At 41.4% G+C, this 144179-nt stretch overlaps 1 protein-coding gene across 9 annotated transcripts; it reads left to right on the top strand.

Moving 5' to 3' along the window:
- The first annotated feature begins 25383 nt into the window (after positions 1–25383).
- ZNF462 (zinc finger protein 462) lies at positions 25384–120097 on the top strand. Of its 9 annotated transcripts, none has more exons than XM_074811814.1 (13): positions 25384–25559; positions 65887–66138; positions 66710–72195; positions 73043–73207; positions 74983–75257; positions 78371–78489; positions 82678–82869; positions 98353–98617; positions 102856–102992; positions 108413–108636; positions 110998–111130; positions 116096–116210; positions 117396–120097. In XM_074811814.1, the coding sequence occupies exons 2-13, from the start codon at positions 65919–65921 to the stop codon at positions 117595–117597; spliced, it is 7533 nt and encodes a 2510-aa protein (XP_074667915.1). In that variant the 5' UTR covers positions 25384–25559; positions 65887–65918; the 3' UTR covers positions 117598–120097. The 9 variants fall into 9 exon arrangements, with proteins under 9 accessions (XP_074667915.1, XP_074667922.1, XP_074667923.1 ...); XM_074811813.1 differs by lacking the exon at positions 25384–25559 and adding an exon at positions 25802–26181; XM_074811818.1 differs by lacking the exon at positions 25384–25559 and adding an exon at positions 25803–26181 and having other exon boundaries at positions 75154–75257.
- Positions 120098–144179: the final 24082 nt, after the last annotated feature.

Below are 144179 nucleotides of genomic sequence, written 5' to 3' on the forward strand. Positions count from 1 at the left end.
GGAGAGTTGTGAAAGAGGACAAGCCAGGAGGAAAACAAGAATTCTTAGCCATCTGCAGTTCCCTTCCTATTGCTGATGTGCATTATCTTCTCTAAACATAAGCAGATTCCTGTATGTCACTGGTGTTACCAGTTTTGGTGTCTACACTTTCCTAAGAAAATAACTACTTCCAGTTGCTGCAGGCCAGTATGACATGCTATGCAAAGCTGCATAGCACCATGAATAAATTATGGCTGTCACCAACTTCTCAGTCTAAAAAAGACTGTTACAAAAATAAATTAGCACTGCCCTTGAGCACTGCTAAGAGTAAACATCTCACACATGACTTTGCTAGCTAAAAGAATAAGACCTCCATTTCACCACAGTGAAGCCTACACAAGCAACGCATTCTCCATGTGAGAGAACAGCCACTGCGCTAACCAACCACAGAGAGAGAAAAGGTCCTAATGCAAGAAAGGAGCATTCAAACCAAAACATTTTAAAGCCAGTTCCAGCGTGTTAACTTGGAGCAGGATCAAGAACTCAGCTGGATCACGATCAGGAGAGAAGTCTAAGGCTCCTTCATAATTACTCTTGATAATGCCTTCTCTGTAGCTTCTTGGGAAGAGACTGAACCTCCAAAACTCCCCCTGCCTGAAATGATGTAGCTGTGAATCTCACCCATCGCTCTGTGTGAATTGTCTTATATTGCAAGTATTGTGGCTTTGTCTCTAGGTTTGTAAAAAAGACCAATTTTGGCTTCAGTTACACATATGTAACTGCATATTGAGATGGAATAAATCATCCTACCTTTGTGTGTGGAGTCCTGTCTGCACCTTTTCTTTCTCCTTGAGGTTTCCAGAAGTCCTGATTCTAAGCCAGAAGTTCAGATGAAAATGTTCATTGCTACATCTGTGAGAACTTTCTACTGGAACTCCCCAATGGACCTTACAGCAGTGGTCAGCCACCATTCAGAGACTATTTGAGAAGCCAGTTTAATCCTCTTAGTATCACAACATTGGACCAAAACCAATTAGGGCAAACCTGGAACTTTCTCATCAAAAACTAAGGTGCAAAGGCTCCATACAAGTTTCTAAACATAAAAAAAAGCTAAAAGAGGGAAGGGGGAGTACCATATCATTGCCTACTCCCGTTAATGTCTATGTGCATTATGTGGTAGAAAACATGCCTTTTAATATGTTCAGCGTGATCAAAAGGCAGCTGAAGCCCATGTTGTCCTTTCAAGCATCTGTTGCTGCTTTCCCTGTCCTTCCTGCAACTCCTTTCCCCCCCTTTCTTAAGAAATTCATCATGAGCTTAAACCAACTCCCATTTACAGGCTCTAAACTTAAACTTCAAAGTGACTTGGCTCAGCAGCTAGGGAGGGCAGGTAAGCTGCGCTTTCCCTTTGAAGCCTTGCCCCTTGCACTCCACTTCCCCATTCTCACAGCAGCTTCTGGAGAGCTGGTAGTCCTTTAGGAGAGCAGACTTCAAGATGCCCTTGCTGAGCATCTGGAAGGACAGAGCAGCACCAACATTGGCCAGCATCCCTATCTGTAGCTCTCACCCAGGCCGTGAAGCTCTCACCATCCTCAGGTGGGACAGCACAGCATGGCATGGTGCCTGGCAGAGAGTTGTAGTGCATGCTCCTGGACAGATGGAGTGCCAAAGACAGAATGCAGACCTATAAAGAGGTTGTGTTTCAGCCCACTGGGGGCTTGCCATCACCCTTCCTTAGTACTCGCCAAAATCAGCACAACTACCTGTTCCCTGTGCACTTAATATTACACCAGTCAGGTGGATTATCACATACAGTTCAAGACAATAGTGCTCTTTACCTGATTTTGACATCCCTGCACCATGGTGAGCACTGAAGTATGATGAGTGATGACTGTAGCAAGCAGCCACAGGACTGCGGAAGGCAGGACGTATCACCAGCTACAGCTGAAATGTTAGCTGAAAGCTGGGTGAAAGGAATCTGTTTAACAGGTGCACTAGGAGTCTGGCAAGGAGACTTGGGCTGGGGCCAGTACCACTGAATATCTGCTGTGTTGATTCACTGGCTAGCTAGAGTTACAGCAGGGTGGAGAGAACCGAACGCAAATGCCTCTTCATCTGCAGCAGCTTCTCGCCTGCTAGAAAATTCCCTCAGCGTTCCTGAGTGATCTACTGCGCAGGAGCTGCAGTCCTCTTTTTCTCTTGGTTTTCATTTTTCCTCCAAGAACACATGCAGTTGTCCTTTGCCAGGGGTTATTCCTCTGCAGTCCCAGTTTAAAACCAGAAAACACAGAGCAGCAGGGAGCAACAGTTCTGAGATTTGACTGGCTCAGTGCAGCCATCAAAATCTTTCAGATATGACTTTGACTAGTAACAGTGGGCAGATCAATGTCGTTTGTTGGTGAGATAACCTCAGACTAGGGATTTATGCAGCAGACTCATCTCTTCTGTGCAGTTACTCTCAGGATTGCCAGAACTACCTTAATCCTAGCAGGGAAATTACTCAAATTTCTAGACTGTCATTTCAAAGCTGCCAAGTCAACCTTCTCACCACATAACTAACAAATAACGATTGGAAGAGATCTAAACACATTAGGCTTGATGGTTTGGGACAGTTTTAGATAGTAAGCTGAGTAAGAGCTTTCTGAGCCAAAGCAGTATCCTCTGCATCCTCCGGACTTCAGTCACATGTCAGCCAGCCCTAATGTGTGAATATGTCTGATTGTGAGACAGAAGGCTTCCTGATGTCCCATTGACCTCACTGAGAGTTCTGGGTGTGCACAACCAGGTGACAAAAGAACTGGGGAAGCTTTCTTTGATCTGGAGTTTTCAAATATGCCATTACCAATTATTAAATAAAAGCTTGACTTTGTACGCCTGAGATCAATAGGAGCTTTGCTTCTGATCTCAGTGGGTTTTTTGGAAGAGCATTTAATAATATATGTGCTCCCGACCACCAATTACAACTACAGCAGAAACTTTTTACCAAGTGCTAGTGCTACATTGCACAAATAGAGAAGCTAGAAAAGCATGGATTTGCTGTACAAAAGTCCTGGTTGCCTCCAGAAAGAAGCCCTGAAGTGGGAAGCAGCAAATACTCCAATCTGCACAAATTCAGTTGAGCGTGGCTGGCCACAGTGTGATATATTCAGTCCACTGAAAATCTTTGCAGGACCAGAGCTATAATTGCTTCAACTCTATGTGGTCTTACTCTCATTCTTACTATCATACTTCCTGATTGATCTCCCAGAATGATGAAGGGTAGCAGAATCTGCCCAAGAATTGTTCAAATTGAAAAGAATTTTTTAGCACCTGAAAACAAGAACAAATGGAACCAGAAACATAGGTTATACAGGTAAATGTTCCTAAATGAGCTTAATTCCTTAATTCTTAAAAACAGCAAGCATGCAATCAGGTCAGGGAAAATTGCTAACCTGAAACAATAATTATGATTTGCCTTTTGTGATTTAGCAATTAATTAGCGTACGACTAGTGAACATTAGGTTTATACAGGATTGCAAATCTGTAGTCCCAACCCCAGCTGGAGGCTCTGTTAGACTATACTTCTGACATAAGTCTTAATAAATAGATTGGTAATCTTTGTTATGGGCTTCTTTCCTGTTCAGAGGGTAAGAAACATCCCATTCCTCTAGGTCTGAAGCAGGATTAATTGATTGGTCTCATATGAACCTGAAAGCCATTAAGAGCATGAAGGATGAAAAGCAATTCAGACTGCTTTATTACCATTTTCTAGTAAAGTACCAGTTTAGACTCTGGACCTACTGTGAAGCAGCAGGTTTCCAGATATTGACTGTGCTGGCATGTGCTTCTGGAAGAGAGGAAACGACTGATTCCTAAAAGCAGAAACATCTGCTCAAGTCATGAACACACTTTCTGGCTGAGGCCAAACAGCAGGATTGCAAAAGAAGTCCATGTGCTGCTAGCCCCATTGGCCAGAGTCACAGCAAAATGGTGGTGAACAGTGAACCACACTAGCTCCTTCTTCACCCTCAACACACCATTAGATAAAAATTAGTTTTACGGGGCTCACTGTAGTCCCTACCATGCTGGCTTTTACAAGTAAGGCAAGGAGAGTCTTTTGTTCCGCCTGGTATAGGTAGAGGAGCAGAGCTGTTTGTGCAGAAGACTCATGAACTTCAGAGAGGCAAAACTCGCCTAGTTGCCAGTCTGGGCACTGCACTAGGAGAGCCCACATCTTTGCTTAGGGTGGTTCTCTTACACCACGTTTTCATTTTTTGGGCTGTTCAATACAGTTGTTTCCCCATTTAAACCAGTATGAGTAAAATCTACCGAAGTCTCACTGGGGTAGTGATACAAGTAGAAGAGAATTTGTCCCGGTGAACGCAATACTGATGTTAGGACCTTATTTAACATGCTTTCTTTGTCTGCCCAGAATTCAGTTTAATTGTCAGAATGATGAAAGTATATAAGGGGAAGTGACCATTCCTATTCTGGAAGACAGCTTTGCTAGAAGGAGAAGAGCTGCAAAAATCCAGGTAAAAATATCAAGAGGCTTTTAGTAGTTTAGCACCACCGGCAAGTGAATATGATTGAGAAACCAGACTACCACTGGGATATCAGTCTGAGGATCTTAGTAGGAAAACTGTCCCCATCTTTTATCCTGAATTAGGAGGGTGAGCTTTTTCATTTGTGTCAGAAGGAAAACTTACTTAAAATCAAAAGAGTGACAGCAAAGTCTGAAGGAAAGGAAGCAGACAGCAAAATTCAACCCTGTATCAATGAGCAGTGTGTGTAGACTTACATTCTGCAAAAGCAGAGCATGAGTTGAATTTTGACCTGTGATTACCTTTCCCATTGAAGTCATCAGTTACTGACCATAGTATTTTCTAAAGTCCTTGCAGAATTAGGGTCATAGGAATGAATACAGCCCAGAGAGAAGAAAAGTGCATGGCCAACCTGTGGGGCATGATTTGCAGTTCCTTGTACACCTTCCCTTACAAATTATTTACCCTTGTTCTCTGCTTCACAGCATTATGTGGACATTTCCTGCCTCAAAACTAATACTGCAGCCTTTGATCCTGCAGTGAGACCTACAGTAAATGAGACCTGCAGTAACGGGCTTTCTTCTTCTTGCTTCCAGCACTCATGAAACCATTTCTCCATCCACACTTCAGCAATGCACTCAAGCATGTGCTTAACATTAAGGTCATGCATTACTTACGTATGTGATTAAAATTAAGCATGCATTTAAATGCTATGTGGAACTGGGACCTCAATGAGGATGGCTGTTGGATCAACCTGCTATGACCTCTGCTGAGCTGATTACAACTCAGCCTTTGTAGCATTCTATTTTTCCCCAAAAGTCATAGCTTATTCACTGTGTCTTGTAACAGAAATTTAAACTGTCCTGTTTGGGTTTTTAAAAAAAAAAAAATGTCTGTAACACTATGCAAATAATAGTGATTTTTCTAGCCCTGTAAATATTTGAGATGATAGGAAAGATTTCCCACATATCCCGCCCCCAACCATACCTCCAGTTCTGTAACACATTTTGTGCACCAGGAAGGCGTGTGAAGAAAAAAATACTTTGGGCACTTTTAAAGTTCTAGAAAAAAAATAAAATCCATTTCGTAAAAATTTCAAGTTTCTGCAAACCAAGTTTAAGAGGAAAAAGATGGAAGTTGGGTTTGTGTCTGCAGCAGAACAAAGAATGGCTAATCATCCACACCACAAAGATTCTTTTATTGTCCACTTTTGGGCATTGAAAAATTTGGAGGCATAAATAATGAGGCAGATTTCCTTCACTTTCTATTCTGAAGGAAGATTCCTTTCTTGCTGAGACTCAGAGGACTCTGAATATGTCTGTAGGATTAAGAAGCAGAAGGACATTTTTAATTTTTGTCCTGCAGATTCAGATCTATGGATTATGCCAGCCTATTACCCCAAAAGAAAAACAAAGCAAAAGCAAAACCAAACAAGCCATGAGATCATCTGCATCACTGCTGTAAACAGATTAGCCCCATGTCAAATGAAAACTCCTTATCACACAGATGGGATTTAACATATGAGGACTCACCCTTTGCTGCGTGGCCCTGCATGTCCATTCACCCTGATGTTCCAACTGCAAAATATTTTAACAGTGTTTTTTTCAATTTACCTATCACCAATATTATGAACAGAGAGATCTTCCTTCTGATTTTTAATCCTTCCCCCTTTCTGTCCAGAAGGACTGCTTAACCTAAAACCTTAATCCTTAAGCTTGGAAAGTCTGTAGTCACTTGCCTTCATAACTACATTAGCTTTATCACTGTATCATCAGTACTATTTTTTTTAACATAAAAGTCAATGTATTAAGCCTCTCCTTCAGCATTACAGCCTTCTGATTTTTTACCCTGAGATAATGCTAGTGTCTTTGCCTAGCCTTATAGCTGGGGCACTTTTTAATTTTAGATTATTTTAACTCATCCCCAGATAGCTGGGAAAACATGGCTAATCAAGAACCAAAAGTCTATTAAACATTTCGTATCTTACCCTGACGGAAAAGAGAAAGAACTCTTTACCTTAAGCAGGCAATTAAAAATAGGGATGAAAGCCCAGCATTGTAAAGTCAATGAAATCTTTGCTATTCATATCAGCAGGCCATAATTTTACCTGGGATGTTCTATTTGGTTCCTGGGTGTTCTTTGGCTCTATTCTGCTTCCACAGGCTTTACAATAGCTTCAGCCCTTTTTTTCCAGCAAGAAGCCATTTGTATAAATGAGTGTATGGTGTTTCCCTCCTCTCTCCCTGAGAGTGGCTAATAACTTCACCCTTTATTAAAGATGGGAAAATCCACATAGGAAAGAGATGCTGAAAACCAAAATTCATTATTTTTGCTACTCATGGTGGACTTTTTTCTTCATTAAGTGAAGTATCTTCAGGGCACAAGAGAGCTTTAAAATCCTTTTCCACTGGTTCAGTCTTGTGCTCTTATATCCTTTTACCACTCTATCCAACTATTTCTCCACTTACAGCACTTGCAGTTCATTTTTGGTCCTTCCATTCTGCCTCTCACAACCCACCTCTCCCCTGGACCGGTCCTTTTAAAGATATACAGAACTTCTCTATGATACATGAGATGCCTCTGCTTATACATGATATGCAAAATATATGCTTCACATTTTTATACTGCACTATCAAATTAGGTAATTGGAAGTTAAATCAAGTGGGAAGCACAGGGATATTCTTATTTAGCTCTCTGGTATTCATGCTAATAAAAAGCTGAAACCTCTTTTTTTTCTGGATATTTACATTCCAAAACTTAAACTTGTTTATAGGATAACTGTTCATAATTTTCTTTCTTTCACTCATGAAAAAAGCAATCACAGACAATATATTCCACTTGTTTTGAAAAATGTTAACTTTTCATTAAAAATAGAGAAAGTTTGGAATATTGCTAACAAAGACTGAAAAGTTTAGATTTAAATGGTTACTTCATGTGAACGAATTCATCTTGCAGAATTTCCATTTCTTTATTAAAAAGTCATGAGGAAAAATGATGGTCTAGTAGTTAATATCTGACACCATAAATTTATCAAAAAGTGAAGAAGGGCCTATAAAAAAATGGGAGTTCATCACAGGACTTCTGTGAGAGAAGCAAAGCAGTTAGACCTTCAGTCCTTAACATCTAGAGCTTCATGCCTTATCAATAGGGAAGGCATGCAAATACAGCCTTCATTGCATGGAATTTTCTGGAATTACAAATTATCATATGTTGCTGGAGTGACTGCCTGTGCATGTCTGGATTCCTGCAGTGGAATGGGCTTCATTAACTACTGCAATTAACTCAGCTCAGTTGAAGCCAATGTCACCACACTGTTACATACTGGCCAAGGATGTGGGAACATAAATGCAGACGTTGTTCCCTGCAGCACTGCCAGTGTGCCCACAACAAACATAGGTGGCTTGTGTTTCCATCACCAGGATGCCTTGGATTCCTCCTCTGAAAGGGTGCCTGGCTTGTTAGCTGCCTGGTAAAACAAAAACATAAGGCTCCTCTTGCTAACCTCTATCTCAGTCTTATCTAGAGGTACAAAAGGACATGTTCTTCAATTTAAAGAGTTTAAGAACAAGGAATTTAATCCGAAACATAAGCATTCCTGATTAAATAAATAGCACAACATCAGAAAGCCTGTGTAACTTCTGAGGAAAAGTTGAGGCCTACTTTGGCTTAGTTTAACATATAGATCAGTTTTGTATGTCAGTTGTGTTCCTAATGCAGAAAATTATACCATAGAGATGTTGTACTGCCAAGACTTTGGAATTTAATCTGTTCCCTTTTTCTTTGCTATTTATTTTAATAGCATCAGGCAAACTCAAGGCTCCATCTCGCTCGACCATTCATCAGAATGTTAAGCAAAAAAAAAGAAAATACGCAATTAGCTAAGGTATGCAAGATTTGTCATGTTAGTCTGGTTGATCCTGTCTCTGACAACGACCAGTAGCAGATTCTTGAGGAAGGAATATGAGGCCAGAACAGCTGTAGAGACATCTTTTCCTGGTACAGTCTTCCAGATTCTGAAAAAACCCTGAAGACAAGCCTCGACAAACCTGAATATATTACTACATGCTGTGAGAATTGTGTAGCTGCACGTGTGTGTATACTTGGTGTAATGCACGGTTGGCTAGAAAGGGCTTCCAGACAATTTACTCTAGCCACGAGTCCTGGCGGGTCATGGGAAGTACTGGGTGGGACACGGGGGGACGCAGGGGGACTTGGGGGTACACAGGGCCACCGGTGTGCCAGTGTCTGCCATGTGCCGGTGCGGGCGGTGCGACACTGGAGACAGTGAGGCCGAAGTAAGGTAGGTGTGACACCCCCCCCCCCGGCCCCAACTGTCCCCCGTGTCACCCCCCCACCGTGTCCCCCCAGGACCGCTGGTTACACCCCCGCAGGGGGAAGGGGCACGCAGGTGTGCGGGGAGGGGGGCGGGGCCTGTTAGCGCCCAGTCCCCAGGCCATGCTGGGGAACCCATCCCCTTCCCCGCGCAGGGGATGATGGGAACCAGAGGGACCAGTTCTACCAGGGTCAGTCATCCAGCCCCGCCCCTCCCTAAGCCCCGCCTTGCACACCCCTCCCTTAAGCCCTGTCCCATAAGCCCCACCCCTTTGCAAGCCCTGCCCTTATCAGATTGGCTGGATGTTGTGGCCCTGTCTCCTTCTTGCCCTGCCCTAGTGTCACAGTCAATTAAAAAATTTACTGGCCTGCTGCACCCCAGAACAGAGCTTTAAAACTGAAGTTTTTGAATGTGGTATCAGAGAATAGCACCTTGTCAAGTCATTCACCTTTACTTGAACATGGCGCAAATTTTCAGCTCTGGCCAGACTAGTTATATTCACCTCAGGAAGCTTGAAGATCACCACTTCCTCTGACCTCCCTCACAAAATAGATTTGAAAGGGAGTGAAATAGAGTGAAATATAACACACATCTAAACAACTGAAGCAAAACCCACATGGGATCAGACTACTCACTGTGCAATGGAAGAGCTAAACACAGAGGAATCTGAGGGCCTCTGGGGGAGTTAACACTGTGAAGGATGACGGTCACTCTTAAAACTCTTAAAAATACTCAACCCTGTGAACTATTTGGCCAAAATAGAACAGGCAATCCCTTCATTTCTATAGAACAATCCACACTATACTGAGCTTGGATTGGGTAGCCTGGAGCTTGCCAAAACTTTGACTTTATGAAACGTTCTTTAGTAGCTCAGCCAAAATAAACTTAATTTGACTGGTTGAAGAGCTTTCTGTTCTTTTCTGCTTGGGGTTCATATAGGAGGTACATCACTTGGGTCTCTGAGTGTTAAGGGTACTAAGCAAGCCAGCTGAGGTCTGTTGCACATCCATTCTCTTATCCTCTTCCAACAGGTTGTTTGGGCTTGCAGGTATACTGCTTACACAGTTATATGTGTTTGCAGGCATATAGCCTTCACATATAATGTGCTTGTGAATATACATTTGCATGAGACAAAGCAATTTAAAAGAAATACAGTTTCATTTTTAAACAGTGGTGCAGTTTGCAATTGTCCTTATAAGGCCATTTCTTAACATGGGCTCAAGCCCCAACAAGGTGCTCGTTCTATACAGCAAGTGTTGCCTTTGCAGTGTGGGGATCCACACTGCTACAGGAATGAAAGGCACTTGTTACCTTGGAAAACAGAAAAAGCTGATTGGTATCCCATGGAACATTGTTCCCCAGATTAAATCTTTCTGAACTGAGGGATTGATGGATTCTTTTATAAAAGAGCAAAGTGCAAGTGATCCTAGAAGGAAACACAATTTTTACTCAATTGGTCTAAAGACATGGCAGGAAGGAGCTAATCTTTTGGAAGGAACCACCTGAAAATGCAAACAAAACCCTAACAAGTGAGTGCAACAGGCAGCCCATAAGCTCTGCTCATCTGCTGCTTTGTGTGATGAAGCATTTGATGCTTGCATTGCTAGATGAGATATGAAACAGGGTCATGGAGGAGAGAGGAGAGGCATCCTGCCCCTGCTTGTAAAGTTAAGGCCAAAACGGGTCTTACTGAAAACCAGCAAGGATGCTCTTCCCTCCCCACTCCAGTCCTGATGCAGGCTGTCCTTCCAGACCATGTGGCTGAAAAAGAAACAAGCCAGTGGCTGAGCTGAGGAAAGGTAGCAGAGGCTGCTAGCAAGGACAGTGGGACTGCATCCAAAGCGAAGCACCACTCAGTGCAAGAAAGAGTAGATGCATCAGACCTTCAAGGTTTGAGTAAAACCCCATTGTGGTTGATAGAAAGCTTTCCATTCATTTGAGTGGAACAAATGAATGATTCATGACATATATTGTTTAGATGGTAGTGAGTAAGCAGTTCCCTAAGACAGGAATGAATCAGAAATGTGCAAGCTCATGATATGTATGAAGTCTTTTTTAGATACAGATTGCACTACAGGAAGCCTTTGAGCATCAAGAAAAATCTTACTTTGCCTTCCGCAACACAGTACACCACAATGAAGCAGGTATGTCCTCTGTAAGCCATACTTTCTCTTGTTATACTACCTTCACTTCTGCAACCAAATGTGAGTGACAAAATGTCAGGGCTGAAAAACACTGGGTGGAAGGAGGACAGGCATGCAGGTCAGGACACTTTTTTATTTATGAAACATGGCTTCCAGATTGATCAAATTGGACTAGGATTCATTCTCCCACAAATTGTTTCATATATCCAGCAAGCATCCTGCACCCAATCCAACAAATTGCTAAAGCATAGGACTTAATGTGTGTGGGATTCATCAGGATCGCTCACATTAGAGGTAGCAAAAGACACTGATGCTTTGCCAACTTGTACAGAAAGCAATACAATTACATTAGCAGTATGCATATCAAGGATGGTTTGTGTCACTCCTTGCTACACGTAGTAAAAGTAAACTGCTTACAGCTGCCAGAGGTAGAATAAGTAGTGATTATTCCTCTCCTTCTTTATTCACTTAGCCAAATACACCCGTGCCTTAAAGGAGGGTAAAGGGAGACTCATAGTTTGAGATAAAAACAGTTTATCAGTTAATTAACAGTTAATAATTGAAATACAACAAAACAATAACAATAATAGAAAGTACAAACAGGTAATGCACAATGCGATTGCTCACCACCCGCTGACTGATACCCAGCCCATTCCTGGCTAACAATCCCAAAAAATAAAGATCCCGAAACTGCAATTCTGGAAGTGACAGAGAACACTCACCCTTTCCAGCCACCCCTCATTTATATACTGAGCATGATGTTACATGATATGGAATATTTCATTGGTTAATCTGGGTCCGGTGCTCTCGCTGTGCTCCATCCCAGCTTCCTGTACCCATGTGCATGGGCAGGATATGGGCAGTTGGAAAGTCCTTGATCTCTTAGCACAACTGAAAACATCAGTGTATTATCAGCATTCTTCTCACACCAAATCTCATACTGAATCCAAAGTATGGCACTATTCTAGATACTAGGAAGAAAAACTAACTCTATTTCAGCTGGAACCAGGACAGCCTTAAATTGAGTACAGACACTCTTTTCCTGCTAACTGCATGTTTCCCCAGGCAACACCGGTATTGAGAGGTTCAGTTTAGCTTTCGTCTTGTTTCACTCTGGTTACAACTCTGCTTAACTTGGTCATTCAAACTTTGTTCACCTTCCTGCTTTACTCCTCTCATTATTTTGGTTATACTGGTAAGCAACCTCATTTTGACAAGGCTTGCCTGAGAAACTTTAGTTCAATGAGTATTAGTCTTCAGTATCTGCCATACCTACCCAATTTTTTAAGATGCTTACTTCACTTTTATACTGAAGTTGTTTATGTAACTGTAATACAAATACTTCTACCAAATTTGCCATGATCAATGAAATACAAATTCCACTTAAATTGTTCTGTAAATCTCAATTACTGTAGATATAATTTTCCTAAATTCATACACTAGGGAATTAATCTGTTTAATAAACTGGGATGTTAATAACTTCTAAAGTGTTGTGATAAAAGTGGTTTGAAAATATTCAATCCATGTTTTAAAAATCTTCAAATTGCCACCTCTATATCCACAAAAATTTTATAAAAAATAAGATATTTTAGTACAACTATTCTTCCATTCAAACCTCTGTTAGAGAAGACCATTTTTAAAAAAAAGAAACCCCTATGTGGCTATCAGAAAGTTATTGGGATTCCATTTATATATTGCTAATGAATTTTTTTCACAATTGGATCAGCTGGAATTAGTTTATCACTTAGTGCTAGACACATGCATAGATGCTTACAAGAATTATTTAAATGTCTTTTGAGTTAACAGTTTTCTTTGGAAAATACAGTTTTACCAAAATGCTATGCTATGATTTTGGTTATTTTTAATCAGAAAATGAATCATTAAAATGAAATGTGTTTAAATATTCATAAGAATTTTTGATTTCCTCTTCTGAATTAATCCAAAATCCAATTTCAAAATATCTGAGCCTTCATGAATTCAAAAGTGTGTTTTCCAGCCAACTTTATTTAATGTTTATTAAACATAACATACTCATTTATGAAAGGAAAGCTAAAATAAGAAGTGCCAGGATTCATTGGTGGCCTTTTGTGGTGTGTTTTTTAAGCCTTTAGAATGAGTTTAATTGGATTTCATTGCATTGCTGAAGTGACCCAATATACCCATAGTTCTCAGGAAGATCCACTGAAAGCCACTGTGTTTTGTTCTCTTACGTTTCTGAGGAAAGAATAGAGAATGATTTGTATTCCCAAGACTGCAGAGAAGAGAGTCATTCTGCCAATGAGAATGGGATTAGCTGGATTTCTGTCCTCACCTGCAAAAGTATTTCTTAATAAACCAAAGAAAATAATCAACAGTATTCAAGTTAAAAATTTTTAAATTTTTTTTACCCCTCGTATACACTTTTTTGAGATAGGAAAAGGTTAGATTGACCTCTAGACATGCAGTTCCTCATCTTTATAGCATCTGGTTCCAACACTTTGTTCCAGGTCAGTTCTTTGGTTGTCAAGGCCCTTCCCAGCCCCAGTTTCAACCTTGAGTACTCCATGGAGAAAAATGAGCTGCCAAAGAATGGCTGGTTAGAACAGGATGAATGACCTGGTTGGAAGTAGGGAGATATCCCTTCCTTGACTTCAAATGGAGAGTAAGTGGGCTGTGGCGCTAGCCAGCCCTGTTTGAAAGCAGATCCTTATGAAGAACAAGTGAAGGCTGCTTATTGGCAGGGGAAAATGGGAGAGGAAAGACCTGGTTGGCAGGCTTAAGCCTGGTGGCAGTCAGCAGCGGAGCTTTAGGAGACCTTGGGTATGCAGTGGAAAGCCCTGATAATAGTATAGCTTTGCATTTCTTGGTAGATAAGGTTGAAATCGTGAGGAAAATAGCCTGGATTTGATCTTGATGTGGCAATAATTTTTTTTCCTCCAGTGAAGGGACATGCTGTCAGGCTGCAGGAGTTACCACACTTACTACCTGAAAGCATCTGAGCAGTGAGTTTCTTTTGTACTTTTTTGAATTTTACACAGCAAGAAAAAGAATTACTGCTATACAGTGGAACTTGTATGTCTATTGCAATCTTCTTTTTATAATGCATGTCCACAATGTTAAAATCTCCATTAAGTTTGCTCTTGTTATTCTGGCTGGGAATCTAATTAAAAATAAAATAGGGATAGTGTGTGGGACTCATTAAAACTGAGAATTTCACTAAGCCAATGAAAAAAATATACACCCACCCTGTGATGTGTACTTGCATTTAGGTGTCATCATAAGATATGTCTATCTGCATCACTGCAAATCTGTTAGGTATTTTGGTGTTTTCTTCATACAGTTTAATAATGTAATATGTAAAATAACCTAAAGCAAAAATAGTGGGATGTAGAAAAACATGAAATAAAGAGTGGAGAAGAAAGAATACAATCTTTGCCTGCTGTTTTCACAGAGGCAAGTTGTTGAAAAGGGTTGAAGAGAAATGATGGAATTTCCTTATTTCTTCAGGTAGTATTAGAGACAGTGGAGTGTATTGGTGCCTTTATATCACACAACTCTCAGGAGCAGGGACCTCTACATCTATCTATGTAAAAGTTAGCAATGAGGAAAATAAACAGACCTGTTCAACTTCAAACGAGCATTCTGGCCTCAAGCTGTCCACTGCTTAGCTTGTTCACATTTGAAGAAGGTTAGATATCCATGGACAGAAGAACAGAGAAGGATTTTGAGCTTGGCAAAAACAGAAGCATCCCAGTGGCAGGATGTACGTGGCTTGGCTGATGAGTCTTGGCTGATGGGCAAAAGATCTGGAATCAGATGGGTTCTAGGGATAAAATGGCAGGAAGCCTTGAACAAAATGAAAAAGTTTGGCAGGCTTCATAATCTAGGACTGGTATAAGACTCCAAAACATGCTCCAAGGTTTCTGCAACTGGGGCCATGGGTCAGGCGAGGAGATTAGTCTAAGGGCTTGTCTACACAGAAAACGGACTGGTTATATTGAAATAATGACACTGCTGTAGCTTGGCTGGTCAGTTTCCTAGAGTAAGCAAGTCCTTAGCAAGCAAAGAAATCCTTATGAGAGAGGAAAGATACAAGGTTGGCTAGGCTTATCCATCAGGCTAAACTGTGGCTATCTCAGAACTGGTTAGTCCAAAGATGGTTTTCAGTCCTGCTTGTTGGGGAAGACTAAGGAAAACAACTTCTGACAGATGGACATGTTAGCTGGGAAACTGGAGACCTTCTGGCTTGTGAACAGAGACAAGAGCTGCACATTTCACAGGAATGACAGTGTCTATCTCCTGTGACTCATACTTCCTCTGCGTTTGTTCTTCAATCCTCATGCACAAGGGATGGAGACCAATTGTTTAACTTAAAGGAATAAAAGGATGCATGTTCAAATAAACTTGCAGAACACTAAAGCGTTGTGAACTGATGTTTGGTCAGTGCAGTTAGGTAGTGTTTCATGGAACAAAGCTGGTTAACACCAGCCCTCTAACCCAGGGAGTGTAAGATCAAGAGTGAGAAAGACATTTAGAGCTCCACACTTCCTCACCAGCAAACCACACTGGAGTTGGTATGCCAAAGGATTCTTGTTGCCATGAAATTACATGGCAACTTGATTTTACGCTGAAGAGTTTGAAATCCATGATTAACTAGCTATGAAGGCAATTAATCATTCATTACATTAATCCCAGGGACAATTAAGTAGGTAGGCAAACCAATTAATTTATTGGAGTCCCTATGTTTTTTCTAGTGTGCCATGGGTTCTTGCACTGGCAATTCCCATCTGCAGCTTGAAAGTTGTCAAGAGGGAAAATAGATATCATTGCAGCTCTAGACTTCCTCACCTGGAGGGCACAAGAAACGCTTTGAAATTATGGAATAAAAATTTCAGAGTGCTTCTGTGAAATGATCAAAAGAGAAACAGTTAAAAATGCAGGGCCAGCTCTAAAGCTGATGATTAAGTTAGAAGGTGAAGAATGACAATTTAAGAACATATTCAGAATAAAAAGGTTCAAATCTCTTGGAGCTATTGCTCCAGGCTCTTTGTAGACTCAGAAGAAGTACTTGCATCAGTTCATGTTTGAGGTACATTTATAAGGATTTCCTCTGCAGTCACAATGACTAGAAACACATTAGACAACATGCACACTTGGACCCTGGAGAACAACTGGGCATCAGGGGGAAGCTTCCATAGGCAACAGCACCTGCGGCAAAAATCACCACCTAAGAACAGAACAGGCAAGTAGCGACAACCATGATAATCCAGTCTGGAGTCAGGGAGCAATTTTCAGTGAAAATTCAATGTAACTGAATCTAACGTGCTGCAGCATAGACCTGATTATATCCCTTGCATGTGTAATCCACCTACCTTTCTATCTGAAGAGCTGCAAACTTGCTGTTGCCCTCAACAATTTTATGCAAAACATGAATGCCTACTGTTTTCCCTGAAGCTATTAACTTACTTGTGGCTGTTCTACAACCCTTTGGCTTGATTACCTTTGCTACAATCACTGTTCCACTGGATTTCCTGATACCCGCTATGACCCCTTCAATCTGTCCCAAATACTACGGTCGAATATCAACCTGTCATTCCAGCTACATCTCAGTGATCTCCTAAATCCCCTTCTCTGGTTACTACTTACACTCATGTCAAGTTTGAACTCTCCTCTTTCCCTTCCCTTCTTCCTTTCTTTTCCCTTTCCCTTTCCCTTTCCCTTTCCCTTTCCCTTTCCCTTTCCCTTTCCCTTTCCCTTTCCCTTTCCCTTTCCCTTTCCCTTTCCCTTTCCCTTTCCCTTTCCCTTTCCCTTTCCCTTTCCCTTTCCCTTTCCCTTTCCCTTTCCCTTTCCCCTCCCCTCCCCCCTCCCCTCCCCTCCCCTCCCCTCCCCTCCCCTCCCCTCCCCTCCCCTCCCCTCCCCTCCCCTCCCCTCCCCTCCCCTCCCCTCCCCTCCCCTTCCCTTCCCTTCCCTTCCCTTCCCTTCCCTTCCCTTCCCTTCCCTTCCCTTCCCTTCCCTTCCCTTCCCTTCCCTTCCCTTCCCTTCCCTTCCCTTCCCTTCCCTTCCCTTCCCTTCCCTTCCCTTCCCTTCCTTCCCTTCCCTTCCCTCTGCAACAGCACCTTCCTTTTCTTTGCTACTTGTATGCTTTGCCCCTATACCTCCCTTATTTTTAATGACTAGACATGGCTGAACTCCTTCATATTGCTTGCAGTACATTATAAGAAGGACCACAAAAGTCGAACTGGATCCTGTTGAACTAGGCACTGTGCATATGTCATAACAAACTCTTATATTTGGCTATTTAAAATCAGGTCATTCTCCCTACATTGGCTATATTTCCTTTGTTTTCTCTTCCAAGCCTTTCCTTAAGGTACACTTTCCCCAAGAAATTGTCTAACTCATCAAGTGTGTGCACGTGTCCTGGTTGTGTCCTGGTTTCAACTGGGATAGAGCTAATTTTTTTTTTTCCTTCTTAGTAGCTAGAATAGTGCTGTGTTTTGATTTCAGTATGGAATTTGATATGAGACGATTTGATAATGTGCTCATGTTTTTAGACGTTGCTAGGAAATCAAGGACTTTTCAACTTTCCATGTCCTGCTAGTGCGCAGGTACACAAGAAACTGTGCAGCAGCATACCTAAAGCAATGCACCCAAATTGGCCAATGGAATATTCCATATCATGTAGTGTCATGCTCAATATATAGATGAGGGTTGATCAGGAAGCTCACTCTGGCTTCCAGGATTGTGGTTTCAGGATTCTCTCTTCTCTGGGATCACTAGCTGGGAAAGGGCTGGTCATCGGTCAGCAGGTGGTGAGCAATCACATTGTGCATTACTCATTTGTATTCCTATTATTCCTATTACTACTACTACTATTATTACTATTATAATTTACTTCAATTATTCAATTGTTTTTATCTCAACCTACGAGTCTCCTTACCCTTACTACCCCAACTGCCTTCCCCATGCCCTGGGGTGGGGAAGGATGAGAGAGTGGCTTCATGGTGTTTGGCTGCTGGCCAGCTTTAAACCAGAGAGAGTGGGTGCCTCTGTGTGTGTGTGAGAAGATTTCAAGACCCAGAGCAGAAATCATGCTAACATTATATAATTAACATATCTGCTAAATCTCTGCTCAATCATTACATTCCATGTCAAGTTTTGATGCTCACCATGTTTTACTATTAGAATAGTAAGTACCAGCTTGATTGCAGCAATATCTTTTGTAAGACTACACAGAAAAAAGTACCACCCACTTGCAGTTGTCAGATTTTCAGATAAATTAGTTCATTACTGAGAAAATGATGGCTTTTTTCTGCCATCTTCTTTTGAAATTAATTCAAATATTAATATATTGATTGGACAGGTGGCATTTACATAGAGACTGATATGTATAAATAATTGTTACCTTTCTGAAGACAGAATGGAATGTTGAAATGTTTTTGTAATTATAGGTGAGGATTTTTTCCAAGTGTACTGATACTATTTATGGACTTCCTTTTGTGTTCTTCTTTGCATCTTTCTTTTGTCCTGCCTTCTCCCTATTAACGGGGTCTACCCAGCCACCTTGAAGGCTGAAATGTAGCCTGCATTTCCATAAAAGAGCTTGAAAATTCTGATACTGAAATGGTGCTGTCAAAGAGGACGCAAAACACACCAAGCCCTTTCCATGTGTTAGTGCAGCAACTTTATTATGGGCATTTTGAAGACAGGTAAGAATGGACATAGGTTATGAAATATATTTTGAAATCTGCTCTGCAGCACCTGCCTTCTTATATAGGCAGTTCTCTTTCACGACAATATGACTGCCCACCTCTGACTAAATCAGTATTTAATGGGCAAATATGAATTCACATTACAAATGGTGTCTCTTCAATTCCAGAGAACAAAACAGCTAGCTGTAAAGATGAAAACTGGAAACAACGTCTTCTTCATAAATGACACAACACTAATATAGATGAGATCTTACAGAAGAAAGGCTCCTTTGAAATATAGCATATTGAAATAAATTAATGCAGCGAGAAACTCCGCAAAATGCTACAGTTTAAGATGAAGGAAGTGAAGGTGAGCATTAGGGAACTGAGTAACTCTGGAGAGATCAGAAAGGGTAGCAGAAAAGAAATGTAAACTTTAAAAACAGAGTAATGTTGTGAGTTATCAATGTATCATAGTGAAAACATCAATGGAGAAAAACATGTAATTTCAATACATAACATCTACAGGTAAAAAGAGAAATATCTAAACTACTGAAAGTAATTGGCAAAGATTATTAACCCAATTAGATGCAAGAATGAGCCAGGCAGAAGGTTTAAATTAGCAGTATATCTATTGGAGTCAGTGAAGCCAGCCAAATTACATGAACTGAGGATTTGGCTGGTCATGTGGAGACATGGAATGGCAAAAAAAAAAAAGTGCCATAAATACGTGTGAGTAGGAAAAAAATCAATCTTTTAACAGAGATAAACAGACAGCAGATGGATGAGGAAGAGCTTCATTTTGTGTTGGTCACAAACTTCAGAGCACGAGAAGAATCTTCAACAGCATTTATTGAAACATCTCCAGATTTGCAGTAGCAGTGACAAGCTCACAGATAGGAAAGGTGTCCCCAAAATGTTATTACATTACTAGAAGAACAGAGTTTTGGCATGCGCTTTAGCAGTGTTCAAATTTCTGTAGTATGCATGTCTCTGCTCACAGGGAAAATGAACTGGAATTGACCCATATGTGCAACTGGGACTTCAGCAAAAGCTGAAGAAGAAACAACTTCATTAGGAAATAAACTGTAAGCTGAAGTATTTCAATAGTAGGAGATAGATAAAATGCATTGTTTCCTTTTTATATCTTCAAAGACATGCAATATGGGAAATCAACTACGCCTGAAATGCTTCCACGGGAAATGAAAATACCTACTGGATTTGCTTCAAAAAATGAAACTTGGGCTAAATTTGTAATGTATCAATAAAAATGTCATCAAACTGCATATACTAGACAGATTATCCAGCAGTACCAGGCACTTCCCTACAAAGCCAGAGATGGCCTTTTTCAATTTTATAGTGGGTCTAGAAAAATTAGATATCAGAAATACTGGCTAGGAAGTGGAACTCAAATCTATCAGAGGCTGTACATTATACAGGTTGAATAGGACATACAGAACAAAAATTATTTGACTGGCATTTGAGAGCTTAAGTTTTAAAAATACTGGAGTACTAGAGAGACAGATCAAGTGATGCAAGTGTTGCATTTAGACCTTAAAAAAGGGGGGAAATGCATTTTTCAAAGGTATGCAAGTAAGAATAGCTTTGTATTGAATTGCATAAATCTAGTAAAATATACAGGGTGGGGGGAGTGAAAAATGACCAGTGAATATAGCCAGAAACCATTTGTATCTGACCCATAAATTAAAAACCTTTTCACAAATCACTCAGCACCTACCTCTTCCAAAGACAAAATCAAACTGTTTCTCTCTTGAAGTCCTCTTAGTAGTGAGTATATTGGGATATAAGGTTTCTATACTAACCAGCAAACAGTTGTCATGATCCAGAAAGTCAGATGTTGTAAAGTGACTGCAGTTTCAATCTCACTGGCTCCATTTAAAACCACGCAGAAGTTAAATGAAATCCAGCTGTGTCTTTGGAAGGACTGAATTTCATAAAACTAAATTTGCACTTATACCAAAATATCTTTTGCTTCTAAAGATTTCAAAAGTTCAAAGTTAATTAAATTAAACTTTATGGTCACTGTTTTTTAACAGTAAGAAGTGAAGTTAGGATACGTCTTTAGTTGCTTAGCAAACACTCATCACGGTAATTACAGATTTCCCCCAAATCAGTTTGTTGCCTGTCTTCTGCTGATGGATAAAACACCCTTTCTACCAGACTGTATTTCATTCTTTTATTAAATCAAATTGATCATTAAAAAGAGGATATATACTGACAAATTATTTACTAATGATCTAGGGCCGATTGTGATTCATGTTTCAGTTGCTAAGGATTTGCTCTGGTTCCAACCCAGTTGGTTTTAACACTGAAGGAATTCTTTTCATTAACTCTACAGGGAGTTTGACTGGACACAAGGTTTCCTGCTGCCTGCACTTTTTCGACATGTTCTTAGGTTGGAGAAGTGATGACCTGTGGTACCCACCAAATCCACCCTGAAGTCAGCCATAACCTTCCAACACCATATACCCACTATTCTTGACTCACACCTAAATTAAAAGGTTTTGGAGCAGGCCTGGTTCTCTTTGTAAAGTGACTTCTTGGCTTCTGGTCCTGGTGTAGAGTTTCCGAGGAAGCTTGTGGACAGGTATAAAACAGAACCATGACTTTACCCAAACATCTGACTGCTGAAGGTTCAGTTTTCTCAAAGGAGCAAAAACTGTATTTCTAACAGATGCAACCTATACATCTCTCAGATAAGGAAGTGACTTCCAATACCTAACCCGGTCCTCACCAGTACACTTCTCTTAAGCATTCCCAGCAACAAAAAAAATGTATCTTTCTTTGGGTCTGCAACATGCATACTACATTCTGAGGTGTCCTTGCAGATAACAAAGTGACCTTACAGTGAAGAGCTTGCTCTTGGAGATTTCAGTCTGAGCTCTGCCAGAAATAAATCATTCCAAATATTATTAGCAGGCTGAAAGTTTTAGGTTTTAATGGAAGAATTTTCTGAAGAGTTCTTAAGAGCCTAGATTTGGATTATTTACATGTAAAGGCTCTTGAATCCACTGTCCTCTATAAGAGTATTTGCTAAAAGAAAATTTTGCTGATTAGATATCTCTCGTATTTCATGGATCCAAGTAGGATTTCTCTGCTTCCAACCAACCAGCTTCTCCACTAAGTCCTTCACAATAAGGAAACCCTTGGAGGTTAACAAAATAAGGGAGTTGCCAGGGTAAAGGTCAGAACAGCACATTTCTAATCTTCTTAGATAGGAAAGTGAAATTCTCTCAATAGCTGCAGAACATAATATGCTGGAGAAGGAGTGATGTTCAGTTCTTCAGTGAGCTGATACAATGCTTGCCTCTTGCATAAGCACTGTGAAATCTTGCTCCAGTAGGATAAAATAGCCCGAAGAAGTGGAGAATAAATAGGAAGTTCACTCAAACTTGTTGGAGGAAAAGGAAGAAACTCTTCCAAATCTGGGGAGGAAAAAAAGAAGCCACTTTCAGTTCTGTGAGGGGACATTAACAACACTGCCTCACTGTTGATTATGTACGAAGAAGTGTGCTTTCAGCATCTTATTTTCCACAATGCTTTCCTAATGTCTCCTGCTCATTAAGGCTGTGTTCACTGTCCACGCTAAATGTAGAAGAGTTTCCCATCCTGAGGAGCTAATTAAAGCCCATGGAGAAATGGATTTGGCTGAAAAAATAAAAATAAAAAATGGGAAGGCAGGATAACACCATCTTGAGCTTGCTGCTCACCACTCTGCCTGTGCCCTTGCCTCCGTGGGGCTCACTGTGCAGCCCCCCACGGACTTACAGTGTCTGCAGGATGCAGGTATCAGCCAGGGCCATGCAAGCTTTAATCATTGCACACCAGCAAAGATCTGGCCTGGGGATGAAGTGCTCGGGCCCAGGTTGGTCAGATTTTCTGAGTAAGGAAAGACGCAGCCAGTCCAAGAGGCTGGAAAATGTTTTCTCCACCACCCCAGGCCCTCCTTCCCCTGGCTACAGGGTGGAACATCGTCCATCTACCCCAGGTCGATGGGGGAAGATTTAATTTTTTATTTAAAAGCAAGAACATCCCCTTCCTGTGGCTTCAGACTACTCGGCGGACACCAGCGCTGCTGGGAAGACGGACAGAAGCTGAAATCCTCTCTCGCCCCCGCCCCTCCCACAACCCGGGGTGGGGAGCGGGGTGCTAAGCCCCACGGTGGGAGCTCCGTCCAGGCTTCCCAACTCCCGTCCCGCAGCCGGGCTGCCTGGCAGAGGAGATACCGGTGCCTTTGTCTACACCCCGACATCCCCTGGTGTCCCGGGCGACCCAAATGCCAGCACCCAGAGAATTGCAAACTATCTTCATTACCCTTAATGGGACTATTAACCCACCGAAGTAATTAGAACCAGAGAGCTGTCAGCACGGTTAACCTCTTTATTGCTGGGCACGGCACCGGGGCGAGCTAGGGGGGGCTGCCCCGCAGCTAAAGCCCTCTCCCTTCCGCCCACCACCCGTGGAAGGTCCTGCACCCCCCCGGACTTGTCCCCCTCGCCTCCACTGGACTCGGGAGCCAGAAGCGCCGGTTCCTGAGCGCAACCAGACGGGGGGCTCCGGGAGGGCTTCCCCCTGTCTTTTCCCTGGTGATTGCTTCTCGGTGGGGCTCTCCCAGCCCAGCGTGTCCACCTCGCTGTTGGCTTTCCCCGGAGGCGCTCGGAGCACGGTGGGGATAGCTGAAAGCCTGCGGGAGGAAGTTATGGACCACCCGACCCCTAGGGAGAAGCCTCCGGCCCCGTGCCCCCCGGCACTGCCCTCCAGCGCCGGGGTTGCTCTGGCTGCCCCGACCTCCTCCCCGGGACGCCGAGTGGGTGCCCGGACAGCTGTGCTCCCCGCCGGACCACGGGGGTCCCCCACGGGACACAGGAGGGACAACCCCCCCGCCAAAGGACGGGGGGATAGGGCCGGAAAACGTTTCCAGGCTACCTCCATGAAAACACATTTTCTTTTTTCTTTTTCTTTTTTTTTTTTTTTCCCCCCCCCTGAGGTTTGATGCCCACTCCTCCCAAGAGCCTTCATTTTTAAATAGGATTGTTGTTTCCCTGGAGGGTGGCTAGTCAGAAGTCAGGTGTTTTGGGATTTGTTGGTTGTGATGTTGCTCTATTTTACTTTTTTTTTTTTTTTTTTTTAATTTAAAATGTAATGCTGAGAGACAAAGAGGTAAATTATCTGCCTCGGCGTTGATGGTACGTCAAAGATTGCAAAGCCCAGGCGCTCTCTTCCTGCGAAGAGAATGATTTATAGAAAATTGCAGGCAGAACACATGCACATTCTGGCAGCCGTAAAGACAGTCCCTCCCTTTTCCTTAATGTTCTTTTATCAGCTTCTTAGGAGGTGTCTGCTTCATTTGTCTGCATAAAACCAGTAGTCTTAGTAGGAATCCCCAGTTTTGATGTTTTTTCCCCTTTTCTTTAAGAAGGATTCTCTCAATCCAACAGTGCTTCTTCTGCCCAGATATTCTTCCTCCTATTTCTCACAGCACTTGTTTGGGGCAAGGAGGGGGGGAGCGGAAAGAGGGGAGAGGAGGAGGGAGAAGATCTTTCTCCTGTTTAGTGATTAACTTGCATAGCTCAAAGAAAGAGAAGATTTAATGGGAGAGATCCTGCCTGTGTGCTTTGTACTCACTGCAGACTTGTGGATGGGAAGATCGGAGAGTGCATCCGTTTAATACTTGACTAGTACCTGGGCGAGCGATTTTTGTTATTTTATTTTATTACTATTGTTAGCATTTCTGCATTTGGTCTTCAGCTGAGCTGGGAGAGTTCAGACAATGAAGTTCTAACATGCCTGACCTCTCCCAGAGCCAGTAAAATCTGGACTTTTTTAAGAAGATCATCTCAGCTTCACCACTCGCATAAAACTTCCTCGGAGCAGGGGAGGGATCTTCCCCTTCACCCGAACCGGAGTTTTGTGGTTCTAGTCTCTCTTCCACCCATGCAAATTGCAGTGCTGGAGGGCTCGAGAAACCCCGGTGATGTTCCAATACCAGTCATGCCCTTGTGCTCAAATTGATTTTGCCTCACTCCCGTGTATTGATTTTCTGAGTCTGCACGTAACCCCTAATCCCCCCTCAGCCCCCCTCCAGTGCTAGACATAACCCTAGAAAGAATCTGACCTGGTGCTGTAGGAAGATTGAAGGGGGAGGGGGAGGGGGGTGTCGAGCAAAAGAAGTCGCTCAGCACAATGCTTAACAGAAACGAGACTAAATAAAAATGCAGGCTACAGCCGCTTTGTCTTTGCCTGCTTGCCTTCATCACCAAGATACCTTTCTTTGTGAGCCTTGATCGTTAGTTTCCACGATTTAAATAATCAGTCACAAAGGAGCAGACAACTAGGTGTTGGAAGGCATAAAAGTTAATTATTTATTTTATTTTGCAGCCAAAAACGTTTCACCAATGTAGGAAGTGATTTTGGTGCTCGGTAGTACAAGCTCTCTTTTCTCCTAAATGCTTGTGAGAAATAAAAAACCTGGAGATGACAGTCTTTATTTCCGGGAGTAGACTTCAAAATACGTGCCAGAAATGGACAATTCGAGTGTCCTTTCTCCACATCAAATGCGAGCTGGAAGGGGGATTAAAAAACAACCACGTGGTAGATCTGGTTTTATACTTTGCAACCTCCAGCTCCATTTATGTTCTCTACCCTGCTCAGGGAAGATTAGCCTCTAGATGGATGTGTCTGAGGGATCACCTCAGGGGCAGATCTGCATGCAGAAACCGGTTTTTGCCATGGCTGGAAGAGAGCTATGACCTAGCAGAGCGCTCCATCCGAGCGGCTCCCCGAGCATAGCAGGAGCTGCTGAGCGCTCCTGCACAGGAAGCTTTGTGAAGGCAACAGCTTGGAAGGGGAAGCTCTTCAGATCTTTCCCCCTTCTTCTCCTCCTCCCTGGCCAGTGAGTGATTCAGTGTCCCAAACCTTACTTTTTGTTACCACCTTCCTCCTCTTAATCTCCTTCATCTTCAACACCTCCTCCTCTATCACTACCATCATCTCCTCCATCTGTCTGCCTCCTGGATCTCTCTCGTTTGCTTGCTTTCCCCCCCCTCCTCTTCCACCTCCCTCCCTCTCTTTCTTCTTGCCTTTTCCTCCTCTCTTCTCTTTTCTTTCTCTTTTTCCTCCTCTTCCCTTACACGTTGTTGTTGTTGTTAGAAAGGATTCTTGCACCCCCTGGTGCTCTTGCGTTTTGTGTGGTAGGAGAGGAGATTGTCTTCTTTCTCTCTCTCCCTCTGGTTGCTCATTATTCAGAGAGAGACACAGAGGGTGAGTGAGAGAGAGAGAGAGAGACGGATATCTCAGGTCATCTGCAGCTGCAGCAAACCAGTGAAGGAGAGAGAGGGAGAGGGAGAGAGAGGGGGGGAAAAGCAGGGAAAGATGGCGATCCTCCATTGCTGAGACCTGGCAAGGAGCACATGAGACTCACAAAACAACTTCCACAACAATAACAAGAAGAAGAGCTAGGCAGAGAGGAAGAGGAGAGGAGGCAGCAGCAAGAGCAGCAGTGCTGGGACGCTCCTGTAAGTTCTTGCAATTAAAACCCATCTCCGGTTTGGCATTGGAGAGATCATCTCTCGTGTGTGTGTGTATATATATACACACATATTTTGCTTGGTCTTCTCTGTCTTTCTTTCTTTCCACCACCCTCCTCTGAAATCCATTCATTCGGTCAACGGAGGAAGGAGGAAGAAAGAAAGGAAGAAAAAAAAAAAAGAGAAGAGCGGGGAGCGAGAGCGGGGTGTTTTGTTTGAGCGAGAAGTCTCTTGCATGGAGGAGGAGAAGAGGAGGAGGTGCTGGTGGTGGTGGTGGTGGTGGGAGGAGGAGGAAGGCGGTTAATTAATTTTTTGTTGTTGCATTAAGGGGGGGGGGGGATATGGGGAGATAAGTGAGATATCAGCCGAGCTTTCGGGGTGGGGGGTGCCCGAGAGGATATATGTATATATATGTGTGTGTGTGTGTGTGTGTGTGTGTGTGTGTGCATGGTCTGGATGGTGCTGTGCGTGTGGACTTGGATCAGAGACGGGAGAGACACGGAGGAGAGAAAAGCTCCGTGCTGGCACGACCCAAGCAATCGGGTGACCTCTTTCTTCCTTCCTTCCTTCCTTCCTTTCTTTTTTCTTCTTTCTTTCTTTCTTTCTTTCTTTCTTTCTTTCTTTCTTTCTTTCTTTCTTTCTTTCTTTCTTTCTTTCTTTCTTTCTTTCTTTCTTTCTTTCTTTCTTTCTTTCTTTCTCTTTCTTTTCTTTCTTTCTCCTCTTCTCTTCTTTCCTTCTCTCTCTCTCTCTTTCTCTCTCTCTTTCTCTACCTCTTTCTCTCTCTACCTCTCTTTCTCTCTCGTCTTTCTCTCCTTCTCTCTCTACCTCTCTTCCTCTCCTCTTTCTCCTCGTCTCCTCTCGCTGCCCTCCTCCTCGCCGCTGGTGAGGCTGGTCCCTCACCCCGGCGTTGGTGCCCCCACCGCGGCTCTCCTGGAGTTGGGATGTGGGGGTCCCCGGCGGCGCAGGGGCTGGGGGGCTGGTGGTGCCCGCAGGAGGTTGCTTGGAGGAGGACAGCGTTCAGCTGGAGAGCAGAAGCCATTACACACGCTTGTGCTCTCCTTTGAGCGAAAGAGAGCAAGAAGGGAAGAAAGGAAGGGGAAGGAGCCCACTTCTTCTTGCTCAGTTCCCCGATGTCCCTACCTTTAAACCAGGCGAGGGAGAAAGCGCTTTCTTTCCTGCCCCTTTCTCAACCACCCGGCGCAGCTTTCTCCCTATCTCTCCCCCTCTTTCCCTTTATCTCCCTGTCCTCCATTTGCAAGCTGTCTGCTTTGGTTCCAGTCCAGGCTCCACAACACAAAGCTTCTCCTCGCTCTCGCACACATGCACACACAGAGTCTACAGACTCTTTATGTCTTCTGGAGTAACCTTCTTCCCCCCCCCTCCCCCCCTCCTCTTAGTATTGTGGTTTCTATTCTCCACACAGATCCTCCTGGAGCTTCATGTAGTTGTGATCTGATAGGATTTCTCCCCCCTTCATCTCCCTCTTTTGGGGGAGAAAAAGGAAAAGTTTCATTCGTTTTTCTGATGTTTGGAAGCAGAAAGACCTTCAAGTTTCAGTGCCTTCTGCTGCTGCTTTTGTGTGTGTGTGTCTGTGGGGGTCTGTTTGTCTCATGAAGCTGCTTGCATGTCTTAAGAGGAAGTGACTAGTTTGGCAGAGAGCTGTGATCTGAGTCAGGTAAGCCATGTCATGTTCTCTAGCTCCACCAGAAAATGGAGGAGAGAGAGAGTAGACAAAGCTGAGATGGAAGTGCTCCTAACATCGTGGATGTCTCTCCATGTTTGGAAGCTTTGCTGGCAGTAGCTGGCTTAATCATGATTTTTTCCCTTAAGGTTTCTTCAGTTTTTCAATGTACAACATTGTGATGGGTCTTCTCTCTGACTTCATGCTATCAGGAAATGAGGATTGGAGGAAATTGATCAGATTCTCCTTCACACAGAGAAACACATCCTCAGGCTTTTTGCTCTTATGCTTTCATGCGGAGGTCACCTTTCTAGATATTTTTCTTTGGTTAAAGACCACAGAATTTTGGAGGTTGATCAGTTGGCCAAAGAAATAGTGTATATATGCATATATTTATAGGTTTTTGAAAGCATTTGGAGGTAAGTGCATGCAGCTTGAGGCTGCTCAGGTTCTTCCAGAGAACGTCATGAAATGTCACTTTTTTTTTTTTTAGGTGATGATGGTGATGCCTCATTTTTTGGGATTTTTAACATCTGATTTTCAAGAGCATTCCTTCTTTTGGATGTAGTTTTAATTAGAGATGGAATATTTCTCCCCATGCGTTAGGTTGCATTAAAATGATACTGGCAAGCTTTTAGTAGGTTCCTCGGAGCATCATACCATACATAATTTCTCTTGGAAAAAACAAAACAGTTTTCACAGCTGTCTTTTTGGTGTATTAAAATATTTTTTTCTGAAAACTTACAGCAACATTCTTGTTATGATTTTAATGTCATTATGGAAACCTAAGATCTTTAAAGTGTGATAGCAGCTGAACAGGAATTTGTCTGCTTTTTTTTAACCCATCTTTTAATCTGGAATAATTTTGAGTAGTCTCAAACCAGGCCTCTCTCTTCCCACCAACCTGAGTTTGCACATCTGTTGAATAGTAGATTCAGTTCCTCAAAAAATTCAAACTACATGCTGAAATGCATGAGGGGGATACCAGAGTGCAGTGCTACTGAGCTTGAAGGCACAGCTCCATAGAAGGGTATCAGTAATGTTCATTCTTAGGTTACTCTGAAGGGTTTAAGAAGGAATGTGTTACATATGAGAGGTGTAAGTGACACGATAAGGGGACCAACAAAACTGAATCAGAACATGCTCCCAGATGTGCAAAAAGAATAGAAAGATTTGAGGATTGCAATGACTAGCAATAAACTTGAGATCCAGCTGCTGCAAGGTTAAAAACTGCCCTTATTTTTGCTATGGAAGAAATGGGTTAGTATGTAATCTAATATACTTGGGAAGGGTATTGCATTATCAACTGTGCATTTCTTCAGTTCTGAATGTTGATATGTCACCAGAGTTACTGAGATACTGTTGTTGTCTCCATCTTTCAAAGTGGGCCATGGAACATACCATTTCAGGTATCTTACAAAGTATAAAGGGAGGCTACATTTTGACAAAGTAAAGAAGGAGGTTAACTGTTTTTTTTTGGTTTTTTTTTTTTTTTTTTTCCCTGAGGTGATGTTCTTTCATGCACTTTGCAATCCCTGCACAGGTCTAAATCAGCAGCCACTGAAGAAACTGAAAAAGTCCTCACTGACCTTTGCTTGTTTGTGTCAGATCCTAAATATCTCTCCCCTGTATAAGAAGACTGTATGCAGTCTTCTTAGGTATCCATTTGTATTTCATAGTTCAGAATTGTGAACGTCCTCTTAATTCTTGAGAGGTCAATTCAGTGCTTGCACCACAATGTACCCTATTGATACACTGCTTTTGAACATGGCATGTGCAATCCAAGAACGAGTTTGAGATTTAAGCTGAGGATGTTTATGGGAGGGCCTCTTACCCCTCTCCTGTGGTGACAGACACTGTAGAAAACCAAATGTCATTGCAATAGTTTGAGTTAAAGTGAGAGTGGTGTTACTTCTGTGGGGGTTTCTTCACTCTGAGACTGAAAACCCTTTAGAGAATGATGTTCTTGTTAATGATGTTTCTTGTTGTAGTTCTGCCCACACAGGTTGAAGTTCACCTTGCTGTTAAAATACGAGCAGAGAGACTTCTTTTATTTTTAAAAACAACCCAAAACTAGTGTTAAAAAAGCAAAACAGCTTTAAAAGGAGCTCTAGAAAGATAATTAATCTTAATTCATGAGATGTTGATGACCTGAATGTTTCTCATAATCAGGCACTAATTTCTTCATTCCGACAATGGCTTTCAATTGCTTTTGGTTTGTGGGCACCCAGAACTTTTTCATGGTGCAAGCTCTAACAGAAACTGCATTCATAGCTTATTCTTCAGTATACAAACTTGCTATTCTTAATCACTTTTCTCAACCCCATTAGACATAGCCTATGGACCACTGCTTTAAAAATGTTTAAACAATGATTTCATTTCCTTATACATTTTTACTAGGTTCATAATGGGTTACATTGTTGAGAAATCTAAAACATCATGTTTAGAATTTCCATAATTTAAAAAAAATATTTTGTTACAAGAGGAAAACTAAAAATATATTGTGTATACTCAGACTGTGAAGAATATGAGTACATAATCAGATGCTGGAAATGGAAAGTAGAACAACTGCAAGTAGAAGTGGAAAAAAAAGATTATCATTCCAATTCAGTAAAGTTTATAATAAATTCTTTAGTGTTATGAACTTTGACTTAAAGGAGGATTGACTTCTATGAACACATGAGTGATTGAAAAGAGAGTTGATAAGTAGATAAGTATTGGAGAAGAACTGTGTTCGACATAGCTGTTTGGACATTTGGCAGATGTTACTCTGGGCCTCAAGGAATGGACAAGTTTAATTTTAGCCTTAAAAAGGAAATGGGAAGAACTGAAGTCTTATAATAGTACAAGTTGCAGTTTGAAGAAGGTTACCTCAGAAAAGCTCAAAGATGTCTCTTGAAATTTGGAACCCCCAGAAACAAATGTAGAAGTTCTCCTATGGAGTTTTCCTATTATTCCAAACCACATGGGTAGAGATATAAACTGAGATTGCGCCACTTTGCTGTAAGACTTTCTCTGCGTGGTGTTGTGGATAACTTCTTAAATTGAGCAGAAGAACACTGCTTTTAGTGAGAAACTAAGGAAAAAGGACTTAAAAGTGTGAAACTTGTGAATAGCTGTGTAGTAGTCATTAACTAACATTGCTCTGTTATGAAGCTATCACTAAGCAAATTTAGGGACAAAACCTGTAGTATCCGAAATCCCCCAGTGAAATACTGAAAAGAGTAGTTTGAAGAAGCATTCTGTTAGAGGAAGGAGATCCTGTTTTGACAGATCAGGAAAGGTCTATGAAGGCCTTGTGTCTTTTCACGTATTTTGTTTCCTTTGTTATACTTCCAATCTATTGTAGTAGAAAAATAATGTAAATACTCTCTTCACAGATATTTCTCTGTTTTGAAATTAAATAATCTATTTTGTAAACTTGTTCTGGATGAAGACAATCTGCTGCTAGTGCCAGAACTGTATGATTTGCTTAACTTGGTACTTGATCAACATGTGATCAAATATGAACTTCTAATTGCTGGCTTCAGTAAAAGTGTTGAACTTCATCAATCTAAATGGTTACTTGCTTTTCAAGCAGTTGCTTTGTTCTAGAGTACTAAATAATCAAGGAATCTGTCCAAAAGTGTTTAATGGAATATGATATTGGCCCATAGGAGTTGAGCAGGAGGTCTGTGAAGTGTTAGTTGAGGGAGGGGGGGAGAAATACCACCTTACTCTTCAGAGAGTGAGAATAATTTTGAATGGAAAAAAAAGGCATATGATGAGAATGAAGGCTGCTTAAACTAATCTGCTAACCTCTCAGAAAGAGGAACACAAATTGTTTAATCAAGAGGTGCTGGAGAAGGTGGTGTGATGCAAGTCTTCAGCTGCTGGCAGAGACACAGTTAACATTGTAAACGGTTGAACTTCAGCATGGCACTTCTCCAAATGAGTTGACTGTTGAAAATAAAATGTTCCAGAAGAACTGGGAGAACAGGAAAGAAGTTAAAATAGCATGGTTTGTATGCCAGTGCTGAAAGAAGGGGGGAGGAAGGGAGATAGCTCAACTTATGATAAAGGCTTTAGTAGAAGTTTCCAAATGAAGGGACTAGATTTAATAGAATGATGTCTTCCTTTGTGTCCTGAGTTTGGGGAGTGTTCTTTGGCTTTCAGCTTGTGTTTGGGAAGTTGAACACATAGGTAAATAAAAAGTCATGTGAGACTGTTTTGGTTTTTGTTCCATTTTATTCTTCTGACTGTAAAAACAATACCAAAGATCTAAAGTCTGCCCCTCATCTCTAGAGTTTTATGAAGCTGTGCCAGATGTTGCAGTACAAACACAACTCTGAAGGGGTTTGAAAGAGAGGTTTTGAGATGGGGAAAGGGGAGTCATTATTTCTGGTGTCTTATATGTGAAACACACTTATGTACAATTTTAATTTTTTTCTGGGTTCTCTTCAGCACTTAAGGAGTTGAAGATCTTGGTACAGTTGCTTTGTTCAGCTTAAGACAGCATGTGTTATTGCAGTAACTCAAAATATCCTTGCCTAATCACTACTTGAAGGAACTTTAAGCAGTGTTTGGAAAAGAGCCTTCCCTCATCATTGGTTGTGATTGCTTTGTAGTAATTTTTGAGACACACTGGTTATCGAAACATCAGTCCCAGACCTAGCAACAGTGTTATGCCTTTTATTTCCCCTTGATCTAAAAGTCTCTTAGTTTTTGATTAGTCTTTGTGATATAATTATGGATCTTCACAGCTGCTGTCTAGGTGGAATACAATAAGTTTTTGGCTTGGGCTAAAAGTGCCTTTTGGTTAGAAGGTGGTCTGCTCCCTTAAAAACCCCCATCAGTTTATGTTTATTTAGTAAGTTAAAGAAGATGGAAATGAGACATCTCGGGATGTGCAGTCATTGTTCTTGAGTGGAGTCAAATACAGCCTCTTTAAGAATGCATGTTTAATAATGTCAGCATAAAGAGCTGTAGGCACAGCATCAATGTCACGAGTGATTAGGAAGGACTTACTGAGAGTTTATCGGGGTAGCAATCATTACAAGGCCAGTGTGTTGAGGACAAATAATTCTGAGAAAACACTTGATTCAGTGGACTACTTCTGTTATTTTTGAACTAGTTAGATTAAGAATTCAGTTGTTGAAGTGTGTCGCTTGTTACTTCATGGTGGAAGATAAAACAATCTAATTGGGATTATGCAAAAAATTGGGGAGTTATTTAATGCCTTTGGAAGAAGCAGCTAAGTGCTTGCATTGTGTGCCTGTGTTCTTCCTTATCCTTTCAATGCTGGGAATATGCAATTAATAACTTGCATAACATTATCTAAGTGGGTGGTCAGCACCACTGGACAGTGTGTTTGCAGCACTTGTTACAGGTACAGGCTCTATGTTGACCTGAGGAAGAAGTGAGATGTTCAGTTATGGCATTACTGTTGCTATTAAAAAGCTCTGGGAAGGGGCCTGAGAACCCCAGCTGCTGTTGTGGTGGAGGAAGTCAGGCCTTCAAAGGATACAAGGATTAGAGTGTCAGGAAAAGTAAATGGTAGCATCAGCACAAGTGGAAAATAGGCAGAGCTATTCAGCAAACAGAAAAGTAGGCTAAGGCATGCCATAATTATGTGTAGTGGAAACTTGCTGCTAATAGAGCAATTGCGTGGGGTAGAGGCAGGAGAATGATTTTTCAAGACAAAACAAAGCAGACATTGCAGAGAATGATATAGGAAGACTGAGGATTCAGTGTGCTCATGATATGTGAAAGAGAAGACTTTGTTTTGAAAGATGCTAAAAATGGAATCTTCTGATGTACATGCGGTCACTGTTTCCGTGGCCTTGTAGGACAATAGGGGCTTCTTTGCACTGCCCAAATGAGCAAACTCTTCCTTCCCGCTTGCTGCTCTTAAGGTTCAAATAGTGCTGCTTCAGGGTGGTATCAGTGGTTGTGGAAAGAAGGCATCACAGGATATTCCTTTTGGGAAGAAGTTGGGTTATACTGGATTGGACTGTTGTTGTGCAAATGGATTCAAAATACAATAGCTACTTATCACAGCAGCCAGGCAAACACATTCCTCCCACACGTTGTCCCTAGACATTGCTGGCAAAGAAAAGAACAGAATGAGGGAATGTGACACACAGAACCTGAGCTGTAGCAGCCTGTATTTTGAGTTTTCTCCTTATATATGACATAAACAGGGAAGCTAAGGGAAGACTACATGTGCTGGAAGATTTTTGTGCAGCATGAGTGTGACATGCACAGTGGTGCATTTACCTTTTGATGACTTTGACTAGCCGAAGACTTTAATTTAGTGTCTAGCTGGGAAAGGGATCATTAATAAAGGCCTTTCTGTGGTCCAAATGCCAGAATTCTGATGATGCTGAAAAGTGTTTTTTTTCCTTTCTGCCTCGCTCTTCTTGATCTTAAATTGACAGCTCAAATAGATTCTAGGTCAGAAGTTCTAGAGCGATTGGTGAAGGTGGCTTACGTTGTTGGTGGTTGTTCTTTCCTTTTTTTTTTTTTTTTGGCCTCCCCAATGAAGTGGACACTCCAGTCTAGGCTAAACTTATGAGACAGCTTGGAGGAGTGCTGATCTTGAGGTGGATGCAGTGAATCAGGCCTGAGTGATCATCTCTAGTTGAACAACTGCTTCTGGAGAGAACTTAGAGAAGCCCCTGAATGTTTATTTTAACTCAAACTTGGATTCTTTAGTGTCACTCAGACTCAGAGCTAGATTTGTGGGTATGTGACTCTTTATAATGTGGTTTTAGGCCTCTCTGACCAAACACTAAGGACACCAAAGAATTAGTGTCCAGGCCTTGAAATCTTGCTCTTATTTAATTCCTTCAACCATTTATCCTTCTACCCAGTAAAATAGGTGTAATTAGGATTTAAAAGGGCCGTTGGAAATTAAGACCTAGGTGCTGGATTCTGTTGCTGAATGTATTGAAACAAACCAATATGTAGGGTAGAAAAAGAAAAATCTCCTTTTGGGAGTGGTTCTGGGGTGTGAGACTGGAGCAGACCTGCTTTGCTGTTTGCAAGCACTTAGAGATGGGAACCAGAGTTACCTGTCTCTGTTTCTATGTCACTGCTGTTCTGTGACATAGATCATGTGTTCTCAGCTGTGTCGCTGCTTGCAGTGAGTGTGGAAGAAGAGACTAACTATATATATATATACAGTGTCTACTTAGTTTAGTTGGTAATGCAGCAAAGTTTGGAAAGCAATGGCCATAAGGAGTCACGTTGTTTACTTCTGTGTTGTGTGACAAGTGGTACTGTCAGAAAAATAAAAAATTTCAATATGAACAAATTTGGAATGACTTCTCTCCTTATTTGATTGGAAACTCTTATCTTGCATTTAAGTTTTTCCCTTGTCTACATCTGGATGGCTCTGGCTGCAGGATATAGGACCTCCAGCACTGGTGGGGCTCTGAAACTGCTTTGTATCATGCTCAGCTAAATAACTTGACAAGTGTAAAAATGTTAATAAATGTCTGATGGAAAATTGAGAGCAGCCAGACAGCTCTCAGCCTGGTTAATTAGCTCTTGACTGCTGAATTGTTCCTGCCCTCTCATATGGCTGTGGCTTGCAGCCCTGCAAGAAAGGGTTTGGGTTCCTGGCCAGGAGGGCATCCCAAAAGTTGAATTCATGTAACTTGAAGTCAGTGTGGACTGGTTCCTTTTGGTCTAAATGACCTTTTTATCTTTGTTGGGGGAGGGCAGTGGGGAGAAAGCATATCAGCTTTCAGCTATGTCAGGTCATACAGAGGTCAAGTTCTCTTGTCTGTGATCAAGCATATGGTGTAAAACAGCCCAGTGTGTGATAGCACCAGGACCTGGGGAGAGGAGGACTTTATCAAGCCTTCTGGAGGTAAATATGACCGAAGGCCATGTTGTGAATTGGCATACACGATGGCTCTCAGTTTAGGGTTTGCAGGATTTCTGTATTTAACCCTTTCCTGGTGCTGGCTCCTGGTGTGTTTCCACCCTGGTAGGTTGAGAAGAAGCTGTTGTTTCTCAAGAGCGTGCAGATTTCTCCTGCCAGGTTATCTGTGCATGTGTGAGACCTTCTGAAATCCCTGGCTCCAAGGGCATAACTCCCTGGAGCTGCTGAAAGAGTGAGTCAATATATTTGGGTCTCCCAGCTGCATGAATAAATGAGTAAACCTGAATTATTTTTAAATGATCAGATTACAGAGGTGATAACATACTACAATGAATTTTCCATTCCATGCTCTCAACAAGTGTGCTGCTCTCCTTCCACTGTGAGAGAATACAAGATTTTAAGTATGTTGTTCTCCTAAGGAACCACATAAAAACTGCTGAGATTGCACTCAGAAAACGTCTTCCAGACCAAAAGCCTTGAGTCAGAAGTTGCTTAGCAAGATGACAGACAGGTTGACCAAAGGTTGCATGTGGTGTGCTCTTGCAAAATGAACATGAAATGCTTGTTGCCCCCCATGGTTCTTTAGTACTTCCAGAGGTTCACCCATGTTACTTCAGTGGTGTGCAGGAATATAATTTGCTTGCTGATATTTTGGTCTTATCTCTGAAGATACTTATTTTAAGAATTCGTGACTACATAGGTTTGTTAATACTGTACTGTAATATCAGATGGGCTGCTGAGACCTCAAGGGGGTGAGGAATCTATTTTTAGTGTGTTTGAAGGGTAGATGATGTTTCAGGTTGTGGAATAACTTTCTGGGGGGCCTGTCACCATACACTAAAGTTTTGTATGTCATGGCAGTGGAGGCAAGTCATACGATGATGAGTTAGTAACTTAAATGGGCCATAAAAAAAAATCCTGCTCTTTGGGGAAATTTTAAAGATAGATGGAGCTAAAATGCCACACAGTCTGTTCTCATGCTTGTTTTCCTTGATGTGCTGAAGACATCTGATCCTCTTTTCAGGTGAAATATGCAGTCTGCTTATGAGTTGAAAGCAATGCCTGTTGACATCCACATTGGAGGGTTATTTGTGTCTGAGTAAGAATTTTAGTAATGGGTGACCTAAAGAGTGTTTTAGTTGCCCAAGTGTTGTGAAGAAGGTGGTTTGTGAACTCCTTCCCCATGAGAAATGTCTCATTTGGGAAGTTGGATAATAGCAGTGCTGTCCTATTTAAACATATTTGACACCCCAGCCTGCAGAGATTTGGAGCTTTAGATTGAGAAGACTGCCTCAGACAAATGCATGTGTGTAGCAATCTGAACAGTGAATCCAACCTTGCTTTGGAAACACTGCACTGTAGTGGTAGCCATGAAGAACAAATTTTAATGATTTATTATGGTTAGATTTTATGTGGATTGGCTTCCTATTTTCTTTGGAAGGCAGTAAAACTGCAACTTCTACAGGATTCTTCGTACATTCCTGGGATTTTGTTTTATGTGCAGGCATGTACATTTTATTTATTTATTTAATAAATCCTCACTGCCACTGTTAGGAACAAAGACTTTTTAATAGGTCAGACCTCAGCTACCATTGCATTTTCTTGTTACTCTAGTACATTTGGCAGGTAAGAGAAGATGGGGGCTAAAGCCCTTATACTGTAAAAGCTTATTCATGTGAATAGTCGCTGTGATCTGATTTTGAATTTCACTGTAGCTACTCATGTGAGTAAACATTTGAAGATCAAATCCTTAGCTGTGTGGACTAATTCTTGTGGAGTTTTCAGTGAGGCGTTTGGAAATTACATCTTGAATAGAATATGCCCTCAGCTTTCAACAACTACCACCTACATACATGAGATGTTCATTTGTGGTTGCATGTTTGGGCATGGTTGTAGCTGATTTGCAACAGCCAACGGGAGCTTATGCATTCGATAATTCTTTCACTTTCCTTCATGTGCTCCTTTTGTTTCATTCTCATTCTTTATACTTTGACAGGGGAAGCATGTATGTTATAATTACTCAACTTTGACTTCAGTGAATGCTGGCATGTCCCTGAAATATGATTTCATATGTTTGTGGATGTTCTAGTGAGAACATACATGTTGCTGTGCTTCCTGTAGATGATACTCATGCATTCTGGAGTCCCATCACTAACTGTGGTGTTTTTGGAAGCCATCGTTTTTCACAGGGTTGGTTTTTTTTTTGATTAAGAGATTGGTTTGAATAGATACTAATACGGTAGTTGCCCGTTCAAGACAGGTGTTTTGGATCAGGGAAAGTGCAGCCTAGGCCCTTTTATAATGACAGGAGTGCATACCTTTGCATATGTGTGCATAACACAAGTTGCTATCCATGTGGTTCATACTGCTATGGTAGTTCATCTGGCAGATCATTTAAATATTTACTCCAAAAGATCTTGTTCTCTGTTGGTGTGAAGCAGCATTTCCAGTTATTTTTAGGTCATTTTCATCTTAGCAACCCTGCTGGAGATAAACCAGACACAAATGCTGTAAACTGTCCCTACATTTTGGTAGAAATTAATAAAATAAAGTTTAATGGTTTGGTCCCAAGGGGAGAACAGACCATATGGTTAACAGAAGGTTAGGCCAAGTAATACAGTGCTGAGAGTGCTACAAACCAACCTAGAATATCTGGTAGTGTGTCCAGTTGCTGCATGTATTAAGCATTGAAATGGTGCTTTCAGATCTGCAGAGCCAGCAGTTCTGTTACCACTGCTGTGACGCAGGAGATAATTCTGTTGGGCAAGCATCAGCATGGGGGTGGATCTACAGTGCAGGATGTGTAATGTCAACATGAAGCATGGGAGCTGGCAGTAAGAAGGAAAGCAGCCATTTCATGCCAGTGCAGGAAGCCTAAATAGATTTTTCCCTCTGCATCTTGTCCTTTTGTGCTGCTTTCATACTTGGTATTAAATGATTACCTTCTGCTTTGTCATCTGAAAACTTCAGCCCAGCAGGGTTTAATTTCTTTCTCTTTTTGAACCTGTTTGTTTTTTTTAAACAAGTGAAGTGCACTCCAAAAGCATGTCTGATGGTTTATAAAAGAGGCTGGGGGGAGGCTGAAGGGCTAAGCAGATCTGGAGAAAGAGAAGAGTTCAGTCATGTGAAAGTCCTGAGCTTCAGATGAAGTTTCATTGTAGATCCTTTTGGCTTTAGTGCAGAGACAGTTTGTTCAAAAGCTCTAACCATTTGAGAACATTGTAGTGAAGCTGCTAAATGCAGAAAGGTATGAAATACTGCAAGTGATAGTGTGTGGACTTTGAAACTCAGTAATTACTAAGAAAACTGTAGAAAGCTATTGCATTTTTTTCTGCTTTCTTTTTAGAACAAATGTCCTGTTAGAATTTCTTTTTCCTATTTGGTTAAAGCTAGTGACAAATTACCATGACACCATTTTTTTTAAGAGCCAAATACTGTTACATGACTGTCTAAATCTGCAGAACAGGAATTTCTAAATAAGCTTGCTAAGCATTCTGTTGACTTAAAAAATCTAGTGATATGTCTTCTGTCAGCTCAGTCACAGACTGGTCAATGGGTTTGGGATTTTTTGTTGTTTCTTTTCCCCAAAAACATTTGGAGGTATTTTTCTGGGAGGGTCTAGAATACCAGAGCTTGCTTCCTGATGGGCATGGCAGAGCTGAACTTCATAACTGGAGCTCTCATGGTTTCTATTGCCTGTTCAGCAGGATTTTCAAAGAATAATATTACAGCTCCCCTTGAATGAATCCTTGTCTTAGATGCTGTTCTGCAGTAGCCCTGAAAAGGTTATGACTTTCTTTATATCTTCCTAAGAACTGGAGTAATCAACCCACAGGTATGTTTTCCCAGTTTCAATTTGGTGATTGGAGGAGAGGATGCATATAAAATATGGCTTGTGTGTGAGGACTGTTTGTTCTGTTCTGCAGTAACTTCATCCTTACACAGTCCTCCTTGCACCACTGGCCCCATTCAGGAGATTTTTTTTTCGTTGAAGCTATGGGAGTCTAACACTTATGCATAGGGCACCTGCAAAGACATGTCACAGAAGAATTATGTGAAACTCAAACACTGTCTTTCAAGACAGAACTTTTTCTTGGTTCCATAGATAACTCCATGTTGTAGTAGCTGTTTCAGCATCAGAAGTATAAGGATGCAGGCAAATCAAGAGACTTTTTCTAAGGTATGGTTCATCTTCTCATGTCTGTCCATGTAATTTCCCTTGCAGGTTTTATGTTCTAATAGCTGGTAATTTTGTGTTTTTTCCAGAGGTGTTGAACAATTTTTAGAACATGATGGAGAACGTTCATCAGAAGTGTTTCTTCATATGCAAATGAATAATGCTTATAGATATTGTCTGCACATTTTCTCATAGAACATCTCTACACTGCAAAGAAAATACATTGTCCTTGACTTTTCCATACTGACAAAGGTGCTACTTGCTGAAGATAGTTTATTATAAATAACTACTAAGATGATAATCTCACCACAGCATGCTTGGCATTCTTCCACTGAGTTAGCCTATTTCAGCAAGGAGCTGTCGCTTAAGATACAAAGCAATCTGCAGGGACATATGATCACACACACTGACTGTTTTCTCTGTCATCATGGATGCCTCATAATTTCCTGTGTCTGATAATTAGGAACTGGAATTATTATCTGGTAGACCAGGAGGGTCTAGCACCAGAAAGATGGACTTGAGTTCCCATCTCGTAAACATCAGATTACAGAGAAGTTCTCAGTTAGGGAGGCACTAGTAGGTGAATGTCTGTTGGACATGGTTGTGGGGTTTTTTTGCTTTTTTGTTTGTTTTACTTCTGATGTCACAAGGATAGATGTGAACTACTGGGGAAACTCTTGATTTATCTATTTTCTGTTAGAAATTGTGAAGAAGTGTGTCTACCACTGTCAATGGTGTAGAGGGGATTTTTTTTTTTGTGTTGGCTTTGTTTCAGTAAATGACTTCAAGATCTCTGAATGTTTTGTTTTGTAGAAATACTGTCCAAAAGAAAGACTGTGATAAAGAGGTAAGAGGCTGTATCCATTTTTCTGAGGGTATTGGAAAACTAATATCAATACCCATATATTGCTTAGTGTCAAGATTCAGCTGTAGTCACATAGCTTGATGGTGACTTTTTTGAATTTGAAAAGTTGATACTGCCTTGTGGTACCTGGCTGTTGAGCTATCACGTTATTGCAACAGTTGTGTGATGGATATCAGTGGCTGTTGTACGCAAACTTCTTTTCAAGTGAAGTACTGGCAAGTGTTTGTGTTTTATTTGTTCAGAAACAATTTGGTCAGGCCATCTCTACTGCTTTGTTAACAGTATAATATGAATCAGAATTTTTTTCTAACATCCATGTTACTCATGGATTCTGTTCCTTGGCACCTGATGCTTCTCAAGAGTCCTAACAACTCATATTTCAAGCCTGGGCACCTATGGTTGCTTCAAAATACGGAATGTGGAATTTAGTGGAAGCAATTGGTAAGATTGAGCTAGAACAAATGAAGGTATCAACAATGGCGATGGAATTTTTTTCTCCCTGATTTGACAGATTGTGTTAAATCCTGTATGTATGTCAACAAGATCAAGGAGAAAACAGGACATGAAGAATTTGATTTGCAAGTCTTTAGTATCAGTCCTTTTTTCAAATCTTACAAGTGTTAGGAGTTGATTCTCATCTGGGATGTAATGTGCCATCCTCTGAAAGGAAAGCATGGAAGAAGGAGAAATGGTAACTATCTAGTGATGGTATCTTTCCCCACAAGGTCTACAAAGGCAAATTCCTGTGTTCTTTGCTGAAATTATGGGAGTAGATTAATGATAGGATGGATTCTGCTTGCAGATAAGATGAAGAAATTATTGGAACTGGTTCCTGATGTTCAGTGACCCATGCATGATTGTGGAGTGTTCTTCATCTCTTAATACCTGACCTAGATGACATTACACTTCAGCATGGCTGTTCAGAATCTGTCATGTCCAGAAGCCGTATAACGTGGGTGACCTTGTGGCTTTAAAGAAAATCCTGTGGAACTGTTAGTTTCAACCTTACTGAAGGACACATTCTGAAGAGCTAGCTCATTAAGCAAGCTTTGAAGGGTGTGCTCTGCAGAGCAGCTTCCTGTTATTTGGTTAATGGTTGACCTAGTTCTATTGCCATATGCCTCCTGGAACGCATTCTAATATAAAATATGTGCTAAAGCAAGTCTGGGATAATAGAAGGAAAGTCAAAGCCTTTATGAAACAGAAATCATAATGCTGTTGCATATTGGAGGGTATTGTAGTTGCTAAAAATGGCAATATCTTCATGGAACTGTATTGATTCTGATTGCAAACTCAGGAGTGTTAATCAGACCCATTCATGTATTTTTTTCGGACTGGCCTTGTACCAAAGGTTTGTATCAGTAATTCCCTGTGCTCCATATGTGAAGCTAAAGTTAGGGAGTGAAGCACTCAGAGTGATATTATAGCTGTGAGGAAAGATTAGATTAGATTTGGCTAAAGGCAGGAGGATTTTTCCCCCATGGTAGGTGTTTTTTTTATTGCAAAAGATGGATTAGCAAACTTTTTCCTCTTTAAATCCTGGCTAGAAGCCAGAAATGGGGATTCAAGCTTTTACTTGGTATGAGAGATGGCACAGCATACATACTTAGGCAAAAATATAAGAAATTTGTAGGTAATAGATAAAGTTCAACCTCCAGCCTGAATGGGTACTTTCTGACAGGCTGAAGTTCTGAAGAACCTAGGCTGTGTTTTCTGGTTAATTTGATTTTCTGCTGTAGGAAAAGGAAGGGTGTGTGATAACAACTGTTTTCATAAGTAGGGTGCATTATGGTAGAACAGGGGGAAGGGAAAATTAAAGCCATGCTTTGTAACCTTTTGAGAGCTCATGACTCTACCAGTGTATGTGGTGATTTATTCTTCTGTCAGTGTGGGAAACTGAACTGCTTACCAGACTTTACCGCTTTGAATATTCAGATAACCTGGCAGTGGCTAACCTGTGTCTCTTCAGTTGCAGATGGCTTGCAAGAAGTCCAGGTGTGAATTCTGGGCAAAGGTATGTCACCACAGCAGTGGGGGTGGCTGGGGCCAGCCCAATTTGTCTGTGTGGGAAGAAGTAAGCTGTCAGGACCTGTAAAGGCAGCTGTAGCTGAACAGCATGGGGAGTGCCTAACCTGTAGGGAAGTGGTGGGATGTCTTGTGGTGGGATCACCTTGTACCCCTGTAACTCCTTCAACTCAAGGCCCTTCCTGTGCTTCTTATGACTCTGGGGCTTATTTGGTGAGGCTATGAATACTTTGGCTTATTTGGATAGGATATGTGTAGTGACAGCATTACACAGTTTCCCCTTCTTCCTTAGTGCGTTAACCCTGAATGGTATTTTCATAGGAGAACTCCTGGATCTGGGGGAAAACAAACTGCAACATTTTTAGTAGGACACAGTGTGTTGCGTGAGCTGTAATTATATTGGTCATGAAAAAAATCACTGCTCTGGGGACTGACACAGGCACAGCTATTTGTGCAACCTGATCAGAACAAAGGATAATGCTTCTGCTGCAAGATCAGACAGATCTGACGTTTCAGCAGGCTGAGCAAATGAATGGAGGAAGTGGTCCGCCTCCTCTTATCCATTGTCTCGAAGATGCAGGCTCATAGAGAAGAAAGGCAGGTTGAATAATGCTTCTGAAGGAATATGCTGCTTTGTGTTCTGTGGGAAGAGAGCAAGCATGAGTTCTAGAAGTTCTCTGCATTGGCAGGCTGACAAGCTTGTAACAGGAAAGTGTGGCAGTGGACTACTGGTGTTGAATGAGTACTTTCTCTTCTGTAGCCTGCCTAGAAAATCTTAACTGTTATTAGGAAGCTGACTAAATGTTTCAGGCCTGGAATATGGGACCAAGTCTACCTTGAAGGAAGCTTGGTGTGGAAATCCAATTAACTCTGACCTCCTAGTAAAGAATGATTTAAGACTTTTTCTATACATTATGCAATTCAGTGTTGTTTTTTTTTTTTCTCTTTCTCATCCTCTTTCTTGTTCTCTTTCTTATTCTGTCTCCCTTGAATAACTCATCTGTGTGTTCCGGGATACCTCTCAGTTGTGTTCCTGATGGGATTTTTACATAGGGAGAGCTGGGCTGATCAAATTACTGGGACAGTCAGAATCTTCTTCTGCTTGGGAGAATTCTTCTGTTGCTCTTGCTCCAGCTGTCAAGCTGCCATAGCCAAATTATCGCAAGTGGGATTTTAGTAGCAAGCTCCCATTTTAAAGGCATAATGAGGCCAAGGAAATGTGAGAAGAGAAGGGAGCAGGACAGGGATTTTTGATAAGCTGGGCAGAATCAAGGGTTACTTCATGTTCCAGAGCTATAATATTTGACTTGCAGCCTCAAGGGGGATTTCAGCTGAGAAATGAATCCTTTAGAGGGAGGGGTGCAGAAGTTCTATCAGTATCATAGCTGGTTAGCTTTCTTCTGTATTACCTTTTTGTGCAAGGTTACTGGGACTAGAAATGGCTAGCAGTTAGGTTTCTCATGATGGTGAGACTTTCCTATAAAACCAGTTTTCTTTAAAATCAAGCTTTTCTTGGCTCAGGGACCCATAGCTGTCATTTTGTTAGCAAGCATGCTATAAGTTAATGGAGATTAGATTTGTGTCTGTGATAACAGAACCAGAACAGATCCATGGGATCCCTTTCATCCTTTGTTCTCCCACATACTGTCTAGAAGGTTATGTCAATTCAAAAGAGAAGTAATTAGTTCCACAGGATGCTGAAAGAGTCCATCACTAGTGCGCAGTACAGATGAAGATGCTGCTTTAGGAGCCTGCTTATAAAAGCACATCAGAAGGTCATCAGACTCCTTGAGTGTAACTGTGTGTTGAAACTTTAAAACGTGCAATCACTGGGTTGCCATGATTGGCATGTTTAGTATCCAGAAGTAGTTGTGAAAATTCCCTCTGTTTGTTTTTAGGAGAGGATTGGTTAAAACCCATCCCAGAGGATGTGCCATGCTGGATTTGACCCAACAGAAAATTCACTATTGGTTTCCAGCTGCTTTGACATAGAGGAAGTACTGTTGGGGAGAGGAAATAATGATAATAATTGCTTTGCCTCTTTTATTCAACCATGGTTACACTGTGTCTAAACTAAATCAGTGTTATTTGAATGGGGTGATCAAAGATGCATATATTCCAAAAATGTCTAACGGAAAAGAGTGCAGTGAGCTTTCAAACAATGCCTGGGTGTGAGGACAAGAGGAAAAATCTCCAGCATGGACATAAATATCACAGATAAATCAAGGACCATTCTCCTAAGTGATAAAGATTTGGGTCTGAGAGTGAGCACTTTCTGAAAGAACAGTATCAGCCTGATGCTAAGCAGAGATAAAAAGTCAACTGTCCATCGGTGAAGGCTGCAAAAGAATTTATTATCTTCTGCTTACTCACCTCTTCAGGAAATAGGAGGCATAGTAGGGGATCTTGGCTAGTTTTCGAGATCTTCAGAAAAGCATTTTTTGAGGCTGTAACATTTTCCAACTTTATATTAAGCAGATTTTATCTTTGTTTTGTGGAATGTTTTTATTATTTTCTTAGTAATAGAAGTCCTTAAGATATAAGACAGTTGGACCAATCACTCACTGTTTTTTGAAAAGTCAGAGCATCGTACCAATCATAAAGCTCATAATGTTTTCACAAAAAAGGCTGTATCATGCCCTAGATAAAAGAGTAACCATGAAGGGTTGGCCTGTGTGAAACTCTGAACAAGAACAATGTGCTTGGTTTCTCGGTCATTCATCAGGTCAAGCAAGGTGGATGTCTGAAGTTCCCGTGGCCGAATGTTTAACTTTGGAATTTACCCATTATACTTGAAAGACAACAGCAAATTTTTGAGCTGTTATCAAATGTTCGCAATGGAGTTGAGCTGAAGAAAGGGAATCATCAAAACATGTATTTGTACAATCGTTAGATCTAAGTCTAACACCTTTTGTGCTTTATTTTTCCAAGTGAAAGGGATGGAGAATGGGATCGGTTCCTCAGGGATCATCCAGATGGAGGCAACTGCTTTTGCAGCTCCAGGAGAGGGGACTGTGGGATGAGAAAACCTAACGCAGAGCATACAGAGGAATCATAGGTCTCACTGGCCACTGGCTTTTATAGTGTATTGGCAAAGTCTTTTGGGGCTTTCCATGACCAAAGTAAATAATGACCTTGCTTTGATAGATCAAAGAAATAACACCAGTGTTGTGCCTTTGAGAGCCTTGATCCCAAAGAGAAAAGCAAGGGTCTTCCTTTTTATTTTGGACCCATTCCATTGCAAACAAAAGCATCCTACAGGTCAGACAAGGAGGGTATCTGACAGGATTTAAAGCGACTTTTTCCTTTTTCCTTCTGTTCTCTACACCAGTAATTTATACTTAAACATGTATCAGACCTAAAAGCTCCTCATTCAGTTTATATCTGTAACGGATGGAAAAAGTGGAACAGAAGAAGTTCTGTGACCCACTCAAATGTCTTGGCTTTGTAGCCTATGTGGACTTTAAGAGTCCCTGTCTTCCTTTTAGCTTAGAAGACAGTGATCCTCCAAAGTAGGTTAGAATGGATAAGTGGACTAGTACAGCTTTTAGATGTATAAACACAGGAAACACTGTTTTGTCCCTCTGCTGATCTGTGCAAGTACCGCTCTTGGAATACTAAACCTGCTCGTGAGGTTGGCATGTCTGTAAAAATTAGTGTGGAAATGCTGGGGATAGTAGTGATCTGAAGTCTGGAAAATTGTGCTTCACAGTGAGAGCTTTCAGGTAGTCCATTACTCCCTTTCAGAGGTTTTGAGAAGTGATATTTAGAGGACTAAAAGCAGTTAATGTGCCAGGCTATGTCCAATATTATAGGAATCTGGAATCTGTACCAAGCTGTAACAAGATGCAGTGGCTGGAATCTAAGATTAGAAAATGTTTGCTATATAAATAGTTCTTTATTTCTAATTTAATAGTGGAAAAAGGTTAAGAGCTACTGGAATAACTAATGGACTCTGTAGAAAGTCCTAAGGCATCAAGCCTAAGCATATTTTCTTTGCAGATGCTGTGGTGGGAGACAGGCTTTAGACTGTTACCATTGAGTTGGACGTGGACAACTGTGTAGTTGTAGAAGGTGAACTTTCAGTAAGATGACTCCCACTGCTGTTATCTCATGTCAGGTCAGGGATTAGCTGTCTTAAAGAACAGCAAATGGGAATGCTGTAATGTAGAGGTGTAGGGAGTCTAAGGAGTTGATTGAGTTTTACCAGAACGTGCAAGAAGACTTTCTCACCTGGCAAAAGAAAATAAGGCTGACTGAGGTTTGTAGTTATCAGTTTATGCTTCATTATCTGTAGCTGGTTTTCCTCTATTTCCCTGTTTCAGGCTTAAAACTATGGACAAACAATATGCATTTTGTTCTCAAAGTAGAATCTATGCACAAGGTTGGTGGAAGCTGCTTTCCTCTTAAAAATTGGATGCATTTTCTTGTCTCAATAGAGGAAAAGAAGAAATGGAACAGGGTTTTTGTTGTCCTGACAGAGCTACTATAGACTTTCACACTGTGGTTTCTAAAGGATCAGAAGGGTCTGGTTTCCTCTGGACTCTATAACCCAGCATTTTAGTCACCCAGAATGTTAGTCCTGGGTTTACAGACAGGAACTAGAGATTTTGGTTCTGCATGTACCACAGGTTGTGGCATAAAAACCCAATCAGAATTTGTCAACATGTCAATTTCCTAGAGTAACCTAACTTTCTATTAGAGCTATCCCACCAATTATGAAAGCATTTCAGTAGATTCAAGGGTCTCGGCCCTTTCAGTAGTAATCTTATTTCATTTTTTTGTTAGACACCTCTCAGAATGTTAGGCTTTGGTCTGTTACGGATGATAAACCTAAGAAACTTAGAGATTAATTCTTTGTCTTCTGTGCTAATCAAAGACTTTAACAAGAAGCACTATCATTAGATCCTCTTCTTTTGATAACTGATGCACAAACAAGTCAGTTTCTGGGAAAAATGGTACATTAGCTTGGTTTCAAAGGTCGTGCTGCAGTAGAGGCCTCACTGTAAATGCTTTTCTTCTTAACTTTATAAAGCAATTACTACAGCAGGATGAAGAAGAGTTTTGATTCCCTAATTGACAAATTGTTTTCAGTTCTTAATTTGTAGTTTCAGTTTTGGAAGACTGCTTTCAAGATTCAGAACTCTGTATTGCCATATTCTAACTGGCTAGGTTAGAAGACAATGGGAGAACAAAGGAGTTCAGGAATGAAGAAGGAGAAGGAGGTCTGAGCCGTTTCCTGTTTCTTGGTTTTGGAATGAGTGACTATTTTAACCTGTAAGTAACAGAGATTAGTGGCTGTCTTCCATCATGAAATGCTTGTAAAGTTGAGAAGATAACTTTCCCTCAGCAAACTGTTCCCTCCATTTCTCTCCCATCGTCTGTGTAAAATCTCTTCTCACAGGCATGGGTGCAAAGGAGCCTTCTTTCTTAATTTGAACATTTCCTTTCTTCTAGTAATCAAGCCTACAGATATAGCTGTGTGCTCAGCTGAAAAGGAAACCACTTTTTTTTTTTTGACAGTGAAGCTTCACTGCCAAAATGATCTTGTACTGCAGGTGGCTAGAGGTATATGATACAAGTTAGTTTGTCAGCTTTGGAACACATCTGAAGGGCAGGCTCTTCAGGAAGGGTGAACCGTAGCACCAGTCCTATGATTAGCAAGTCTGGTTCTGCCTCCTTCTGAGACCTTGATGATCCATTGCAGGTTCTGCTTTCAGGTAGGGAGATACCTATTCCTGTTTTGACCCTCCACTTCATAATAAAAGGCTGTAGTAAGTAGTAATCCACATAAAGGTCTGATCGCAGTTGGAGAAAACTGGCAGAACTCTAGCAAATTTCTAGAAATAAAAACCTGAAGAAATCTCTAAAAGCATGGCAGTTACTGGGACTTGCACAGTATTCTGCAGCTTGTAACAATACAGCAACAGGAAGTTGGAATGACACTGATGGCTTAATCTTTCTGTGATCTCTTGTTTTTTAATGAGGGAGTAAAAATCTTTAGGAGAGAACTTTGTTCCTGTTCTCTTGGTGGTATTGGTTTGCATGGCTTTGTTTTTCTTTGAAAACTAATAGCAGAAGACTATCCAACCTTCAGGAGTGGAGCCATTATATGTGGGGCTGTGCAACAGGAGCCAAAGTTTAAAAATAAAATACCAGGCTGCCTTCCTGAGGATCCAGACATAGCATACACACACATGCACACATAAGCCGTATCTTGACTGACCACAGTTATATCAGCTACTGAGTTCAGAGCAACGGACAATGAGAACCAAAAAGGGAGTCTTGTTCCTCAAAAAGAAAGAGGAAGAAATGTAAGACTTCTGCAGCCTCAGATACCAGTTTCTGGAGTGCATGGGAAGCCCCTCATTATCAGCAGTGTTAAGAGACAGTAAGATCAGATGACTGTCAGTCATTGTTGGTGGTATCTGCTGTAGCCCTTTCCCAACCCTCCCTTTTCTCTCCCTCATTTTCTCTGCCCTACTGAGTAGTGGTTCTGGGCAGAGCAGTCTTCTTTGAAAATGTGCTCCTTTCTTAAGAGATACAAGCAGTGGCTTTTATTTCCTACTGAGTGCTGAGCGACCAGCACACCAAACATCTTCAGAAGAAAGACCAACTCCTTTGACTTCAGAGCTACCTTAAAGATACACCATCATCATTCTCTATTAGGCTGTGGAAATAGCAGATAATCAGTTTGCATCTTTCTAGAAGACGTGGAAAAGGAGGGGCCTACAGAGGAGGTAGTAGATAGACCAGGAAGAGTTATTTATGGCAGAAAAGCAGAAATTTAAGGCTTAATGCCAGCAATACAGCTTGGAAGGTGAGGTAAATTACGTTAGAAAGGAATCATCTTTGGAAAGAAAAGGTGACACTACTCGGACAAACAGAAAATTGGAAGATGCAATTCTTGATCACTAATGAAGGTAGACATGGATGAAGAATATGGAAGATTTAACACTTTTTTGCCTGCTTCTCTGAAACGCTGATGTTGTATCAACTTCCAGACTTTGCTTGATAATTGTGAGCTGGGCTGACAAGGGTGGGAAGTCAGGGTTCCTCCAGCGACTTGGTGTGAAGCAGCAGGGAGTGTTATTTTCTCTGGTGACGTGACAGAAACGTTGTGCATGTAGCAGCTGTGCAGAGTCTTACCTGCCTGTATGCTGCCTCAAGCTAGTGTGCTGAAAGATTGGAGCCTACACTTTTGACTGCATGGAGTGGGCAGATGCAGTTTCCAGAAAAAACCCTGATCCCCAGGTGCACCTCATAGTAAACGCGAACTAGATTCTTAGCTAGGCTTCTTCCAGCTGCAGCAAGCATGTTTGTGTATCTCAGCTGACAGCTACAGGGGGGAAAAAAAGAAGAGGTGTTACCACTTTGTATCTCTGCCCAGGCAAAGTAACAGTCACAGCTGCCCATGATACACTTGACGTTTGGCAGAGCTCAGGCTGGTTCTGCTCTGCAGACATGGGATGAAGCATGCTCAGTATGCTTCCTTCAACAGAAATGCCAGCAGCATCTTTGCTAACTACAGAGGCTGCTCTGTGTCTGTGAACTCCTGCAGAGTTTGGGTTCACATTAAATGGGATCAGGAGTCCTTGGTAGGCTGTGCCTGGCTCTCAGCACAAGCTAATCACCTTTTTTGGAAAGTCGTGTTTTCTTAGACATACACGCTGTTAAACTGGAACAGTTATCTTGACGTTTTTCAGAAGGAACCTACTAGCTTCACGTACCAGTTGAACATACACTGAAGGTGATGCTGTAGCCTAACATTTTTGTAAGACTTGATTCTCTTATAATCTGAATTTTTTTTAAAAAAAATCCATAAAATATCTGGGTCTTGTTTGTGGTGATGTCCTAACAATGAAGGGTAGGTGCAACTGTCTGCATGTGAAAACTAACTGGTTTGTTCTCACAAATTTTGTTAGCCAGGGTGGAGTGGAAGTGTGGACATGCTTTGTGGCTCCAGCTAGCATTTGTGAAAGAGAGGTCTGATTAAATCAAACTTCCTCTTCTTTGGTCATGAATATCTCCTGCTTACAGAAGACATTGAGGAAGACCTAGAGTGTTCCTCTTACAGATATTTTTATAAAGGTGCTATAAAGAAGATTCCCTTTGATGACTTCTAGTAAGTTTTGATGGTTTTTGTCCAGACATTACCTAGAACAATTATTAATATGTTGCCCATTATTTAGAATAGTTTGAGAAGAGAGTAGAAGGATTCAGCAGTTTGAGCAAAATCATATTAAGAGAAAAGCCTCTCAGACCATGTAAGAATTTCAGTTTTTCTAGCTATCAATCCCTCAAAACAAATATCCTTCCTCACCCCCATACAAATCTCCCTTTTTGGATGGCCACCCTTTTTTCCATGTTCCTCCTCCCACTGTGATCTTGAGTAATATGAGGGTTAGACCATGTTCACATCCCTAAACTGTGTCTCCTCTCATATTCTTCTCAGTTCTGGAGACATTTTGCTGAGTTGACCTAAACTCTTCAGCAAAAGGCCTGGATTCTCTGCAGAAAGCTGGAAATGGCAACTCCAGTTAAGAAGTAAATACAAAAATAAAGAGCATCAGTTATATTCTTGTGTGTGGTGTATGATTTACCCCTGCTCCTGAAATTTTAACTTCTGCTGCACTGGAGAACCTTTCATTTGTAGTTGTTGTGGGAAGTTATCACTGGGATATCAGGGACAGCGGCACAGAAAGGTAGCATGGCATAATGGGGAAGGGCTGGAGTCTGGAAACCCACTTTCTGCTGCTGGCTGTGCTACAGACCAGTAGTGTGATGTGGAGCCACGTTATTTCACTTCCCTGTGCCTTCTCTATTACCACACAAAGGAAGGTTTTCTGTGCTGCAGACTGGCTCACCTTGCTTTTCACACAGAGAGAGCCTACAACAGTGTGGCCTGAAGCTGCATGAGTCAAATAAATAGATAGTAACTGCATGGAATAGAGTGTCAGTATTGCTACTCAATATATTTAATTCTGCCTTTTTGTTCCTTACATATTACCTACAGGTTGTGAGTCTTCAGATTCTGTTCAGTAATTTGAAGCTGAAAACCAGGGCAATACTTAGTCTTTTCTCTCTCTGAGAGCAAGTCACTTCTGCTGACTTAAATGACATGTTTGTGATAAATGAATGGAAACCTGAAACGTATGATACTGTCTTTAGTTTTCCTTTGGTGTTCCATAAACAGAAGGAGAAACGAAGTATCTGCAGGACTGAGTGTGTACTTCTGGCATAGACTCTTTTGTCAATGAAGTCTTAAATTCATGTGAAACTTTCATTCTGCATACATTCCTGCAAACAAGAACCCACGCTTGAATGAATGCTTGTTGCAAGTAACAAAAAAGTACAAATGCCTTTTATTCAAATGAATTTTAAAGGGAAAAAAAGGCCTAGAATGGACTACAAAACACATTACATCTTACTTTTTTTTCTTCCATACTGTTAAAGGATGTTGGCTAACATAAATGAAGTGCCTCAAAATACTCTTTGTATGTATTTTGGTGTCATAAGATTCACGTATGCCTCTTTTGGGATGAAAAAACGGGAAGGAGATTCACCTGACTGGCAAGTGGTGTTGCTGAATGCTGTGTCTGAAGGGCTGTTCACTTAGCTGGACTCTTACTGAAAAAAGACATGTGTTGTTTATCTCTTTGATTGTTCATGTCTCCTCTCCATGTGTAGTTGAAAAGATGCATCCTGTCCCTTTCAACCAGCATAAATCTGAGCACATGCAATTTTATAGCAGTTGAATCTATGGTCTTTGTGGTTAAAGCGTTTTTTTTTTTGCTTGCTTGTTTCCATCTTTGTTCCTTTAGTAAGAAGAAGACAAAACAATTTGTTTATATGGTTCTGCTTTGAAGTAATCTTGCTTTATTTTGAAACCTCTCAACCTGGAAGATTCCAAGACACTTGATCTACCTAAAGTATTTCTGTGTACCTCCTAGAAAAGCAGTAAGTTGGGAAGTTTGTTAAGTTTCTTCCCTTTAACTCAAACTTTGGTTCCTTTTTTAAGTGGTTCTGTAATCATCAATAAAACCAATTTCAATTATGTACCCCTTTGCTTTGGAAATGTGGAATATAGCATGTGTGTCTTTGTCATTACCATAGGTGAATATTCTTTCTCTTTGTTGAAAACATTGTGAGCCAGACTACCCTTCCTTTGCTTTCAGAATATTACTTCTGAAGTTTTCAGATTAATTAAAAGACACATATTGCATAATTGTATCTCATCAGGTTGAAAGTTCTGTTGGGTGTTTTAAACCATCACAGGACTTGAACCTTCTGGGTTCTTTTGGCTATTTTTTAAAATGATTTTGCCATCTTCGTTACCTTAAATATGTATCATTCACTTTCATCTACTTTACATGCAGAGTAAATGTCAAGATTAGTCTACCCATGGAGTTATTTAAACAAAGCTACTGCAGTTTCAAATAACCCTCCTTAAGTCCAAAAGCATGTCCAGTGTGGGTGCAACCTCACTTCTGGTTCTTCTCACACGTATGGCTTGGTGTGACATGCAGGATGACCTGGAGGCTCGATGGAAGTGTTTGTAGGAAGACATGCTGAAGTCAGTTGCAGAAGGCTTCTAGTGAGAACAGTAACACTAAGTTGATCCTTCAGAGCAAAATGGATCTGCTCCATATGCAGATACACAATGACCTCATTGTATTTCTGTTTTGGTTGTGGAGCTGTTAGCAGTCAAGATGTTCTGTCCCCTCCATTCCAGAGAGGGAGTATCCCTGGAGCAGTTAACTCTCTCTGCAGCTAAAGCAATAGCTAGTGTACCGATGGGGAGAGAGAATTACTGCTCACACTGCTTTCCTAGAGCCAAGTGTGGATGGGCTTCTGGTTGTAGCCAAAAGCAGAATACCTGTCCTGAAGAGACACTATCCCCTGAATTTTCAATAACATGCCTGTATTTGCAACAAAATAAGAGATTTTCTGAGGACAAAGCTTATGAGAAGGCTATTTCTTGGCTGTTTATCTAATGCTTCTCTTCTGGCTTCTCTTTGTCGCCTCTTAGTATTTATGTGCAAAATCAAAATCCTGGTGAAGTCCAAGGTACCAGTGGGCTGCTTTTTCTTGAATTTGTCTAAATCTTGGTGGTTTTTTTCAGGGAATTTTTTTTCCTCTTTGGAGAAGGTCCCGTTTTTGACTAGGCACATACATGAGCGCTTTCTAAAAACGTCCTTCCACCTTGAATTTACCCAAGAAGTCTCTCCTCTTAGGCCAGGACAACTGAAAATCTCTTCCAATCTTCACCTTGCATCAGACAGAGTGCTCTCTGGGGACCTATATTGAGCTTTCTACATCCTGCCTCTTACAGAAATCAAGCATTTGGGTCCAGTTTCCAGGTTAACACAAATTTCCAAAGCTTAAGGACACTTATCTAGAGACTTTCTCTGAAGTGGAATGTCCTATGCTTTTCGTTTTCCATAATGAAGGTATGCCATCTTTTTTCAGAGAGTTTGAATAAAACATGATGGCCACGTTTCAGATTGGTGATGACCTGAGATAACTAAAATCTTTAACAAATTATTGTAAATTATGAGAAGTTGTTAGTTGAATTCACTGGGTTAAATAGCAGGAATGGGTGGTTGGAAAATATAAGAACAGGGTGTTCATGGTCTCCCTTTAATTTTTTTTTCAAACAGATGCTTTTTATGTTGATGAACTAGTCTTGAATTGAACTTTCCTTATGACAAGAGACATTATTTTCTTTATATATAGTTTGGTTATTGTTTAGGTATTCTGGGATAAAGTTTTGGCAACTAGTTTCTCTTTTATTAGCTTTCACCCTGTATCTTTAGGGTAAAGCGAGAACGGTTCCACTTCAAAATGAGAGTAATCTTATGACAATGGGAAGTGATTATTTTGCTCCAGAATTGGATTTTGTTACCTTCCTAGTGATTTAAAATGCTTGAAAATTTTCCAGTTTTAAAGGGTCAAATGTAAAGCATTTACAACAGCACTAAAAAACAAGTGTCGTGTAATGGACTTGCAGAAGAGAAAAAGCCGCAATAGTTCTGTAATGTCTATACACTTGCAAGGATTGTAGCTCTTGAAGGATGCAGTTGGTTATAATCTCAGCTCCTCTTAGCCATAGGCCTTATTACAAAGAAAGTTATTTTTTCTTCTTTATGGTCCATTTTCTGTTTGGATACTTCTTAGAAGGAAGAAAAAGAAATGGGATATTAGTGGCTGACCCTCAAACAGCTTATTTAAGACAAAAAGGATTAAACTAGGACAGAAGAACTCTGTTAGGAGCTTCAAGATTTTACTGCTTTTGATACAACTCAGATTTAATAACAGTGTTCTCCTTAATTTGAGTATGTCCAGAGTAGTCAGGGAAAAGGACTGTTTATTACTGGAAAGTCAAGAAATAAGGTTAACATTGGGGGTTTTTATTTTTGAGAGGGAGAATGTTCTTAATTATTACCTGCATAACAAAGTATGTTTCTTTTATAGACAGGGAATAGCAGCTTTTTCTTAGTTTTAATGTAATTGTTTCTAATGCCTCTTTGATCCAAACACTTTCTGGCTGGAAAACTTCCATTAAACTTGGTCAATTCATAGGTACTGTGATCCATAATCCTAGGATTACTCTGAATTCCTTGCCTCACCTTTAAGTGCATTGTAGATGTTCCACTTAGTTTCTTCTAGAGACTGCTATCTGTGTTACCACATAAATGATGAAGATTGAGCCAGTATACTATTTTAAGTATTCTGTACTTGGGCTTTATATATTACACCAACTGCAAAAACATGTTTCCTGGGAGGACCAAGTGGGTGGACATGGAGGTTGAAGGGGAGTAAAAGAAGCAAAGTTCTCATTTGGACCCAGGATATTGCATTCCAGTGTGTATATACGGCATCCCAACATGCAATCCACTGGAATAGATAGATAGATAGATAGATGGATGGATGGATGGATGAAGTTACTTGGGACAAAGTAAAGTATTTTGGACAACATGTTAGCTGCAACTTGTTCCTCCTTTTCAGCAGTATCACTTCTCAGCCATCAGTGATAGGACCAGCATCTTGCTGCCATCATCCCAAACAGACAACAGATCTTCACTTGCACAGGTGGAAAAGATCTTCTGGGAGGGATGACAGGGAGAAGGGTGGCAGCCTAGTGGTAATCACTAGTCTGAGATCTGTCAAATACTGGAAAAGTACATATTACTCTACCTGGGGCAGAGATGCTGGCCGCCATACTGTGAGTGAGTCAGTGGGCAAATAAAACTGTGTATTCTGTCTGGCATTATAAATGGGTCAGTGATGGATTTGTATTACCTGAGGAAATGAACTGGCTGACAGAGAGGCTTCTGCTTGCTGCCCAGCAAATGTCAAATATAGCAGGAAGCTTGGGGGAAGGGGAGGAATAGCTGGAGACAAAGGCTGTGTTCAGATAGCTTGGATGTCAGTGGAGCTCCTCAAGCAAACTAGTGTTTCTGAGGAGTAGACTGGGAAAGCAGAACAATCTTTAGGCTTTGTTAATCAGCGCTTTCTTGTTCTCCAGTAGGGTTTCAGCCATAGATCATGCTTTATAATTATAGTTGTGCATGAAGTGGGTTTGGGTCTGCATGAGGTGATGTGCTGTTCTCAGCTTTGTTTGCCGGTACAGAACATGACTTCAGATGCTCTGGTTTTATAGGGTTAAACCCATTCCTCTGACTGCCTTTTTTCAACCTGTCTACATGTCTTCTGTACAGGGTTAACTCTAAAGGAGTGCCCCTGGAGCATGCAAGATCTCAGGATGGACTGAGGGAGAGAACTCCAGGATCCTTACTGAACTGAACTCTTATTGCTGATGAAAGGCAGACAGTGGGCTTTGGCTTGCTTGGATCTGATCCACACAACGTTTGTTTGATTCCCAACTGCCCTGTGAATTTCTCTTACTTAGAGAGTCTTGAATGCCTACCAAACTGGGCGCTGTATTCTGAAAGTGATCTCTGGCTGAAAGATTACTCCTCTCACCAGCCAAGTTCAGTCTCTGTCACCACTGTTACAACACAGGTCCAGTCTCTGCACTTAAAGGAGGTACATGTGTCCAGGAAACCATCATTTCACATCTGTCTTTCAAGATGGTAATAACCTCTATTTTGCCTTCTTGAAGACATTTTTCAGTAGCAGTCCCAAAGCAGAGCTTTTGCATTTGTGGTTTCTCAGTGCTAGTGACTTGATTTCTACTTCTGTGACTACACTGAAAATGCCTGCTTGTGTTTTAAACCAGCTATATTGGCTGGTCTAATCTCAGATCTCTAAAATTTTGTGTCTCTAAAATGTCAGGAGTTCATATATTCCCATGGTTTGGCTCTGTCACCAGTTTATAAACTGTATTTAGCTTCTATAAAAACAACGTGCTCTTTGCAAACTAACACTGGTCTTCTCTAAAGCATGCTTGCAACCCAACTGTAAGTGACCATGGAATAGAGCATGTAGTTCGGGGTGAGTGGCAAGATTACTTTTAAAGGCACTACAGGCTGCACAAGCCTGTTTTAGGGTTCATTTAAGGGCAGGTGGCCATGAGGAGATAATCTTTTCTGTCTTATGTCACACCTCTGCTCTTTCCCACTGCAGTTCATGGTCTAGCAGGGTATGTGGTTGAGTTTGTCGTATCTGATTTGTTACTGGCAGGACCCCTTTTATAACAGCTCTGACTTTTCTTGTCAAGGAAGAGATCTTTGCTGGGGTTATGCCAGGCTGAGGGTTATGCCAGGCCTGCTCCTCCCCCTGCTCCTTCCAGGTCGAGGCTGATAATGTATCCTTTGTGTAAAGATCTAGAAGATGTTATTTGCAATGCATGAGAAGGAATTAGGTTGTTTCTTGAGTACCCAGGAAGACTGCTGCCGTGTTCTTCAGCACCACCTACTGACATCTTCCTTTCCCAAGTTCATGTATGCTAGGGAGTGCACTTCTCTTAACTCACAGGAACTGGATTTCTTGAGGTAATTAACAATACACTCTTGGCTGGAAATAGAAAGCCTAGACCCACTGCTTTCAGTTACATTATGCCATATGGGGAGCACTAAGGAGCAGGGTACAAAAGCCAACTTGCTTGGCTCTGGTATCTGTTTTCCTAGGTTGGGCCAGCCCACTTGCCTCTTGAACATGTATGTCTGTGCAGAAGGGTGTTGAGAGAGGTTGGGTTGTGTCAGTGAGGTGGATGACTTGGCTTGCGTGAGCATTTAGTATGGGAACGAAGTGGCAGACCACATTTCTACTGTAGAATTCTGCCCTATGCTGTTCCATCTTCCTCTTAAATCTTGGAAGGATTTAAACAGGTATGTTCTTTAAAGGTTTTGACTGGGAAAATCGTTTAAATGCTTTTTTGGTGTGTTTTTAATCTTCTTCTTCTTCTTCACCTTCTGGTAGGAAGGAAACTTAAGTTTATTCTATTAAAAAATGGTCAAAATTCCCCCGTTCCTAGTAAAATTGTTGCATCTTCTTGTAACACACGGCCAAAGCAGTATTGCGTTTATTGACTCTGAACCACAGGAAAACTTGACAGAACTGTGTCTGTATTTGCACCTCCACAGCTACTTTTGTGCATAAATTAAGTACCTGCCATATTTAATATGGGAAAAAGTCCTACTCTGACCATGTAGTTGTTCAGATTCTCACATATATTTAGAGACATTTCTGTAGGGATTAATAATTTGCCATGAAAGTAATTCAGAAGATCAGAAAAACCTAGCCTAGTCTTGCTTGTAGCAAAAGCATTTAATATTCAAGAGTCTTCTCATAGGTGAAGTTCTTCATCCTAAGCCTCAGCTGCCCATGTTCTCTACCATGTAATTCCTCACAGCTAACCTTCAGGAAGGAAAGACAAAAAAATGTCAGAATCATACTTTGTACGACTCTGTCAATTTCTCTTTTAATTAAGTTGTGGGATTTTATTTGCAATCTACTTTTATTTTAAAAGTTTGAAGTTTGAAAGCATCCTTCAGGCATTTAGATGGCCTCTTCATGTATTTTTTAAAAAAACCCCAGAGATATATGTAGACTCCAGGAACCCAAAGAAAGAAGGACAAGAGACATTATTTGTGAGAAATGGAAAAGGAGCGATAAGCACGTAGGTAGCTTGAATCAGTAAAGCCCCAGCCTGATGCTTTTTGTAGTTCGGTTATTTGTATCTAAATTGTCTTTTGTTGACTTGATTTCCTTGCAAGTAACACATGGGTGTAAGATCAAGTATTCTGTCTTGGACTTCGTTTTCCTTGCTAGGGAAGTTTGTGTTTTCCACGATGAGACAACTGTCAGTTTGCTGTGTCTGCTTGAGGCTGGGGACTGCAGTCCCTACAAGACACCTCGCAGAAGCTGACATTGTGCTCTCATCTGTGATTCTCCTTTCTTTCACACCTCCTTGTAAAATCTATGGTGTGTCTTTATTCTACTAGGGTCTTAACAGTGAGATGGCGAATATGCATTAATGTTCAGTAACCATGTTTTGGTTACTGTTTTGGGGTTTTTTTTTTCCATTTTTTGAAAAGTGATAGTTTGGAGAACCAGTTGAGCTGATAGAAATGTATCCATTATTTGGACCCGTTTCAGGTAGCGTATATGTTTATGTATTAAGTTCCCCGAAAGAAGAATAACCAGAGGTTCTGTGAATCCTTGCTCTCTTCTTGAACTGAAAAACCCATTTCTACTTCTGGTAGCTCTTAGCACTGTGTAGCCTCTCTTCCACAAGCTTTAAGAGTAATGTGGTTTATATTTCCTTTAAAATGTAGAAGATTTTGCAACCTATACGGTATTTTGCAAGCTTTATGGTATTTTGCAAGCTTTACAGTGATGCATAGTATGGTATCAGGTAAGTTAAATGAATGTGAGCATTCAGGAACATAAGTAAATAGTAACTGTGTAGGGATCAACAAAATTAGTCATCCTGTTTTCCATGACAGGGAGATTTCTGAGAAGTTTGGAAAATAATGTACAAAGAATGTGTAGTAGGAAGACCTCCTCTTGTGGAATTGGGCCTGGAGCCCAATTCAGGTTTGAACAGTCTTCCAGGTGACTTGGATAAGTACATTTGAGGAAAAAAATTAGTGTGTGTCTGCTCAAATTAGATTGTTGTTTTTACTGTTGAGTTGTAATGAATCTCTAATAGACGTTCTTTCCTGAAAATATCTTGTATTGTAATACGTATTTCCATGTAGGTCAACAGAAATATTTACTGGAAGAAATGGGTGACAGGATCACAGGTATCAGCTAACATATTTCTTTCATGGGTATAACTGTTGAGTTTCAAAATATAATAAACAACCCAAAACTGGACATCACTATCGAGATCTTGATAACGAAAGTTATAACTGGTAACAAAATTTTACCGTAAGTCCTTTACAGGAAAGTATGAACCACAAAGTAAGTATATTGAGTGGACAGTTGCAACCTAACCCATGGAGTTCTATCAAAATCCAGTTCTATCAATTTTTTTTTTTTTTTAAAGTGAATAAATAAATGGTATTTCAGTGTAGTTTATTTTGATGCCAGCTTGGAGGAGTAACTCCAAAGACACCCTCCCTCAGAGGTTCAAGAATCCCAGTAGCTTGACTGGAATTTGGTCATTGAAAAAGACTCATGAGTTTAGTAGGTTTGCCTAACTGTAGTTCAGAATTGAATTTATTCTTTGAATTCCTCACAAATTATAATTTTTTTTTTCATAAACAAAAGATGAGCCTGGCTTCCTCCAGTTAGAAAAGCCTTCAGGTTTCCAGTTTCTCAAATGTATAAATTTTTGCATTGGTCCTATGATTTTACTTGTTTAGTCATCATTTTCCCTGTTGTGATCTTACATTATAAAAAGTGTCTAAGAAAAAAAAAAAAAAAGGGCAAAACAACCCCAAACCCAAGGATATCAGAGCAGCAGCTCTGTCATATGTGAGCTGAACCTGGCCAGGAGCCCAGGTGGCACGGCTGGAAGGTCCTCACTGCAGCTGTAGACACTGATGCCTCATAAAACCCAGGCTTCTCTGGCAGGGAAGAATGCCTGTGGTGTTACTCATGGGAATTTTGAAAACTTGTCATGTCTGTAGTTGCTTGTGAATCGCATTGCTGTAGTGTTTGGTAGTTTATTTCTGGTAGGTTGATTTCCAACAGCACGAAAAAGGCAGCAAGGAGATTAGACCAGCACTGAAGCTTCCTGTGTGTTTTGAAGGAAAAAGATGACTGTGGCGTATGATTCCAGCCTCTGCTAAGACATTTTGCTCATGCCGATCTTCTTTGATCCAACATGCTGCTGGGGCTCCCCATGGAGAGGCGGGTCAGGGCCTGGCAGCATGGGCCCTTCCCACCGCCCCAGCAGGGAGCAGCCCCTGGCTTTTGGAACCTCCCTGGGGCCCGGCCAGGTTGTGGGCCTGCAGAATAGCCTGGCTCTGCAGGGCCCAGGGCAGGCCAGCATTGCTGGGGCAGGGACTGATAATGCTAGGGGGTGAAATGGGCTCCTGGGCCATGGGAGAAGCCCAGGAGGGCTGTTCAGGAAGAGCAAGGACACACACTGCATCACCAGGGTGCATCTGTGCAGTTGAAAGGGGTTTGGCAGTGTTTCTGCTGATGTGATGGGGTGTGTAATGTGATAGAATTGTAGAATCATGGAGTCATTTAGGGTGGAAAAGACCTTTAAGATCATTGAGTCCAACCATTAACTGCCATGTCCATCACTAAACCATGTCCCTAAGCACCACATCTACACGTCTTTTAGCTACGTCCAGGGATGGTGACTCAACCGCTTCTCTGGGCAGCCTGTTCCAGTGCTTGATAACTCTTTTGGTGAAAAAATTTCTTTCATCTCCACCTTTGCATGGAGTAAAATAAAAGCTGGGCATGCAGTCTGCGTGTGTGAGGTAGGGCTGAAGATGCCTCTGATCATCCAACAGGAGGAAGGCTTGGAGAACTGGAGATTTCTTTGTTTTACATGTGATGTTACTAATACTGAGCTGGAGGTTCACATAGTGTGTGTGGTCTGACTGACCTTTTCAGTTGTGGTTATGCATGTGCATATTAACTTCTAGAAGCTCTGCTGACTCTGTCTCAAAATATAATGGATGGGTAGTCAAACCACAGAAGCTCAATTTTGAGGTCAGTGCCTTGGGCTTCACAATTAATTTTGTTATTTTGAAGCTTTAAAACCAAACCTAAACATAATGATTTGTACTATTTTGGCTGCTGCCAAATTCTGTAATGAGTGTTGTTCAACAACCACAATTATCTTCTGTTCTGGATTTTTAAAAACCTAGAAATCTAATGCAACTGTGTCTCTGATGTTCTCACACATTTATGAGTGTAGAGAAGGATGTCGAAGACAATTTGAGACTTCACCTTGGGTCTTTAAAACTGTGACTTTGAAAATCTCTTTTGCCCAATGTTTTGGAAGCTTTCCACTCATAAGGAGAATGAGAATACCTCCATATTAAGCATTAAAACTATGTATTTTAAGAAGAGGTTGTAAATGCAAATTAGTCAGACAATGACACTTTAATAATGTTTGGTGAGGTTAGCATCACATTAGTAAGGGAATTTTAGAAGTCACAGTATCTGTAGCCAATGTGGTTGCAAGAGATTAGTTGTGAATATATTAGAGGGCCTGTGGGATTTATGGATTCATTTCATGGTGGTTGTGTTTGGTTGTTTTTTCCAGACTTCCTGTTCTGCTGTTGACTTAGTGGATTTGGTAACTCTTCTCTCACTCCACCTCCACTCCCCTCTAAGTTGCCTTCTTACGCTGTTTGAAAATTTAAAGGATTATGGAATGCATTGCCTTAGCTGGTCATGATGGAAATGTGCAAATTTTGCTTTGTCTCCTTTGCTTGGTGTGTGTGTCTTGCCAGTGTATTAACATCTGCACTTGAAAATGCTCTTTGCTGGTGGGTAGATGGCTCTATTTCATATCCCATGCCGACAAAAAAGAAGAGAGAAAGATGCGTATTGTGTTTCAGTTTCTTTTGATATATGAGCTCAAAGTAGCAGTTTGTTTTTCTTCACCTTTGTGCAATGCCTGAATTTTAAAGAAAAATGTGGAAATGGTAGAGCAGAATTACTGACAAAATGCTTCATCCTGCTTTCAGTGTGATGCATGGTGAAAACATCAGATTGAAGTCCATTCAGCTGTACCTGATGTTTGTTCCCCATAGCCGCAGTAAGATTAACCTCTTCTCTGATTTGGTGCTGCCTTTGTGATACAGATCCTACTGAAATTCAAGCTGGAACCCATTAGAAAGTCTCCATCTGTTTTTGTAATCAGCTGCTATTAAAGATCTCTCAACTCTTCGTTCTGGTTTGTAAGAAGGGTACTGTTGGTCATAGACAGCAGCCAGCATCCTTGAGGATACCTTCTCCAAGCATCAGAGTACTGTGACTGCTGGAGATTGGGATGGTGGTGGTTTTTACCTCTTAAGGCTGCCAGGTTTATCTTTTTTCAGAAATCTCAGGTTTGCTCTCCATTCTGGTTTTCTATTTTGTAAGCTGGCCTGAAGTTTCCAAGAGAGCTGAAAGCGTTTTGCAGTGGTGTTTCTAAAGGGTCTGAAGTTTTCCAGGGTGGTGGTGGTGAGGGGGGAAGAGGAGATTTGTGTGCTTGTGTGTTGTTTTTCCTCTCTTCTACACAATGGAGCTTTCAGAGAACCTCTCTTAAAAGGCATAGCTACAGCCTTTGTGTGAAGGGTGTGTCTGCTGGCAGGGTTTGCTGATGCAGACTGGCTGGCTGGTGATTAACAAAGGTCATTAGACTTTGGAATCTGGCAGGGGAGTGGGGTGGTGTGTCTCCTGCGCCAAGCAGGAGGGATCCCCAGGGACAGGGCAGGCTGGAGGCACCCCCCCCCCTCCTCCACCCCCCCCCGCCACCCCCCGGCCCACGCCCCCCTCCCCCCGGAGGCTCAGAGCTGTGTGTTGCCTCAGCTTGGACCAGTGTCTTGATGCTGTAATGCTGTGTTTCTGGAATGAACGGTCACATTTATCATCCATGGGGCAAGGCAACCAACCCTAGGAGATGGTTGCGGGCAATCTGCTCAGGGAAAGAAGGTGCTGTTTGGGCAGTGCAGGGTGACACTAGTGACATGATTGGGGAGCAAGTCATGCAGGATAAGGGGAGATGTGCTCTGGGGATGCTGATTTTTTCAAGTATCACCCAAGGAAGAGGAGGAAAAAAAAGGGGGAAAAAAGAAAAAGCCTGGTGTGCTTGAGATGAAGCTGAGATAAATGAGGCCATGTTGTGCACAGGCGAGAAGCTCTGAGCCTCCGAGTGCAGGAGTTGTCTGATCTAAAATGGCTGCTCCCAAAGCTCAGAGGACTAGGGCAGCTTAGTGAGTCTTAAAGCTTCAGTGACGCAGGGGCTCATATCTCTTGAAAGTGTGATAAACACATTCAGCAGAGCTGTGGCTTGTTTGGCTGAGATGAAAGGACTAAGCTTGGGGGATGGGTAGTGAAAACTGGATGATCTGCTTTTCTGTGAAGTGCTCTAAATGCAGGAGTCGTCTGCTCCATGGAAAAATTTGTTTTCAGGTCTAATGGACTGTGCTAAAGGAGACGTGGGGTGGGGCTTCACTCACTGCTGTAATTTGATCCAGAGCAGATAGCAACCTCTTCCACACAATTTGGTCTGGTGCTTGCACATAAAAGCTTGAGTATTTCGATTATTGTAACTTTGTTAGCTGAAAAGAAGCTGGTGCAGCATTCATTTTCTTTATTGGTAGTGGGGGGAGAGAAAGGACACCGTGCAGCTTGCATAGGTAAGTATGTGGAGAGTCTCTGTGCTCAAACTGTCCAAAATTTGACTTGCTAGAAGTTTATTTTAGCAGGCTATCAGAAAAAGCATTCATACATATAAAATCCTGATGCAGTACCCTCTCTTGTTTCTTTTCCCTAATGTTTTGGAGCTTTCTTCTTGCTATGGAAGTAGCTTCATACTCTACATACAATAAACACATGGAATTCTTAGTGCTTTGGGCTGCCGTTGTATCTTGGACCTCTGAAATGCTCAGTTTGTTATCCTTTCCCAGTGCAGCATATGGAAGCTTAAAGAGGTAATGCCTGTATTAACATAGGAAGGTTGCTGTTGTGCCTAAGTATTGCACAGGGTAGGAGGGTCTGAGTCTTTCATCTTGCTTGTGCTTTGTGTCTCCTCTCCTTCATGGTGGTGCATAAACATAAACTCTGTTGCAGGATTCATTGGTCACAAGCTGAACCACCATACTTCCATGTTACTATATCTTATGTTGCTTTGTACTTACAGGTGTGTTAGGACTCTTGGATAAACCAAGGAAGTCATGATGTCTCTGAGTCTTCGTAACTACTGTTTCCATTGTACTTTCTCAGTATTCCTGTTGCCGTTGCTGTCCTTTTTTTCCTCCAGTCCTTTCCATCCGACTGCTAATGCACAAAGGTCATGGCCCCAGAATAGACTAAAATGAAACTGTAAACATTCTAACATGGAATGGAGATGCCCTTATAAAGCTTGGTGGAAGTAAGGCAGAGGGAAGCATTCTACCTTGCGTTCATGTAGCTGTATCTCACGTTGCAATTATATCTAGGTTTTCCACCAACATCAGGACCGATAGGATGTTGAGAAGAAAGGCACATTTCTTCCTGTGAAGGCTTTCGATCCATGGTAGTGAATCAGGCAGGACTTGGCAACTTTCAGGAAAGTAGAGTGGGTTTCATAAAGGCAGAAGGCACTGTCTTCTGATCGTAAATTTCAGTGCATGGCTGGGAGTAATGTGCTGTTTCTCTAGCATATGGGTTGTGGTCTTTGAACAAGACAAACTTCTGCACAGCAGCCCTATCCTGTATGATGGAAAAGCCAAGAGGACAAAGTCCGCTGAACCAGTAGTCACTTGTCAGAGAGTTGACTGTTTGTAGAGTTGAGTCAGCTACCTAGCTGGGATTTTATGTGAATCTGAATTGATGCCTCTTAGTATAGTAAGCAAAGGTTGAGTTTTATGCTGCAGTGTTTGTGAAATCTCTGGAAATGACGGATAGATGATAAGCTTGGTATTACCTATTTTCAGGATTTGTTACAAAGGCATTGCTGTAAAACGTGTATCTTTCTTCTTCCCCTGTTTTTCTTGCAGAATTTTCTAATGTAAAAGATCATCCCTGAACCATGGAGGTGCTGCAGTGCGATGGCTGTGATTTTCGAGCTCCATCTTACGAAGACCTAAAAGCTCACATTCAGGATGTTCACACTGCTTTTCTGCAGCCAACTGATGTCTCTGAGGAAAGTCCTAGCCAGCCGAGGTCCGGTTCGATGAATGCTAGCAACCAGACTGAGGTTGAATTTTCTTCTGTAAAGGATGAATTTACAATTGCAGATGAAATAGCAGGTAAATCTCAACTCTTAAGATGGATCTCAACTCTTAAGATCTCAACTCTAGCCCCCTATTGTACATGTGGCTTATTTCACTGTAATCTGGTTTCTACTTTTAATGTGATTTTAAAAACTCACATTATCTTTATTTCTATGTCAGCAAAGCATATGTGTAGCTTCAGCCATATTGGTTCTGACCACAGCTGAGAGAATGGTTTTATTCCCAACTGCTTTTAAGTAGTTCTTCATATTGCTTTTTGGTTTTCAGATTTTCGTGGTGGTTCAACCACCTGAAAGTTTTCAACTTTATTAGACTAGTAGCTTGCTTTCTTCCCCAAGAAGATCATTTTGGAAATTATCTATTCCAAATGGTACACCACGGTCATATATGTAGAAATTATGCATACTGGTAATTTTTCTGACCATTGCCAGATATGTAGATCTCACCATAAGTAAGTGAGGGAATCCCAATGTGATGATTCTCTATTCAGGATGTGGTTGCATTCTTATGCATATAGGGTGGGTGGAGAAAAAGCCTCTTTACTTGATTTTATTTATTTACATATACACCTTAATTCCCATTTTAGGGCAAAATGCAACAAGTCAGATGGGGACTGGAAGCTACTATAGCCAGAGTCAGACTTTCTATGGTCAGCACATGGCTCCAAATCCTAAACCAACCAACAAGTTTTTCCAGTGCAAGTTCTGTGTGCGTTACTTCCGTTCCAAAAACCTCCTCATAGAGCACACGCGGAAGGTTCATGGAGCACAGGCTGGGGGGAGCTCAGTGGGGCCACCAACTGCTAGTTCCCTAAATTACAACATCATCATGCATGAAGGGTTTGGCAAAGTTTTCAGTTGCCAGTTCTGCACCTACAAGTCACCCAGGCGCGCGAGAATTATTAAGCACCAGAAAATGTATCACAAAAACAACCTGAAAGAGAGTTCAACTGCTCCTACTGCTGCTGCTGCTCTGTGTGAATCAACGTCTGCTTCTGTGCCAGTGCAGGAACCCTGCAAGGAGCTGCCTGCGGAGGTGGTGGAGCGGAGCATTTTGGAATCCATGGTCAAGCCTCTGACAAAGTCTAGGGGCAACTTTTGCTGTGAATGGTGCAGCTACCAGACACCTCGAAGGGAGCGCTGGTGTGACCACATGATGAAGAAGCACCGCAGCATGGTAAAAATACTGTCAAGTCTGAGGCAGCAACAAGATGGAACCAGTGCACCTGATGTACAGAGTAAGAGTGCCCAGAATGCCTCTCCAAACTCTAATTATATCTCCATGAATACAACAGGACGTGAGATGTCGAATGCTAATGTCTCAAACTACAGGAGCTCTATGGGCAATTCTCTTATCAGGCCCAACTCTTCTACATCTTCCAAGTTTTCTTCTGTGTCTTACCCTCAAATGAAGCCTAAGTCGCCTCACAACTCGGGCATGGTTAATTTGTCTGACAGATCCCGCTATGGAATTGCTGATATGACGAATTCTTCTGCTGATCTGGAAACAAGCAGTATGCTGAATGACTCCAGCTCAGATGAAGAGCTAAATGAAATGGACAGCGAGAATGGCTTGAACTCCATGGATCACCAGACCTCAGGAATGTCTGCAGAGCAGCTGATGGGATCTGATGGCAACAAACTATTGGAAACAAAGGGAATTCCCTTCAGAAGGTATATGAACAGGTTCCAGTGTCCTTTTTGCCCTTTTCTGACGATGCACCGCCGAAGCATTTCCCGTCACATTGAGAACATCCACCTGTCTGGGAAGACAGCTGTGTACAAGTGTGATGAATGCCCTTTCACCTGCAAGAGCTCATTAAAGCTTGGTGCCCACAAGCAATGCCATACAGGAACAACATCAGATTGGGACACTATGAACTCTCAGACTGAAAGCATCGCTTCTTCTTTAAATGACAGCACAGTGTCTTACGAGAGTGGAAATATAAATGGCAGGAAGTCAGCTGGGATGATGGAACCGGTGCAGCCACAGCAACAACAACAGCAGTCACCCCAGCCCCATTCACAGCATCCATACAAGTGCACAATGTGCAACTATTCCACCACAACTTTGAAAGGCCTCAGAGTTCATCAGCAGCACAAACATTCATTCTGTGACAACCTGCCAAAATATGATGGACCACCATCGAATATACCACAAGAGAGTGAGGCAGATGCTCACCCCTCTGCCAGTACAGTGAAGAAGAGCCAGACCTCCATCCTTGGGCTCTCATCTAAAAATAACTTCGTTGCGAAAGCCCCTCGGAAGGTGTCAAATGACTTCCCTTTAGATCTCTCTCCAGTGAAAAAGAGAACCAGAATTGATGAAATAGCGAGCAACCTGCAGAGCAAAATCAACCAAAACAAACAGCAAGAAGATGCTGTGATTAATGTAGAGGATGATGAGGAAGAGGAGGAGGACAATGAGGTGGAGATAGAAGTGGAGTTAGACAGAGAAGAAGAGCAAACAGAACCAATGATCGAGGTTTCCAGTTCTTATGCCCCCCAGCAAATGTGGGGCAGAGAGGCTAATGATTCCCAGAAGGAGACAAACTTTAGAAGCATGCAGCATGACTACAATTCCACCAATGGAGCAGAGATTGAGCTCACTTTATCTGAAGATGAGGAAGACTATTATTCTTCTGTCAGCATGAAGGACCATCAGAGCCCGAATGCCTCTGTTCTGGGGAGCCAGTCAAACATGTATGGTACCGATCAGAACAACGAGAATTCAGAATTTAATGATTCTGGCAGACTTTACTATTGTAAACACTGTGATTTCAGCAACAAATCTGCCAGGAGTGTTAGCACCCACTACCAGCGAATGCATCCCTATATTAAGTTCAGCTTTAGGTATATCCTGGATCCCAATGATCACAGTGCAGTATACCGGTGTCTTGAGTGCTACATTGACTACACAAATTTTGAAGACCTGCAGCAGCATTATGGAGAACATCATCCTGAAGCTATGAATGTACTGAACTTTGATCATTCTGATCTGATCTACCGCTGTCGCTTCTGCTCTTATACAAGCCCGAATGTTAGAAGTCTGATGCCACATTACCAAAGAATGCATCCCACAGTGAAAATTAACAATGCAATGATATTTTCAAGCTACGTTGTTGAGCAACAAGAAGGGCTGAACACAGAGTCTCAGACACTGAGAGAGATCTTGAATTCTGCTCCAAAAACTATGGCAACTTCCACCCCCGTGGCTCGTGGAGCTGGTGTGCCAGCTGGTTTTAACAAAAGTGCCGCCAAGAGCTTTAGTCCTGAATGTGAAAATCAGAAGGAACCTTCAGTCAATACTGTGGTTGTTTATGACTGTGACGTGTGTTCATTTGCAAGCCCTAACATGCATTCGGTTCTGGTGCATTACCAGAAAAAGCACCCTGAAGAAAAAGCATCATATTTCAGAATCCAGAAGACCATGCGTGTAGTCTCTGTTGACAGGGGCTCTGCCCTGGCTCAGATGTCTTTTGAGTTGGGGACACCTGTCTCCCCAAAATTGTCCAACTTGGCTTCTCAACCTCCACCTCCCCCACCACCCCCCCCAGACCTCGCTACTGAACTCTACTATTGCAAACACTGTTCATATAGCAACCGCTCAGTTGTGGGAGTGCTTGTCCACTATCAAAAGAGGCACCCAGAGATAAAGGTCACTGCCAAATATATCAGACAGGCACCCCCCACCGCAGCAATGATGAGGACTGGTGAGCTGCCACCTGGTATTCAGAGGCCAGCAGTATCAATGCAGCAGTTGAGCCGAGGTGGATCTGAGACCTCTGTGAATCCTCCCGAGAATGAAATGTTCTTCTGCCAACACTGTGATTATGGAAATCGGACCGTGAAAGGCGTGCTCATTCATTATCAAAAGAAGCATCGTGACTTCAAAGCTAACGCAGATGTGATTAGGCAGCATACAGCCACCATTAGAAGCCTTTGTGATCGCAGCCAGAAGAAATCAGCTGGCAGCGTGCCTGCTCATACCTCCAGCACCGAACGGGACAAGTCAAAGCTGAGAGCCCTCAAATGCCGTCAGTGTAGCTACACATCACCTTACTTCTATGCGTTGAGGAAGCATATTAAGAAAGATCACCCTAATCTGAAGGCCACGGTCACATCCATTCTGAGATGGGCATTTTTGGATGGCTTGATAGAAGCTGGTTATCACTGCGAATGGTGCATTTATTCACACACAGAGCCAAGTGGTTTGCTTGTGCATTACCAGAGGAGACATCCCGAGCATTATGTTGACTATACATATATGGCAACTAAACTCTGGGCAGGTCCCGATCCGTCCCCTCCTGCCCTAGTGATGCCAACAGAGATAAAGACCTATAAATGCAGAGACTGCATTTTTGAAGCATCTTCCATTTGGGATATTACTAATCACTACCAAGCATTTCACCCTTGGGCCATGAATGGAGATGAATCTGTGTTGTTAGATATCATTAAGGAGAAGGATGCTGCTGAGAAATCCATCCCGCAGCCCGATGAAGCTGGAACCAGAATGGATTCTGAAGACCAGATAACAACATCACAGATGGATCAGGATGCAGAGTGTGCAGAAGATCCCAGCCTTTCCCAGGAAAAAACTGTCCAGCTGGCTTCTGCAAACCCTGCCATCTCCTCCACTCCATATCAGTGTACAGTTTGCCAGTCTGAGTACAACAACTTGCATGGCCTTCTGACACATTATGGCAAAAAGCATCCTGGCATGAAAGTGAAAGCTGCAGACTTTGCTCAGGATATAGACATTAACCCAGGGGCTGTATATAAATGCAGACATTGCCCATACATTAATACACGTATTCATGGCGTTCTCACACACTATCAGAAACGGCACCCCTCAATAAAAGTCACTGCTGAAGACTTTGTGCATGATGTGGAGCAGTCAAATGATATTGCTCAGAATGACGTGGAAGAGACAAGTAGGATTTTCAAGCAAGGCTATGGTGCTTATCGGTGCAAACTCTGCCCTTACACCCATGGAACACTTGAGAAGCTGAAAATTCACTATGAGAAATACCACAATCAACCTGAATTTGATGTTTTTGCCCAGTCACCACCAAAGGTGTCTGCCTCCGTGGAGCCAGACATGGTGACTGAAATCAAGGCCTCCCCAGAAATTGCTGTTGAGGATGTTGGAGAAGTCTCTGTGTCAGCAGCTCATTTCTCCAGTTCTCATTTAGTGTCTCACACAGTTTTCCGATGTCAGCTCTGCAAATATTTCTGTTCCACCCGGAAGGGAATAGCTAGGCACTACCGCATCAAACATAACAACGTCCGGGCACAGCCAGAAGGCAAGAACAACCTCTTCAAATGTGCTTTGTGTTCGTACACCAACCCGATCCGCAAAGGACTTGCGGCACACTACCAGAAGAGACATGACATTGATGCTTACTATACTCATTGCTTAGCAGCCTCCAGGACGGTAAGCGACAAACCTAATAAAGTGATCATTCCATCTCCTCCCAAGGATGATACTCCTCAGTTAAGTGAGGAGCTGAGGAGGGCTGTAGAGAAGAAGAAATGCTCACTTTGTTCCTTCCAGTCCTTCAGCAAAAAGGGTATTGTGTCCCACTACATGAAGCGTCACCCTGGTGTTTTCCCTAAGAAGCAGCATGCAAGCAAGCTGGGGGGTTATTTCACTGCCGTGTATGCCGATGAGCATGAAAAGCCAACTCCAGCCGAGGAGAGGAATGACTTTGAAAAGCCTGAGGTGGAAACCGAGGCTCAGGAAATTGAGTGGCTTCCCTTCAGGTGCATAAAATGTTTCAAGCTGTCCTTCAGCACAGCAGAACTTCTGTGCATGCATTACACTGACCACCACAGCAAGGATTTGAAGAGGGACTTTACCATACTGGGAAGCGGCACCCGTGCTCAGAACCCTGTCTACCAGTGCAAGCACTGTGATACAAAATTGCATAGCACGGCAGAGCTGACCGTACACTTGAATGGTCACAATGAGGAATTCCAGAAGCGTGCCAAACGTCAGGAGAGGAGGAAGCAGCTTTTGAGCAAGCAGAAATATGCAGATGGTGCTTTTGCAGATTTCAAACAAGAGAGGGTAAGTATTTGTGTGTCTGGTCTCTTTTTCTGCTCCCTGACAGGGAACCCACTAAAGTTCATTTGCATGTTGTCTTTGACAGCCAAATGACCACAGGCTAATGAATGACTCAGTGTGCCAGCGAGCTCCATAAGTCAGTTACACATTCTGTTTTAATTTCCACATCCATCCTCCATATCTCCTTAGGTTCTGTAGGAAGGCCCGCTCCTTCCTACTGCTTCCTTCAGTATTTATCTTCTTTCCTTTCGCCCATCCTTCTGGAAGGCTGTCTGTATCTGACAGTTACTTGTGCTTTTGTGACAAGGCTGCCATATACTTTGGTGCAATACTTTACAAAATGTCCCATCCCCCGCTTCAGTCTACCTCTGAATAACATCAGTTTCCTTCTCAACCTTCTCTCTCAGTACTTTCTCTGATGAAGCACTTGACATGAATCTATTTGGTGAGTGAAGCTTTGGGCAAGTGCCTCATAAGCAGAAGGCCCAAGTTGTGGTCTAGTGCTCACTTACCCCTCTCCTCCTTCTTCAGTTTGAAATATACTTGCTGTGGAAAAACTCTGCACAGCTGTTGGGGAAGTCATGGTGTCATGGAAGAGCACAGTTTCAGGCCAAACTGAACAGTCTTCTAGAGGCCCACTGTTAACAGAAACTGAAGGTTTCTTCTGCACAGATGTCTTGTTCGCTTCTTCTGGAGGCATTAATAAGACGTCAACAAAAAACCATGCAGTTCTACAAAACAGGACATGTACATCAAACGTAATTTCCCTTCAGGTGTAAAATCTGGTCTGTGTTCCTAGAAATTAAATAGAAATCATACTTCAGTGATTTATGCTTGTGTACTCAAACAGGCTTTTGGACACTTGGAAGATGTTTCAAAACTTAAGGAGAGGAAGGTGGTCGGCTACAAATGCAAATTTTGTGTGGAAGTCCATCCAACACTTCGAGCCATCTGTAATCACCTCCGCAAGCACGTCCAGTATGGGAATGTCTCTTCTGTGTCAGCTACAGTAAAGGTAAGAATTTTAAAAAGGTGACTAAAGGTGACTGCAACTTCTTGTTTTAAACTCATGTTTAAAATAAAGTACTCATTGAAAACCTGTGGAGGGGTGTTGTGAAGTTGAATGGGTTTTAAACTGGGCATTCCAGTTCAGCATGATGTTTAATCTAACACTTAAGTTTCTGAAGTGCATTTGGTTTATTTTAAGATGTTTTAACTTTTTTCCACTCTCGATCCAGGAGCATGAAGACTATTTAATTCTCATTTCTTCTCAGCCACAAAGGAGTTGATGTCGCTGGTGACCGAAAGACTTGGTTTATAAGCAGGAAGCTTTCTCTCAGCTATTCTGGGCTACTTTTGTTTAGTTAAACGCTAAAAGAGCTGCTTGCTTTCTTTTTCTCTTTTTTTAATTTTTTTTTTTTTTTTTAAAGAAGAGGAAGTGTGCACATGCAAATGTGCGAAGTTGCTTGTGGTACTCCTTTCCACATGAAATTTGCACACTGGCTCCAAACAAAACATTCAATGGCCAGCTGAGACAGTGGTCCCATTCAGGTGATTAGGTGTAAATGTGTTGTTTCTTTCTCCTTGTGAAAGGGGATGCCTTCTAGGACATCTCCAAGGATAGGCCATGCTCCACAGCCCGGTTTCCAGGATATCTGCAGGGGTAGTGAAAGAGCAACAAGGCTGTTGGAAGTAGCAGTGTATTCCTCCTCCTGCTGCAGTGAGCTGTTGGCAAAGACTCCTGCTGCCTAAGGGTGCTTCTTTCTTGACATCACCTGCTCGCCTGCTCATTGTGAGGAAGCAGAGTCCTTCGTAGCCTAACTCATGCTATCTGAGAGAGCTTTCATTGCCCTACCACTGACCTTCACATTCAGGTGCTTCCCTCCTAACAGACCATTTCCTCTTCTCCTTGCTTCTCAAGTGGAGTTTATGCAGGGTCAATGCTTTCTTTTGAGTAAATAGAAATTTTGCAGCAGGGAGCAAAAGCTGAAGTCCATGTCTGAAAGAGTGTGATGGAAGTACTCTTAGAGGTTATTAAAGCCACTGAAAAAATGCATACTCTGGTTAGAAAAGGGAAAGGAAAGGAAAGGAAAGGAAAGGAAAGGAAAGGAAAGGAAAGGAAAGGAAAGGAAAGGAAAGGAAAGGAAAGGAAAGGAAAGGAAAGGAAAGGAAAGGAAAGGAAAGGAAAGGAAAGGAAAGGAAAGGAAAGGAAAGGAAAGGAAAGGAAAGGAAAGGAAAGGAAAAGAAAGGAAAGGAAAGGAAAGGAAAGGAATAAAAAAGACTCTTTCTGTTTTTACTTTTAAAGAGAATTCTAGAGTCTTAGAGGATTGGCTTCTTGTTAACTGGACACTGATGTACAAAGTCTACTGTAGACTAGACTACTCTGTTAGTCTGCAAGGTAGCTACACTATAAGCTAGAGCAAAATAAACTAAAATGAAGTTGCTCTATACCTTACTAATGTTTGTCTGATCAAGTTTAGAAGATTCATATCAGACTATTGAAAGATAGTTGATTTGGTTTCTTGTCATTTTTGCATTATCTGACACAAATTTGATGGAGTGAGATTCTATGTTTTACGTATGCATGTATGTATATAATAGGTACAATTACGTTTTCCCTCCTAAGAGTAGGCCCTTTTTTCAGAAAGCTGTTGATGTGGAGTTTGTGTAGGGATATATTTAGAAAAATAATGCAGTGGGAAACCTAGGCATTATAATGAGCACACGGGAAAGACTGAGGGGCAGAAGGGAGAGAGAATTGATGGCTTTGGGGGGGTATGTGTTTTTTAGCAGGAAGCTGAAGATTCTTCAAACACAACTTTGATGGAGGGTTGTGAGGGAGCCAAAGACCCTGGCATTGTGGAATTTACAGAAGCTGAATCTGGAGCATCCTTGGAAGATGAAGCCAGGCCTGGGGGCTACCACTGCAGCCAGTGTGACCGGGTTTTGATGTCTATGCAGGGTCTGCGATCTCACGAGAGGAGTCACTTGGCTCTGGCCATGTTTACCCGGGAAGACAAGTACAGCTGCCAGTATTGCTCCTTTGTCTCTGCCTTCAGGCACAAGTAAGTTGTGGCTTTTTTTTTTTTTTTTTTTCCTCAAAAGAAGCACAGACTAGCACTACTGTTTTGTAGGCTGACGCACTAAATTTTATCTCGAGCAACACTCTTCTCAGCATTTAGGTATTTTCCATGCTGCAAAATCTTTGGCCATTATGAGTGGCTATTTATAAAAGGTTGCATCTTTATATCTTCTTGAATTTATTTAAGCCCCCCTTTTTTTCTGCATGTAGGGGAAAAGCATGCGAGCAAAAGAATAAGACTTCTTTCAGTAGGCAAACAGTGAAGCCCACCACTTACGCAACCTTGTCAAATGCATGAGACTTAACAAGCTGTGAAGAGGAGTGAGAAGTATTTTTCTTGTTAATCTTTCATATATAAAGAGCTTGTGCTGCATATAACTACCTTGTTTCTAATTACTACAACTCTTTGATGATTGAGTTTTCTTTTCTGATATTAAATGTCATAAACTTACCTTAAAATTAGATAATTTTTTATTCTTAATTATGGTATGCAATCTCAGTCTACAAATATTTCAAGTTCACACCAGTGTGGTATACTAGTGACTTCTTCAGCCTGTTTCCTTGTCTGTAGCATGTGAAGAATGCATAGTCATCATTAATAGTCACGTTTCTTGTGATTTGTGTCCCTAAGGTTGACTTTGCCTTAATTTTTTAAAATTATTTTAATCAGAAATAATTATATGGCACGCCCACAAAAAATGGGGTTTGTGGGATATTTTCCACTGGCATCTTGGACTGACTCACAGGTACATGCTTTCTCCAATTTCTGTGGAGAGAGCTGCTTGTTTACTGTTTCAACAAAAGAAGAGAGATCCAGGTGCTTATTTGATGTACACATTCATAGCACTGTCAGTAGTGCACTTAAATTCGGTGAAGATGTCACTGGTTTGCAATCAAATGCATGTGGAAGAGAAAGCATGATAAAAAGTATGTTTTAACTCCTTATGTTAAAAAGCAAGGTTTCTGATAGTGTCATGGCATCGCAAATTGTTGCAGCAGTTTCATCTGCTTTGTTGAAAAGGTCCATGGGATTGAGCAGCCAACAGTAAGAAAGGGACTGGGGGAAGGATGGTACTACTGGGTGTATCCCACCCTACTTGGGCAAGGGTGACAGTGGGGGATGCACCTACCTCACACAACTTAGAGAACTTTCTATTTACCTAGTAAACTGGTTTGCTTCCAAAATCAGACATGTGTTGAGTTGGTCTCTAGGCACTCTTGTTACCTCCCTGGGAAGTGAATAAAGTCGTGTCCTACAAGTAGAGGGACGGGTAAGTCAGAAAGTGGTGGATGGCGGGGAAGAACTCTACAGGTATCACCTAACTTGATAGTAGGTGTTGTCACTGTTGTTGAAGCTGTCTGCTTCATCTTTTATTTTTATTTGTGATGCAGTTACTCTTTTGGGAGATAAAGTCTGTGAAAGAAACCAAACCAAATGTTTAAACAGCCCACTGTTCTCCCACATCTGACCAAAACTTAAAAACCTGCCTTCAGAAGAATTTTGCTGGCAAAGTATGTGATTGTGAATATAGTTTTTACTATTACTGTGTAGAATACCATAAGGTATATATTTAGAATAGCTTGATATGTATTATATACTACTTTGGCTGTCTGCTGTAATTGTTAAGTAAATTCATTCCCTATCAGCTATTTAAAACAAGTTTTGTTCTATGAAGTATTCACTGCAAGTGTTCAATGTCTTACTCATTTAGGAGACTTTTTTCCCATTTCTCTGGAAGCTGTACATTTTATATTGCCATAAACTCCATTACAGATTTCTATTAAGTTGTATTTGTAAGAAGTGGCCCTGAGAGGAGACATAAGTTCATTTTTAATTTTTTTTCTGTCATCAGATCTTTGAATACACAGACTTCAGTGTTAGCGCTTGTAAACAGGGATTTTCTGGCTCAAGCTCTTGTCAGTGTGGGACTAAAGATCCCGTGACAATCTTGTGTAGTGTGAGAGGGCTGAAACAACCGCCAGTTGATCTATGTGTTGATACTCAGTGAAAAAAAGAACAGGACACTAGGAAAAATAAAAGGAAATATGCCTCAAATACATCTAGAATTAAGGTGGCAGCTGTGGGTTAGTTTTGGCAAATTGCCATTCGTCCAGTGTGCTATATCTGCCCTGTTGTTGCATCACCATGTATAAGATGACTCAAACTAAGACTAGATCATAAAGCTTGAATGTGTCCAAAGAAGAGGCTGTACTGGAAATGTTTACAACCCAAGCTGAAACTACCTGCCTGCCACCTGGAGTCTGAATTCAGGGCTGTCAGCCACGGTGTAGGAACTGCAGAGCTCTGCAGGACTCACTCAGGTAGAATGAATTTGATCGTGGAAAACATCCTTTTTTCCCTTCCAAACTTTACTGAGCTGTTACGAGTAACTGTGGAGAGAGAGCAGGTTCTGATCACACCCAGTATTCAGGCTGTCAGTAGCTTCCAGTTCCCCTGAAGAAAGTAGAGGTTGGTCTTTGCCACCCCTTCTTCTCTTGTTGAGCTTCATGCAGAATCTCCCACACTGTTGCTTCTGAAACTCTGCTGCCTTTTAATCCTGGAACTCATCAACTGCAGCCTGCTGGCACCCTCCCCAGAGCAGGATCTCTAATCTGCTTTTGCTGTTGTAACGAAAAGAAGGCTTCCTTCGTAAAGCTGGTCAAAAATACTCCTTTTTTCCCTTTTTCATCAACAGGACAAAAGGGGGCATATTTTCACAAAAATGTCTGCCAGAAGAAAAATTCTGCAATGATAATTTTACTGTTCTTGTCTATTTCTTGTTTCTTCAACTGCTCCTTTAAGTCCGGATCAGGTTTAATTTAATTTATACTAATCTGCCCTATAAGTTTATTAAGTGTCTTGCTTTCTGCATAACAGAATTGGTGTCAGCTCTGCTCATTTTCCTCAGATTAGATTCTACTTTATTCTGTAAGCAGACATATAAAATTTTAAGAGAGAGTATGAGAAAAGATACTTTGGCCTCATCTGCCTCTTGTTTAATTTATTACTGCAGTTAAGTGTTTTTCTTTGCATCTGAAGGAACAGTTGAAATTATTTACTCTCTTGTTTCCCTTTCCTGTCTTTCTCTTTTCAAGTCTGGATCGTCATATGCAGACCCATCATGGACACCATAAGCCGTTCCGTTGCAAACTCTGCCCATTCAAGTCTTCTTATAATAGCCGCCTGAAAACCCATATACTCAAGGCTCATGCAGGTAAGTTTTCTCTCTCAGTTTTGCAGTGCAGCAGCTGAAATGGCCCATGTATTCTTGTTGCTGAACAGAGGTGCTCGTTTGAACCACGCGTTTTGTCACCAAATTTGGGTAAGATTTTTCAAAGGCAAGTCAGGATTGGCCACCCTATGCACCTGTTGGAATCGGTTTTTGGAAGGACAAGAATTTAAAAGTGATGAGTACTTCAGGAACGTGTTCCTTTTCTTCTATTTTCTTTTCTATGAATGTTTCTTTTTTCTTATTATTTCTGCTTGTTACCAAGAGAATTTAATCAGTCCACTTACACCATCAGTGTCTTAATGGATTGGTAGTGAGCTTTGCTCCGCTATGATTGTATTTATGTTTGTGCTTTAGGTGACTCTGGGAAAAGGATTGTGGATTGTACCTTTGTTTTGGTAGAGTCTTATGCTGGCTTTCATGTTAAGACCAAACACTGCAAACTTTGAAGGTCAGGTTTGTGCACAGCAGACTGAGAATGACATGGATTCCATTATCTTACATGGAAATTTGTCTTACAAATCTCTGTATTGCAGTATGGAATCCATACAGGCAAGCAAACAGACATAGTTGAGATGAGCAGAAATTGGGAAGGTGATGTGTCATACAGGATACATCGTCTCAAAGTGTTGCACCTTTGATTATTAAAAAGTACGAGACTTGGAATTTCCTCTTCTTTATTCCTTGGCCCTAGACTCTTGACACCATCACACATCATGCATTGAAAGTTTATCAGAAGATTGGAGTCAAAAACTACTGGCTCCATTGGTTACAGTTGCATCTTTGTGGTTAAAATGACAAAAAATCAACCATCAAACCATGCACTCTGGTGCAAATAATAGAATCTTGATCAATCTGGAAAACTGCAAACTAGCCCAGTTGTTAAAAGCTTGCAAGTAGAAACTCCTGGAGCAGATGACAAAAAGGGCTATAAGTATGTTCCTTTCTTTATTATCTGTTTACACTATGTCATATATCTGGGTTGGGGTGGAGGAGGAAGATGGGAAAATGGGGAGAAAAGTCAGGAGGAATTTATAGCTGTCTCCTCATTAAAAAAACCAAAACAGGTAATTGTCACCATTGATCCAAAGGCAATTTTCATCTACAAAAATGTTGAAGCAATTGATGGTTGCTTGTACTTTGTTGCCTGTTTTGGATTTCACAGAGCTTGTGCCAGGACCCTTTTCTGTATTTGGATGGGTATGGTGGATTAGCTTAACTTTTGCCAGCCTCCTGTTGTATGTGACTGTGGCATTCTGGCCCTTCTGGGAAATCCAACTGTATGCAGCAGTTCCAGTTTGCAGAGTCCCACATCCTGTACGAACATCACATGGTTCCTTATCTTCACAAACCATAAAATAATGTTTTCTTTATACTACAGTTGAGGCTACTTTGTGTTACCTTGTTTGAACCTGCCAGATTTTTAGAGCCAAAGTTAGCATGTTAGTGTTTACCTCACACTCCTCTTCATGTAAGTCAATGATCTATTTATTATGAATTCATGTTCTTGAACTTGTCAGTGGACACTCCTTGAAGGACCACATTTTGCATCGTACAAGAACACAATTTCATGGTTGTGTTCTTGCACAATGTTCTTGCTTGTGTAATAGGGTTTCCAAAGGCTTATGATCTGTTTCTGCCTCAGTCTGTTTCTACCAAATGAATATTCACATCACAGAAAAATTGCTTGTATGTTTTTCAGTCAGAGCTTTGCTTTGTTGTGTTTTGACTCAGTCCTTCAGAAGTATATACTACTGAATAAACGTGTTCTGAAGACTTTTCCTCAGACTCCTCAGTTTTTCAGTAACACAGTGGTTCTCTGAACCTGTCTTTTGTTACCATTTTTTTGTCTCTTGTCAATCATCTCATTTTATTTACAAGTGGAAACTTTAATCCCCCTGAATTGTTCTGAAGTCTCCTGATCTTTAAAATCTAGTAAAATCCTGAATCCAGAAGTCTTCTGCTCAGTCTGCCTCTCCCGCATTTTCTGGGGATGGGTCAAAATTCAGTGGACTATAAAATGCATTCTTGCTGAACAGCTGCTACCAGTCAGCGTTACTGGCATTTGTTTTTCATCCAGTAGGTGCCATCTCCTTTGGCATGGCACAGAACAGTTTACAGTATCTCTAAACAGGCTCTCTGTTTTCATCTGAACTTCTTCACCTATTCTGGTTTTTTTTCTTGTATTTTTGAGGAGCCTTTGTTAGCATTTTTCTAGTGTCCTTGTTTCATTAGTAATGACACCGGATGCACTGCATACCCAAATGAATGTTTGTAAGACAGAGTGTTGGCCCTGCTCAGTTTCTGTGTAATCTGGAACATAATTCTTTGAGTACATATTGGGTGTTGAAACCCACTACATAAATTTTTAGATGTATTTATTTGTATGTGTATTAATATAATAATTTTATGAAATGCAAAACTAGCAGTCAAAAAAGTGCAGAAGGCTTGTCTTAAGCCAGACTTTAGCCTTTCCTCTGCAATGAAACATCCTTTCATGCTGATGTCCACCTGAACTGTTATGGCTGAATAGTTGGGCATATTTATTAATTGTGTCTAGACTGCTTAACATGTAATCACCCTCTATTTGCTTAATGTCTTGTGGTGCTTTTAAGTTAATGGATGGTGCCCGCTGTCCTCCAGGAATCTCTTATACTGACAAACCATGAAGGTCTATATCTGTATCTCACTGGAATCTTATACCTTGGAGTTTCTTTTGTCCTTGTATTATCCTGTTCCACTGAGCAACTTGTTGTATGTACTATACAAAAAAATGGTTTCTTTCTATTTGTAAAAAGGTAATATGTAACTGATATAATGTGCAGGTGAGAAATACCATTTGAAAAAACCTGTAGGACAATTTCTTGTTTCACCATTTCAGACTCTTAAGTGATCCGTTCTTTTCCAGATATACCAAAAGAGGCTTTTTAAGAGTGTGTATTTTGTCCTCATGGTTAGCATAGTTTTTCTGGAAGAGAGGGGCAGGAGTTATTTTAGGGTGGTTGCTAATCTTTTTAGGTGTGCTTACTCTGACTTGCTGCAATGTGTGTTTTCACATTCTCTCTGGGTTCACTTATTTCCGGTGTTGGAAACAATGCTGTTTGAGAACCTCATTTGCTAAATTTGTTGAGGTGGAAAACATGTTCTGCTTTGTTCATTACCAGAACGCTTGTTCTTCTGTTACTATTCATGAATATTTAACTCCTATATTAGTTTTGGCACTTTATGTACAACTCATATGTGGCCAGTGTTACTCTTGTACATGGAAGTAACACTTCCAAAACAATTATTTGGCACCTGTATAATATCACATTGTTTGTCTTGGGACAGTTTCACTTTGTGTTCCAACTGCCTACATGCTTAATGCAAAACAAATCTTGTCTCAGGATTTGTTTCCCCTTGTTTGCTGTCTCTGTGGCTCAGAATGTGTTAAAAATTAAATTCACTACTGTTCATTACTTCTGTTCTTTCGCTTCTTTTAGTGCTTTTTCATAACACACTTTCACATAGCATTACAGATACGCACTGTTCTTGGTATTGCAGTGTTCACTTGTAGTAAACCAACCTTGACTTCGTTACCGGTTCTATGAAGATTACTCCTGCCTAATGGCAGGTTTTTTGTAAGGAAAATGCAACTTTCCCCAAATGTAAATTTCTCCTCCCTTCCCCCCCCCCGCCCCCCCCCCTTTTTTTTTTTTGGAGATACCCCTGTTAGCGTTTTGTAGTGTCCTTCTTGCTTCATTAATAATGACGCTGCATGTGCTGCATGCAGAAACAGATGACTTCACCCTCTCTGGTTGCTGTGCTCCCAAAGAAATTTGGAACTGCTATAGTTAAGAGACTTGAGTGACTCCATTTTCATCCCAGAGTCTGTTTTCTTCTCATACCATGCAACACAGGCATGCTAAGAGTCTGGTGTCTGTGTTTTGGCATCAGTCACTTTACAAGGGTCTGCCGTTGTCAGAAAGTGGTACTTCGGTTCAAAGCATGTGTCTGTACCCACAGAATCCAGACTACTCCAACAAGGAGATGCGCATAGCTTGTTCTCTTTGGGATCAGTCTTTCGCTGAAGAGCCCATGGGAATTTTACTGCCAAGTTCAGTAAGTGAAGTATGGGGGCCCCATTTTGTTTCTTTTGTGAGCTGATGACTTGCCTGTATTTCGCTCACCCAGGTGAACATGCCTACAAATGTTCCTCCTGCTCATTTTCCACCATGACAATCAGCCAGCTGAAAGAGCACTCCTTGAAAGTGCATGGGAAAGCACTGACACTACCAAGACCCCGCATTGTCAACCTTGCAGCCTCACACGCCCACCACACCTCCAAGAACCACAATCCTGCTGAAGAAGTGGAGGACTCTAATGGTAAGAGGTGCCTCAGAGCAAGAATTTAATTGTCTAAGGTGCCACTTAATATTTTTATTACATCAAAAATTACAGCAGGCAGCTTGCCCAAAAAGCAGCTTCATTTGATCAAGAAAAAACAGAAGTTGCATCAAAATCATGAGTAAACGTGATGTTGTAGGAAGTGACCTGCTTTAGATCCTCACCAGTTCATACTACACTAATTTGTCCTGTCACCAGTTGACTTTGGAATATGTGAATGCTGGCTTTACTTCTTAGCAGAGATTTAAATTGTAGATAATGTCCAAAGGCAGAGCTTCTATTGATAGCCAGTGGGAAAGGGATCATCTAATTCCATCCATGCTCCTGAAAAACACCCATTTATCTTGTTAGTAGAGCACTTCAGTGAAACCATATGATTAAGCTTAAAATGTGAACCTGTAATGACAGAAAAAGTAATTATTTTTCTTGTCCTTGCTACAGAGGACACCAAAAATACCTTCAGACATTAAGCTGCATCTGCAGGAAGGAGAATCAGAACCGTTTTCTTTTCCATGCTTTCTTTGAAAGCTGTTAATCCCCTTGTGCTGGAGGAGTATGCAGAAGGTATTTGGAAAGCAGCAGAGGAAGGGACACTGTTAACAGAGAAAATGCCGACTTATGGAAGAGGTGTTGTGTGTCATCACAGCAAGTATTAAGGCTTTTTAAGTGGTAGTTTATGAGACATGTTTTGGGTGTCACTTCCTGTCAATTAAGAAAAGAGCTTGTCTTTGGGAAGAAAAAAATCTTAATTCCTGGATGAGTTGCATTGACATGAGGAGAGAATGTAGGTGACTGTAAATAAAAGGTTCAGACCTGCAGATGTTCAAGGAACTGGGATGGATGGGGGCCATCTTAGAAGAGGGGGGAAAAAATACTTTTTTTCCAGAAGATTGACAGGTTCTTAGGGTTTTTTGTTGTTGCTGTTTCGCTTGGATTACTGGCAAGCTAAGGATGGGAGGTAATCGTTTTGTAGCATTTTTGGTCTCACATCTTCCCTTCTTTCTCACCAAAAAAAACTGTGAGATGAGAAAAAGTGAAAGAAAGTAAGTTCAGAAAGTGGCAGAAAGAAATTTAAAGGAAAAAGTAATTAGCATAGAAATACTTTACTGAAGAAAAAGAGAGACATGAATAATATTCTGTGGTTCAGCAAGTCACTTCTGAGGTCAGAATCAGAACCTTACCAAAAGACTTTGACCAGCTGCTCTCAGACTACCTTTTGCCAAAGGGTTGTCTGGAACAGTGCAATGAAGACTTACCAACTGAGCTTTTGTTTTTGCTAATCCTAGTTTAAACTAATCCAACAAGCTGAGTACATCTTGTGATGTATTCTGCTGCTTTTTTTTAAAAAAAAAAGATCCATTACTGACTAAGAAGTGGAGAATAATTTTCAGTGGCCCTCCTAGTCTTTTCTGTGTGTTAGCAATCATTTGGTAGCAATGGTGTGTTGAGAGATAAAGAAAGGCAATATTTGAATTTGGAAAGGATGGTTCAATCTACTCCTTTCTTTGCTTATCCCAGGAGCTCAAAGTCATAATTAGTGAAGTTAAAATTCTAATTCAGATCTCTGGAAGATAATTTTACAGCCTTTAGGAACTGTTCCTAAAAATACAGAAAGTTATGACTCTGTTAATAAAACCATTTTGTGAAGTTGACTGCGTTACCTAAATCTGTATTGCAGCCTGAAACCAAGACAGAATTTGTCCCAATTAGCGTGATCATCTTTAAACACGGTTAATGGTTAAGTCACTTGGACAATAATAGAAGCCACCCACTGGGGAGCTAGTCAGACAAGTACAGGTGTTTATAATAATTGTGTTAACATTTTCAGCATTGCTTGAGGAAGGAATAAGTGATTTTTTTACATTAGAAAGTTGGCTGCAGATCAGGATAATGATGGTTCTTATGACATAATTTATTTTTTGTTTTTAGAAGGAAATAAATCAATGCTTCTGTGGCCTAGGTCTGCAAGTTGCAGGTGACATGTAGGACTAGATAAAAGACTGGTCCCAGTGACAGGAAATACAGGTCTATGTGACAGGCACTGTTATGTCTAGCTGGAGCCAATATTAAGCAGGGCTGACATGGTGTAGCATAGTTGGATTTTGCCTGTGTTAGTGTGTATAAATAATCATTAGTGCAGGCTATGATCAAGTTAATTCACTGGGGATGCAAAATTGAATGAGGACTGGGGTGAAAGGCAGACAAAAGGTTGCCTCACGTTGTTTTGAACTTGTTTTGTAGGTTGGTAGCTATGCAGCAGGCTAGTATAATTGAAATGGTTGCAGAAAGGGTCTGTTCTTGTCTGTGGATGAGTACTGTGGTTGGAATAGGAAACAGCAGGATGACTTGGGAAGATTTGAGTAGCTAGCAGAGTTCATCTTGGCAGTTGTTGAGCCCTGTAAAAATGGAGACAAGGGAAAAAGGGACTGAACTGTAATAGCAGAGTGCATGTCTAAATAGAACTGTTTTGGGACAACAGCCCAGTGGAACTGCTGCTCATGCTTTTTTTCCTGCTGAAATTGTTCCCTGAGAGGCCTTTCTTAGAACATTTCTTTTGTTCTTTTAGATTGATCCATTCATTAAAAGATGTGAATATATTTAAATTTCTGTGACTCACCTCTTTTAGTTCTGTGTCAGTAGCAGCAAGCATATCTTGAAATATTCAACCCTATGTCCTGGACATGTTTTGGGTGCTTGATATACTTTTCATGAAAGTGAAGTTAAAGTGGAGTAGGTGCTGAACGTTTTAGATAGGCCCATCCGTGGCAGCTACATTGTCATTAGAAAGCGTAATACCTGCTTTAGTGCTTGTATGTCTCTCTCAAGGCAGTAGTGTAAGAAGGTGATTGTGTCGGTTGCAGTGAGTCAGCAGAGAAGGCTTTCTTACAGAGACATCATTGGAAGAGTTGCTTTTTGCATCCTACCTCTCTTTGTGTGTTGGGCAATGTTTTGATATGTAAGGAACCTGTTTTCATTGTATCCTCATCTAACTAAAGGTAAAGCACTCAAGGTTTTTTTGCAGGGGTGGGGTGATGATGTTTTGTTCTGGGGGTGTTTTTCTTGCAAACAGCTACAAAAATGTTGAGCACCACTGAAATTTTTCTGTTTTGTGTAGCATAGGGATACTGAAAGGTTTGTGGCCTCCAAGTCTGTTGAAATGATAAGGTTGCCATTGTGGTAAAATGTTCTTTTGCTCTCCCGGTAGTTTACAGGTATTTTTACTCTTGCAAGACAGAAATGGTGGTGTTTGAGTATTTATTTGCATTTGTGTGGTTGCCTTTTTTCTTTGTTTGGATTATTTGCCCTTTACTTGAAATGTGGCTCTTACACAGAAATGTGAGAACTTACACAGAAAAAATTCAGTGTAAATTGAAGTAATACTAACTGCTAGGAGTATTGGGTGAATCCCCTGACAAGATCTGTTTCCATGTTCTATCACAGTCTTTGTGAGAATCAGAACTTATATTCATGTTAATCTCTGCCTGGAAGGGTTGTATGGATTTATTGATGATACTGTTATCCTGTGGGTCAGTATGTGTCAAAGATACAGGTTTCCAGTGTTGCACTGTTGTAGGGTCAGCTCCATTCCTGTTGACTTGAGTGCAAGGCAGTGGAATCCCACAATCTGCGTTGTCAAGGTATAACATTAGAAGACTACCCTCTCTTTCAGTAAGGAAGAGTTGGAAGCAAGGCAGAGACACAAGAATGTGTGACTGAATACTAGAAAACAGGAATAGGAACAATGCAACAGGTGTTATCTACATCAGCTAGGAAAGCACATGGCAACAGATGTTGCTTGTGTAAGCACTGGCGTTACTCATGTTTGCTTCAAGGGCTGTGGAGGTGGTGGACTGCTTTCCTCTTATAAACTGGAGAAATCCATGAGTGCAGCCTGTTGTCATAAAGACCATAAAGTGGAATGACTCAATAGATTGATAAACAGTTTCGTGTTTATGCCTTCACCATCAGCAAAAGCTTCTTGGGAGCATGTAAAATACTTGCCCTAAATTGTGCTGGCTAGTACTGTTTTTTCGAGTAGCAATTTATTTTGTGAAAATACCCCCTTTGGCCTAACTGCGTTGTAGAGCAAAGTACTACTCTTTATTCATATAGCTGGCAGATTTGGAGCCTCATAAATTTGTTTGTATCATGACTGTGTGCAGTAATTAATGGTTTTTTAATTTTACTGATTAAGAATATTGAATTGTCAAAATTGAACAGTAAAGTGCAAGTGATAGACTGGGCAGACCTGGGTGTGGCTTCTACCATCTTCTCAGTTATGTTGTACAAGATCATTCCAGTTCTTGAAATGTAGAAAGCAGCACACTTTGTGTGTGTGCCCTTGATGGTCAATAATCATGCTTTTCACTGTTGTACAGACCAAACAGGATCTGTCATAATACCAGCACACATCTCAAAACACGTACAGGGTCAGAACTAGATTTTTTGACTTTCGCAGTACATGGTGTGTCAGCATCTTCATTAAATTTAATTACTTGCAGCATCACTTGTGTTGAAAATTGCTAAATGAAAAGCCCAGTCCTCCATTCTAGCTTTTTCTGAACTTAAGTCTTTGCCAGTGGAAAAGAACTTTACCTCATCTAGAGACTTAAATATAAATACATCTGCTTGCTTTGCCAGAGCTAGGCTGGGTACAAAACTCCTTGACTAAGTCCTGTTTCTGGGACTGTTGTTTAAGGACTGTAAAACCCTTCTCATTTTGAGACACTTTTTCTAAGTGGCTAAGGCATTATCAGGATGTGTGTCTTCTGTGATGCTTGACAGATGAAATCCTGAGGGGTACAGAGGGCCTTTAACAGGTTTGCTAAAGCAATTTCATGTACTACCAGAACGAGAGGAAAACAGTGGGAAGCAAGGAGCCTTTTCAACAAAATCCTCTCAGCTGGCACCAATGAGGCAGGATTGTTACAGTGATCCACTCAGCCCTAGAGCCACACATCTCCCTCTTCCTTCCACCTTTCAGAACTGAGGCAAGTTTTCCATATCCTCAGTCATACTGCCCTTGATTTTTATTTTTTCTTAATCCATACCATAGTTTGAGGCTGACTTGGGTATTTCTATTTGTGTGCACTGTTGCTTTTGATAAGGGATATTTTTCTAACCTTCCACTGAGGGCAGAGAGTTCCTAAGATGGTCCTCTTCACCTTTGGTGCTGTTTCTCTCATTGTTGCTACTGTGTCTTCATGTTTTGTGGCTGCTGCTGTTTGGGGAAGACCACAATGGTCAGAGTCCTCATCCTCACAACCCGGAAACCTTGTATTGGAGCAGAATAGCCTGCTCTTTGTATTTAGTTTGGGGGTTGGAGTTTTTTTGAGGGGGAGGGGGTTTGTTCTCCCATCTTCTGAATTTTGAGACCCTTTTTATTTGACCCTTGTTTGACTGGGGAGGCAGAGAGCCAGTAGTGACTACAGGGCAAATTCAGTCCAAGCTTCAGTACCTAATTGCTTTAATTGCGAGGTGAGCTGTAAGTATAGCATCCATGTTAAGGATGCAGGATGGTGATCTGCATACAGAAGATGCCTCTGCTTTTGTCAGTTGCAAAGAGCTGTCTACTTGTTCTGCCTGTTTCCCTGCCTTTGTGCCCCACAGGAGTGATGCTTCAGTTTAAGCATGCAGTGTCAGATTAACACTTCTTCCTTGCAGGTTGCTTTTTTTTCCCCAGCCCAGTTCCTACTTTCTGTAACCTAGAGCAAGTTTCTACTTTCTCTTCAGAGTTTGCCTGTCTTTCCTTCCCAGAGGTGCTGCCAGTGGCCACACTGCCTGCCAGTGCTTGTTAAAACTCTCCTGTGCTAGTTGGTGTGTCTTACTTCTTGTGGTCAGTGTTAAAAGTAATTATTGGATGTTGGATCAGATGGGTACTTTTCTCCTGCATCAGATTGGCAGGGACTAGTGGAAGTGCAGGGCTTGTTCACCTCCCAAGTTTACTGAACAAACTCCTCACTGTTTCAAGGACTTTGGGCACTGGGGATGACCTTGGTCTTTGCAGCTCTCTTCCACTGGTGTATAGTTGTTTGGCTTTTGGCCTTTTCCTACAGCATATTGAGAACAGTTTTGTAGCTAGTGGAACAGAAGGAGATGTTTATTCTGTCATTGGCTGTGCTCAGGGGATGTCAGCTTGCTGTTCATTGTGCTTTTTTCTGATCCTGAACTTTTTGTGCTTGAACTGAATGGGTAAAGGCAAAATTGAGGTTCAGCAGGATGGAGACAGGAACTCATGCAGCTGGAAGAAGGTTGCTGTTAGTCTTTGTATGGATTTGGCCAGCCTGCTGCGATGGAATTGCAGTGATATTGAAATACTTGCCTAGGTTAGAGAGAAGACAGAATAAGTTTTTGGATGGATGAAGTAATGATCAGACAGAGATGACCTGATTGTACCCATGGGAGAAAGAAAGAAGCATGTCTAGACTCCTGTTGTTTTTTCCTTAGGTTTTTGCTTTCTTTTGGCTCTGATTTTTATGTTCAGGATAGGGTACGAGGTGGTACATGATACTCTGTTAGCTGTCATGTACTACTGCTGTCCCTGGAATCAGTGATACTCTACACAGAGTAAAAAGTATGGTGTTGGTGTGAGGGGACACATGGTATGACTTGACCAATGCTGTGCAAGAGAACATTTCTGCGGGCTGTTGTTTCCATGTTAGTAGCTGCCTTGTGTAAGCTAACTGATATTTTCCCTGTTCCCTGAGACTCCTATTACTTTATATTGATCTAAAACCTGCTAGGTTTGAGATTTGGTGCTTGACAGAGAGGTAAAACTTCTTCGCTCATTTTAGCTCTGTTGAAATGGACATATGTAATCATCATAGTTGATGGCCCAAAGTTTGGTGTTTTAAGTAGCTGGGTTTATTTCTTCTTTAAGGGACATTGTTACTACCAATGCTTGAAAATGCTGCCTGAAGTCGTCTGAGCTCAGAGCTTGTGATAGAGATGAGGCCTTTCTGTTGTCAATAGTAATAATGTTGATGATGATACTGTCAAGGTGTGTGCTGGAGGTCTCCAGAGCAAGTTACAAGTTCCTGAGCTCCATGATTAGAATGGATCCTCAGTAGACCTATATTGTCACTGTAATTTTAGGCCCAGTTTTAAAGCAGAATGCAAAAATGTAGCACTTGATAAAGCTGAAGTTCTTTCCCCTGTTCATTTCAAGCTTAGAAGCAAGTGAGTATTTAGGTGACAACAGCATGTGTGTTTGTGGCTGGTGTTTGTATTAATACAAATACTTAAAGGACCATAGCAATAGAGAAGAAAATGTGGAATGCTTTTGAAAAATATCTGATAAATTGCCCTTAAAAATGAGAAGGAAATCATGGAGCATAATAGCATGAGGGTGGTTTGGTTACCAGTGCCAAAAAAGAAATTGCTCAATAGAGCAATTCTGAGTGAAGAATCAATGGAAGTAGGAAATCTTCATAAATTCAGAAAAGAACCTGTTACTGATAAGTTCTTTTGGCAGACTGGTTAAATCAGCATCTTGCTAAAGCTATTTCTAGATTTGTTTGTGTTCCTCTCTTCTGTAAGGTTTGAATTTAGCTCAGCAGAATAAGGAATAAATAGCTAGGCGACTTTTTAGTTTATGTATTTAATAGAAATAGAGATCCCAGTGTTTGACATGCAGCAGAAGTCTTAGTTTTAAGCACCACTCTGTATTTAGACATGGAATTTTATCTCTTGAATAACAAATCATAAGAATATAGGGTTGAAACATGACCAACAGGTTGAACTGTTCAACTGGTATAAGCCAGTGACAGCAGATTCTCAGCCTGCAATGTTCTTTAAACAGAAAGCAGTGTATAAACTGAGATGAAACAACACAAATGCCAGAGCAAGGGAAACACAATGCACTCCCCATGCATCATCTCTGTGTTGTAAGCAAAAACGGCAAGGGGCAAAGCAGCTGGTGGGGTTAGAAAGCTGTAGTGGCTTGGCCCTGATGTTGCAAAGATTGCAGCAGCTGAAAGAGCCTAGTTTATATAGGGTTGTGTGCAGCCTAAATGTGACCACTAAGTGGCCAAGTCACCTAAAAAACTGCATGAAAGTTAAACTGAGTTGAAGCCAGGAAGGAAATTTTGTTGTGGTGAGGACAGATGGAAAAGAAGAGGTAACTAGAAATTAAATGGCTATATTATGAAGTGTTTCCTGACCCCTAGAACTGATCCTTGCAAATCACAGCATTAGCAGAGCAGGATCGGGATTCAGGCAGTGTTCATGACCATGTTGTGCCTGTCTTGAAAGCTAATGCTAATAGAAATTCTTGGTAGTGTTGGATACTTAAAAACAGAAGGTCATGGGAAGCTCCTGGACTGATCCTTCTCTTCTGATGGAAATACGGTATAACTTATTTTATCAATTATGTTACTCCTTCCTAAGTCTTGTAAAATTCCTACTGCTTTCTTTTGCATCATCTTATACAGAGTGTTATAGCCACTCCCTGACCTGAACTATGAAACGCCAAGATTCTTCAATAAGCAGTAGTATGAGACTCTCTGTGAATAGGAATACAGATGATAAAATTATTTCTTTTCTTCTTTGATTAAATTTATGTCCCTTTGAAATGATTTTGATACTAGCACAAGAAGTTGCATAGTATATATCCTGTTTCAGTTCCATTCAGAGATAGGTATGCACATAAGTCAAAAGGGAATTCAAAGTTACAAAGTTTCTCACCTCTTTTGAATAAAGAAGATTGTGTGGTCTCTGTATACTTCTGGTTGCCCATTTCTGAGCCTTAGACATACATGTAGTATTCTCACAAAAGCTGGTCCAAAATGATCCAAAAAGTGGCCTTTACAGATAATGCTGAAATAAATTCCTCCAACAAGGTTTTTGGGTTTTGGAGGATTTTTTGGTGTACATCCTTTAAATGGCAGTTTTATTCCAGGTCATTTATTTTCCTTCCTCTGTGATTACTCATTTTTTGCGGTGTGTGATCAAGGACATGAAGTTTGTTTCTGTTACACCTCATTCACAACATCCTATCAATGCAGAAGTTCTGTAGTAGAAATCAGGATTTAGGTAGAGGAGTAGGTTTATATTCTGTTTTAAACATGCAATGAATAAAACTTCCTCGTACTGTATGGTTCTCTAAGCATCTTCATGAATGTTTTGTTGCATCCGTCTGAATCTTAGTCTCTTCTATCTTCCCCTCCCCTCAGTTTAATTTATTGCCAGAACATTTCAGCCTCCCACATATTCTTCCTTCCAGGTCAGTGCTGCATGGCATAAAGTGAACAAATGTGTGTAGTCTTGACAATCTTTGCATGACACCCTGCTTTGCCACCTTCCCACTTTACAAGCTGTTGTCATTCATGGCTGTATGCTATCCTACCACTCAGTGAGCTGGTAATTTTGAGTCCCATTGAATTTCGGAAAGGATTATGTTTTTAAATCTCATAAATTCCACTCTTAGACTTAATTTTTTATGCCTTTTAAAATAATAATTATTATTAGTTCAATCCTCCATGCTTTTGGCCATGTATTTGGTGTTTGTTGGTATTTTTTTGGTATAATACTGCATCTTGATTTGGTTTCACAAATATGGTTTTATCCAGAGGAAACTATTTGTCTGTTGCTTTTCTTAACTCCTTGGAATTTTTCTGTCATTCTTTATAGAAATCTTCCCTTCATGTGAATGAATTAGAGAAAATTAAATAGCATTCCCAATATTTTCCTTTTAGTTTCTTTAGAACTTTTTCTCACATGTCTGTAATGTCCTAGGCCTGTATTGTTACTGCATTCCTTTTTTTCCCCCAAAGTGTTTTTAAACACTTTATGTTATTTTTACATTCTCTTTGGGTTTTTTTTCGTATCTCAGGTGCCGAACATCCCCTTCCCCAGTTTCATTTGTCACACAAATGCTGATCTCTTTTGACTTCGGTTGATATTTCTGTGTGGATGTACCAGGAAAGCGTGATGTCTTCATTTTTATCTCCCAGTGTCTGCTTCTGGTCATTGAGCTATTCAATTACTTGTATTTTGCAAATGCAACAAGCTCACTTTCCGGTGTACTCAGTTACTTTTCCTGAACACTCTTTCTCCTGCCATCCCTAATCCCTCGTTGTGGAGGCATGCAAATGCTTGTATTAGATGTATCTAGTTCTGTTCATCCTAAAAGACTGAAGCCACGGTTTAATTTCTTTCCTTTAATAGGTACTTTTTTCTCTGGTCTCTCAACTGCTGCTTAATGGCTCTTAGACATGTCCAGGTGTATTTCAGGTCTTTGTTGTTTGGTTTAGTTATCTTTTTTTAGTGTGTTTTGCTGTTGCATATGTGTTCATAGATAGCTCTGAAAATACCTACAAATAGCAAAAACATCATTTAATTTCTGAGTAAATTTATGTATCTGGATGAGCTGGGTTCTGCACTTGGGCCACAACAACCCCCAGCAGTGCTACAGGCTTGGGGAGGAGTGGCTGGAGAGCTGCCAGTCAGAGAGGGACCTGGGGGTGTTGATTGACAGCCGGCTGAACATGAGCCACCAGTGTGCCCAGGTGGCCAAGAAGGCCAATGGCATCCTGGCTTGTATCAGAAATAGTGTGGCCAGCAGGGACAGGGAAGGGATCTTCCCCCTGGACTCGGCACTGGTGAGGCCGCACCTCGATTCCTGGGTTCAGTTTTGGGCCCCTCACTACAAAAAGGACATTGAATTACTCGAGCGTGTGCAGAGAAGGGCAACGAAGCTGGTGCAGGGTCTGGAGCACAGGTCGTACGAGGAGCGGCTGAGGGACCTGGGGGTGTTTCGTCTGGAGAAGAGGAGTCTGAGGGGAGACCTCATCGCCCTCTACAACTACCTGACAGGAGGTTTCAGAGAGCTGGGGATGAGTCTCTTTAACCAAGTAACAAGCGATAGGACAAGAGGGAATGGCCTCAAGTTGCACCAGGGAAGGTTTAGACTAGATATTAGGAAGCATTCCTTTACAGAACGGGTTGTTAGGCGTTGGAATGGGCTGCCCAGGGCAGTGGTGGAGTCCCCATCCCTGGAGGTGTTTAAGAGTCAGGTCGACTTAGCGCTGAGGGATCTGGTGTAGTTGGGAACTGTTAATGTTGGGTTGGATGATGGCTGGACTGGATGATCAAGGTCTTTTCCAACCTAGACAATTCTGTGATTCTGTGAGACTCTTTAGTTATTTTTTTACTTCTGAAAAGATCCCAAGTTTTTCTTCTTTTAGGTATCTGAAATGTTACATGCTTGAAGGGGTCCATGAAAACTTGGATTTTCATTTTGCTTCTGTGGTGGTTTTTCATTGTATGTGTTTTCCTAGTGTATGATCCCAGGATATGCGGGTGTGTATCAAGCTGCATTTTCACAATTGCATTGCATTACATTGTAGTGGAGACTGAATACTCTTTTGGATGAGGTAGTAACTTTTTCAGAGTGGCAACATCACTTTCAGCTAGTCATTTCTGCATATGGATAAGAGAATGCTGTTGTATAATGAGGATAGATTCTGCGGTCTTTTAATCCATAGCTTCTAAAGGGATTACTCTACTTGCTAGCCTTATTGTTCTTCTTGTGCAGGTAGTCTGTAGGTAGATATGATATGTGAAGTCTCAAAATTGAGATTTGCAGCATTGCTGCTGTTCTTCCATTTTTTGACTACATCAGTTACTGTTAATTTTTGCCTCTTGGCATATCTGTAGATGTCCTTCCTTTTACATCAGATCATCCCATGCTGTTACCTTGCTTTTGGAGTTGCACAGTGAAGTCCTTCCATTCATTTTGGATAAAATTACTTTTTAAAATGGATCTTGGTTGTTTTGGTGTGGGCTTTTTTTTGGATGGATTGTTTTAAATCAGTCAAGGCTAAGTATTCTGTTTTCTCTCCTTGCATTGCATATATGAACATGCTTTATTTTCTTGTGCAACCTTGACACTGTTCAGAGAACTAAATGCATTTTAACATCTTTAACATATAATCAGTACTTCTTGGTGTTTCAATTTTCTTAGTTTTCTTTGTGTTTTGTCTTTGCCTTCGTGTTTTATATTACTTAATACAAATTCTCTTAATTCTTCCCTTTGCTTATTTTAATGCCTTTTTTCTCCTTTCTGACTTTGATGTAGGCTTCTAAGGCCATTTTACTTTTTTCAGACATGGATGGCTAGACCCTCTTCCTGCTCCAGGCTGAGGTTGTTAACGCTTTCTCGGAGTGCTCCCAACCCTTTGTGCCTGGGGTGCAGGAAAAAGACAGAGGTGGAACTTGCATTGTGTACAGCTATGTTTCAATTGTTGGTCAGTTCTGAGAGAAGAACTCTGCTCTCTTCTTCCTTCATTCTCCACTTACATACAGGCATCCAGTTGCTGCAGCAACACCACTAAAAGTGTCCAGGAGTACAGTACACAGCAGCTCGAGGCTTGTGTAAATGCTAAGGCTCTTATAATACTCAGTCAACAACTTAAGTCAGCCCAGTACATGCAGAGCTGTTTGGAACATCAGCCCACTCTTCCAATAGGATTAGAGGGCCTGTGTAGAAGTGCTCTGCCAGTTTAAGGCAGTGCTGTTGCTCCTTGGCTATGGATTTGCCTCCCTAGTCCTTTTCTCAGTTACTGCTTTTGAAAAATAAATAAAAAATCCCAAACTTCAACCCCATTGTCTGTTTCTTATTTGCTGGTAGTTCATTTTGTGCTGTGTGCTGAAACATGTGTTTGGATGCAAACTCAAGTCAGTTGCTATCTTTCCACTGCCTTCACTGGTTTTGGAGTGGGCATGAAGAAGTGTGGTTCACTGAAGACGGTGGAAAACCTCTCATGCCTTTAGTCGACTTTGGACTCTGTCCGAAGTGTTCCTGGTGGAACTGGGTTGCACTTGCATGCTAGGATAGCTTTCTGGCAAGCTGATTCTCAGAAACGAAGAGAAGCCTTATACACATGTGTTAATCCTGGGTGTTTTTCTTCAGAAAGTGCTAAGTCTTGCACTCCAGAAGGACTGCAAAATAATGAAAGCATTTGGCAAGGGGAAAGGAAGAATATACAGGCAGAACTAGGGACATGCATGCCACCATTGTTTAAGTGTAAGGCTCTCTGTATAAGCTTTTCAGATAGCTTTTTTTTCTGTAAATATCTTAATTGTAATGGAGCAATACACTAAAAATAGTACAGTGACCAACATGAGTCCTGGTTGAAAGAAAGTAAGAATTAAAATACTAAAGGTAGAATTTGCTTGTGGCTATTCCTGATGATAAAGAAAGCTACTTTGTGTACTTTTTTTTTTTTTTTTTTGTGGGAATAGACATGTAGCTATCTACTTTTGCAGTTTTCACATACCAGATTCCACAGAAATATCTGACTGAAAGTTTGAAAGCTGGAATAATAGACACCAGATGATAGGGGAAGTAAAAACATCTGAACTACAGTAGATCTTCCAAACAACATCAAAACTTCCTTGTTCTGAAAATAATAATTTTTAAACGTAACTTTACTAGCAATGGATATCACTGAGTCTTTGGCTAGGAACCTTGATGATGTGATGGAAAATTTTGATCCCTTCTTCCTGAGGAAGGGAACAGTAAGCTACAAACTAGCCTGTAACCAGTACCCTACAAGTAATTTGTAAATTAGTACACATACAGAAAGAACTGTTTCCAGTGCTATGAACTTTTTTTAGGCTCTCAAATCCTTGTCAGGAAATCTGTCTGACAGTTAGACAGTCTGTCAAACCATGCATCATTTTGAGCCTCAAGGTTCTGTTCCAAAAGAGGGTGAGTACATGGTTGCTGCCTTTGAGGGAGAAGAGACTTCTACAGAGGTTTGCAGCTCCTCAGGCTCGTCCTGTGCCAAAGTAAAGGAAGTGGGGAGCCTGTTTCAAGCACAAGGGAAATAAACCCTTGACGTTTGAATGGATGGAGCTCACTGTGAGCCCTCATGGTGAGCAAACCTGCTGTAGAAGTGGTGGAAACAAGAGATGATAAATGCTACATTGTAATCCATTCTCAGTTCATGAGGCTTGGATAGGAAAACCAAAAATTATTTCATTCCTTTTACCAGAATTGTTCATGTCATCATCACCTTTGTCTTTGCTGTACAGCTGGTGGTGAAGCCAGGGGAGCCTGGAGACATTTATCTCCTGCTTGTGTTTTGTTTGTGTGTTTGGGTTTTTTTGTTGTTGTTAGTTTGTTTCTCGTGCATGTATAAATGCCCTTCTGTGGTAGTGAGAAAAGAAAACAAGCCTTTTACTCTTTTGAAGACAGGTGGAGAATTCCCCACATTGAGTACTCTATGGGCCTGTTTGCTTTTTGTTTCTCTTTACTAATTGGTTAGAATGGATGGTGTTAAGTTCCCACAAGTATGTCTGTTAGAGAATTCCTGCACATCCAGCCTTGGGGAATTAAGCTTCAGAAAATGAAGTACCCATCAAAGCAGGAGGTGGCTGGTACATTTTGTATCCTGACTTCCCCACACACCTTGTTTTTTTTTTTTTCCTCCCCACCTTCTTCCAGAAAGATTAATAAAAGAGCCTTTTGTTGTCTTTTCATGAAAGTTACACTGAAATTCATCTGCGCTTTATATGTCTGCTTTAATTTGTGGCATTCATGGGCAGCTGTGTGTTACATAGGACGAAGCAGATGAATTCATACCCTCCACGTACAAGCAGTGTGTTGGGAAAGGTTCCAACACCACCCTCACCTGTTCCTTTTTATTTTGGGTCCAACTAAAGTATTACAGCTTTCAGTTTCAGTACTGAGACATCTCTGGATGGTGTTTCTCCACATGCCATTAGATGGTATGAGAGAGTTCTGCTGGGTTGTAGGAGGGATTTGTCTATACAGACATATCTATATAAAGAGATCTCTTTCTCAGTAGAGCAAAACTTAGCAGCTTCTAAGGAGATGTGGTTTAGAAGTTTGCTTTACTGGAATTTATGTTTAAATGTCTTTTTTTCCAATGATGACTTAATTTCAAACATCAACTGCGAGGACTTGAATTTACCTTTTGTTTCATAATTCATAATTGCATGAATGAAAGGGAAGAGTATCCATTTATTTTTCCTTTCTTTCATTTTTTCCCTTTTAGATAGACTATTTACATGTATCCTGTGCCAAATGTTAATCTGGTGTAAACTGACATAAGACATTTGAGAAGATCTGGTCTTATTTATGCACCAAACACATAAACGATTGGCAGTATGATTAATGTGCTTTACTGTCACAAATTGAAAGTGTCTTAAAACCAGATTTCTTTTTAGACTACTTTTAATTTAAATTGTCACTTCTTTCCTCCTCAAATCAGATCTAAAAAGCATAATTTATATGGATCACCTTTTAAATATGCAATAGATTAGATTAAGAAGTGCTACACCTCTTAATCCCTTCAGAAAGCTGTCAGTGGATTTCATAACCAACATCTAGATCAATCCCCTCTAAAAGCCAGTAGGTGCTGGAGCAGGCATCAAACATTTATAGATTTCTTGACCCACCTGGAATAACAGCTTCCCTCTGTCTCTCCACAGACTCCTCATACTCTGAGCCTCCTGATGTTCAGCAGCAGTTGAACCACTACCAGTCTGCAGCATTGGCCAGGAACAACAACAACATCAGCCCAATCCCACTTTCTGGGAGTGCTGCAGGAGTGGAAAAAACAGAAGCCATCCTTAACTGTGAATTTTGTGAATTCTCCTCGGGTTACATACAGAGCATTCGGCGTCACTACCGTGACAAGCACGGAGGGAAAAAACTCTTCAAGTGCAAAGATTGTTCCTTTTATACAGGCTTTAAGTAAGTACGGTGCAAAACAGTTAAACTGAACTCATAAGGGGTTTTTTAGCACTTGAAAAGACTTCTGAGATCTTTTGAGAGGTGGCTGTAACTAACAGAAACATGGCCACTGCTGACGAGGGAGAGGAACATAGGAAATGCCACACCAGATCACAGCAGCATCCATGTAATCTATTTTCCTCTCTCCTGCAACAGCCAGTGCCATCTGCTGCAGACAACAGCACAGTAAGTCCTTGCAGTAGGTTTTAGAATCACAGAATCATTTAGGTTAGACAAGATCTTTAAGATCATCAAGCCCAACTATTAACCTAACACTGCCAAGTCCACCACTAAACCATGTCTCTAAGCACCACATCTACATGTCTTTTAAATACCTCCAGGGATGATGATTCCACCACTTCCCTGGTCAGCCTGTTCCAGTACTTGATAACCCCTTTTGGTGAAGAAATTTTTCCTAATAGCTAATCTAAACCTCCCCTGGCACAATTTGAGGCCATTTCCTCTTGTCCTGTTGTTTGTTACTGGGGAGAAGACCAACACCGACCTCACTACAACTTCTTTTCATGTAGAGAGAGTGATAAGGTCTCTCCTCAGTCTCCTTTTCTCCAAGCTAAACAACCCCAGTTCCTTCAGCTGCTTCTTATAAGACTTGTTCTCTAGACCTTTCACCAGCTTTGTTGCCCTTCTTTGAATGCACTCCAGTACATCAATGTCTTTCTTGCAGTGGAGGGCCCAAAACTGAACATAGTATTGAAGGTGTGGCTTCACCGGTGTCAAGTACAGGGGGACAGTCACTTCCAGCCTGTCGATCCCTCTGTAGAGGGATAGATCCAACCTGTAGAGCCTTCCTACCGTCAAGCAGGTCAGCAGTCCCACCCAACTTGGTGTCATCTGCAAACTTACTGAGGGTGCACTCGATCCCCTCGCCCAGATCACCGATAAAGATATTAAACAGAACTGGCCCCAGTACTGAGCCCTGTGGAACATCACTTGTGACCAGCCACCAACTGGATTTAACTCCATTCATCACAACTCTTTGGGCCTGGCCATCCAGCCAGTTTTTTTACCCAGTGAAGAGTGCATCCATCCAAGCGATGAGCAGCCAGTTTCTCCAGGAGAATGCTGTGGGAAACGGTGTCAAAGGCTTTACTAAAATCTAGTTAGACAACATCCACAGCCTCTCCCTCACCCTCTAAGAGGGTCACCTTGTCATAAAAGGATATTAGGTTTGTCAAGCAGGACCTGCCTTTCATAAACCCATGCTGACTGGGCCTGATCACCTGGTTGTCCTGTATGTGCCACATAAAGCCACTCAAGATGATCTCCTCCATAACCTTCCCTGGCACTGGGGTCAGGTTGACAGGCCTGTAGTTCCCTGGATCCTTCTTCCAGCCCTTCTTGTAGATGTGCATCACATTTACTAACCTCCAGTCAAACTGGGACTCTCCAGTTAGCCAGGACTGCTGATAAATGATGGAAAGTGGCTTGTTGAGCACTTCTGCCAGCTCCCTCAGTACCCTTGGGTGGATCCCACCTGGCCCCATAGACTTGTGTGTGCCTAAGTGGTGTAGCAGGTCACTAACCATTTCCCCTTGGATTATGGGGGCTTCATTCTGCTCCCTGTCCCTGTCTTCCAGCTCAAGGGGCTGGGTACCCAGAGAACAACTGGTCTTACTATTGAAGACTGAGGCAAAGAAGGCATTAAGTACCTCAACCTTTTACTCATCCTTTGTCACTTATGTTTCCCCCCACATTCAATAAAGGATGGAGATTCTCCTTAGCCCTCCTTTTGTTGCTAATGTATTTACAGAAACATTTTTTATTGTCTTTTATAGCAGTAGCTAGATTAAGTTCTACTTGGGCTTTGGCCCGTCTAATTTTCACCCTGCATAACCTTGTGACATCCTTGTAGTCCTCCTGAGATGCCTGTGCCTTCTTCCAAAGGTCATAAACTCTCTTTTTTCCCTGAGTTCCAGCCAGAGCTTTCTGTTCAGCCAGGGCAGTCTTCTCCACTGGCTTGTCTTTCGACACACAGGGACAGTCTGCACCTGCACCTTTAAGATTTCCTTTGTGAAGACTATCCAGCCTTCCTGGAGTCCTTTGCCCTTCAGGACTGCCTCCCAAGGGACTCTTGTCAACCAGTCTCCTAAAGAGGCTAAAGTCTGCCCTTCCAAAGTCAAAGGTAGCAATTCTGCTGATCCCCCTCCTTCTTCAAGAATAAAAAACTCTTATCATTTCATGATCGCTGTGCCCAAGACCGTCTCCAACTGTCACATCACCCTAACAGTCCTCTCTGTTTGTGAACAACAGGTCCAGCAGGGGGCCAGTTTACTTGCTGAAGGAAATAGTACAAGTAGTACTTTTTCTTCAGCATAGGCAATTAGAGGGCTATCCTTACCCTCAAGTGTGAAAATTTTTTTACCAGGAAAGTAATTTCCTGGTGCAACCAGCATGAAGCGTGGGCCAATTAAGTGTCCTAGAATGACAGGAGAATTTGTATCACCTTTCTGAAGAAACCTCTCGTATAATTTTACTTCTCCCACTGTCTATCCAGCTGAAATGCAAAGCATTCTTTAGCATATCTGATAGCATACAGAGATGTTTCAGAAAATCCGATTAGATGTGCAAAATTTAAAACGTCGGTGCTGTGTGTGTTTGTGTGTGTTTTTAGCTGCTGTTCTGTAAGGAAAAAAAAGGCTGCTCCTGTGCTGTTCATCATTTCCACCTGATATGCTGGACCCTCCAACATAACACCCTCAGGTGACATTGAGGTCTCAAACTTGTTAAATTCTTAGGAGACTGGTGACACTAAGCAGTGTGACTGGATAAAGGGGAGGAGTTCTGTTGAAAATGTTGAGCACAAACCTGAGAGAATCCATAAAAGAGCAACCTCTAGTTACATGTTTCTAGCTTCTGTTGCTTCAGCCCTTTGCTGCCTGTATGGTAAAATTTGCTGCTTGTGCTTTATTTCCTGATTGCTATCTGTTGTAAAGATTACCAGCAATTGCCATTCAAGGTCCATTCAACATAAAGTTGCATTCAGTCTGTCATATCTTGTCATTTTCTTCTACCTGGATGAAGTGAAATCATCTTAAATCGGGCAGCATTTAAACACGTTCATAGTTGCATAAGGGAGTAGTGTTCTTTCATGTGGTGTCTCAAACATTCAGAGATTAAGTCTTGCTTCTTTTAGAAGCACAGCATGTTTCCTCTTTAAAAAAAGGTGGGGGAGGGGACAAAAAACCCCCATACCAATCCCCTCTTCAACTCATCATAGAAATTTAGATGCATGAAAGCACTCACTGAAGTTGATAGAAATAAACCTGTAGAATTCAGTGATCGCTGGATTGAGCCCAAAGCCAGTTGTGTTAGTAAGTTGCTTTGTGTTCAAGCTAACAGTCTTGAATTCAAAGAGACTTCTAGTTCAATGTGGCAAGCTCCTTAGCTTTTGCAGGCTTTACTAGTGCTTTAGGAAAAAATGACCAAGTGCTCCAAGTTTACAGATACCTCTCATTTCAGTAGTTGAGCTTGTGGTTAGATAGTTGTACACTCCATTTCCTCTATAGGCATGTCTCTTGGAACTTTTAAGTATGCAGCCAGTGTAATGCTAACATTAAATATTTTGTTCAGAAGTACTATGGAGTATTCATTCATACCTCCACATTAATAAGTATTCTTAGTCTTGGGTTTTCAGTCCTTACAACTGATGCTTTAAAACTTAACTACTCAGTGCCAAACTCACTGTGAACACAAGACTGGTTTGTATCAATCTAAACATTTTAGCTGGTTTTGGGCTTGTCCTACAAGGACAGAAGTGGTTAAGGATGTTATCTGCCTCCAGAAATAAGTCTGTCCTCATCTCTGCAAGTCCAGAACAGTTGATAGATTTTGTTTAACTTCCTAAAAATCTAATCTTTGCCAGAGAAAGTACACTGAATATTTCAGCCTGAAGACAAATAATGAGCATGAAAGGTGGGAATTCTTTTGCTATCTAAACTATAGCAATGTGACTACAGAGAAACCCATGCAAAAGAGTATCTTGTCAGAATGAGTGTTTATTACCTGAGGATACAAGCCTGCAAATACCTCTGCTCATGTGCTACTCATGTGCCGCTGTGAAGACAAGGCTGAGTGGTATCTGTACCATTTTACATGACACATCCTTACAGAGCTGTGACACTTCATCGTTCCCTGCACACCTCTTCTGACTGCTTCCATCTCTCTGTCCTGTTCCACAGATCTGCTTTTACTATGCACGTGGAAGCTGGGCATTCGGCAGTTCCTGAGGAAGGACCCAAAGACCTTCGCTGTCCTCTTTGCCTATATCACACCAAATACAAACGCAACATGATTGACCATATAGTTCTGCACAGAGGTAACAATATCCCTGTATGTGTCTGTATCTCATGAGAGGAGTGCTGGACAATGCCTTTGTTGCGTTGTTCTTTCAGACTGGTTTCATTAAATTTTCCCCTCTGTACATAAGGACAAGTATGTTGAATAAGTCATCACCCTTGAGTGTCTTTCATTTCAAATGATGCATCTTATTTATTTCCTATAAAATTCAGAGTTAGCCCTGAAACAGGACAGATTTAAAATTGTTTTTAAGCTTTTCCTCTGGAGAGGTTGACAGTCCTCAAACACCTGTTCAGGAAGAGTTGCCCTAATTTACAGCTCTGATCTAGGCCAGAGTTGTTTCCTGATTATGTCCTTGTTACCATAAAGGCATTGCTATCATAAACTCTGTGGCAAGATGTATCAACTAACTATAGAGGCCCCAAAATATCCCTTAATTACTCGCTTGAATTTCTTCTCTTCAGTATTCTTAGGATAAAAACACATATTATCATATTTTTGTTTTTCTTTAAGACTCCTTTTCTATCTCCACCTTTCCCTTCTTTTTTTAAGCCAGCTAAAAGTGGGATTAAGGATTCCTACATTCCATTAACTGCAGGCTTGCTAGCTCAGAAGAGACAGCTGTTTGGGCTCTCTGGGCTGGGATTCCTGCCCACAGCTATCACACTTGATGCTTGTAGATGGTCTCTTGGCTGTTGAAATCCAAACCCATGTGTTGGGATGGCACTCTGCCTGCTTGCAGGTTGGGCAGAGTTTCACAGTAGGGTATTGGTGGTGAGCAAACACAAGTTTTGCATGCCATCTTTTTCCTGGAGGGGTTCCTGGTGTGACAAGCGCTATCATAATTCCTTGTAACATACCACTTTTCAGTGTTGGTAGCTTAAAGTCCTCCTTGTACCAAAGCAGTGAGGTTGGCAGAGTTTGTACAAATTTATATCCGCTAGCAGGGCTATTCTGAAGGAACATCTGGGAAAAATGACCTGTCAGTGATTCAGAAAGCACATTACAAAGCTTCCTTATTCAGTTGTAAGAGTTTGGCAGATGCTTTAGCTTTTGCTTCCTGTCTTTGAAGGTGTTGCTGCGTGGGATTTTGCCCAGCTTCATGGCATACTCCAAAATTACCTCGCAGAGGGCGGGTTTAGTTAACCCCTGTGCAGGGGACCATGCAGTTCCAAGTGCTGCTGAGGTGTACTCTGTTTTCTGGCTGTGCCAGAGCTCCAGTGGACACTGCCAGACCTATAAAATACAGATAGACAAGCTGAGGGAGAACTGGATGGGCCTAGTTAGGGTGTTTTCCATCATGCATAGACTTGATACTGGGAATGTTCAGTTGCAGAAGTAGAAGAGCACTTCATGAGTTGTACTGTCCATATGGAGCTGTTTCAGACCAATTGCAAGGAGGTGGTTAGCTCCTGGGTAAGTGACACTGTGGATCTCTGCTTTTGTAGAGCCGTTGTTTCAGTTGCACAAACCAGCCTCAAGCCTTTGTGCTGCTGAAACAAAGTGAATATCAAAGGACATAATGGTATACCCACTAGAGCACTGGAAGAGGTAAAACAGAGTAAGAGAAGTTTTAATGCAAATGGAATTATAGCTGATAAAGAATCTCAGAGGCCACTGAGGGAAGGACAAGGGGTTTCTCTGGCATTCAGGTGATAAAGGTTCTTTCTGGTACATATATCCAGCTGAAAAACCTCTACTGTTGTGTTTAATTGTGTGGCAGCTGAAGCAGACAATTTTGACAAGATTTAACATGCGCTGAAAGACAGACTGAGAGACAGTTAATGTAGTCTGAGATAGCCTTCCCGTCTTATAGCCATTGCACTGGTAAAACAAGGGCATAGCCCTGAGCTGTGGTCCAAGAAAACCAGTTTTGAAGTAGATGGAGAGGTGCAGTGTGTAAAATCAAGAGTGAAGGATTTGATCCATTCATAGTTAATGTTCCTCCTGTGTAAAAAGGCATGTTTACAGATGCGTGACTCTTACATTACTTCCAAGTTGCTGCACCCCTAATTCTTGGTGAAACAGCATGTGCTTGAAATGGAGAGTATATTTGCCTCTTAATTGAGTGCCTAGAGAAGCTGAGTTTTAGAGGGCTAAAGCATTATCAGCTAGAAGCCTGAATGTCTATCAAGAAAAAATTAGGCAAGGAGTTTGCTTCCCATTAAGAATAAGGGCAAACAGGAAGCTTCCAAGAGCCTTCCTCTATTTATCACCTATTCCTCATGAGTGTAAAAGCAGTTCGCCATCCCTTCTGTGGGTACAGAGGGAGCACAGACTCATTACAGGTGGCGTGTAGCAGGTGATGAACATAGCTAGAGGCTGCTGTGCAGGTTGGTGAAGAGAAGTTTGGCTCTTGAGTTCTTCCTGGCCTTTTTGACAGGCAAGACTGGGGAGAGGAGACACAGAAGAAACAGTGAACTCTTGGTCTGTGGCCAGCAGAGGTGCTGGCCTTTAATTTAGTCTGGATAATACAATTAATTTTCATTATCCCTTCCAGTAAGCATTCCCATCACACATTTTGAAACACACTGGTGTTTTCCAGGGCTGAATGGAACTTTCCAAGATCTTTATTGGGTCTGCTTTAAAATCCTTGGGGCATTATTTTATCATCTTTTAGCAATCATTCTCTTCCTGGTACAAATAGTGATTTTGTGCTTCCATTTAATATAAATCACATCCATTTCTCTTGAATAGTAACTTTAAAATAAAAAGGTCAAATTTTGAAATTCATCTACCTCCCCTAAGGCTTCATTCATCCTCATTCCTTGCACGTGGTTGTTTCTGGCATTATCCCTTCTACACACAGCTCCATTGATACATGCAGAACCCTTGTGCTGTACTTGCTTTTGGCTACTGGAATGCAAATGCTACATGTTCTGTGACTGTAGCTTGGATTTGCAGGCAAAAATGCATATTTTCAAACACCCAACATGACCAAATAATTGGTCTGTGTCTAGATAGTAGGACTGTTTTGTTTGTACTTGGTTTACCTTTAAGGGAAGGAAATAACTTGTATATGCTGTGGTGTGTTGCTGAGTAAAGATTTTTTCCTTACAACTAAAGACTGATAGAGTCATGGGCTCCTTTATAAAAAAAGGTTATGGTTGCTTTGAGTTACTTACTGCAGATACCTAGTTCATTAATGGCCTTTCAATTTAGTCTCTGATCTGCATTAAAATTAGCCTGAATATTTCAGTCTAATGGAAGGATTTGATTTCTTAAACCAAGATGATGTTTTTTAGGTGTTTATTTTGTGGTTGTTTTTTAACTACACCTCTTGCTAAATTGTTCCACAATTCAGAACATCTTTTTGTGAAACATATAGAGTAGTCTTTGTTTAAACACTGCTAAACTTTTAAAAAGCCTAGACATGGATAAAGAAGCTACCTCTTTCAATCTGTATATGGACTTTATGATTTGCTGTCATTTTGTCAGCTGCCCAGATATGATAAGTGCATTCTAAATGAGTAATTAAATAAACAGAGCTTTGTAGGGGCAGGCTGGAGATGAGAGAGCATCACCTTACAAAATGTAAGGTTCTAGATCCAAATAACCCTGCAAGTTCCAAAATCATTGCTTGGAGGAAGCCGATGGACGTGAATACATCATGTAAAAGTTTTGAATCATCCCCTGAAAGTGAAATCCTTCAGGCTAGAATTGATATTTATGTTTATTTTACTTTCCTCATGTTATTGTGCTGCCTTTGGTCTGGGAAGTGTGTGTGATTGTATGATAATAGGTTTTGCTAATGTGAGTTAAGGAATGCTGCATTACTCCAGACTGGTAGATAAAAAGTTTTATACCGTCTCATGTTTTAGCTTTTTTAATTTGTGCCAGGTGCTAGAGGAAAAGTGAATTTTCAAATATTTTAAGTAGTATTTCTCTTTCTGAAAACTTCACTTGACTTTCAAAAGTGCACAGCTCCGGGAACCTTGTAAAAATTCATCTTATGACCCCAGAATCACAGCTTTAAATTCTGTTGTCTCTTAGATCCAATTCTCCCCTCCCATTTTCCCACCCTAAATCACCACAACTTGGTGTCTTTATAGCTAGAGAAGCTGTTGTTGGTGTACAAAAGAATTACAAGTCCACTTTTTCTTTTTTTTTTTTTTTTTAAGGCATATCTTTGGGGAAAACTTCTACTTTTTGAGGTGACCAATGAGGAAGTTATGAGATAGGATAACTTTTGTGTTCAGGGAGAAGCTGAGCAAGATGGAATATTTTGTTGGGCTGTCAAAAAAGTCTTGTGAGCAGCAGTGGCATGTGAATTGGCCAAAAGTGAATGAACAATGGAGCTTTTACTACCTTACAGAAACCCTAAGGGAGTTTGTATTTCTGTAGTTGCCTTTGGATGTGATATTACCCTCACTAAAGAAAAGGTCCTGTTGCCTCAGACCCATACATGGATTGCCCTGTCTCCCATTCTGCTAGCCTTCTTGTTTACCATCTGAAATTCAGGCCTGTTTTTTCATTCATTTTAATGTGTTGTTAGGGATGAACCTTCATGAGGAGGATCAAACTCCTCCTTTAATCTGCAGTCCATAAGGAGTAAGAATACTAAATTTCAGTGTTCTGGTTCAAAAGGGCAGTTGGCTAACAAAAGCCCATAATGAGGATCTTCTGGTGACCCTCAGCTGGAGGATCAAATTTGGGGTTTCCCTTGTGTGCACAGCTCGAGGAATCACAGTGGATGACTGTTACACACATCAGATTCTGGCTCTTGTCAAATGACTGAAATTAATCACTGCTCTGTTAAACGTCAGTGCTTTGTTTCAGAAGTAGAGAGTTTAAAAACTCAGCAAGAGCATTTTCAGTACACCATGCGTACAGATTTTGAATATGAACTTTCTGAAAGCTGTGGGTGTGTTGGGAAGTTTCTGCCCCTGGCTGAACTGCACAGCCTCTTCCAGGAAAAGGTGCTGCCTTGCTTACCCTCTCAGTCCCCAGAGAGTAACTTTAGATGTGACGGTGAGGATACCAGCTCCGATTTTTATAGAGCCAGTAGGGTGATGCATTGGCAAGCACCCTGCAGCTTCCCTTTTTATTATATTGCTAGCAGCCATTCCTGGCTGTTGTCAAGTACTGAACCAAAATGGAATTTTGGTCTGGCTGATTTATGGCTGGTTTTGTATTCCCGGGCTCTGCTACTCTGACTCACAGATGGAGTCTCATTTGCCCCAAAACCTCCATTCCCATTCTCTTCACCCAGTAAGCGGTTAAATTTGTGATGAGACACCTGCGTTGGAGGATTAATGCTGTCATTGCAGGAAGAATTGTGGGTTTTGTGTTGGTCCAGCTTAGCTCACATTCCTTTATAGACACACTACCTACCCATATAGCAGATCCTGTTCTTTTTGTGGGTGGTAGTGCCCAAACTGTTGAGATGTGGGCCTGGTATTTCATAAAATTTAAGTGAATGTTGTCCTATCCCTACAGAAGAACGGGTCGTTCCCATTGAAGTCTGCCGTTCCAAACTGTCAAAGTATTTGCAGGGAGTTGTTTTCCGCTGTGATAAATGTACCTTTACCTGCTCCAGTGATGAGAGCTTGCAGCAGCACATAGAGAAGCACAATGAACTGAAACCTTACAAATGCCAACTCTGCTACTATGAGACCAAACACACAGAGGAGCTGGACGCTCACCTTCGAGATGAGCACAAGGTAACATCCAAATAGTTTTAATTTTGTAGTAGTCTACTCTTAGTAAATGTTGTATTAGTTTAGTTGTATGTCAACTGTGAGTAGCCAACTTGCCACTGGCTATTTTTTCTTTCTCTCACCAAATCTGGAAACTAATCACATGTTGGGCTTTACTTCCTCTGTTTTCTGTTATTTCTTTTTTTCTTTAGAAACTCAAAATTGAGGGTTTTTAAAGCTGTCCATATTGATCAGAATTGGCAGACTGGTGTAGGCAGAGTATGATTATCTGGAAAAGGCACTTGTGTATAGTTGATTTATTTAAAGAGGGGGAAAAAAGAAGGGTTGTGAAACAATATTAAGGCTGTGTGATTCAGCCTCTCTAAAAAGCAGGAGATTCCAAACAAGATTGCTCTGGCAAGTTGGCAGTGTGACATGCCATGCATATTTCAATAACAAAGAGGGCAATACATCTCCATTTACATTTAACAAGGGAAAGATAAACAGCAAGTGTAACCAGGTCCTAAGTTAAGACTGCTTTGGGGTTTTTGTGGAGTGCCTGAGCACAGACCTGATCCAGTCTTTGAGAAGTCATTAGATAGAGGCTTTCCACAGACTACTAGCTTTGAATTTCTGTAACTATGAGCAGTGTAGCTGAGAGACTCTTAAATTCTAGAACTAAGATGTGTTTTGGAGTATTTGTTAGAGTGCTTCCTTGTTGCAGGAGGCAGCTATATACCTCCATCTGTTGGAGTTGAGCTGCCCAGGTCATCACTAAACTCCTACTTCATTGACTGAATGACACATTCCTTACAGCCAAATACATTTATGTTGACAGTATTAGCAGCAGAAGTCCCAGCAAAACTTTTCATGCTTAAAAAATATTTGTCCTGCTATGCTTCTCTGCCCTCTTCTTTATTACTTCTGGAGAGTCTTCTGCAATTCACACGGTACGTGAAATGCTCCACACCTCCTAGTCACCACAGCAAGGCACTTGGCCTATGCAGGAGGCACTGTTCCTTTTTCTTTTGACACAGTGCATCAGGCTGGGAAGTTTATTCCCTTACTTAGCTCTCCCATCCAATCTGGACCTGCAGTGATGGTGCCAGTAGTTTAGGGTATCTTTTCCCCATTTCTCTTCGGTAATTTATATCTCACTAATTTGTATCCATGTTCTGCGCTTGGATACCCAGGTGATATATTTGCACCTTAAAGAGTTCCTGTGCATAAGCATGTTGAACTAAGTGCCTTGCATGTGGTCTTCTTTGTTTAACTCTCAGTGAGTAACATGTCATGTCAGAGAACCTCATCACAGCTGCTGTCTGTATGGAGTAGTGCTAGGAATCTGCACACCACCACATTTAGGATAGTTTGGTATTTGGAGATATACTACAGTCTTAACTCACATGCTCCTTAGGTTTATTCACATTCCCTTTCCCACAGAGGGATAAAAAGTAGTCAGTGGGTGTTGATACTTCATTGAGCATCTTGCAGGAGGTGTTGTACTGCGCTTATTCCTCTGTCTCCATCCTCTCTGCCTCTGTGGCTCAGTGCCTGTGCTGCTGAAGGGCTATCTCTTTGCATGAAAAATGAATCCAAAATCCTTCCCAGCAGTAATCAATGAGCTCAGAGGGCACTTGTCATCAAACAAGTATTAGCCCTAGTTCATGCTCCACACTCTCCACCTCTACTGTAAATCTGGACTGCTCTACTGTTTCTGTTGGATGTGGTGGAGTTCCTGACTTCTGTGCCCTAAACTGCTCCTTTCATACTGGTGAGCTGTTAAGTAGCTGGTGCATTTCACCCTAGGGTTAGCTGAATTTGACTGCTGTGTGAAATGTTCCCATTATAGTCTGTGTATCAGTTTGCAAAGCACTTTGCAGCCCTTAGTAATGAAAATTAATCCGTTATTAATGAGTGAAAGTATATGTGACACACAGCAGCCACGTGCTTAATAAAAGACCCATCCTTTCATGAATGAAGCTGAATGAACCAGTCGCAAAGAATTTCCTTCAGTGTGGATATGCAGTAGCAGTGTTTGATCACAGTGGTTGAATGGTCCCATAAAAAGATGCTAGAACTTAAAGTGTTTAGCATTTCTTGGATTTTTTTTTCTGTTTTAATACATCAAAACGAGGAAGAAATGAGGGGGGTTTACTGAATGTCATTAATTTTTGAAAACCAAAAATGAGAAATGCAGAATAAACAGCAAAAGAAGAATCACTGTTGTTGAAAAGAATTGAGTGATAATTTGGTTAGGTGACTGCATGTCACCTCTAGCTGAGCAGGCTTTGGGGTGTACTCGATTTTGTTTTGCATATATGATGATTTTTTCTGATTAGCTGATGATTGTGCTGATTGCTGACAAAAGTGTTTCTTTCAAAGGTGAGTCGTAATTTTGAGCTGGTGGGACGGGTTAACTTGGACCAGTTGGAACAAATGAAGGGGAAAACAGAGAGCTCCAGCAGTGATGAAGAAGAAAAAGAAGAAGAGTTAAGCCACAAGACTGAAGAGAGAGGTCAGTGCAGTTTTTTTTTTTTGGCACTGCAACATGCCAAGCAGGGTCAGCTGTTGACTTTACAGAACATTCCTGTAGAGCCATGCAGGCATGCCAGCAGGAGCAGAATGAGGTTTTTGTGAAGACAGGGCTCCTGGGGGAATCTTGTATTTCTAATCCTTATTAGAAGTTTTCTGTCTGTTAAGAAAATACGCACTATGAGAAAACACAGATAGCATCTGTGACTTACCTGCCCATAGATAACATCTATAAGGGCTTGGAAAACGATGTAAGTGGAGTATTTTAGTCGTCTGTCAGATTTTCTGTTTTGGTAACCAATTTTCAGCTTTTCACTTGGCATTGTTCAATCAAGAGATGAAGGGGTTGTGGCCAGACCTTTTTATGGGCTGCTCTTAAGTCTGTGCCCAGCATTCCTTGTCAAACAGTCAGTCCTGTTGCAGTGCTGCACTTGGCAGCTCTGGAGCCTGGGTAGGTCCACGCCCCACCTGCTACCATTGTATATTTAAACATGTGCCTAAGTTTGTATCTCAAACTAATTCCACTGACTTCAGCAAGGCTAGGCCGTGTGCTTGCTAATGCTTTTGGTTTGGTTGAAGTTAGATCAGCGTGGAAAAAGTTAAGTTCTCCGTAAATTGAACTAAGGGTTTCTTGTCCTTCCCTTCCAACAGCCTTCCCCCATGAAAACCAGATTATTACATTACCTTGTATAAACTGTGTGTTGTCTAGTCTGCTCTGGTGCACAATTCATCAGACAAGTGCAGTAAGTTCACAACTCTAACATCTTTAGACCTGTAATGTCTGAGTGTCAGATTCCTGGGGCCACCTGCCCTCTTGATGCTGATGACCGAAGTTATCTAAGTACTGTGTACTTTAACTAAAGGTACGCCACCATGTTTACGTTTTTTCTCCCGAATTTTCAGCTTTCAAACTCACTCAAGAGTTGCTCACAAAAGAAAATGTGTCCCCCTACATTTTTCAGACATTGAAAAATTCCTATTTCTGGATTCACAGGTTGTTTACAGAACAGGAGGGGCTCAGATCATGCTTCTTACATTTTAATAGCAAGGCCTCAGCATCTAGACTTCTGTTTAGTGTCCCTGCACTGTGAATTCAGTCTGCACTTATCACCAGAACTTCAAGCATGATTAGTGATAACTTTTATTTAAATGAGAAAAGAAGCATGTTGGATAGGAAACCATTTAAGTTTTGATGAAAAATAACCTTCACAAGATCTTAGGTCGAGCAGTAGAAAAATCAGAGGAGGACCGAAAGGAATGTTTGTTCTATACGCATTTTGAAGTTCAACGTTAGTAACTCGTGTGGAAAGATGCTTGTGTGTCTGTTTGGGGACAGCTTTGACCCTCAGAGCTTCATGCCTGGAACAGTGTGTAATGATTTGTCTAAAGCGCAAGCTCACCTTAGCTGCAGATCTAGCAGGCTGATTAATGTTTTGTATAGACCCGCAAATAGCAGGGGATGAAGAGTCATGCTGTCCTTGTGAGGATTACCTTAGCATTACATACAAGCACAGGTGCTGAAGTGACCCTGGAAGTCATGGTATCGAGACCAAGGAGAAGAAGGTGCTATCTGCCAAGCCTTACAAATCCCTGTAAATGCACCATGAGGATGGGGACAGCACAAGGTGAAGTTCATTGTTTAAATTGGCTTTAGGTTACACTGTGAAAATGTAAAACTATCACCTTCTATGCTGGAGGTTAAAATTTGCAGGGATAATAGTTAAGTGTTATCCCTGTGTTTCATGGGATCAGTAATTAAGCCAGGGATAGTGTCTTAATAATTCTGATTTTTATTTTGTACTTCTTTCACCTGTATCTGTGGTTTTTTAGTCTGTGACTGGCTAAAATGATTTCTGCATGCTTGTTCAGATGACCAGTCTAAAAAAATCATGCATATTTCCAAGTTGTGTTTTGCAGCTATTCTTTCCTGACTTGCCAAATGTTTCACCATTGTTTATTTTTCTCCTTTTAAATCTGTTACTCATTTTTAATAATTACACTAAAATAGGTATAAGATGCAGAAAACCCTTATGCCTACTACAGCAAGGGTATTTAGAAAAGATCAAGTTGTATTGTCTATATTTTTCTAGACAAGTTGTAAATTACCACTATAAGGTGCAAGATGCAAGGCACACTTTCAAAAAATGTCCCAGTGAGAGAGGAACTGAAGGCGTGGTAGGATGCTGAGTTGCACGTTGACATCTTCTTAGGGGTTTCAGAAGATAGCTCTAAGAGAAATGGTTTGCCCTGGTAGCAGAGGACTAGACCTATGGTTTTAAATACAGCCTGTCACAACGGCTAATGCTGTTACAGCTTTCAAAGCACATTAAACTGTGTAATCCTGTATGCCACTTGGGTGCTTTTGACCATTCTAGCCTTTGTGGTGTTAGCAGGAAGTGAGATTTGTTGAGAAGTGCCTCTGTGTGCACCTAGTGTCTGGGAGCAAATGCTGTCTGAACCCTCTGAAGTCAGTGACTTTGGCAGAACCAGGATTTCTTCCCATGAGTCAAACAGCTGCCTAGATTCTCCACTTTGACTTCAGACTGGTATGTGCAGTACTGAAGGTGCAAAGAAGAGCGTATTTCTTCTCCAAATGGACTGTTGGACAGTGGACCAAAAAAGGGCTATTACCCATTGAACAGGCAGAGCTGGGCAGCAGAGCTGAACTTCTGTCTTGGATGGGAAAGGGAGGGAGTTGTTGGCTGCTGGTAAAGGATAGTAGAAAATAGATTGAGCTAGGAGGAGGATGGTGAGGGGAGAAAAAGAGGGTGTGTGGCATACACGTAGAAAGAACAGCTCCCCCTGGTAGGGACTGCATCCCAGAGGGACTGTCTGTCTTTACTGATCTTTATGTCTTGGTCTTAGCAGAGACTGGAATTGAGAGGTGTTATTCCCCAGTAGACAAAAATAAATGACCACGAGTGCTTGTACATGTGATGCAGGAAAACTGCAGAGAGGTCAGGTGTCTGTTACCTCTCTTTCTGCAGGCCCCAGCGAAGAGCAGCTTCTGATACTCCTTCAGGGAAGCAGTCCAAATTCACAGCCCTAGAAGCAAAATTGATTGGGAAGTAGGGTGGACAAGATAGCGTTTCTGAAGAGGTGATGGATTTATTAGAGTAGCACTTGCTAATCTTAATGGGAGTTGCAAGTATAAATCATTGACTGGTTTGGGTTGGAAGGGATCTTTAACAATCATACAGTCCAAACCCCCTGCCATGGGCAGAGAGACATCTTTCACTAGATCAGGTTGTTTAAAGCTCCATCCAGCCTGACCTTGAACACTTCTAATAATGGGCTATCCACAGCTTCTCTGGACAACCTGTTCCAGTGTCTCAACACCCTCATCTTAAAAAACTTCTTCCTTATGTCTGATCTAAACCTACCCTCTTTCAGTTTAAAACCATTGCCACTTGTCCTGTCACTACAGGCCCTGGTAAAAAGTTTCTCTCCATCTTTCTCATTAGACCTCTTTAAGAACTGAAAGGCCATGAGTTCTCCCTGGAGCCTTCTTCTCCAGGCTGAACAACCCCAGCTCCTCCCTGTTTGACCAAAACAGCTTCTGTGTTGTGTATCCCCTCTCTTCAGAGGCCCAGAATACTTCCTATTGTGTACTACACAGTAGGTATGTTCTTACATAGAGCAGCAGCATTTGCCTCTCAAACTTTTACCCTCCACAAATATTTGTCCCTGTACCATGACTAATCCGTGTTTTGCAGTGTGTTTATAAATTTGTACCACATGTAAGGTATTAAAATCCAGATGTAAACTGAACTAATGGCATTGACTTACTTTCTGGTGTTCCTCTTGACACTGCACTTTGCTTTGTGATATTTAACAACATAATAAATCACTGACAGTAAGAAATGCAAAGTGGGTTTTTTTCTTTCAGGAGGAAGAGGCAAAAAATTATATTAAGAATCATTCCATATAGAATTTAGTAAAGGCTAACTAGTGAGAAACATGTCACAAAAATACATTTACAGGACTTACGTATGGATAATAGGGGATATGTGGGCAATTTTGAGTTCATAGGCTGATCTTGAACAGAGTAAATCTGAGAGTGAAGAAATCAAGTGCGCAGAGATCACTACCAAAATGAAGCAAAATAATTTTGGGTGATTTGGGTGGAGTCAGAAAGACATTCGGTTGATTTCTTGCTTAAGATGATCCCTGCTAAGGAATTAATGCTCTGAGCAGATGGTGCTGTCTCATTTCCAGCAAAAGAATCAAGTGAGATAGTCTGTGCAATTATTTTTAATGGCTTGTGTGGTGATGTTGTTAATTTGTGAGAAAATATTTCATCTTTTGTTAAAGCTGGCTGTGCTTATATCAAGCTTGGCTTTCAGAAATACCATTCCCTAAGCTGCCAGTGACTTCACTTGTGTTACTACGTGCATGACACTTCTGCAAATGAGGCCCCAAGCACTTTGTGTAAAAGATTAGAATGGAATGAAACACCTGTGCAGTTCAAGATGCAGGACTTAACCCATGAGACTTTGTGATGAAAGGATATCTATTTATTACGAGGGTCAGATGTTAAATATACTAAGTCCTTGTTTCCTAAAATTTGTACTACCAGTTCAAAAATTATAGATGGGCTTTAGTGGGGTTTTTGAATTTGCTTTCAAGCTATTTCAGCTCTAAACTTCTCAGTTCTGGTTTTGAATTAAAAATCCAGAGTCTCTTCACTTGTTGAAATACAGGAACAGGGAGTAGTAACTCATTACCATTATTTGCAGAGATGCTTTAAGACTTAGGATGCGATTTGTCACTTGCTGTGCCACTTTGCTTTGGGAGAGTTGCATTTTCACACACACAGTTATTTGATAGGTAAGTCCTTTTGCTTCTCATGGATGAGAAGGTGCAGCAGAGGGGATCAGATCAGGATCACAGTGGTCCCTTCTTGCCCTGGCACTTCTGAATTCAAGGGTTGTACTGTCTTTTCCAGATCCCATGATGTTTTCTGACAGCAGTGCTCCAGAGAAACGGTTCCCATGCGAGTTCTGTGGCCGATCATTTACAGAAGGCTCTGAGTGGGAGCGACATGTGCTGAGACATGGCATGTGAGTTGGTTTACATTCTTTTGCCAAACAGCCAAAGATAACAGTAGGCTCTTCATTCCCCCCCACCCCATTCCTCACCTTCCCAAAAGCCCTGTGATGAAGGCAAACACAGTTCTATCACAAGTGTGGATACAGTCATCAGATGTCTCTGCATGGGGAGTTCCTGTTCATCCTTTTTAACTCTGCTGCCCAGGGTGGCTGTAGAGTGTAGGGTTTAACTGTGATTCTAAAACTTAAGATTGTCCCAAGGTGAATACCACTTGGCCAGGATTAACTTTACCTGAGTGTACTTTTGATTTTGCCTGCCACCAGAGCAGCATAGAAATGTCAGAAAATTATACAGAATGTTCTATGAAGGAACTGGGGCTTTTTTTCTCCTTTTTTGTTTTATCTCTTTCACATGCTTGCAGCTAAACTTGCATAGCAGTGCAAAGAATTATGTGCAGAGAAATGTCAAGACCTTCAGGAAAGTAAAATCAATCTGAATGAACTCCTCCTAAAATATGCATAGTGAAGATCTTTGCCTTTCTACAGGAGTTCGCACACTGTGGGATGATGCATATCACAGATAAGATAGGCATCTCTGGAAAAATAATTTTTCTTCTAAAGATCTCATTGGTAGCAGAGATCTCTGCTGACCAGAGTTTCTTCAGAGAGTAGATGTCATTCAAGGTTGCTGACATGTGGAAGACATTTGAATACAATAGTGTAGGTTAACTGTAATAGGATGAGAAATATTACTTCTCTTACCCGTAGTCTTGTCTGCCTAAATATGAGTACTTGAAATGTTGCAACCTATAAGAAGTTTTACTGGATCATTAGCGCTTCAGGAAGAGTACTCTTTTCCTGTGCCTTTGTTTGGTGCTTGTAAGTCTTGTTTACAAAGGACTGTAGAAAGGGGAATAAACTTTTAAAAGTCAGAACTGGGGTTCTTCCCTCTCATCTCATACCTGTCCCAATGTAGAACAAATAAAAGATTTGGTTTCAAAGCTGGAATGTCATGGGTCCCACTCGTAGCTTCATTCCACCATCTCTCTTTCAGAGCATGAGGTGGCAGTGGTGTGGCTGCTTGTATCTGCCTTTTTAGGAGTGATTTGTTTTCCTCCTCATGTGATACGCAGATTGACTTTCCTGTTCTCTATATTGACTGTAAGCGTTTCTCTTTTCTGCCACTCGACTTTCCAGGGCACTGAATGAAAGCAAGCACAGGACCAGTGAGGACAGCCAGCCAAAGGAGGATGTAGAAGAAACTGTTAGTACATTGCCAGAAGAAAAAGAAGTCATTGAGAAAATGGTAATGGACTATTCCCACAGCAGTGATACAGCAGTTAGCGTGGTAGCTGCTGACAAACCTCTCCAAGACAACTCGGAGGCCAAAACAGAATAAGCATTTGGTGTGATTCTAATCAACGTACTTGAACAGTGATGAACGGGGTCGGGTGGGTGGGTGGGGTGGGCAGAAGGAAGAAATAAAGCTGCTTTTGGGACTGAATGATCTATTTTCAAAGCACTGGTACCTGTGTGTGTGTGTATATTAAAGTTATTTAAGTGATGGAATAAGTGGCTCCATTACATCACTGCATCTTTTCTTCTGGATCTTGACAATGGGAAGTTACATTCATCTTGGACTAATGAAGCAACTCCCCGTATTCCTACGTTACACACCGTGTTTTGCAGTGGAGACTTGGATTGTTTGTGAATGGAAGCGTCGTGAGCATGGAAGAAGTAGGGGGGACAACTTTTCAACGCACAAATTTGTGTGCGTTTTTCTAGTTTTAATACATAACGCTTTTCCAGACTGAATGCAACTGCTTTAGAAAAGAGAAAAAAAGAGGAAAAAAAAAAAAAAAAAAAAGGAAAACAAAAACAAAACAGAAACTGCTTTGCTTAAAACAGTCACCTGTTTCCTAGTACCTCAGAATTAACCAAGGGAGATCTCTGCATTTGTCAGTACTACCTGTTGTTGTTGTGGTTAAATGTAGAGAGACTGCTGGGCAAGGTGGTGAATGGAGGAAGAAAAAAAGTTTTAAAGAAAGGAAAACAAATTGTGCTTAAAATCCCAGTGTGGGTTTTATTTCTTAAAATACTGTGATTTTTTTAATTATTTTAGTAAAAAAAAAAACAAAAAAAAGAGAGAGAGACTTTAATTCCTAGATAACTGTTTGTGAATTGTCATCCTTTATTCCAGGTAAGCTGTTTGTTAGTATTCAGTTATAATTTTAGGATTTGATAGATTTCATGTGACTGATTGTGCGGTTTTGTTTGCCACATGTTTATTTTCTATCAGCCTGAGGTGTTACAAATACAGCACAATTAAGTTTCTCATGTAAAATTAGTATTTCTTTTTGGGGCGGAGGGGGGACAGGGAAAGGAGACTAGATCTTGTGAATAGTACTTTTTGTTGTTGTTAATTTTAAACATAAGGAAATAACAAAGAAGTTTTAACTTTTTTTTTTTTTAAAAAACTAAAGAACCAAACTTACGGCACAGCTATGCAGCTCACGGGCCAAACACATAGGTCCTCATAACTGTTCTGTTGCTTGTCATATTAACATCTATCAGTCTCACACCAGTAACTTTTCGTTAAGATTGGCTGCCTTTTTTAATTCTGTCTGTGGTGTGCGTGTTTTCTTTTTTGTTGTGGTGTGGTGGGAGGGAAGGGTGTCTGTTAACACATCTTTTTGCAAGCGAAGGTGAAATAGTTACATATGACATTGAGCCTGGAGAACTACTTTTACTCGATTCAAGATGGAGTTGCTAAGTTTTTCCCCTCCTCTTTAGCTTTTAGCATGAGGGGAGCAGAGTAGAATGAATAGAAACCTGCATACCTAAGTGGCTGATCCTGCACTACTTCTTGTGTAGAAAGCTTAACAAACTGAACAGGAATTTTGCCTGAGCAATGAATACAGGATCTGGTGCCCCTGGTATGTTCTGATTGTGAACAAAGAGGAGTTTCTTTCCAAAAAGTAGAAAGTACTTGACTGAAACTTAGTTTTAGAAATGCATGTGTCTTCGTTTGTTTTTTTTGTTTTGGGGGGGGATGGGGGGGGGGAGGGGGGAAAATAGGAAGCTGCTGAGGAAACGGTGTACTTAGAGAGCTTCACATAAAATTGATGGCAAAATTTTGCATTTGTGGAATAAGTGCTACTTGAGAAGCATGGTGTTTTGCTTTTGGGGATTCATCAATTGTGTGTTAGGGGGATTCTTTTGATTTTTTTGTTGTGTTTGTTTTGGTTTTTGAAGTAGGGAGGGAACATCATGGAAAAACACATTGGAATGACAAGTATAAATACACATTTTGTGTCTGTATTTGTTTTTTAATTGGCCTCATTTCAAATGTATTTAAACAGTTCCATACCTGGATTGGGTGTTTTTAATGGTTACCAAAAAAAAAAAAAAAAAAAAAAAAATCATGATTGTGACATGCTTTTATCACTACTTTATTTTTCAAATAACATGTAAATATTGTAATCCATTGGATTTTGTTTTGCTAACCTGTTAATAAAAACTATGGGACCATTATCCTTTTAACAAGCTTAGAATGTCATATTTTTTTTCCTTTTTTTCTTTTCCCAAAAATGTATACCTGATATATTGTGGACACACATTTTAGATGCATTATTATGATTCTGTTGACTGTAATGACATAGAATTGAAAGTAACATTTTTTTCATTGTTTAATTTATACAGAGGACTTTTTCAGAGTTTGACAGAAGGAAATAATAGCAAAATGCTAACCCATTGGCTTCAGCACTCGGTATTTCCTGATTTTAAAATTACTGCTTACTGATGGGGGATAGGAAGGGGATACTGAACTGTTGCACTGACGGGTTTGTTTTTTTTAAAAAAAAAAAACAATGAAAATTAATAAAAACTTTTTAAGAGTGTGTGCTTGTGTGTGTGTAGTTTTGTATTGGCTACTCTGATGATAGGTCTGTACAAGTGACTGGTTCTGCAACTGGCAGGTCTGGGAGGGAGCAAAGCACTGTTTTCACCCTCTGCACCCTTTCCTCCTATATTTCAGAGGGAGTTTGGGAATTTTGGATTTACAGATTGCGGGGGGGGGGGGGGGAGGGGGGCTGACTTCATGTCACTCACACGGGTTTATAAGGTCTACCAATTCGCCAAAGAATGCCTTGAATATCCACCAGCCCAATGTCCATTAGAGGTCAAGGGCACACTGCCCAGGTCTGCTGACTCCTGAGCCCAAACATAGAAATGAAGGTATTTTGAAGGCTGTCTTGAAAGATCAAAATAGAAACAGGCTGCTATTTGGATTATCAACTTGGTCTCTTCATGAGTTGGGATACTGTATGCTCCAATATCTGATGACCTACTGGATCCAGCATTGAGGCTTTTCTTAATTAGAGTTGAATATATACCCATTAAGGTGGAGCAGGAGGCATTATTTTTCCCTCTTTCTCCATTGAAAACTTAAAATGATGCTTGTGGTGTGTCTTGGAATCTTTCTTGGTTAAATACAGATTTTTAAATGGACAGTCACAAGATGTCAGAGGTTTTTTTCTGGGTGTGCTTTAATCAGATCCTGTTTCCAGTTTAAGCAGCTTTTTGATTCTACTGGAACTGGTTCTCAGCTGAATGTTAAGCATTATGAAAGTTTTGATTGCTTTAAATACTTCTACTTTTCTCCCTAGGAGTCAAAATATTTCTCTGTTAAAATACTTATTCCCTTATCCTGTCTTTACAGAGGGGAGGGAAAAAAAGCACTTTAGGCTGTTAGATACTGCTTTTTTTCAGTGGTCTCTGGAAACATATGTTCATGAGGGAGACCTACAAATAATTTGCACATTGTAAGTTCTAGCCCAGATCTAACTCATGCTTCCACCAATTAAAAAGAGAAAGGGTTGCTCAGTGATACATCACAAGAATTACATAACTGATGTAATGAAAGACCTTAGGATTATTTCTAGAGTATTACTGTTGCATTATCCCATTCACCTCAGTGGCAGGATTGAGTTTGAAACAAAGCCCTCGATCTTCCCTGTTTGAGGTTTCTGTTTGAATGTGACTGGATCACCTGCTTTGAGATTTCTGTGCTGAATTGAAATACAGTGTGGTGGGGAGAGGAAGAGGCAAAGGGTATAGTTACTAGCATGATCCTTTACTCACATTACTTCTCTGCCTTGCCAGACAATTTCCTTTCTTGTAACTGGGAGTTCTGGGCTTCACAGGGAGCATTTGTGCCATGGAACAATGGTGTTCTGCACAGACTGTATTCCCAGGCTCATTGTCTTTCCTTTTCTTAAGAAGTCTGGGTAAATGTTTGCCGTGTTATTGCTAGCTGACTGTTGGCATTTTCTTTTGGTCCAGAGATACAGTGCCCGAATGCTCTCCATGTAAAGATCTTGGCTTTGTATTCACACCAGTGCAAAGGCTTTGCAGAAGTTGCTATGGGAAGGGAGGCCACTATCTCCCTCCCTTGCAAACATGCAACCTCGCCGGAGAAGAGCTGAGCAGTTGAGGTTACCCTGTGACTCGGGGACTAACACTGAGGACTGGCAGGGTCATGTTAAGTAGGGATTATAGGTCCAGAACTGTAGGGTTTCCAGTGGAAAGTCCACTCCTTGCAAAGTGATAGGGACTATGTGAAATGTTGGCACCTGTGGCCCCATTATCTTGGAAACTGGTGCTGCACAGAAGACTCACTGTGAACTTAAACAGCAAAAGTCAGTTTCCAGGCTTCAAGAAATATCTAAATACAGTTGCAGATGTTCAGTACATTTAAATGAAAATTGCCCCAAGTTTTTCCACTCTTTCTTGCCCTGAAGTCTTTCTTCAATATTTTTCTGATAACACAGGACTTTTCCACCGTGAAAACCTGTCTTGCTGGAGCTGTCTGGCTCCAAAGCAGCAAGATTACTGAGTAGAAAATGATTCTGGGTAAGAAGATTTTGGAAAAGTAAATGTTTTAGGCCAAGATAGGCTTAAGATGTTAGAGAAACCTTTCTTTGTTTGCAGCATGGTTAATGCCATGCCCCCGCCCACCAACTACTGCTTGAAACGGGGATTTCAGTTTTAGCAGTCTGGAGTACAAAATTTAGCCTTGAAGGCTACAGTCCTTCCAGGATGCAGTTTGTAAACCTTTTATTGTTTTCTCATCTGTCACGTACCAAACCGTCTTCAGATAAACAGATGAGTGCAAACATCCTGTGGACCAAAGGTGGGGCTGGGTGACATAAGTCAAAGATCATGCATCCTGGCCAAAATCTTGGTAAAGAAGGCTGATACCTATTTGGATCAACAGATGTTTGGAGAGCCTAGCTGAAGGCATTGTCTTTCCCGCTGCATTTGCAGTTACTTACCTGTGTGTGGAAACACAGTGCATATTTTGCAAGGGTAGGGGCAGAAAAGGAAGCCTGATTCATCAGACAGGCAGGACCTATGCATATGTGTCTATAAAGGGAGAAGACATTCAGGTAGGACAACAGGACAGCTTTCCTATTGGGAGCTGGGACAGGTCAACCCTTGAGCATGTGGTATCTTTACTGTTGGTGGTTTTTTGGACTCATACAGACAAAGCCATGACTGACCTGGTCTAGTGTCAACAATAATCCTGCTTTTGGGAAGAAGTTGGACTAGAGACCTCTAGAACTCCCTCCCAGGCCCATTTCCTATTTCAATTTCCTATTTCAGTTTCCTATTTTCCTATTTCTTCAGTGTCCTCCTAACTTTCAATTTCTCCAGCTTGCCTCCGAGATTTTGCAAGCCCACGTTTTTGGTGAAGTGTGACCTACTTTAAGGATGTGCTCACTGACTCATAGACTCTTCTCTGACCAGCATTTCTGTCTGTTCTATGTCCAATTATTTTTGACCAAAAGGCATGCCTTCCATCTAAATGTACGCTCAGTGACTTATAATGTACCTAAGTCAATGATCCCTTAGCAGGATCCAGGCAAATTTTATCAAATTTTCTGTATCAGTTTATATGCATCATTAGCAAGAGACAGCACCGAACAACTCGTAGATGTAGAAAATGGCTATCATGTAGGAGAAGATACCAATCTGTATTTCTGTGTTTCATCTTGGCCCAAACTATTTAATTAGTTCTGACTTGAATCCTACAATTTCTTTTCTCCAGCACTCCTACAATATGCTACAAATCAAGTGAAATACCCAACAAAATAGTGTCAGTGTGGTTGGGGTTTTGTTTCTGCTTTGCTGTTGTGATTGAGGCAGTATTCTCACTTGTTACAACTGAAGGAATGCAATCCAAAGTTCTGTCATCTTGGGAAAAAATGAGGAAAACAGCACAAAAATTAAGCAAAATAAAATAACTTCTCATCTAATGCACTCCATTGCATAGCAACAGATGGAATGTGCAGTTAAGTGTCAGTTAGCACTACTGGCTTTTCTTTTATTACATTTGAGATCTATTTTGTTCTAGCAGAATGTGGGAATTGATCAGATCAGATCTGTTCCCTTTCTAGTCCAGTGTCTTGACTCCTGAAGGAAAAAGCAGAAAGTCCTGTGGAGAGCAGGAAGAGAATAATCTGTCCCTAACGAACATCTTATTGTACTCCATTTTGATGATGTCTTTATGCACAGAAGCAGAAGGAGTCCCACCTCTTTCACATTCATTTTATGTACAGTAGTATAAGTTACAGTACTTTTGCTACCAATTCCATTTTAAATTTTACTGAACTCTTGGTGTCTCTGATGAGAACTGACAAGTAAAATATTTTTGTGTTAAAAAAAATGATTGTTATTTTATTATCCTAAAAAAAATGCTTCCTGAGAGTTAGTTGTGTGATCTCTGTTATTCTTCTGTTGTTCACAAAATGCATTTTTCGTATATATAAAATAATCTGTCAAGAATTCCAGTTGATTCATTTCAGCTAGGATGCTTAGGAAAAAATTAAGTCAGCTGCTGGAATGAGAAGAGACATGCTTCTCTTCTTCTCAAATAATTTGACTCTTTGAATAGTTGGTGTAAATGCAAATATGCCTCAGCTTGATTCTTGAGTTCTCTGTTGAGTTTATGCTTCTATTAATGAAGAGCTTAGCTCAGTCTAGCCAACTGTACATGCATGATTTCCAAATCTAAGTGAAATGTGTCTCTTTGCAGCTGTTCTGTTATGCTCTTAGTAGTGTATAAAGAGAGAAATATATTTATCAGCTATGCCTCAAATTAATTTAGCTTGTGTTGAAAATGTTGGCCTGAAATTTTAACTTTTCTCTGCAACTGAAGGAAATCATATTAAGCTACTGGGCCAAATGATGCTTCAAGTCTTTGTGGAATAATTTAGACTGAAGTCACCAAAGACTTCTAGCAGAGATGATGCAGTAAAAGGAGTGGTAGTTTTGCTCCATATGAACCAGTAGATAATTAGAAGGCAAGCTCCATAAAGCAATGACTCTTTGATGTGTTATTTCCAGAGAAAATGTTTTCCTCTGCTTAGACTCTTCAGGACCTCAGGTATATGATTGTTAAAACCACATGATTTAAGTAAAAATAGTCATTCAGAAGTAGAAAGGATTTGGTTTCTCATAGGTAAATAAACATACAGCACTAAAAGCATGTTCCCTGCAGAAAGAAGCTCTTTGAGCCATCTTACATACACACTGCAGGGTATTTCTTGCTATTATTGCGGGAGTCTCCCCCTGGAAAACAGGATAGAGAATGAGGTTTGCTTCCCCTGTTCCTCAGCTGCTCCCGTAATCACGACTTTCATCTTCCTTTGCAAAATTGCTCCTAGTAACCAGACAACAAACTCTGGCCATGCTGGAGATGATAGGAGATGGGCTATTGTATTTAGGAGACTGAGAACATCATTGTGGTGGTTGGTGCTAGAGGAAGCCTGGGCTTACATACATGCAAACTGAGACTATACGGACACCGACCCTACCTATAAGGGAGGAGCATACAGCAAGGTAAGAGAGCACAGTTGTCTGCTAGGCTTAAATCATCTGGAGATCAAAAGAGTATTTTTGTGCTTGTCTTCATCAGTCCTTATGATCTGTTCTGGAGGGGAGGTGCAAACAGGACTTGTGCTTTTTTGGCCCATTGGCAGAAAAAAGTTTTTTTGGAGTTGAACGAATTTAAATGTGCCTGATCCTTCTCTGAGGAACTGGTTGGTCTTCTGTTCTATTCACCAAAAGCAGGAAGGACAGGCAATCAGATGTAGATATCATATCCCATGTAATTAACTCAACTAACAGCAACAACAAAAGTATAATTATATTCTTATAATCAGATTAAATGTATGTTGTTATTTAATCCATTTAATGTACATATTTAGTAATTAGGACCTCATTCTGCACGGATTCATGCTGTAACTTAGATTTCTTTCAATTTAATTGGAAAGCTGACAAGGAGGTGCTCTTTTCCCATTAATTTATATCAAATGGCTGTTGTTCCTGAGTCAGTGGGCTTTTCCTAGGGACACTGTGCAGTCTTGGAGAGCCTTAGAGTGAGATGGAAAAAAGGAATAAGGGATAAGGCTCTCCAAACCAATAAGTTGATTACACACATGGTGGCAAAAGTAACCAAATGCATTACTTCTTTGGCAGCTTCCTTGCCTTTCAACATTGATAATGGCAACGTGGGATTTTTAGAAGTCTCAGGGGGCCTGCTGGCATCCTTTGACATCTGACTGGTTTTGAAACCATCTGAAAATCATGCTTTCCATTGCAGGAGGTGTGAGTTCAGGACTTAATATTGGAGTTCATTTTATAGGTGTGCTTGCGACCAACAGAATCTCCAGGCACTTCTTTCTGATTGCAGACATGGAAGAGCTGCCTTTCATGGGGAGTCTCCATACACTTGGAGAAGACAACTTCAGTCATCTGCTGCAGATCTTTTGGTCTTTGGCTGGGACAAAAAGTAGACCTCCTCCTCAGCATCATCCTTCAGAGCAAACTCTGTGATTACACACTGCATTCAAGGAGAAGCATGATCAGGTACTGCCATTAGTCAGCAATGGAAAAGTGCTGTGCTCAAAGGTGGTTAATCTGTTCAGGGAAGAGGTGATTATTTTGATTTTTGTGCAAAAGGGGAACCTTGAATAAGATGAGCCTCCAAGATTTCTCAGTTAAAATGTTCAGATTCAATTTCAGAGAGCTCCATCCTGATATGAAGACTAGCAAAGGCTGTAAATGAAATGGCAAGGGTTAATACAGATGAGCTGTTCTCCAGCACTCAGGTGAGTTTCTGCTTTAGGGGAGCTTACTGACTGATTCTGTGTTTTAGTCATACTTTCTGCAAATAGCAAGAACTCAATTTCATGTTTGGTTCTTATGCACATGTAGGTGGTTGGCCTTTTTATCAAGATAACCAAAGTATCTCAAACCTAGCCATTATGCTTATATTTTCCAGATGTCTAATGTAATCTGAAAGCTAATGATGAAAAAGAGAAAATGCAAAATCAAAGAGTCATGGTACAAACTCGCTTCCTAAATTTTTCTGTTCATGGGGTTACCTTTAACTACCATCCGTGCTGACATAGTGCTTTTTCTCACAGACCTCAAAGCGGAGGATGAAGTGAGGTACAATGGAAGTACTTCTTTTCAGTACTGAAGTGTCTGATCTCTCGGAGCTGGAGCTGGGTGCCAGCTATCCTCTCAGATCCAAATTGTGCATAAGCTTTGGAGAGGTCAGGAGCTGAATACTACCCAGGCACCATGGTAGGTCAGACTGAAAACTTACAGCATGTCTGAATCCTGATCAAAACTTAGTGGCTCAGATCCATTTCTAATCTGAACATCTAAATTGTTGGTTCTTAAATAACCTCTCTGTGCAGCTGTTTCATTGCTGGACTGCTTTGTTCTGCACAGAGTTTTCCAGATGTCTTTAGCTGTCTGTGAGCAGCAAGGAATCTTGTTTGTGTCTTCAACATCAGCACAACTTTAGTTAGATTGTGTCCAATTTCAGGCTGGGATTTCTTTCTTTTAAAGGTAGTGATAGTTCTCTTGACTAACTTTCCTGTGTAGTGAATAACATTCACTAAATCTATAATATTTAGACTTTGAGTCCTCTCAAAGCAGGAAGAGTTGTACAAACTTGCATTCGAATTTTTTAAACCTTAATTCCTGTTTATATTCCAGTGACAGTCAAGGTCTTAAAATTATTTTTAAACGTCTCCTATCACTGTTTCAAGGTCCCCTTCATCAAGGATCCGTAGCACTAGGAAGTCTTCTGCTGTTAATGAACTATTTCAATTATTTTGGTTCTCATGTTTCTTTTCACTAATGGTAGTCATAATTTAAGCAACAGCCTGTTAGTATTTCATTTCATTTCATTTCATTTCATTTCATTTCATTTCATTTCATTTCATTTCATTTCATTTCATTTCATTTCATTTCATTAGTATCCTTTGTCACTAATGCTCTCTCAAAGAGAGTAATTTATAATTGGAGGATGGAATAAAAAATGTAACAAGAAACTTATATTTTTATACATGACAATAGCATAAAGAAGTCATGTCACACAAGTATTTTTGTAGTGTTCACTCTAATATGAACAGAACACAAACCCTTCACCAAAAAATGTTACCATCTAAGGGACAAACAAGTCATGGCTTACTGTCAGAGCAGAAGGAGGTTTTAATATCTGAATTTGCTAGAAGGAGAACTGGTATAGGAAGTAGAGGAAATTATGTTATCTTGGGGAAGTCTATCATAACTAGAAAATAAATTCTGGTAGGTTGGGTCCTTGTCTATGGCCTTAGCCTGAAGACCTTCCCTTCTCTTTAACCAGAATGAGAATGTAAAACCAGAAGAGACTGTCTGCACCATGGAACTGGATCCTGCCAAACTACACCAACTATAAAACTGGTTCAGCCCTGAAAATGACACTGAACACCTTCTCCTGTGCATAGGACACTAAACCACCTCAGAACTAGGCAACAAATGCCAGGCCAAGAATAACACTCCCAGAACAGAGAACACAGACCTGACATGCTGTGTTGTACAGTAAAAAGATCCATTTTTCTCCAAAGACTTTCAAGACATGTTCAGATCCAGGAGTGAGGAGAAATATGTTCCTTCCACAAACTATTTGCTTCCTTTGAGCAGCTTCATATTGTTCAAACTCTTGTTAAGGATGCAAATTATTTATTTTACAGCTTAGATGATATCAGGATTGCTGGAACTCTTACTAATGGTTACTGAAAACATGAATCAGTCTCCAGGGATTAGGACTGTATTAGGTTTATGTGGCAAAGTTTTTGTATTGGAGGGGGCTAGAGGGGTGGCTTCTGTGAGTAGACACTAGCAGCTGTCTTGATGTCAGACAGAGCCAGCTCCAAGATGGACCCACTGCTGGCCAAATCTGAGACCATCAGCAGTGATGGCAGTGCCTCTGTGATAACATATTTCGGAAAGGGTAAGAAATGCTGTGCAACAGCAGCTGTGAGAGAGGAATGAGAAAATGTGAGAGAAACAACTCGGTAGACACCAAGGTCAGTGAAGAAGGATGGGAAGGAGGTGCTCCAGGCACTGGAGCAGATATTCCCCTGCAGCCCATGGGGAAGACCATGGTGATGCAGGTTGTCCCCCTGCAGCCTATGGAAAGTCCCATGCCAGAGCAAGTGGATGTGCCCTGAAGGAAGCTGCAGCCCATGGAGAGCCCACACTGGAGCAGGCTCCTGGCAGGACTTGCATCCCATGGAGTGGACATTTTCTGGCAGGACTTGTGACCCTGTGGGGGACCCATGTTGGAGAAGTTTGTTCCTGAAGAAGTTTTCACTCTGTGAAAAGGACCCATGTTGAAGTTCATGGATGACTGTCTCCTGTGGGTGGGACCCCACGCTGGAGCAGGGGAAGAGCATGAGGAGCAAGAAGCAGCAGAGACGACACGTGATGAACTGACCACAGCCTCCATTCCCTGTCCCTCTGTGCCACTCAGGAGGAGGTAGAGAACCTGGGCATGAAGCTGAGCCTGGGAAAAACAGAGGGGTGGAGGAAAGGTGTTTTTAGGTTTGTTCTTGTTTCTCATTATCCTACTCTGTTTAATTGGCAGTAAGTGAAATTCATTTCTTCAAGTTGAGTCTGTTTTGCCCATGGTGGTATTTGGTAATTGATCTCCCTGTCCTTATCTCAACCCACAAGTTTTTTGTCATGTTTTGTTCCCCTGCCCTGTTGAGGAGGGGGACCGATGGAGCTACTTGGTCAGCACCTGACAACCAGCCAAGGTCAACCCACCACAAGGAGCTAGCTATCCATCTCTTGGTCCCACAACTGCTTGCTTCTAAATCTCTCCTCTTGGTAAGTGCACATATATAGTTATATCAAGAGGAAAAATGCTTTGTGTTAAATATTTGCTTTATGTTAAACCTTTGTGCATGAAAGGCACTCATTTTTTTATTTTTTGTATGACATATCTTTAAAGCTGGTGGGATACCATAAATTCAGATTTATTGTCAAGATGAGTAAAAATGTAATCAAATATAGTCAAGGAATTTAGGCAAACTTAGTGAATGGACACCCTTTTCTGAGGGGTAACAGATCCGCCCACCTTCTTGGGGTCTGTTAAATGATGCTTCTGTGTTAAATGATGCTTCTGAGGAAAGGGAGGCTTTTCTACCCACTCTGGTGAGAAGCAACCATACATTCGTGTGTCTGGGACCAGGAGATGGCTCTCTCTTGTTGGGCCTTCACCTTGACCAGGCACTTTCACACCTGCCCCACAGAAGGCAGAGGACTGGTTGTATGTCCTTCCTCTACCATCTCATTCTGGAAGTGGAGAAGCACAACAGCACAGGTCTCCCTCCAATAACCCATCCAGCTTGCTGGCAGCTCTGCCTTCTCATGTGCTGACTGCTAGCAGTCCCTCCTTTTATTCTGAAGCTGTGGTGCAAGTCCACAGCTGTTCACAAACGCACAAGAGTGATGGGCCAAGTTGGTTGCATGCAAACCCCTTCTACACCTGTACTTCTCCTGTGAGTCTGCACACAATAGCTGAGAGTCTCTGTGAAGAAACCAGTCTCTAGACTGTACTTGGCAGCCTTAAGCTATTTTGCTGAGGTGAGGATGTTATCTTGCCTGGAAAATGGAATTTATCCTTTCAAAACTCATTGTGATGGGAGGATGGTAACATTAGCTTGGGCAGCAGATGGCTTTTTCAGGAAGACGTTCTGGGAACGTGTTCAGGTTTCGCCTTTCATGTGGTATATGTGCATACTGGCAGCTGATAGACTAAACAAAGGGTAATTCGATGTTGTGGTTTTCTTCTGTCAACAGACTGTGTGATTGGATGAAGTTCCCAATGGCATATATCAGCTATTATTTTCCTTCCCTCTGGGATCCCTAGTAAGCATCCATCTTGACTGCAAATCAAATCTAAGGTGCTCTCTCCCTCTCCTTTTTCTGCTTTTTCAAACTCCTGTTGTGGTATTTAGTCACTCACTCTCCTCCTGGCGATGCTGGAAGCCTCCAGCTCTCTGGTTTCGGCTCCCCTCTTCCCTGACCTCTGCCACAAGAGTGCCTGCTGGTGTCCATTTACCACTAATCTTCTTCTCCACCTGAGATCCTCACTTCAGATTTACTCTCCTCTCTCTCCTGATGTGCTTATAGCTACCGATTAAATTCTCCACATTGTGAATTGCTATTAACATACTTTTACTGGCTAGATTTTTAAGCACAGCTTCAAGGAGTTGAGAGCTGAAGACCATGCTCAGGAGCATCTCTTCCTGCTGTCCCTTCGTTGTCTTCTGGCTTTCTCTGTATTGTAAGAAGGGTGATTCTGGAGGCAGTGAAACTGGACTATATATTGTTGTTCCTGACAGAGCATGGGATGCAGCTGATGTAAAATCGCTGAATGGTAGCAGAAAGCACCTAACTGCTAGAACGACCTGAGCACTGCATGCTGGGGGGTTGTTTCACATGGTTAATGAAGAGCTCAACAGTATTTTAGTGCTAATCTGATACTTAACTTTTGGCCTGTTACGTAAGTGATAATTAAATGTTTTATGTATTAATAAACAATAAGTGTACAAGTTACACTTTTTATGTGATTTAGAATTAATTGCAAGGTGGTGAGATTTTCTCCTTTATGTACCTATTAAACCCACATAACTGCTGATTTTACAGTTGATTGGTGTTCAGTTAACATACAGTAATTGCTCTTTCAAGTCTTTAGTAAGTGTGTATTTGAGACAATTTACAGTGTTAGCAATTTCCTGCCACTATTTCTCAGAGGTAAAGGGAAGCTAATCATGTTCAACGCTGGAATTTGCTGGGAGTCTGCCACACGTTCCCCACTGTGCACCGTGTAAGCTACATTCAGCCATTAGGGATTCCACTTTTAATGATGATAAACACACACGAAGAAACACTTGGCTATAAAACGATCCTGCTGCACAACATGTTGCAGTGAGGCAAGCAGCTGGGAGGTAGGGACACGTTAGAAAAACAAATCAGGAGGGGCATCACTCAGTGTTTTCTGGTTTATCCTGCGAAACCACAGAGAAAAGCAAGTGGCTGTCCTCTTTTCTTTTGGTATATCACACAGTGCCTCTGTGTTTGCCTCCAGTTTAAAGATATGGAAGTTGTGTAAGCCTGCATCCCTGCTTTTCCATGCAATCTTGGTGTGACCTCAGGCAAATTGTTTAGTGTCTCTGTGCCTCACTTACCCTTCTGTGGATGTAATAGTCCACCTGTCTTTACTTTGAGAGCATATTGTTCATTCCAGACTACAGGCTCCAGCACTAAAGAGATCAAATGCATATTTAAGATAGATTTAAAATCAGACAAACACCCTCCTGCCCCATATATTTGGAAATTTTGAGGGCAGCAGAAAACTGCTGCTTCCTAAATGACTGAAGCATAAAGGTGCACAAAGTGCCTGCCATTTAATTGACACAGCCACATCCAATTTACCAGGCAAAGGGAAGGAAGAATATTGTTTGAAATCTGTATGCCAGTGAGAGAGAGCGCATGGAAAGGAAAGCAAATTTTTGTTCCACATCATTCCTTTTGCATATTGTTGTATCCTTTTGACAAGACAGTATAATAAAGCTTAACTCCCTGTTTGCTCTCCACCCTCCAATCATTGACTTAAAAGAAAACAGCAAAGCCCTGTCTTTAGCGTCAAATGAACAACGGGCACTCTTCCAGAAAGAAGAAATGAGCTGCTTTTGAAAGAGTTGTGGAGGAAAGTGCAAAATGTTCTAACTTCTCATGAAATAAATATTGGAATGATAGTCACTTGGCTCATCCTCTAAGATGTCAGTGCAGGCTTTGCACTCCAGGTTTATATAAAATATAGGTTGGGTTAGGTAGGAAGGGCCAGAAAGCCCATATTATAGCTAAGAAAAGACAGAGATGCAATAACATGAAAGATTTTCATGTTCAATACACTTCAGAAATAGTAACTAATTAATATTTCTACTACAAGATGCTATATTTCATCCTATCTTACTGATGAAGCTTGGCCAAAACTTTCCAGACACCCTGGAGAATATTGAGACATTGATTTTAACAAGACTTAGGAAACTCAATCCCTTAGGCAGCACTGTGTATTTCAGCAGAGCCTCGGGGCTATGCTGCTTCAGCTTGAACGAAGCTGTAGAAAGTCACTCAGCACAAAGCAGCAGGGAAAGTGCTTTCTCCTACAGAGTGCTGAAGACTTAACGAAGCAGCATGGGCTGAGATCAGCCAAGAACCTGTTTGACAAAGTTCAGGGCTTGATCCGAAGTTTTTGGAAAGCCAGGATGCACTCAGACCAAGCATGAGGTGCTTGCTGCCTCCACAAAAACAGGGAGATCCTTGGTACACCTCGGATTTCCCCATTCTATCTCTTTCTTTTCATTTTTCTTTTCTTTTGTTTAAACTGTTCAGCATGGAAAAAATTCTTTGTTTACAGTGTTTAGGCTCCTGTTATTCTTGTTGACACCTAATAGAAGCTTTTAGAAATGTTTGGAAAAGCTAATTTAAAAGACATTCTGGCAGGCTAGGGAGTTGTGTAATTCCTTGTATTATCATGGTAGATTTACCATTTCTGGAGGAATCTCTTCATTTAACACATTTTAGAGAGTTTGGGAGGGACTCTACCAGTTTTCTTCCCCTTCCAGAAACAGTTACTGGTGAAATGGAGCTTTTAATACTTTCTCCACAAAGTGGTAATACTAAAAAATTCCTTGTAAATTCGTGCTAGTTCTTGCACCCACAGGAAAATGCATATAAAAATAATAATTTACCTGGATGTGCGTAATGTCAAACCATAAAGTTGCCCTCAGCAGCTACCATGGTTCTGGCACTTCTGCATTGTCTCAGTTACTTACGTGTGTCCCAGTTATTTTCCTCCTTTAGTGCGGTTACATATTTCCCACTGACGATGATATATTGAGACTTGCCACATGCAACTGAAAGAGAGAAAATAGTCTTAAGGTCAGGCTTGGGAGTAAGATTGAGATGAACTGTGTTCAGTCTCCTACACCACACCATGATTCATGTTTAAGTCAGTGGGGACAGCGCTATCCTACCTAGCAGGAATATGGTGAAAAGGTTCAAGGCAGGCAAAGGGTGTCTCTTGAAAAGCAGATCATCAAATGATCTGATGATCAGGCCCAGTCAGCATGGGTTTATGAAAGGCAGGTCCTGCTTGACAAACCTGATCTCCTTCTACGACAGGGCGACCTGCTGATTGGATGAGGGAAAGTCTGTGGATGTAGTTTACCTTGACTTCAGTAAGGCCTTTAACACCATTTCCCACAGCATTCTCCTGGTAAAACTGGCTGCTTGTGGCTTGGATGGGCACACACTTTGCTGGGTAAAAAACTGTCTGGATGGCCGGGCCCAAAGCGTGGTGGTGAACGGAGTTAAATCCACTTGGCGGCCGGTCACGAGTGGTGTCCCCCAGGGCTTGGTTTTGGGGCCACTCCTGTTTAACATCTTTATTGATGATCTAGACGAGGGGATCGAGTGCACCCTCAGTAAGTTTGTAGGTGACACCAAGTTGGGTGGGAGTGTTGATCTGCTCGAGGGTAGGGAGGCTCTGCAGAGAGATCTGGACAGGCTGGAGCGATGGGCTAAGGCCAACTGGAGGAGTTTCAATAAGGCCAAATGCCGGGTGCTGCATTTGGGCCACAACAACCCCCAGCAGCGCTACAGGCTTGGGGAGGAGTGGCTGGAGAGCTGCCAGTCAGAGAGGGACCTGGGGGTGTTGATTGACAGCCGGCTGAACATGAGCCAGCAGTGTGCCCAAGTGGCCAAGAAGGCCAATGGCATCCTGGCTTGTATCAGAAATAGCGTGGCCAGCAGGGACAGGGAAGGGATCTTGCCCCTGTACTCAGCACTGGTGAGGCTGCACCTCGATGACTGTGTTCAGTTTTGGGCCCCTCACTACAAAAAGGACATTGAATGACTCGAGCGTGTCCAGAGAAGGGCAACGAAGCTGGTGCAGGGTCTGGAGCAACTGGGGTTGTCTAGTCTGGAGAAGAGGAGGCTGAGGGGAGACCTCATCGCCCTCTACAGCTACCTGACAGGAGGTTGCAGAGATCTGGGGATGAGTCTCTTTAACCAAGTAATAAGCGATAGAACAAGAGGTAATGGCCTCAAGTTGCTCCAGGGAAGGTTTAGACTAGATATTAGGAAGCCTTTCTTTACAGAACGGGTTGTTAGGCATTTATGGGCTGCCCAGGGCAGTGGTGGAGTCCCCATCCCTGGAGGTGTTTAAGAGTCGGGTCGACTTAGCGCTGAGGGATCTGGTGTAGTTGGGAACTGACAATGTTAGGTTAATGGTTGGACTAGGTGATCTTCAAGGTCTTTTCCAACCTAGATGATTCTGTGATTCTGTGAAATGGTCTGTGTAAGGCTGATTCAAGACTTGAACTGGTATTTTAAGTGGTTCTTTGCTTACTTCTCACTACCTACCCTTTGATACAACAGTGAATGTGGAATGATGTGTGAAAGAGCAAAAAACAACAAAATATATGCTCAAAGCAACTCACTTTTATGAAGTCTGGAAGTATCTGATATTCTGGTGTTTTTGCAAAATTTACAATTTAAGCTTGTTTTAGGAGTAGAGTTTTTCACTGGAGTTATAGTTAAATATAACCATTTATCCTGGTTGCTTTTAGTGCTTCTAAAATTGTTTCTTGCAAGTAATTAGCATTACCTAAAAGCTCTTATGGTGGTGAAAGTGATCATGTTAATTTGGCAGAGAGCACCGATGTAAACATTTATAACAATGTTCATTGCCCTTTGCAAGAAATAGAAGATTTTGCATGAAGGGTGTGATGAAACGACTTGCTCTGGAAAACCTTTAGGTTTCTATCTCCATCTGAACTACGATTCAGTGTTGATGTGGCAGTGTAATTTGCCCTAAGCACTGTTTCCAAAGCAGAGATGGTTGGAAACTTTCCAAAGGCAAGGTTTTCTGCTGGGAGGTGCTGATTCAATGAATGCAAGACCTGCCATGCAAGAGCATTGCTCTGGCTGGAATCTCCTTGTGAATCAAAACAATTTGTTTGTCCTGGAAAGGATGGCCTTTGATTAGAGACAACACACTGCTAAAAGTTCAATTTGAAATTGAAGATCTTAATTTTGATTGAAATACAGTTTCCTTTCTCCTCTTTGGGAGGGACCCCACCCCCTTTTCCCTGGCTCCATCTGTTTGTCAGTGCATGTGAGTAGCCAAAGCTCTGTCTCAAGGTGGTGGAGGATTAAGAGCGGTCCCAAGGATTCACTCTGTGGATGTGTGGCACATCACCCCTGCTTGCACACCAGCCACGTGGGCTGGCAGGGTCCTTGGCTGGCGAGTGCCAGCTGCTCAGACCTGCCGCAGAGCTGGCACTGCTCTTTCTCTGGGATTTGGCAGCTGCTCTCAGCTTGGCTGGGGACTCCAGTTTCTCCTTCCCACTGCCTGCCGTGGGCACAGCACCAGAGGCCTCTGATCCCCTCCATGGGGAGCACTGGAGAGGGGCACCCCAGGCTGGCAGGGTCTGATCATGTTTTGCCTTGTGCCTGTGATAAGCATGACCCAAAAGTCTGTGTCTCGTCTCACTGAAGCCCCCCCCTGCAGGTGCTGCAGCCTGAAAAATGAAGCATCCCTGCCAGGGGAGCAGGCAGTCTAATTTAAGCAGGTCTTCTCACAGTCCCTGCTTGGTGGCAATACTCTCGCCTATCCCTGACCAAACAGCCCTCTTTGGTTTTGTGCATTCCTGTTTCACCAAGTCCCACAAATCTGCCTGTCTCAACACAGGGGACACTTGATACCTTTAACAACTGGAGACTTAATTAAAGTGAAACAGATACTCTGCAGTAGGAATCCATGTTCTCCAATTTCTATTAAAGGTAGTGCAGAGGGTGGGGGTGTCTAATGGGAACAGAGCAAACAGGAGGGATTAAAGCTGTGTTATCTCATCCCTTCAGACCTGGAGAGGAGGAGTAAGGATAAGAGGGCTTTAGAGGTTGATGGCATCTCAGCCACAGCAGCAGAGGAGGCAGGGAGTCAGTGCCTTTATACTGACAACTTCTCTGAAGCTTGGTAAAGTGGCAGCCAACTGAGATGACAAGCTTCTGTTACCATCTCTGGATCCAGGCTGGACACCAGAGAAAAGGATGAAGTCAAGATTACAGAAACAGCACACGCTGAGGAAAGGCAGAGCATATCAGGCAACATTTCCATGGTGTTTTTCCATGACCTCACTAGGCTCTATTTCTCACTTTCTGAAGCCCAGAAGGGATACCAGGGAGTCACACAAACAGTGGATCCTGAAGAAGTGCATGCACTTCACACGACCCTGCTGAAAAATACCAAGTCAGGGAGCTGGAGCGTACTTCAAGACATGTAAAAATCCCACAGTAGTTGTCTCCTTTCCCTATTTTTTCCTACCACCAGTTTCTGCCTGAAAACTGGTGTTTTTTCCTCTCCTTTGCCTTGCCAGAGATATAACCAAGTGCAATAAACAGAGTTTTCAACTGTCAGTGGACTTATCTTCTGCAATGTTCTTTCTTGTTACACAGAGTTCAGGAAAGGCCGAGGATCACACAATGCCCAGAACTGTAATGCTTCCTTATAACAACACATATCTTGCTCAACTGCATGTCTGTGGCCTGTTCCTCTTAGTAAAGGAGACTGCAAAAAAACCCCAAAGTTTTGTCAGCATCTCCTTCCTCTCCCACACTGGCCATCTCTGGAAAACTGAATAAATACAATAAAACCCTGAGTACTATTAAATGGGTTTTGCACGAAGAGAAAAAATAGTGCAATGGAAGGACACCTGAATGATATTTCCCAACCTATGGCAGTGACAGTGAAGATGCTGATGTCTAATGTGGGCAGCTGTGGCACTAAGTCGTTGTTCCACACCATGTTCTGTGGTGCATGAGGCATTGTCAGGACAAGTGCTACATGACAGAGATGTGGCACGTAGGTGGTGCAGGATGCAATGTTAAGAAGATGCATTGGGCAGGGAAAAATGAGAAAGGCGAGGGCCCAGCAAGTACAGGCTTAGTAGGGGTCATGAACATGGAAAGATGGGGACACCAAAGAATGGAACTAGAAGGTGGGGGAAGACCTAATGTTTGAATAGCTGTCCATAAGCAGCCTGGATAAAGCTATTCCCACCCAGTGACAGATAAAAAGTTTAAAAAGAAAGACTTTACTAGCTTCACACATGCACACACAGTATCTTGCAGTGTCTCTGCAAAAGAAATTTCCTGATGAACTGGAATGTGTGACTAAAGCATTTGTGAGGTTCCACCAACACATCAGCTCTTCCACTGGCATAAATCAGCACCTCTCCATTGAGTCTGATGGATTTTCTTCCCTTTTCACCCCCCAAGAATCTGGCCAGAGGCACACACTACCCTTTGCTGCCCTGTTGGATACGCAGGGGTACAGATTTGTATGGTCAGGTACTTTGAAATTTTGTCCTTTGGTTCCAGTGACAAAATGAGTCAGCCCTGAGTTTTTTCGGCAATTCGGAAGGTGCTCAGGTGTCACTCTATAAATAGCTAGCTAGATCTAGTGTTTTAATGTTTCTAATGGTGATTGCACTGAAGTGAATTGTGGCTCATAAATCTGTGAAAGTCTGTGAGTTATTGCTCTGAGTATCTGGAATGCAAAAACCTGAGCATCTTTCAGGAACTCACTTAATTTCAAAAGCATAGAGTACTGCTGGAGTTTCTGATAAGCTAAGGGCCCTCATGTAATAGTGCTGAGCATCTGTGTGTGAAGTGGAATGAGTAGTATGGACTCAACTGTGTCTGAGTGTTGCCTTCTGAGGTTGAGTGCTACTTGACACAAAGGATTCAACGCATGGTAGGACAATGGTAGCACTTGCATTGTGTTCTGCTTCTAGCTGGTGTGAAAACAAGAAATGCATACTTCTTGACAAAGAGATGTCCCTGACCAAGTCTCAGCCTTGTCCTGTTGAAGTACGGCTCTGTTCTCAGAAGTGCCTGGAGAAACGCGCTGTGAGTTGTGTGCTCAGTTTGCTGGTGACCTCCCCATCCACCATGCCCCAACGTGCTATGAGATGCCCCTTATTTCTCACCTGCCAGGCTGGTGTGCTCTACCTCAAGTGCTGAGACCATGTGGGATGTGTTCATCCTCCTTTGTAAGCAACAGAAGTGAAGGGTCTGAGAGGAAAACTGCTTTCTGTTCCTCTCACATTAATCTTTACAGGGTGGCGACAGGAGCTCAGGAAACAATTTACTGATGATCCACAGTCACAGATGAAACCCATATCCTGCTGTTTCAGGGATGTCATCTCCATGGTGCCTAGGGAAGAAAAAAGCTATGAAGTACTTCTAGAATTACTTGGGTCACCAAAGTAGCTGTATATACATAGAGGATCCCTGCTCCTCAGCAGCTGCCTGACAGATGGAGAATAAACGTAACCATTAGAACTGATGAAATAATAACAACAACAATAATAATAATAATAATACTAACAACAACAACAATAATAATATTGGGGGTGGGGGAAAACCATTCATAAGTATTCTTGATTTGGGATTCTCACCAGACTTGCATATTGAGGCCATTTTCTGACTTTGCCTGTTCAGTCTGCATAACACCTCAAAAATCAGCCTTTTCTACCCAGTCATATAAATAAAACTCTTTTATGACAGATACTACTAAAACATTCCTCTGACCTTAACAAACACTACTTTGCATTTGCCATTTCTGTCCAGACCATTGGTGCAGCGACTGTTTAGCTATTTTAACTGTCTTTGCACCTTCTCATTAGCTGCTTTTTCTCCCCAGCGTCAGACACAAGACTTCTGCTTCCCCTGGCTCTCAGGTTCTGCTGAACATCTCATTCAGCCCACACTCTGCTTGGGAGGCTTTTAAACAGGTACTTTGATGCCTTCTCCCATACCTTCCCGACTTGCTGCACTTCCTGCAAAGCTGCCCTCTCTTCTCCTCCAAAACCTTCCTTAAAACTTTTTTGCCACAGGTTCCTCTAAAACACCCTTCAGAGTGCGTGGGTTTCTATTATGCTGAGATCGCTGGCTGACCTATGTTGACCAATGGACTTGTTGTTTCTGTACTCTTCCCCATCTATATGTGCCTTTCTCATGTTGAACACCTGCACTGATACCGACGTTTTCTGTAGGAGGAGCTATCTGCAACCTTGGCACAGAATCCAGGATCCAGGAACCTGAACAAGGCTCCAGATGCCAAACAGTACAACACAGTACAATCGCTATAGTTTAAGGATTTTACCAACATTGTTAGGATTGTTGTCTCTGCTTTCTACAAATGAAAGCTGTGTTACAGACAGAGGGTGCGCTAAGTCCAATTTTTGTGCCTGAGGATTTTGGTTTCCACAGTTCTAAGCCTATATCACTGTACTCTCTCACCCCTCACAACCTGGTGAAAAATGGGGCTGGGATTGGAAAGATTTAAAAAGAAAAAAAAAAAAAGGTGTATATTTTTTTCATTTCCTTTAATTTAAATTTTGTAAAATATAACTCTGCTTTAAATATAGCTTTGATAATCTCCTGTGGCCATCTCTGTGGTTGAAGCTGTTACATCCCAGGTCTTCATCTTGGTGGGCAGGCAGGATGCAGTGTGACCTTTGAGAATTTCACTGTCATTTTCTCAGCAAGGAAAATGTGCCTAAGATCATATTGTGTATGTACCAAAAAAAAAGGAACACCATACCTTCCACTTCCCAGCCCCCTGAGTTTGAAACTGTTGTTCTCTGGAATGCATTGGTTTTAACCTGAATGCTATTTGATCACATCAGCTGACTGACAGCATTGTGTTAGGACGCATAGGGATGGCTCTCAGAAGATTACTAGGCAGGCTGGGAGGGTTCTCTTGGTTTGCATTTGCTGTATTAAATTACTCTTGGAAATAAGAAAAGCCCAAGATTTGTCCAGATTTCCCAGAGGTGTTGAATGATTGCAGGTGCCTTTGGTTTATGGAATTGGGTACTTTCAGAAAAAACAGGTCAGCCTGGGGTTTCTCTGAAATAGATTTGGGCTTTTTTTGATTGAATGGAAAAAAAATCCTTCCTTATTGAAATTAATCTGTGTGCAGGGCTTGCAATCCTGATTTTGCTACCTTTTTAACTTGATGGCTGCAGAAGTTTTTGCTTCATGTTTTAAGTTCATTAGCACAGAAAAAGCTGTTTCCCCACTGAAAGTTTTGCAGTGCTTCTGGGCTGGTTTTGTAATTCTGTAACCAGGTGAGGGAGCAAACACCAAATTCTCCTCTTGGTAACTGTCTAGCATGGCAGTATGTGACTCCAAAGTAATTTCTCTAGAATTAAAGGGGATTTTATCTACATCAGTAGGTAAGCAGTGTGAGAATTTGGCTCTGTGTCTTACAATTGGTGATGGCAATTGAACACAATGCAGTGACTCCTGAAGTGCTGTTGAGCAACTCTTCCATTACAAAGTGTTTTTAGCACCCTTAATTGTGTTAGCTTGGGTATGACACTGATGAGGTTATTCTGATGCCAGAGTGAGGTTGGTTGGCACTGTTTTGAACATCTCTGTACCGCACCCAATTGCATGATTTGGCAAACCCAACATCTCTCACACAACTGGTTATAGTGCAATAGACCAGGTAACAGCAAGAGGGATAACAGGTTAGGACCTGGTTACACAAATGAGCCTCATCTTCCCAGAGTTTAAAGTTGCAGAGCACTAGACTTTCCACCAAGACACACTGGTTCACCCCATCTGGCCATCAAAATTCAACAAGGCATCCACAGCTTGAGGTATTGAGTATTGTCTCACACAGTATTGATTGTATTGAATGAAGACCTGCATTATCCTTCTGCTATTTTGTCTGAAATCATGGATTTATGGAGTAGGAAAAAGTACAGATGATGAGTACCTATTTCATTTACTGGAGGCTGGGGGTAGAGTGTGGCACTGGTTACTCAGATCCTGATAGCAAACAGATGGGAGACATACCTGACCTTGTCTTTCCTCAACAGAGAGGCAGAACACAGACCTAAATCAGAAATCTTTCCCACTCCCTTCATGAATCAGGGTTGTTAATGGGTCTACAACTTTAGGTTGCCACCATGTACAGCCTTGTTTCCAAACCCCACAAGTCTCCTCTACTCCACTTCTGAAGAGTGGGAGTAGCTGTTCCTTGAAGCTTAAATAAATTCTTTGCTTTCTTGTTTGTGGATATTGATGATAGCATCCCAGAGAGTGAGCTGCCTGTTCTGGAGGAATGTGATATTTAGATAGGATTTGATTTTAAAACAGAGCAGACAGGACAGCATCAAAACTAAGGACAATGATGAAAGCAATAGGCTTAGAAAAATTGTATCTCAGAATTTTGAAGGAAGTAGTAGAAGACAGAAAAATTTTCTTCCCTGACAACGGGAATGGGACCAAAGGAATGGAAAAGGGATCATTATAATGGAATTACACTTAAAGTGGATAGCTCCTTGTAATACAGGAGAGAAACTAAGAAGAAGGAGGGAAATTAAGGTTTCTAATGATCATGTCGGTACAGAAAATGCTAGAGAAGAGTGTATACTTGTCTGAATTTAATATCCAAAGATTATGTGAATCTTTGTTCACCTACTCTGCATGTGGAGCAATCCCAGCTAAGTGTTTGCACTTGGACATTTGTATACTTTCTTCTGTTGGCATACATGGGTACCTTTTGCGTGCATGTATAGGTGAGAACTGGATCTCCTGGTACTATTAAAAAATACAGCAGCATGTGATAACCACAGGGTCCTGGCAAGATGCTCCCTATCCAAAGCACATTCCTGGAGGTGCAGTCTGTGCTGTTACACACCCTGGGGCAGCCTTGTGTGTGTGTAGAGTAACTAGTTGGTGTTAAGTACCTAAACCTTCGGTGAACCACTTTGGGGTAGTGTATACAGTGTTGCCTGCAGATGACTGCTCTTCTCCTTCTTTCAATCCAAAACAATTGGGGTAATAGATGAAGTTTCCTGGATGGATGAATGTGACTTACCCAGCTTGATGTACATAAGGGAGAGGAAATGAAGGGGCCAAAAATAGTCCTAGAGGCATTAGCTTAGAAGGAAGGACAAAACAGAGCACAGACTAGAAAATAAAAGACCTACAGTGATGTGACATTAAGACCATCTGGACAATGTTTGGCAGCAGTTGAAAAGCAAACAAAGCCCTGAGAATGTTTTCTAAAAGTGAGGGGAATATAAATGACATACTGCCCAGCAAGCGCTTAGAAAGCATTGAGCTCCTCTGATCTATCTGCATTGGTGCATCCAATTTTTAAAAAGGGGCATCCCAAAGGCAATAAAAAAAACTCTCTGGGAGTATTTGGAGAGATTCAACCAAGTCTTGGCTTGCTTATGATTAGAGAAGTTCTCTGAGAAATCTGGCTGAGACAAGGGTGTCTGAAAAGCAGGTAGCATAGTAACACTAACCAGCTATGCAAATAAGTCGCAACAATAAAAGAAAAGCTCAGTGTCTGACATGCAGAAAAGTGTAAACGGACTTACATGTTTGCATAACATCTGCCAAAATGATGAGGTTGCTAGGTGCTATTGCCAGAGAAATGAAGTTATAGTGATAGTATCAAATGTGGTGTAAGAAGAACTTCAAAGCTTTGAAATTCTTAAGAAGTTGGGGTAGTTCTTGATAGTTGCTATATTTATCAAGTTGCTTTAAAAATGACAACAATTGACCATGAAAAATGCTGTATTTGGAGGGAAAGAAGGAGCTGTTGGACACTTTTCTAACTGAAAAAAGCAGTTTCTTACAAACTTTTTTCCTGAAAAAAATCCCAAAGCAGAAAGTTTGCTATGTTTTCAGGGCTAGTGTTTTGGATGTTTTTTCCCCTTCCTATCTTTTTCTTAAAATAAAACCCAAAACATATTCTAGATACAACTTTTCAGGCTGTGAGGCAAAAGATAAGGAGAAAGAAGAGATGCTAGGAAAAAAGCTGTTTGATTTCTCCTTCCTCTTCCCCTGATAACACTCATTTTGATCCAAGTGCCACAGAAACACTGTTGGGAATGTTTCTCCTATCTCTAGTCCAAAATTAGAGTGAGGGAACTTTGCTGGCAGGCAGCTAAGCTTTTTGTTGAGGAAGCATATCTGTACAGATGATCATGAACTGAACTGCTTTTGGACAACAGCTAAGGATGTGGGCCCTTATCCATCCAGACTGATGGATGGAACAAAAGTTTTTCTGTCCAATAATTGCAACAAATTGGATCAAGCCCTTAAAAACACCACTACTACTCATGTGGATAGGTGTCTTTCTGTTAACAGCAATGGCTTTGGGTAGGGTGACGGCTTGCCATCCTTCCATACAATGTGTGCATCATTCCCTCCTGTTGCTTAAGGAATCGCAAAAATGAATATCAGCTCAGCGGTAAGTCATATGTTTTGTGCCTTTCTGGTTGCTATTTTGTTTTGTGTGTGTGTGGTCTCACAAGAACTGGGAGTAGGAGTTGAATTATATGAGGATATTTAGGGAGGGGATTAAAGGCTTATTAATTAGAAATTAATCTCTACCAAATATAAGGGAAATAAGTTCTGACTTCATGTAGACCTCCAGCACCGAAGGGTCGAGAGGGGTGT

The sequence above is a fragment of the Strix aluco genome, chromosome Z (assembly GCF_031877795.1).
Source record: "Strix aluco isolate bStrAlu1 chromosome Z, bStrAlu1.hap1, whole genome shotgun sequence".
Taxonomy (NCBI): Eukaryota; Metazoa; Chordata; class Aves; order Strigiformes; family Strigidae; genus Strix; species Strix aluco.

Coding starts and splice junctions, on each gene's coding strand:
- ZNF462 (XM_074811814.1), top strand. CDS start 65,919: ATGGAGGTGCTGCAGTGCGATGGCTGTGATTTTCGAGCTCCATCTTAC. Junction 75,258..78,370: donor GTCTCTGCCTTCAGGCACAA/GTAAGTTGTGGC, acceptor TCTCTTTTCAAG/TCTGGATCGTCATATGCAGA. Junction 78,490..82,677: donor TATACTCAAGGCTCATGCAG/GTAAGTTTTCTC, acceptor TCGCTCACCCAG/GTGAACATGCCTACAAATGT.